This window comes from Haliotis rufescens, unplaced genomic scaffold, assembly GCF_023055435.1.
Source record: "Haliotis rufescens isolate VD_foot unplaced genomic scaffold, xgHalRufe1.0.p SCAF_50, whole genome shotgun sequence".
Taxonomy (NCBI): domain Eukaryota; kingdom Metazoa; phylum Mollusca; class Gastropoda; order Lepetellida; family Haliotidae; genus Haliotis; species Haliotis rufescens.
Genome location: NW_025964224.1, coordinates 1,788,931 through 1,933,109, shown reverse-complemented (window position 1 = coordinate 1,933,109; position 144,179 = coordinate 1,788,931). Strand labels below are relative to the sequence as shown.

At 42.7% G+C, this 144,179-nt stretch overlaps 4 protein-coding genes across 11 annotated transcripts in view; 3 read left to right on the top strand and 1 right to left on the bottom strand.

Annotated features, from left to right (window-relative positions):
- Nucleotides 1-5,796, top strand: part of LOC124151359 — a 29,553-nt gene extending 23,757 nt beyond the window's left edge. For all 6 annotated transcript variants that reach the window (XM_048384774.1, XM_048384776.1, XM_048384775.1 and 3 more), the window contains one exon: nt 3,659-5,796. In XM_048384774.1, the coding sequence (XP_048240731.1) occupies nt 3,677-4,597 (921 nt within the window). In that variant the 5' untranslated portion in view covers nt 3,659-3,676 and the 3' untranslated portion in view covers nt 4,598-5,796. The remainder of the gene's footprint in view (nt 1-3,658) is intronic.
- Nucleotides 5,797-24,270: 18,474 nt separating this feature from the next.
- LOC124151354 lies at nt 24,271-33,315 on the top strand. Its single transcript, XM_046523763.2, has 9 exons — nt 24,271-24,500; nt 26,323-26,436; nt 27,428-27,655; nt 28,167-28,356; nt 30,465-30,580; nt 31,774-31,933; nt 32,470-32,577; nt 32,852-32,877; nt 33,223-33,315. Exons 1-8 carry the CDS (start codon nt 24,299-24,301, stop codon nt 32,859-32,861), a joined length of 1,128 nt encoding a protein of 375 aa, XP_046379719.2. The 5' UTR covers nt 24,271-24,298; the 3' UTR covers nt 32,862-32,877; nt 33,223-33,315.
- Nucleotides 33,316-41,053: 7,738 nt separating this feature from the next.
- On the bottom strand, nt 41,054-61,070 carry LOC124151355 (sushi, von Willebrand factor type A, EGF and pentraxin domain-containing protein 1-like). The gene is made up of 8 exons (XM_048384719.1): nt 61,037-61,070; nt 59,735-59,854; nt 58,911-59,111; nt 58,074-58,250; nt 50,604-50,780; nt 49,662-49,838; nt 48,362-48,541; nt 41,054-44,512 (listed from the first exon to the last, which is right to left on the bottom strand). The coding sequence occupies exons 1-8, from the start codon at nt 61,068-61,070 to the stop codon at nt 43,959-43,961; spliced, it is 1,620 nt and encodes a 539-aa protein (XP_048240676.1). The 3' UTR covers nt 41,054-43,958.
- Nucleotides 61,071-74,086: 13,016 nt separating this feature from the next.
- LOC124151360 (coiled-coil domain-containing protein 158-like) lies at nt 74,087-132,688 on the top strand. Of its 3 annotated transcripts, none has more exons than XM_048384724.1 (25): nt 74,087-74,491; nt 78,570-78,607; nt 79,844-79,926; nt 80,999-81,181; nt 84,109-84,178; nt 86,066-86,175; nt 87,434-87,761; nt 92,071-92,147; nt 93,647-93,679; nt 94,053-94,163; nt 94,443-94,557; nt 96,293-96,412; nt 104,375-104,572; nt 105,221-106,019; nt 106,695-106,760; nt 108,968-109,080; nt 115,228-115,386; nt 119,212-119,304; nt 121,302-121,532; nt 122,581-122,744; nt 123,726-123,853; nt 124,451-124,624; nt 127,066-127,272; nt 128,834-128,941; nt 129,868-132,688. In XM_048384724.1, the coding sequence occupies exons 1-25, from the start codon at nt 74,254-74,256 to the stop codon at nt 129,951-129,953; spliced, it is 4,032 nt and encodes a 1,343-aa protein (XP_048240681.1). In that variant the 5' UTR covers nt 74,087-74,253; the 3' UTR covers nt 129,954-132,688. The 3 variants fall into 3 exon arrangements, with proteins under 3 accessions (XP_048240681.1, XP_048240680.1, XP_048240682.1); XM_048384723.1 differs by having other exon boundaries at nt 96,293-96,415; XM_048384725.1 differs by lacking the exon at nt 127,066-127,272 and having other exon boundaries at nt 96,293-96,415.
- Nucleotides 132,689-144,179: the final 11,491 nt, after the last annotated feature.

The following is a 144,179-nucleotide window of genomic DNA, read 5'->3' as shown; positions in this document are numbered from 1 at the left end:
GTATGGCGAGTAACGAGTGTTGTGTGTATGGCGAGTAACGAGTGTTGTGTGTATGACGAGTTATGACTGTCGTGTGTATGGCGAGTAATGAGTGTATTGTGTGTATGACGAGTAATGACTGTCGTGTGTATGGCGAGTAATGATTTTTGTGTGTATGGTGAGTGATGACTGTTGTGTGTATGGCGAGTAATGACTGTCGTGTGTATGGTGAGTGATGACTGTTGTGTGTATGGCGAGTAATGAGTTTTGCCTATTTGGCGAGTAATGAGTGTTGTATGTATGGCGAGTAAGGAGTGTTGTGTGTATGGCCAGTATCAAGTGTTGTGTATATGGCGAGGAACGAATGTTGTGTGTATGGCGAGGAACGAGTGTTGTGTGTATGGCGAGTAACCAATACTTTGTGTATATAGCGAGTCACGAGTGTTGTGTATATGGCGAGGAACGAGTGTTGTGTGTATGGCGAGTAATGAGTTTTGCATGTATGGCAAGTAACGAGTGTTGTGTGTATGGCGAGGAACGAGTGTTGTGTGTATGGCGAGTTATGAGTTTTGCATGTATGGCGAGTAACGAGTGTTGCATGTATGGCGAGTAACAAGTGTTGCGTGTATAGCGAGTAATGACTGTCGTGTGTATGGCGAGTAACGAGTGTTGTGTGTATGACGAGTAATGCCTGTCGTGTGTATGGCGAGTAATGAGTGTTGTGTGTATGACGAGTAACGAATGTTGTGTGTATGACGAGTAATGACTGTCGTGTGTATGAGTGTATTGTGTGTATGGCGAGTAACGAGTGTTGTGTGTATAGCGAGTAACGAGTATTGTGTGTATGACGAGTAATGAGTGTTGTGTGTATGGCGAGTAACGAGTGTTGTGTGTATGGCGAGTAACGAGTGTTGTGTGTATGACGAGTTATGACTGTCGTGTGTATGGCGAGTAATGAGTGTATTGTGTGTATGACGAGTAATGACTGTCGTGTGTATGGCGAGTAATGATTTTTGTGTTTATGGCGAGTAACGAGTGTTGTGTGTATGACGAGTAATGACTGTCGTGTGTATGGTGAGTGATGACTGTTGTGTGTATGGCGAGTAATGAGTTTTGCCTATTTGGTGAGTAATGAGTGTTGCGTGTATGGCGAGGAACGAGTGTTGTGTGTATGGCGAGTTATGAGTTTTGCATGTATGGCGAGTAACGAGTGTTGCATGTATGGCGAGTAACAAGTGTTGCGTGTATAGCGAGTAATGACTGTCGTGTGTAAGGCGAGTAACGAGTGTTGTGTGTATGACGAGTAACGAATGTTGTGTGTATGGCGAGTAATGACTGTCGTGTGTATGAGTGTATTGTGTGTATGGCGAGTAACGAGTGTTGTGTGTATAGCGAGTAACGAGTATTGTGTGTATGACGAGTAATGAGTGTTGTGTGTATGGCGAGTAACGAGTGTTGTGTGTATGGCGAGTAACGAGTGTTGTGTGTATGACGAGTTATGACTGTCGTGTGTATGGCGAGTAATGAGTGTATTGTGTGTATGACGAGTAATGACTGTCGTGTGTATGGCGAGTAATGATTTTTGTGTGTATGGTGAGTGATGACTGTTGTGTGTATGGCGAGTAATGACTGTCGTGTGTATGGTGAGTGATGACTGTTGTGTGTATGGCGAGTAATGAGTTTTGCCTATTTGGCGAGTAATGAGTGTTGTATGTATGGCGAGTAAGGAGTGTTGTGTGTATGGCCAGTATCAAGTGTTGTGTATATGGCGAGGAACGAATGTTGTGTGTATGGCGAGGAACGAGTGTTGTGTGTATGGCGAGTAACCAATACTTTGTGTATATAGCGAGTCACGAGTGTTGTGTATATGGCGAGGAACGAGTGTTGTGTGTATGGCGAGTAATGAGTTTTGCATGTATGGCAAGTAACGAGTGTTGTGTGTATGGCGAGGAACGAGTGTTGTGTGTATGGCGAGTTATGAGTTTTGCATGTATGGCGAGTAACGAGTGTTGCATGTATGGCGAGTAACAAGTGTTGCGTGTATAGCGAGTAATGACTGTCGTGTGTATGGCGAGTAACGAGTGTTGTGTGTATGACAAATAATGCCTGTCGTGTGTATGGCGAGTAATGAGTGTTGTGTGTATGACGAGTAACGAATGTTGTGTGTATGACGAGTAATGACTGTCGTGTGTATGAGTGTATTGTGTGTATGGCGAGTAACGAGTGTTGTGTGTATAGCGAGTAACGAGTATTGTGTGTATGACGAGTAATGAGTGTTGTGTGTATGGCGAGTAACGAGTGTTGTGTGTATGGCGAGTAACGAGTGTTGTGTGTATGACGAGTTATGACTGTCGTGTGTATGGCGAGTAATGAGTGTATTGTGTGTATGACGAGTAATGACTGTCGTGTGTATGGCGAGTAATGATTTTTGTGTGTATGGTGAGTGATGACTGTTGTGTGTATGGCGAGTAATGACTGTCGTGTGTATGGTGAGTGATGACTGTTGTGTGTATGGCGAGTAATGAGTTTTGCCTATTTGGCGAGTAATGAGTGTTGTATGTATGGCGAGTAAGGAGTGTTGTGTGTATGGCCAGTATCAAGTGTTGTGTATATGGCGAGGAACGAATGTTGTGTGTATGGCGAGGAACGAGTGTTGTGTGTATGGCGAGTAACCAATACTTTGTGTATATAGCGAGTCACGAGTGTTGTGTATATGGCGAGGAACGAGTGTTGTGTGTATGGCGAGTAATGAGTTTTGCATGTATGGCAAGTAACGAGTGTTGTGTGTATGGCGAGGAACGAGTGTTGTGTGTATGGCGAGTTATGAGTTTTGCATGTATGGCGAGTAACGAGTGTTGCATGTATGGCGAGTAACAAGTGTTGCGTGTATAGCGAGTAATGACTGTCGTGTGTATGGCGAGTAACGAGTGTTGTGTGTATGACGAGTAATGCCTGTCGTGTGTATGGCGAGTAATGAGTGTTGTGTGTATGACGAGTAACGAATGTTGTGTGTATGACGAGTAATGACTGTCGTGTGTATGAGTGTATTGTGTGTATGGCGAGTAACGAGTGTTGTGTGTATAGCGAGTAACGAGTATTGTGTGTATGACGAGTAATGAGTGTTGTGTGTATGGCGAGTAACGAGTGTTGTGTGTATGGCGAGTAACGAGTGTTGTGTGTATGACGAGTTATGACTGTCGTGTGTATGGCGAGTAATGAGTGTATTGTGTGTATGAAGAGTAATGACTGTCGTGTGTATGGCGAGTAATGATTTTTGTGTTCATGGCGAGTAACGAGTGTTGTGTGTATGACGAGTAATGACTGTCGTGTGTATGGTGAGTGATGACTGTTGTGTGTATGGCGAGTAATGAGTTTTGCCTATTTGGTGAGTAATGAGTGTTGCGTGAATGGCGAGTACCGAGTGCTGTGTGTATGACGAGTAACGCGTGTTGTGTGTATTGCGAGTAATGGATTTTGTATGTATGGCTAGTAATGAGTTTTGCCTATATGGCGAGTAATGAGTGTTGCGTGTATGGCGAGTAACGAGTGTTGTGTGTATGGCAAGTAATGGGTGTTTAAAAAGGATGTGCAGGGGTTTTGAGCGTTATGAAATTGAGATATAAACCCTGGATAATCGAGGATGTTAAACTGTCTCATCACCCCGTGTTGTTTCTTTCAGACGGGTCACGCAATCAATATGGCGGACAAGATGACGGAGGCGGAGCTCAATGAGTACGTGTCGACCTTCGAGGAGACGCTGCAACGCTTCACGGGACTCTCATCAGAGGAGATCTGGGAGCTTCAGCGTATCCTGTTGCGGCGCGTGAGATTCAAGGTATCTGAGACTCTGTCACCGGAAGGGAAAGCTGCCATGAAGCAAGTGAAGCAGGACATGCTGGAGTTTGCCACGAAGAAGCGGGTGTCCTCAGCTACCCTCGTTACTGAAGTGTTCGACCTCGGCAGCAAACAGACAGAGGACACTCCACGGAAGAAGGAGAAATCGGACATTGTACTTGTTGTAGCAGACGACACTGAGATGGCAGCAGACGATACTAACAAAGCAACAGATAAGGCAGCAGACGATACCAACAAAGCAACAGATGATAAGGCAGCAGATACTACGGATTCCACACCAGTGGAAACGATGGTTGATGAAGAAACCAAAGAAGACATCAATGCTAAAGAGACAGAGAAGAATCGTAAAGCAGCAGATGGTTCTGTCAAAGAGGCAGACGAAAATACCAAACAGGTCAAAGAAAGCATTGATCAAATTGCTAATGATGAAAGTGGACCGAAGGATGCACCCACAGATAGTGTGAGAGAAGGTTCCATGAGTTCAAACCAGGACACCCAGCCCCAGCTTGGCCCTGAAGAGAATGGCGGCAGTGAAACGGTTGCAGAAAGAGGAGAAACCAGCTCTGGGGTACCTCAAACAGGCATAGGGAACGATGTTGACTCTCCAAGTGATGTGACTGGTTCTTCTAATGTTGAAAGTGAGTCCCACGAAGGTCAAAGTCAAGGTCAAGAACGAAAGGGCAGCCAGGACACGAACAATGAACAGTCGTCACAATCTGCTGAGAAGTCGGAGACAGAGACGCCCACTTCTTTACCCTCTTGAACTTTGGAGTATTTAAAATTTGTGATGGATGGTCAAATTCGTCCTATGTATTGTGATCTGCAGTGGGCGCGGGTCGCAGCAGAACTGTTCTTACAGATACGAAAACTTTAATTGTGAAAGACCTATACTGTCTCATCTGGTTACCATGGCAATCTCGCCTTCCGGGAGAAATTGTTTCATCTTTGAGATTCATTATTGTGGACGCACATAATCACGCCTGTTTTGTAATCAGTAGTTAGACTTTACATTATTGAATGCACATTTAAATATGGCAATAGTTCATTGATGTTTATAAATTAACAAGTTTAATCTGGACAATTTTGTTAGCAAACATGCCCCCGGAGTATCGAGAGTTGCATGAATACATGTACACAGTCACATCTAGCTATAGTATAAACTTTGTTATACACTGAGTATAGTCAGTCAATCCTGCACTAAATATATCCTAATATTTATTCTAGAGCAAATGTGATTATGATTGATAACTACAATATGTCCAAAATATGGCAGTATATATCATGTAGCAAATGTACACGTCGATGGTTACTCTGTATATAAGTTAGCTGAGCCACAGTTTTGAGATTCGTGACTGTCCAGATAAGATAATTAAACAAATGAAGCATCTCACATGTAAGTGGGCTAACTTCATGTACATGTGTGTCCCATGCATGCATGAGATCACCGTATGTTGCCCTTCTGACACATGTTACTTTCTGTGAAAAATATCACTTCCCAAGGAACATTTTACCTTTTCTACAAATGTTTTCTTCTGGGTAAATGTAATTTTATCTTTCTTGGAAAATATTACCTTTCTGAAAAAGATATTTCCTTTCAAGGAATATGTTACCTTTCTGGAAACGGTACATTAGAAATATGATGACCGACCATCAACGTTCATGAGATTTCCAAGAGAATTTGCATCGTGGCAACATGTTTATGTATCTAATGCTGTGTAGTATTGTAACATCAGAAGATACATCGCACGATACGACTGTTAGACATAAGAATATATCGAGATAAGGCAATATGGGTGAGATATATAACATAATTTGTTTAAGTTTAAGAAGTATCGTGACGTCAACGATAACATGACGCCATCAAAGAATGCCCGTCCAGTTGTTTACGTCATACTGTTTCTGTCTATGTGAAATCATATACCATACGTTATGTATAAATAATAAATACACATATTTACCCAATCTGCGTGCTTTACTGTAAGCTGTTGAAGCAACGAACAATCTGACAATCGATCCCTAATCTACTGATATCACACGACGAGCTTGAGATACTGGGGACCTATCCTGACCCAAAGTCTTCACAAGGAGACAAACATTGGGTACTGAGGACCTAGTAAGACCCAGAATACACAGATGGAGACAAGTATGAGGTACTGGGGACCTAGTTAGATCCAGAATACACAGATGGAGACAAGTATGAGGTTCTGGGGACCTAGTTAGACCCAGAATACACAGATGGAGACAAGTATGAGGTACTGGGGACCTAGTTAGATCCAGAATACACAGATGGAGACAAGTATGAGGTTCTGGGGACCTAGTTAGACCCAGAATACACAGATGGAGACAAGTATGAGGTACTGGGGACCTAGTTAGACCCAGAATACACAGATGGAGACAAAAATGAGGTACTGGGGACCTAGTTAGACCCAGAATACACAGATGGAGGCAAATATGAGGTACTGGGGACCTAGTTAGATCCAGAATACACAGATGGAGACAAATATGAGGTACTGGGGACCTAGTTAGACCCAGAATACACAGATGGAGACAAGTATGAGGTACTGGGGACCTAGTTAGACCCAGAATACACAGATGGAGGCAAGTATGAGGTACTGGGGACCTCCTTAGACCCAGAATACTCAGATGGAGACAAGTATGAGGTACTGGGGACCAGGTTAGACCCAGAATACACAGATGGAGACATGTATGAGGTACTGGGGACCTAGTTAGACCCAGAATACACAGAGATATACATAGAGAAACAATCACGGGGTACTGGGGACCTATCCTGACACAGGATATACATAGAGAGACAATCACGGGGTACTGGGGACCCACCCTGACGCAGAATACACAGATGGAGACATACATGCTCATGAGGTACTGGAGACCTATCCTGACCAAGGATATACATAGAGAGACATACATGAGGTACACAGATGGAGACAATCATGGGGTATTGGGGTCCTATTCTGACCTGGAATTCCACAGAAGACAAGACTAAGGTACTGTGGATGTATTCTGGGTTTGGTACTTTACGCAATGATAGCGGTGAGGGGCGGAATTCAATGTCAAGTGGTCTGGGTGCCGTTGTACGAAGCGATCTTTGCACTAAGGGTGTTTTGTACAACGACACCCAGGAATAGAAATTAGGGTAGCATCTCTGAAATCCCAATGTGATTTTAAACGAGAAATAAATCATAAGTAAAGCTGTATGGAGGCTGGCTTGCATCAAACGATCAGTTTCATGAAAAATATCTTTAAAGTGTTAACACAAAAAAGACCAAAGTTATTGTATTTATAAAGGGCGGTATGTTATCAAAAAAGGGAGAAATTGTTATACAAAGACAGTTATCTGGACGTAGTAACAAGCTATAAATATTTGGGAGTACATTTTCTATTTAATTATCTTGGGAGTTTCATTCAACACAGAATGCAAAGAAAATTCTCTATGGGCTACTAAAACGTCTCAGATGTACTGAGGGTGTAAATTGTAATCTATTTTAAAAATATTGACACATAAATAAAGCCAACTCTACTATATGGGGCTGAGGTTTGGGGCGCACATCAGCTAGAATTGATGGAAAGGGTGCACAAATTAAAGTCATAAAGTACCGGTTAAGGTTTTTAAGGATGCCAAATGACAGGAACCCAAGAAAGTGTTATGAAATGATGGCATTGTATGACAAAAATAGAAACCAAAACTTGGTTTCTTCTGTTAATAAGCTCATTAATGATTTAGGCTTAGGTTATGCTTGCCAAAGACAAAAAGTAGATTGTCCTGAAGATTTCTGAAGACACGTACATACAACAGTGGTATTGTTTGTTAGCTTTATAGTCAAAATGTCAGTACTTTAGTTTGTTTAAAACACATGTTACAACCGCAGAATATCTTTTTAAACCACTCTTGTACAAATATAGATTTGAATTTTCTAGATTCAGATGCTGCGCCCTCATGGTTTATTCTTCTTGCAGCGTTTAATTGCACGATAAACATCTCCCACTCGTCGTTTATTTCTTAAATATGATATCACAATCATGTCTTCGCCTGTTCATGTCACATCCGTTGGTAAATCGATAAGTTCCTCACTTAGAAGATCGTTCTGAATAAAAATTGTTCACACGTTCTGTTTTCAATACGATATAATATAAACTCCCTGAATCTATTCAATACAAACTATCTGAAACGATACAATATAAACTCCCTTAAACGATACAATATAAACTCCCTGAATCTATTCAATACAAACTATCTGAAACGATACAATATAAACTCCCTTAAACGATACAATATAAACTCCCTGAATCTATTCAATACAAACTATCTGAAACGATACAATATAAACTCCCTGAATCGATACAATATAAACTCCCTGAATCTATACAATACAAACTCTCTGACACGATACAATATAAACTCCCTGAATCGATACATTATAAACTCCCTGAATTGATACAATACAAACTCTCTGAAACGATACAATACAAACTCCCTGACACGATACAATATAAACTCCCTGAAACGATACAATACAAACTCCCTGAAACGATACAATATAAACTCCCTGAAACGATACAATATAAACTCTCTGAAACGATACAATATAAACTCCCTGAAACGATACAATACAAACTCCCTGACACGATACAATATAAACTCCCTGAATCGATACATTATAAACTCCCTGAATCGATACAATACAAACTCCCTGAAACGATACAATATAAACTCTCTGAAACGATACAATATAAAGTCCCTGAAACGATACAATATAAACTCCCTGAAACGATACAATACAAACTCCCTGAAACGATACAATATAAACTCCCTGACACGATACAATATTAACTCACTGACACGATACAATATAAACTCCCTGACACGATACATTATAAACTCCCTGAATTGATACAATACAAACTCCCTGAACCGATACAATACAAACTCCCTGAAACGATACAATATAAACCCCCTGAAACGATACAATATAAACTCCCTGACACGATACAATATAAACTCCCTGAAACGATACAATACAAACCCCCTGACACGATACAATATAAACTCCCTGAAACGATACAATACAAACTCCCTGAAACGATACAATATAAACTCTCTGAAACGATACAATACAAACTCCCTGAATCGATACAATATAAGCTCTCTGAAACGATACAATATAAACTCTCTGAAACGATACATTATAAACTCCCTGAATCGATACAATACAAACTCCCGGAAACGATACAATACAAACTCTCTGAAACGATACAATACAAACTCCCTGAAACGATACATTATAAACTCCCTGAATCGATACAATACAAACTCTCTGAAACGATACAATACAAACTCTCTGAAACGATACAATATAAGCTCTCTGAAACGATATAATATAAACTCTCTGAAACGATACAATACAAACTCCCTGAATCGATACAATACAAACTCTCTGAAACGATATAATATAAACTCTCTGAAACGATACAATACAAACTCTCTGAATCGATACAATACAAACTCCCTGAAACGATACAATATAAACTCTCTGAAACGATACAATACAAACTCTCTGAAACGATACAATACAAACTCTCTGAATCGATACAATACAAACTCTCTGAAACGATACAATACAAACTCTCTGAAACGATACAATACAAACTCCCTGAATCGATACAATACAAACTCTCAGAAACGATATAATATAAACTCTCTGAAACGATACAATACAAACTCTCTGAATCGATACAATACAAACTCTCTGAAACGATACAATACAAACTCTCTGAAACGATACAATATAAACTCTCTGAAACGATACAATACAAACTCTCTGAATCGATACAATACAAACTCCCTGAAACGATACAATATAAACTCTCTGAAACGATACAATACAAACTCTCTGAAACGATACAATACAAACTCTCTGAATCGATACAATACAAACTCTCTGAAACGATACAATACAAACTCTCTGAAACGATACAATACAAACTCCCTGAATCGATACAATACAAACTCTCAGAAACGATATAATATAAACTCTCTGAAACGATACAATACAAACTCCCTGAATCGATACAATACAAACTCCCTGAATCGATACAATATAAACTCCCTGAATCGATACTATCGAGCGATGCTTCAGCCATGATCCCTGCGCACAACAGAAGTCTTCACCTTGAGATAGAGGTAACACCATCAGGGAGGCTGGTCAGGCGAGTACGGGGTACAGTTGCAGCCACTGCACTGAAACGTGCTGAAAAAAGGAGTTCACCTGAACAGGTTTTCCCTCGACGTTTTTTCTTCATAGCGTCTCTCAACTGACGCGGCATAGTATTGTCTGACCTCGTTGCAGATAGTCAATGATGATTATCTCTGTCCTCGAAAACTGTAGCCAAGACTTTGTCCATTGACGCTACCGTGTTTCTTTGGTGGCTGTACATGTGTTGCAAATGTTTCCACTATTTGCTTCGTGGTTTTGAATCTTAATCAAAGCGATAAACCCAGGTCCCACCCTTAGCGGCAATTCGCATACTCTCCAAAACTAGAAACGCCAAAGTGATGTATATGTTATATATCATACAAATAATCAACAGATGTAAGCGATCGTTCAAAATTTGTAAACGTCATTGTCATAGACCCAGGTTACACATGACACACATGGAACAGTGAAAGGTGAAGGTCATCTGTTCTCAATATCTTGTATAGCCATCATTAGAGTCCAAAACTGACATGCATCGTCGTCCTGTTGACGCAATCAGATCCCGAATTGTGGCCTTGGGAATGTTCACCCACTCTGCCTGCAGTGCTTGTGCCAACTGTCGGAGGTTCTGTGGTTGTTGCTGATGAGCTCTCTTGGGATACAATCTGGAGACCTGGAGGGCCATGGCAGGACCTGGATGTTGTAATTCCTAAAAAGGTCTGCTGTCAATCTTGCCACCGGAGGCAAGGCATTGTCTTGTGGGTTTCACTTGTTGCATTATGGGAAGGACGTGTGCCTGAAGATCTCGTTCGTGTAGCGTTGTGCCGTTAAACTCCCAAGAACTTGCACCAAGTCTGCTCTACCAGTGTAGGAGATGGTAGACGAAATCATAACGTTCCTCGCGGCGTATAAAACGTGACTCGTCACTGAACCAAACTTGTCTCCATCGCAGTTGTGGTCATCCTCCGTGACGATACCAATGACGTCGCAGCCGACGATGCAGATCTGTCAGAATGACACCTCGAACGGTTCCTCACTGTCAGGGCTGATATCCTACGCAACCCTTGAATGCCCGCTGTTATGGACTAACCAGTCACCCCTTACGAAAAGCATGGGATGCTGAAGACCTACTCTAACCCGGATCTTAACGGGTTGTGTAGTTAGTGTGATCACCTAAGACATTGTACGATGATATGGTTTACCTGAAAATCTTGTCTTCCATTATGTTCATTATATAGACAAATCCCAAAGAACAACTTATCTGTTAATTTCGTCGTCAACTTTGTCATTATATAGAAAAGTCCGGACAAGCATTTGTCAAGCCTCTGCATGGATGTAAATAGATATTTTACGTACGCTTCAAAGGTAACGCGTGATGTATTCATAAACACATGCTCACGCTCTTGTCGGAAGAACACAAAGAACTCTGATTATGGAAAGGATTTTGTCGCTTTTATATATTAGAATAAAGAGAGTTCATAGTTCTTATTATCTTAGCATAAAATTCGGAAACAATGTTCTGATATATTTGGTAAAATAAATAAGACACATCTTGAAGAATAAATGATCTGTGTATGTCATGAAGACGTTGTCAATAAATTTAACATAATATATACCTAAACACAATATATTTCCTCAGTTGTGAAACTGTTGTTTTGTATTGTGACATCACCATGATGAGATTGTTCCTACAAATCTGGAGACTCTAGGTTTCAGTTGTTGCATGAAAGTATACTGTGTTGCCAGCTGTTGCGAGTACCAAGCGTATATCTGCTGCACCCATCAAGTATCCAGTGTATCCAGTATCCAGTGTGTTGTGTAAACGATCCGAACATATAGGAGTGTGAATAATGTTAGTGTATTTCTGTTTAAACGCCGCATTCCATCTACATGACAGTGGCCTGTAAATAATCGAATATTACGAGAGAAGATTCACAGTAGTTGACCTATGGGAATTCGCGTATGAAAAGAAGCTGGAGATATTTAAAACCTTTGTCTGTTCGTGGCATCGTATTTAACCGGATCTTCGTCATACAACGATTGAACAGTTATCAAAAACTTTAAATCGTCAAATTCGTAGCCTAAATATTGCTTTAAGTAATGTGAAGTTTCAACGTGAATATGAAGGTCCCCGTGTCTTGGAAGACACCAAGTAACAGACTGATAACTGCATCTCTTTTGTCAACATGTCCATCCTGGCTTCCATAGCGTGAAGTGCGTCAATGCTACAGTCCCCTGCACGGACCTCTCCGTCTCACAAAACATAGAAAACAAACAACATCTTCTCTCTCTGTGTGTCTGTCTACCGCTCTCAGGTCCTGTCTGAGAGAGAGAGAGAGAGAGAGAGAGAGAGAGAGAGAGTGAGAGAGAGAGAGTGAGTGAGAAAGAGCAAGAGCAATGAGACAACACTAGTCTTCTTTATATGCGCAGTCATGAGCGCATAGCTAGCACAATGTCGCGTCATCATACGTCATGACGTCACAGCCATTGAAAAGTGGCGTCATGACGCGTGCATCAATAAAAAGCTCCTATTGTGATACGTTCATTAGCCACGTCATCGTATCAGTACTTGTCTAGCAAAGCTTAGTATTGGTTGAAATTTACTCTGCAAAAAAAGTAGTAGTTAAATCGGAAAGCAGCATTACAAGACTGTGGAACCATTATCATACTGACGGGGCAAGTGACCCTCATCATCGTCATACAACGTCAACAAACATCAGAACGTTAAATCGACAGGTTTGTCGTCCCACAAATATTTTTTCATGTAATGTGAAGTTTCAACGTGTATATGAAGAGTGTCGTGTCTTAGAAGACACCACGTTATAGACTTCTAACTGCATCTCTTTTCCAGAAGTCAACAAGAGAATTTGACAGGAATGCCAGAACTGCGAAATTACAGCTAGCTGAGAAACGAGCTGACGCGAAGTACCTGCAACAAGAGGGTATGTCAGCAACAGACCTGTACAAAAGTATTGAAGCCCGCTCGGGGATGACTGGTGACATGTTCAACTGTTACGAAATGGACTGATGAATATAAGCGAGGGAGAAGTAGCGCAAAAGATGATCCTGTCGCTGATCGACATAAAGATGCCACGTCTGGTAGAAAGTGGAGGTTGTCCATCGCATGGTTGTGGCTGACTGACAACAATTCAACATATCGCTGCCACACCTGAGATGAGGTTTTGGTTCAGTACAATCCATCTTACACCCTACAGCCCTACACACACCCTACATCCCTGCACACACCCTACAGCCCTACACACACCCTACAGCCCTAAACACACACTACATCCCTACACACACCCTACAGCCCTACACACACCCTACAGCCCTACACACCCTACAGCACTGCACACCCCCTACAGCCCTACACACCCTACAGCCCTGCACACACCCTACAGCCCTGCACACACCCTACAGTCCTACACACACCCTACAGCCCTACACACCCTACAGCCCTACACACCCTACAGCACTGCACACACCCTTCAGCCCTTCACACCCTACAGCCCTGCACACACCCTACAGTCCTACACACACCCTACAGCACTGCACACACCCTACAGCCCTACACACCCTACATCCCTGCACACACCCTACAGCCCTACACACCCTACAGCACTGCACACACCCTTCAGCCCTTCACACCCTACAGCCCTGCACACACCCTACAGCCCTACACACCCTACAGCCCTACACACCCTACAGCCCTACACACCCTACAGCCATACACACACCCTACGGCCCTACACACCCTACAGCCCTACACACCCTACAGCCCTGCACACACCCTACAACCCTACACACCCTACAGCCCTACACACCCTACAGCCCTACACACCCTACAGCCCTGCACACACCCTACAGCCCTACACACCCTCAAACCCTACACACACCCTACAGCCCTACACACCCTACAGCCCTACACACCCTACAGCCCTACACACACCCTACACCCCTACACACCCTACAGCCCTACACACCCTACAGCCCTACACACACCATACAGCACTGCACTCACCGTACAGCCCTACACACCCTACAGCCCTACACACCCTACAGCACTGCACACACCCTACAGCCCTGCACACACCCCACAGCCCTGCACACACCCCACAGCCCTGCACCCAATCTACAGCCCTGAACACACCCTTCAGCCCTGCACACACCCTACAGCCCTGCACACACCCTACAGCCCTGCACACACCCTACAGCACTACACACACCCTACAGCCCTAAACACCCTACAGCCCTGCACACACCCTACAGTCCTACACACCCTACAGCCCTACACACCCTACAGCCCTACACACCCTACAGCCCTGCACACACCCTACAGCCCTACACACCCTACAGCCCTACACACACCCTACAGCCCTACAGCCCTACACACCCTACAGCCCTACACACACCCTACAGCCCTACACACACCCTACAGCCCTACACACCCTACAGCCCTACACACCCTACAGCCCTACACACACCATACAGCACTGCACTCACCCTACAGCCCTACACACCCTACAGCCCTACACACCCTACAGCACTGCACACACCCTACAGCCCTGCACACACCCCACAGCCCTGCACCCAATCTACAGCCCTGAACACACCCTTCAGCCCTACACACCCTACAGCCCTGCACACACCCTACAGCCCTACACACACCCTACAGCCCTGCACACACCCTACAGCCCTACACACACCCTACAGCCCTGCACACACCTTACAGCCCTGCACACACCCTACAGCCCTACACACACCCTACAGCCCTGCACACACCCTACAGCCCTGCACACACCCTACAGCCCTACACACACCCTACAGCCCTGCACACACCCCACAGCCCTACACACACCCTACAGCCCTGCACACCCTACAGCCCTACACACCCTACAGCACTGCACACACCCTTCAGCCCTACACACCCTACAGCCCTGCACACACCCTACAGCCTTACACACACCCTACAGCCCTACACACACCCTACAGCCCTACACACACCCCACAGCCCTACACACACCCTACAGCCCTACACACACCCTACAGCCCTGCACACACCCCACAGCCCTACACACACCCTACAGCCCTGCACACCCTACAGCCCTACACACCCTACAGCACTGAACACACCCTACAGCCCTACACACACCCTACAGCCCTGCACACACCGCGCAGCCCTACACACACCCTACAGCCCTGCACACACCCTACAGCCCTACACACACCCTACAGCCCTACACACACCCTACAGCCCTACACACCCTACAGCACTGCACACACCCTACAACCCTACACACACCCTACAGCCCTACACACACCCTACAGCCCTACACACCCTACAGCACTGCACACCCCCTACAGCCCTACACACCCTACAGCACTGCACACACCCTACAGCCTTACACACACCCTACAGCCCTACACACACCCTACAGCCCTACACACACCCTACAGCCCTACACACACCCTACAGCACTGCACACCCTACAGCACTGCACACACCCTACAGCACTGCACACACCCTACAGCCCTACACACCCTACAGCACTGCACACACCCTACAGCCCTGCACACACCCTACAGCACTACACACCCCCTACAGCCCTACACATACCCTTCAGCCCTACACACCCTACAGCCCTGCGCACACCCTACAGCACTGCACTCACCCTACAGCCCTACACACCCTACAGCACTGCACACACCCTACAGCCCTACACACCCTACAGCCCTGCACAGATAAATCATCCGCAGGTGTCCATGGCCCTTAAGCAGAATCCTGATAATTTTAATATTTGCGAATTGAGGTAGGGACCTGGGTATATTGCTTTGGCTGAGATTCAAAGCCTCGAAGGAAACAGCGGAAACATTTGGCCACCCAACCACCAAGGAAACCCAATACTTTAAATGGACGAAGTCTTGTTTTCAGTTTTCTAGGACAGTGATAACCATCTGCAGGTTAGGTCAGGTCATCAGTGGGCAATACTATGCCACGTCAGTTCAAGGAAAAGCGTCGAGGGAAGACCCGTTCACGTTATATAGGTTTAACGCACTGGGACGCTCCGGCACATTCCAATTTCGTAGCACTGATGTCCTGACAAACGTTTGACGTCATTAGTACAAGCAAACCTTTTGAGGATTCGAACAGGAACGAGGTCTGAAATGGATTTAGAACACCCTGGGACACACTGGCGCACGCCAAGTTCATATCGTCGATATGCCGCAAGGATTGCCTTACTTGTGATGGCGTTGGTACAAGCAAACCCTTTGAGGATTCGAACATGCACGAGGTCGGAAACGGGTTTGAAACACTCTGGGACACTCCGGCACACGCCAGTTTCGTCCCAAGGGGAGTCGGCGAGCCCGCCCAAAGCGGGGCAGGGATATATCGTTAAAGTTGTCATCACAATCATCGTTAAAGTTGTCATAATCATCATTAAAGTTGTGACCATAGTCATCATTTACGTTGTCATCACAGTCATCGTTAAAGTTGTCATAAGAATATTCACTAAAGTCGTCATCATTTTAAACATTAAATTTATCATCATAATCATCGTTGAAGTTGTAATCATAGTGAAAGTTATCACCGTCATCGATAAAATAGTGATAATAATAAACGTTTAAGTTGTGATTATAATCATCATTTAAGTTGCCATCATTATAAACATTAAAATTATCATCATAATCATCATTAAAATTATCATCATAATCATCGTTAAAGTTGGGATCATAATCATCGTTTAAAATGCCATCATAATAATCGTTGTCATCATATTCATCGTTAGAGTTGTCATAGTCATCGTTAAAGTTGTGATCATAATCATCGTTTAAAATGCCATCATAATAATCGTTGTCATCATATTCATCGTTAGAGTTGTCATAGTCATCGTTAAAGTTGTTATCATAATCATCGTTTATGCTATCTTTATAATTTTCATTAAATTTGTGATCATAATCAGGTGGGACTTAACATCATAACCGTTATTAAAGTTGTCATGATCGTAAACATTTAAATAATCATCTTAATGATCGTTAAAGTTGTTGTCATTATAAACATAAAAAATATCATCATAAACATTGTGAAAGTTGTGTGATCATAATCATCGTTAAAGTAGTCATAATCGTCGTTAAAGTTATTATCATAATAAACTTTAAAATTATCATCATAACCATCGTTTACGTTGTCATACTCATCGTTCAAATTATGATCATAATCATCATTTAAGTCGAAATTTTGATAAACATCAAACACATCATCATAATCATCGTTAAAATTATGATCTTAAGTTTTGTGAATAATCTCGTTTCAACTGCCATCATAATTATCGTTAAAGCTATCATCATAATCATCATTAAAGTTGTGATAATAATTATTGTGAGAAATATCATCATAATCATAGTTAAAGGTGTGATCACAATCATGGTAAAGTTGTGATTATAATCATCATTAATCATAGTTAAAGGTGTGATCATAATCATAGTTAAAGGTGTGATCATAATCATCGTTAAAGCTGTGATCATAATCATCGTTAAAGCTGTGATCATAACCATCGTTAAAGTTGTGATCATAATCATAGTTAAAGTTGTGATCATAATCATCTTTAATGTTGTGATCATAATCATAGTTAAAGGTGTGATCATAACCATCGTTAAAGTTGTGATCATAATCATCATTAAAGTTTTGATGATAATCATCATTAATCATTGTTCAAGTTGTGATCATTATCATCATTAAAGTTGTGATCATAATCATCGTTAAAGTTGTGATCATAATCATTCATTATTATCAGACAAATATTTCTAGAAACTTAAGGCATGACTTATGACGATAATTAATTAACCATACCCTAACATATAGCCGCCTACATCACTGATAATTGATATAGCATACCCTAATATATAGCCGCCTACATCACTGATAATTGATATAGCATGCCCTAATATATCGCCGCCTGCATCACTGATAATTGATATAGCATACCCTAACATATAGCCGCCTACATCACTGATAATTGATATAGCATACCCTAATATATAGCCGCCTGAATCACTGATAATTGATATGGCATACCCTAATATATAGCCGTCTGAATCACTGATAATTGATATAGCATACCCTAATATATAGCCGTCTGAATCACTGATAATTGATGCAGTATACCCTTATTTATAGCCGCCTACATCACTGATAATTGATATAGCATACCCTAATATATAGCCGCCTACATCACTGTTAATTGATATAGCATACCCTAATATATAGCCGCCTACATCACTGATAGTTGATATAGCATACCCTAATATATAGCCGCCTACATCACTGATAGTTGATATAGCATACCCTAATATATAGCCGCCTACATCACCGATAATTGATATAGCATACCCTAATATATAGCCGCCTACATCAATGTTAATTGATATGGCATACCCTAATATATAGCCGCCTACATCACTGATAGTTGATATAGCATACCCTAATATATAGCCGCCTACATCACTGATAATTGATATAGCATACCCTAATATATAGCCGCCTACATCACCGATAATTGATATAGCATATGCTTATTTCTAGCCGCCTGAATCACTGGTAATGTAAAAAGCATACCCTAATATATAGCCGTCTACATAATTGATATAGCATATGCGTATTTCTAGCCGCCTGAATCACTGGTAATGTAAAAAGCATACCCTAATACCACACCCCTACTCTAAATAACCATGATACCCTAACACATACATTTGTATTACAAATAAACATGAAAACATCATCTGATATATACACACGTGCTCTTACATCATTCTCCTTCACTCCTACCATCCATAATCCCACCCGTCCAACATCCACCCTGTTCAATTACAAATATTCGATAATCAAACCTGTTACAAAGAATCTCCCGATGTAAAGTGATGTAACTTGCCACGTGTAATGGAAGTTCCCAGGGCTACCAGATGGTGCATGCATGTCATCCTGTCTCCCACAAGCCGTCAGGTGTCATTTTAGAAAAAAGGGGTACGCAATATGGCATGTTATCCTATGTCGTCCATAGTTCTCTTTCATTAAATTGTTACATGTCGATTCCCAAATTGAAATATTATGTTAACCCAGAAATCTGTACGACAAAGAAATTGTGAAACTAACAAACATACCAACAAGTGGTGTACAATCAAGAAATGTATCACAAAATTAACTAAGTTTAAAACTCAATATAAATTACTGCACAACAAAATTCAGTGATAATGATATATGAAACTGGTTCCAAAGCGATGAAATGCTTGAGAGTTCTGGTGAAATGGCTGGTGAAATGTCGTCTGTTTCACTCATATAACCATGGGGAAAAATATCTTATATAATTATCACAGACACACTCTTATGGCAAATAAACATAAAACAATTAATCTGATATATACACACGGGCTCTGACCTTATTCACCTTCACTCCTCCCATCCAATATCCCACCCTGTTTGTTGCACAAGGATTTCAACAATATCATGAACAGATCTCAGATGCACTGTTTTTTCCCTTTGGTATGAAACTTCACCCATACTCCAAGCTCCACGGACAGACAGACAGACAGACAGACAGTTTATTATAGTCTCACCTCATTACAATGATTTATACATACTTTTAAAATACAAAAAATTATATCTCAAATACATATCATATGTAAAAGTATACAAGTATAAAATGTAACGAGCCACCCTATACAGGGTTACGAGAGACTTTTCATAAAAATAGCATATTAAAATATAAATAAAAGGTACATAAACTACAATGCATATTAAAGTAAAACCATGAATTAAGAATAAAGATAAATTGTTATAGCAGGTTTTGGCACTTAAATATATCACATCTTGGGAAGATAGGATAAAACTGGCTTATCTCGGATCATCGAACTTCTTAAAATCGTCTTCAACATCGCAACATTTTCTTAACAGTTCTTCTCTTTCGGTTTCATAGTTAGGACATCTTAGTAATACGTGCTCTTCGTCTTCTATACCATCAGCACAAAATGGACATATTCTTTCATCTGGGGGCGTGTTTGTGTAGCGTCCAGTCTCTACTTTGAGGGGCGCCACCCCACTCCTGAACTTGGCTAAAGCCGACCTGTATCTCCTCGGCATAGGGGTTCGAACATAATACTCCGTTTCGTAACCTTCCTTGAAACTGTTGTATGTTCTTAGCTTATTTCCGCCGATTCCTCTCTTTCCTTCCTGTTGTGAAACCTCATTCCTCCAATTTTCTTTAAATTGCTGCATAGTCTTATCTTGGATGGTATTCACAATGTACTGACTTCCATATACTTTGTCCAGTGGTATAATGTGAGTTAGGCTTGATTCCTGTAACTTCTTGTGTAGTCGGAAGGTCCAGTTGGATTTTCGTCTTATTGCCCATTGATGACTCCACTTGAATATCTTGTAGTTGAGACGCTGATGGTCCATTCTCCTATGGCGCATGTATAGTCGGGTGACTGACCCCCACTGTCGCACTGTGGTCGGGTCCCAGCCCATGTCTCCGGAAACAGCGTTGTTTGGCGCAAATTGTCTCAACCCTAAGAAGTATCTCATGGCTCGGTTCTGGACAGCTTCTATGCATGACATGTTGTATGTACCCCAAATGCTAGCTCCGTATTCAGTCACCGACCACACCATTGAGTCAAGTCCCAAACTCCATGCCACGTAAAAGCTTGAATTTCGCTATGAAAAGCCCTAGCGTTCTGCTAGCCGAACTTGCTGACGCCTCAGCCATTCTCTTGTAATCTAAGTGCTCTGTGAGTAGTATTCCCAGATATGTATATTTCTCCGTTATTTCCATATATTCATCGCCACACTTGAAAACCTCGGTTGTTCTTTTCACTCTTGCACCACGGAAATGAATAACTTTAGATTTGGAATAGTTCACAGACATATCGTTCTTCAAACACCAACTGTTAAGGCAATTCAACAACATTCACTTTCAGATTCGGCCAGTAGTACTATATCATCAGCATAGGCTAAAAAACCTACTTTACATTCTCCAGTAGATACACCAATGTCCATATTATTAATTAAAGTCATGAGGTCATTTAAGTACAATTAAACAATATAGGTGAGAGTAGGCAACCTTGTTTTAATCCACTGTCTACGTTGAACCAAGGGGTGTGTCTCCAATTTAGCCGAACACAACACTTTACTTCTTTGTAGAGCGACGGTATTGCTCCGAACATCTTGCCTTTGATATCAAGTTCCCGGAGTTTCTCCCATAGAATTCCTCTGTTGATAAAATCGTATGCTTTGCGGAAATCTATAAAAGCTGCGTATGTAGACTTGACCATCGCTTTTCACGTTTCAATTATAGAGGTAATAGAAGTGACGTTGTCAATCGTTGATCTTCCCTTCCGGAAACCGTTCTGGTTGTCTTCTATTATAGAGTGAGATTCTGCAAATCTAGAGAGCTTATTATTTAAAATACTGCAATAAAGCTTGTAGCTTGCGCTAGTCAGCGTCAGTCCTCTGTAGGAGAGAGGATCTCTCCTGTCCTCTGTCGACGACTTCGGTATCGGGTTTATCACAGCCTTTGTCCACTCAGACGGTATGCAGCCTTTCTCAAAACAAATATTAAACAGATTATACATGTATCTCGCACACTACTCATTCTTTAATACTTCCATTGGTATATTATCTAAACCTGGCGCTTTACCCTGTTTAGCCTTCACAATTGCGAATTTTATTTCGTCATGAGAAATAGGGTCACTCATGCTGTCTTCTATCACAGACACACTCTTATGGCAAATAAACATAAAAAAATTCATCTGATATATACACACGGGCTCTGACCTTATTCACCTTCACTCCTCCCATCCAATATCCCACCTTGTTTGTTGCACAAGGATTTCAACAATATCATGAACAGATCTCAGATGCACTGTTTTTCCCTTTGGTATGAAACTTCACCCATACTCCAAGCTCCACGGAACGGAGGGATGTTGTCACAGCAAACCAATTTTGAACAATCATTGTCAGAATGATCATATGCTTCCAAAGGCTATTTACCCTGTAGTCATTACATTTCTATGTCTTGAATCACTTAATTACCTTTACTTTCAGATGCAAATCCCCATTGTTAATCCCATTGTTTGACCGTCTTCCATCCTTAATGAGCTGTGCAACTACGTCACTGATTAAGTATTGTTGTTTATTTGTATGAGACCCGTGAAGATCCGGGGTAGAATAGGTCTTCAGCAACCCACGTTTGCCGTAAAAGGCGACTATACTTGTCGTAAGAGGCGACTAACGGGAACTTGGTTGATGCATGTCACCGTATCCCAATTGCGTGGATCGATGCTCATGATGGCTGGATTGTCTAGTCCAGACTCGATTATTTACAGACCGCCGTCATATAGCTGGAATATTGCTGAGTGCGGCGTTAAACAACAAACAAACAAACAATTGTTTATTTGTATGACTTAATCCTTGTCGGGTGACCTTGGATATAAGCTTTGGTCCAGAGATGGTCTTACCCTTGGTCTAGTTAGGGATAGGTTAGGCGCTCCGGGTCACCAACACCGTCACAACTATCACTATATGCTGACCTGGCACATAGTGAGTGAGTGAGTTGTGTTTAACGCCGCTTTTAACAGTATTCCAGTTATATCACGGCGTGTCAGCTTAATATGGGAGGAAAGCCCGAAGTGATGCAGGTCTCAGACGTTTACCACTTTGGTGAAACCCACGAGCACGGGTATGGTGCTGACAAACCTAGAAACATAATCGGGGTGAACCGGGTGAAACCACAATCATAGATTTCTGGCGTGTCCAGGGGACGCAACTCTGCACAGCGAATCGCGGCGCCTTCGACGACTGGGCCACCCGTGCCCCCTGGCACATAGCGTTCCTTGCATATAAGGGGCGGTCAGGTAGCCTGTTGGTTAAAGCGTCAGCTCGTCACGACGAAGAACCGGGTTCGATTCCCGACATGGGTACATGTGTGAAGCCCATTTTCTGGTGTCTCCCGTCGTGATTTTGCTAAAAGCGTCGTAAAACCATACTCACCCACTCACTCACTCACTCACTCACCGTTTAAAACCCCAATATTGATGTATAAGCGTGGCAAACAACTGAACCAACTGTTATAGGCGAAATGTTTAATAAATATTCTGTATATATTTGAGCATAACTGTAATCCTAAATGAATTTAACTGCCTGCGTATTGACAGTCACCATGCGCTACCAGATGGTGGACAGAAGTAGACATGCCGTCCCAATACCTCCAGCTGCCTGATTCGCCCACACGTTTTACTTTGAAGCCCATAGTTCTCGTTTGTAAAATACACGACTGAAGGGAGATTTTGTAGATATACTCTCCAAAAATAGAAACGCATACGTGGAGTGGTTTTGAAACATCGTCACTGTGAATTACCCTATTACTAGAACCAAGGACCCAAATATACTATGCACAAATGCACCGACCGAGCAAGGACACCGTATGTTGGTGCTCTTTTATGACGTCAGCACCGGCCGAGCAAGGACACCGTATGTTGGTGCCCTTTTGTGACGTCAGCACTGACCGAGCAAGGACACCGTATGTTGGTGCCCTTTTGTGACGTCAGCACCGACCGAGCAAGGACACCGTATGTTGGTGCCCTTTTGTGACGTCAGCACCGACCGAGCAAGGACACCGTATGTTAGTGCTCTTTTGTGACGTCAGCACCGACCGAGCAAGGACACCGTATGTTGGTGCCCTTTTGTGACGTCAGCACCGACCGAGCAAGGACACCGTATGTTAGTGCTCTTTTGTGACGTCAGCACCGACCGAGCAAGGACACCGTATGTTGGTGCTCTTTTGTGACGTCAGCACCGACCGAGCAAGGACACCGTATGTTGGTGCTCTTTTGTGACGTCAGCACCGACCGAGCAAGGACACCATAGGTTGGTTCCCTTTTGTGACGTCAGCACCGACTGACAAAGGACACCGTATGTTGGTGCCCTTTTGTGACGTCAGCACCGACCGAGCAAGGGAACGTATAACAATGTAGGAAAGTCGGGTTTTTTTTAATTTCTCGGTTTAAATAAAATACCAAATTCATTATATTGATTTATTCACCCAGCGGGCGATTGATAATTAGCTCTTAACCTGACACGGCCTCAATTTGGTATTCAACCACGTCTACCTCTGACGCAGTTACAGCGATCCACGTGATCAGTTACAAACAGTAGAAATAAGGCCCCTGGTTGATCCTTGGCAGTAGCTGTTTGAAGAATCAAGATGATGTTCTCCTCCAACTGCTTTGCGTGCCTCCTCCTGTTCGTTCTCGCAACAGCATCAGCACAATTTAATCCATCTTCAGGGTGTCCACCAGCGGGTCTTCTTAACAAGAAACTCAAGATCCTCAGTACGGCACTCGGTGACATTAACACCGGGCTTGATTGCGTCTTGACCATCATCGACGAGCAGTGTCCATGCCCAGGTAAGTGAAAATATATATTATCATACCTCCATGTCAGAATGATGAGATCTGATTGGGCCACGTGATCTTGATAAAATACTGTGTAACCCGCCTTGGAGGGTAATGAATTTATCATCGGGGTAACAAATCTCTTATACCCCGCCACGAGCAATATAAGCCGCACGTGCGTTTCGGAGAGGCAGAATAAATCCCTTATACCCTGCTTCAAAGTAAAAAGCAGCACGCTTTTTCCGAGTCATTTGAAGTCACGTGCCATATCACAAGTTAACCTCAGCTCAATCGAACTGTTGTTTGCAATATGATGGTTTGTAAGGGGCGACAACACGTGGCCGTCGAGCTGCACGGAGACGATTTCTAATCGTCTGACCCGTAACTCGTACTCAACTATCCAGACGAAAGTTTGCAGCTATTTGATTCGCCGTCTGAGCTCGAATTTGCAGAGCATGGTTTCGGATCAATCGATCCTATATTCTTGTCGTCGATCTGAGACGCCCTAAACAGGGGCGATCGTCAACATTTTGTTTTTGTTGCTACCTGTTCCATTGTCTACTAATCCCACAGACTGTGGAACATTGAACGTATTGGCCACTGCATTCTGATTTCTGCCTGTCTGTTGCATGTCAATAGCCTGTAGATTCTCCGCACATTGCAGGCGCCAGTCGCTACAAAGCAGAGACAATTTATGGATAACAACTTCTCTATTTACTGTTAAGGCGACGTTTCGCTATAGATCCTTATACCGATGTCAAGCAAGACTACATTTTAGGAGAGTCGTGGAGGTTGAAATGTTGAGTTCTTTGATTCTGGGAAGAAGAGCCTACAGGAATAGTTTATAAAATTGACTATGGACTACGTAGGTGAAACATCCCGCCCCATCAACACCAGAATCAAAGAACACAAAACTTCAACCATCAAATCAGACAGTAAATCAGCTACTCGGAAAATATCAGCAACTGCCCCAATCACGACATTAACTGGGAAAACGTCCAAATCCTCTCCATCAACCTCAAAGCAGTCTCATAAATTGTCTCTACTTTGTCATCCGTTAACTTCTAACTTCTGTGTGTGGCGTACATGTTACATGCTAGCGGGGCAGTTGGTCATTTTGTCCCCTCCAAACCCACGTGGGCCCATGTGTGCATGCTATTCGGGGAGTTGGTCACTTTGTCTTCTCCAAACCCACGTGGGGCCCATGTGTACATGCTAGCGGGGCAGTTGGTCACTTTGTCTTCTCCAAACCCACGTGGAGCCCATGTGTACATGCCAGAGGGGCAGTTGGTCACTTTGTCCTCTCCAAACCCACGTGGCGCCCATGTGTACATGCCAGAGGGGCAGTTGGTCACTTTGTCCTCTCCAAACCCGCGAGGCGCCCATGTGTACATGCTGGGTGGGCCAGTTGGTCACTTTGTCCTCTCCAAACCCACGTGGCGCCCATGTGTACATGCTTGGCGGGCCAGTTGGTCACTTTGTCCTCTCCAAACCCACGTGGCGCCCATGTGTACATGCTGGATGGGCAGTTGGTCACTTTGTCCTCTCCAAACCCGCGTGGCTCCACAATGAGACAACGCCTGAATTCGACAAATGTTCAAAATCTCGTGTTATCTCCTTGTCGTGCTTTGGTTAATTTTGTCATTTATAACTTGAGCGACTACGCGATCGTGTGCCGTCTAGGAGTCCGTACAGTCTCCATATTTTTAGAGTGTTACTGTTTTAAAGATGAAAACAGTAGTTTAGGGACACAAGCTATCATTGTCCATTGTCATAATTATATATATTGGATGTTTGGATGTATTGTATTATAACATTATCAATGGTGTTGCAGACGACTCCCCCGAGTGTTTCGAGACACGTGTCACAGACTTCCAAACTGCTTTAGGAAACCTGATTGGGGATGTCGCCAATGTCACAGCCGTCGCCCCAGTAGACTGCCCTGAGCGTAGGTCTTTAAGCTACAAGTATTTTGGAATGATAAATCACTGACTCATATAGTATTTACCACAACTTGTTTTCCTTTTACGCCCAATGAAATCTGTTTCGGCAAAAATCGAGTTTGTTCTCTTGACCTTCATATTATTGTTGATTTGACGAACACCTATTTACGGAGCCTAGATTGGCATCTATTGATTCAGATTCTGCATCCCTTAACGAAACAGTTATTATTTATCTTGATGAAGACAACTTAAGCCAGGCGGGCGCTTGCTTATTCACTTCAACTAAATCTATATTAACCTGGCACTGATTCCCACTAGTACCCAGGCTGCCTTGAGACACACGCTGTCCCAGTAAATGATAGCAGATCTAGTGGTGTTTGGATTCCCTGTTCACAAACAGAACGAATTGATAAGATATGTCAGACAACTAATTATATATCTATCAACTATAATTTTAAATGTATATTAACTGTATATAGTGATGTATATCAACTATTCTCTACGTGCGGGACATTAGTAATTCATGTAAACGTTCTTACCTGCAATTTAGACGAGTATTGAGCCTAACATTTCTAATTTACACCTCAAAATGTGTGTTTGTCACGTACGAACTATGTGTTACTTGGATTACAACTATTAGTTTAAAAAAACAAACAAACAAATTCAATATTATTCTGAACAATCCCGCATTACCTGAAACAATCATATTGTAGTTTTAAAGTTACTTTCATGTCCAGTTCATTAACATAAAAAAACTCAAAGTTTTAGAACGTACAAGAACTTTGTTATAGTTATTGTGTGGCTTATTCAACCTTTCCTTTCTATACATTGATGGTATGAGACCAATAAGTACCAAGATCTGATGAAATAGCCGACTCACGAGATAGTTTCTCATTTGTTAACTAAGGTAACTTCTTGCAATCGTTATCTGAATTTCAGAATGATATGTAACTGCAAAATATACACTAAAACTATATGGCTGCTATATACTTGAAGGTACCGGTGCGGTGTTCGTGGCTTCGTGCAATGGAACCGGAAGTGTTGCTGTGGTAGACCCCAATGGTGTCATCCAAAACGACTTCACATTAGACGAGAGTGTAACTAGATGGTCTGTTTTCCCCAACGGTGATACTTATGGGCTTGACTACATTATAAACAACCCGTTTGAAGTTCGATGTCGCGCCACACCAAATGGATCGGAAATCATATTAGGCGATACTACTGGTATGTGTATGACAACCTCGTTCCCACGTTTTGACCTCTCATGTCCAAGTGTGTGTTGTAAAAATGTCCTGTTCAGTCATGCATTGTATACTAATGTTAAAAATCAACTGTCAGGGAACGACCATTTATCATGTTGGGGTTGGCTGTGTTCAACATAGCAGTATACTGTCAGGGAAAGACCATTTATCATGTTGGGGTTGGCTGTGTTCAACATAGCAGTATACTGTCAGGGAAAGACCATTTATCATGTTGGGATTGGCTGTGTTCAACATAGCAGTATACTGTCAGGGAAAGACCATTTATCTTGTTGGGGTTGGCTGTGTTCGACATAGCAGTATACTGTCAGGGAACGACCATTTATCATGTTGGGGTTGGCTGTGTTCAACATAGCAGTATACTGTCAGGGAACGACCATTTATCATGTTGGGGTGGGAAGATCGCTTTGACACTAGGGAACTTGTGAATGCCACAACTATTTCCCAGTTACAGTTTGTCATTTATTTGTTACTAGATGCTCCACTAACAGCTGATGCAGTTGGTACTGGGATTGCGTACAATCCTGACACAGACGAAGACTATGTTGCCATTACGTTGAACGATCCGAATCTGTCTGGCATCTTTTCCTTCAGTAGGATGAACCCTCCAGATATCAACCCGCTTTTCTCATATGCCCCGACCGGACAGATTCAGTTCGTTAACGGGTATGTGCACTCCAACACAAGGTCGTAAACGTCCATATTGTTTTTAAATGCACGCAGTTATGACGGATATCCCGGGATGTATTTACTATATACAGCTATGCCAAGGTGTTAATCACATACATAGAATACGTCATCGGGAGAGATTGCGTAATGTCTGTGACCGATAATAACCATTGTCAGGTATGGTTTATATAATGTTCAACCCAGATATTTTGCATTTGCCAGACATATTTTTATATTTTTTATTCAATAGACTTATCTTAAACATTTTTTTCAAACAATCTGGTACATATAAGTTAGAACAAGACAACGTTTATCCATTTCAAATGTAAATGCTTTCTCTAAGTGCAGTATTATTTTCTCATTCGGTGGTAATGTGTAATACTACAAGGGGCGTGAACTGAAAGATCCAGTGATGACATGTTTCTAGAAATTGTCAGTGCAGACAGACAGTTAGACACATACATACTATTGTAAACGGCGTAGCAGGCCTTGATAATGACACAAAATGCCAAAATTCAATGTAACTCCAGTTAGTTTCCGATTAATACCCCTTCCCTATAACCCCACCTCTTCTTACAACACTACACAACCCCTATAACCCCACCTCTTCTTACAACACTACACAACCCCTATAACCCCACCTCTTCTTACAACACTACACAATCCCTACAACCCCACCTCTTCTTACAACACTACACAATCCCTATAACCCCACCTCTTCTTACAACACTACACAATCCCTATAACCCCAACAGTTCTCCAGCGATACTCCTTTCTTCCTTTAACACTACCTCTTCCGTGTAATCCCGTCTCTTCTTCAAACACGAGGGGTGGTGTCCCTCGCCTTGATATTGCTGGAATATTGCTAAAAATGGCTAACACCATTTCCACTCACTTACTCACTACCCCGCCCCTTCTTACAACACTACTCCTTCTGTGTAACCCCGCCCCTTCTTACAACACTACCTCTTCCGTGTAACCCCGCCCCTTCTTACAACACTACTCCTTCTGTGTAACCCCGCCCCTTCTTACAACACTACCTCTTCCGTGTAACCCCGCCCCTTCTTACAACACTACTCCTTCTGTGTAACCCCGCCCCTTCTTACAACACTACCTCTTCCGTGTAACCCCGCCCCTTCTTACAACACTACCTCTTCCGTGTAACCCCGGACCTTCTTACAACACTACCTCTTCCGTGTAACCCCGCCCCTTCTTACAACACAACCTCTTCCGTGTAACCCCGCCCCTTCTTACAACACTACCCCTTCTTTGTAACCCCGGACCTTCTTACAACACTACTCATTCTGTGTAACCCCGCCCCTTCTTACAACACTACCTCTTCCGTGTAACCCCGCCCCTTCTTACAACACTACTCCTTCTGTGTAACCCCGGACCTTCTTACAACACTACCCCTTCCGTGTAACCCCGCCCCTTCTTACAACACTACTCCTTCTGTGTAACCCCGCCCCTTCTTACAACACTACCTCTTCCGTGTAACCCCGGCCCTTCTTACAACACTACTCCTTCTGTGTAACCCCGCCCCTTCTTACAACACTACCTCTTCCGTGTAACCCCGGACCTTCTTACAACACTACCTCTTCCGTGTAACCCCGCCCCTTCTTACAACACTACCTCTTCCGTGTAACCCCGGACCTTCTTACAACACTACCTCTTCCGTGTAACCCCGGACCTTCTTACAACACTACCCCTTCTTTGTAACCCCGGACCTTCTTACAACACTACTCATTCTGTGTAACCCCGCCCCTTCTTACAACACTACCTCTTCCGTGTAACCCCGCCCCTTCTTACAACACTACCTCTTCCGTGTAACCCCGCCCCTTCTTACAACACTACCTCTTCCGTGTAACCCCGCCCCTTCTTACAACACTACTCCTTCTGTGTAACCCCGGACCTTCTTACAACACTACCTCTTCCGTGTAACCCCGGACCTTCTTACAACACTACTTCTTCCGTGTAACCCCGGACCTTCTTACAACACTGTCTGAAGCCTTAATTGTTAACAGCTTTAAGTATTCTGAACGCCAGGAAAGGGGTTACATTCATAAATCTTTAAACAATGTGTAACACAGTGTTGTTTGCTGCAGGTACCTGTACATGAATGATGGTCTAAGTATCATGAAACGACACCTCGTCGTTGGAGACTGGGCAACAGTACTAACATTTTCATTGCCGCCTCTGTCCTTCGTAGTTCTCGATGATGGTAGGTATCATGTAATTAATCATAATGTGTTTCCGCGTTACTATTTGCCTCATTTTCCTTTGTAATGTCTAGTTGCTCTATCTGTCTGGTGGGGGGCATGGGTGGCCCAGTCGTCTAAGGCGCCGCGATTCGCTGTGCTGAGTTGCGTCCCCTGGACACGCCAGGAACCTATGATTGTGGGTTCGAATCCCGGTTCACCCCAATTATGTTTCTAGGTTTGTCAGCACCATACCCGTGCTCGTGGGTTTCACCAAAGTGGTAAACGTCTGAGACCTGCATCACTTCGGGCTTTCCTCCCACATCAAGCTGACACGCCGTGATATAACTGGAATAATGTTAAAAGCGGCGTTAAACCCAACTCACTCACACTCACTCACTATCTGTCTGGTAACCATACTCCAGCCATGTCAAACACGGACGTTCTTTATTATCAGCTAAAACATGAACATTTAAAACTAATTAGGAAGGAAACATTTTGTCCACACCGAGAACATTTTCTGTGGGCATTTTCCTCTTTAATAAATGGTGTAGTTCTCAATCAGCCCATGTATGAGGCCATTGTTATATCGTGAGTAACGACGGGCTCTTTTCTGTATTCTTTTGTGGTTAGAGATTTTGAAAACCGAATACTAAGGAACGGGGTACGACCAGCATTTTATAGGTGGAAAAGATCCTTGAGTTTGTCAACATGTAAGCCATATCGTGACGAGAGGTTAAACATTAAGAATACATATACTAAATAAAAACCTGTCATCGATGGACAGTAAAATAACTAGAATATTACAGTAATATTTAAAACTAGCATACAAGCATTAAAAGATAACACTATAGGTAACAATACAATATAAACACGGGATCGCCAGGGACCATGGGGACTTGCAGCACCTTTGATACTTGCATGGACCCAAGCAGGATTAACACCATCCCTTCAGGTGTTGGCGCCGATTGGTGAAATTTAGCCGAAATATAAAAGAACACATATTAACAATTAAAACTATGATAGAAATAACGTACTTTGATTGATATGGACTTACTACTATAATTCAATGGTTGACATAAAAAACAGCAAACCACACAATCACTGACGTAACTAGTTTCATAGCTGCGCCTTAGTGGAGGGTACGCGGTCCATTTGCTCTCTCTTTATCATTGCCTAACGGTTCATACATTCAATTTACATTTCTCTAAAACAGGTAGAATAGTGTATTGTGATAGAGCCGGGGCCCTGTACATCTATGACCCTGCAGAGGACACATATAGACAGCTGAGACGTCCAAGAGTTGGGAATTGCTGTGGTTCAATTAAAGTCAGCCCATGTGATTCCCTAATCTACGTCGTCTACAAAGACGATGCGTGAGTAAAATGTTTCATACGATATGAATAGATACGATATGTTACAGTTCGATACAATGAACATTCTTACTTCAAAACTTTTCTTCACTATTGACTGTAATTGTATTGTGTCGTGAGGCCATTTATTTTATTTATATTAAACAGTATTTTGGTTCTTTGATTCATTTGGGAACAACCTCTTTCATATCGTACCTTCTAGAGATAGTCGCAGAAAGTGTTTCACCCTATCAGTGGGGCTGCCTCAGAACGTACCAGATATCAGATTAGGGGTAAGGGGAGTAACTGGGACGAAGAGCCTGGGTCTGGGTCAAGCTTGGTACTGGCCCCACCATTTGATGGTCTCAATGGACGGGAGAGGTGCGGCATCGGATCTTTGGGAAAATGTAATATGTCACTCAAAATGCTGTTTAAATTTTCAGAGACCATCTGATTGAACAGAGATTTTTCCCTGCTTGCATCAGTTTCTGTGACGTGTTATATATATTTGATACAATCCAATCAATTAAGGTGACTAAATGAAGACTTTCTTCTTTCAGGGATATTGAGATCTACGATACTACAATATTTAAATACGTTGGATCTCTAACATACACCTCGTCGACTCCATCGTCATGCCCGTCTATTGCATGCGATCCAACATTCTGGTAGGAATTGTTAAAATTGATCAGTAACATTTTTTCTTCTTATGTTAATTGCACTTTAAAACATCTTAATGATTCGCAATGGTCTTTTTGAACTGTGGTTGTGATTGTTAATCGTTCAATGTCATTATCTTCCAAAATATCAAAAACAAAACAGAACAGTAATTCAGATTATATAATTAGATGTATCTGATATGTTTACCATGTTTACTGCTTGTATATATACAATTCGTTCAACCTTAAATTGTATTTCTGATGTTTATTTTCATGTTTACAGCTGTGCATGAGCGGAGTTCGATGACGGTATATTATTTTTTTGTTTATTTTAGTAGCAACCTCTGAGCGAAGAAATTGTTTTCCATTTTGTGTAACTCAAGCATATGACATATTTGCTAAACGCAGAATTCCTTTGTAGGATTCCTACTATATCGTAAACATGTGTTAATGAGTAACAGTAGTATATCAGATGTTCGCGAAAAGAAAATACAACATTGTCATTACTTAAGATGTGAAAATATTTAAATTTTAAGAAATTGTCGTAACAGAGATTCTTCTTCGCAATGATGAGTGCCTGTGACCTTTTGAATATGTATTTTCGGGAGAATCAAGTACTTCATTTGCTAATATGGATTCGTCTTTCAATTTCAGGATGAGCTGACATCGTGAGCCACGTTATCCAAACGTAATAGAATGCAAAAGAGTGTAGAGGTATTGTTTCGTCAATAAACCTTTTTACACTCACAACATGTTTGTGTTTATTTGTCATTAGTGTGTACGGTATCTGTAAGAAAACAGACAAAGAATATTTGTCATAGTAATATCAATATTCCGAAACAGATTCCAACGCAAAGACAAAATAGCAGTATTCGTAAGCATACCGCGGTGGGGATCATAAGATCAGAATCATAAGATCAGATTAATTAGTTCAATCCTGTGATACCATTTTATTTTTAAACACCACTTTCACAGACGAAACAACTTCATCCATGGGACATGTGTTACTAAAAGTTGTTCCGTAGATACAGTTGCTTATCTATCTTCAAAAACTGAAATCGCTATGGTGTTTAAAGTAGATAAGTGTGTTAGTCAACATTTTTCGGAACAATTCTCTATGCTAAAAAATCAAATTGGCCAAATATCAGAAACATGATATCGAATCAGGTGTGCTTTAGGCCAATGTAAAGAATTTTGTGTAGCTCACGTGGTTGAGGAAGAAGTGAAATCTGATGGTGCTTTGACTTTTATTGAAGAATTTACTGATGTATTGGTTTTAAAGAAATTTGAAGTGGAAAGTGAAATTGGCTATGTTAGAATTGGAAACTGAAAAAGAAAAAATGAAATAGGAATACTGAAAAAGGACATATTAGACGAGGAAGCTGAGATAGCGAAAGACAAAATATATTTGAAGCTGAAAAAGAAAAGGAAGAATTGAATCTGTTAAAAAACTAAGCTGAAACAAAATGAGTCACAGGATGATTTCTCTGTCAGTATCTCAACAGGTTATAGATCGTTTGATCTTTCCAAACAGATTAGACTTGTTCCACCCTTCTCTGAACGTGATGTTCAATTTTTGTCTAACATTCGTAAGAATGGCCTGAGTCTGATTGTTGCAAAGATTATTTAGGGGGAAGCTCAGAAAGCTTATGCAGCCTCACCTTTGATGGGAGTTCTGATTATCAAGCTGAAGTTTTTGAACGCTTATATATGAATTGGTTCCTAAAGTTAAGAAAGAATTGTAGGTATCTTAAAAAAGTGGTGGTTCTACATTGGTTGAGTTTGTTAGTGGGGGGGGGGGGGGGGGGGGGGGGGGGGGGTTCGTTTTGTAGTTGGTGTACTTCAAAAGAGGTCAGTGTTGATTTTGATTGTTTGAGGCAGATGGTTGTGGTGGAGGATTTTAAGCAGTCTGTGTCAGGGGACATTCAGACATATCTTGATGAGCAGAAAGTGGATCAAATACACCAGAATGTCACTTAACCACTAACTCGCAGGGTGAGTTGTAGGCTGCCATTTGCAGGGTTATAAATCTGGAAAGGATAGTTCATCTCCTCCTAGTTCTAGATCTTATTCTAACATCTGTACTGTAGTTGGGTTGTTTTTTTAATAAAAAAGACAATTTCTACTCTTGTTGGTTCTAAAAAAAATCAAGATTTTCGTTGAAACCTACTTGTAGATATTGCCGTAAATATAAAGTGTCAATGCAAGAGAATAACAGCCTAGATTTTCTGCCAAAAGAGATTCCGCTTGGCGTAAAGGGACAATAGCTGTGGAAATTATATGACCACTGAAAATAAACGATGACACCAGGTGTTCGCGAAAAGGGTAGCATGTCCTGGCCATTCATACAATTTGCAAAAAAGAAGTATCTATAATCTGACGCAGCACAGCAGTACTCCAGCCATGCGGCGTCTGCCAAACCAGACAATCAAGTGATCGATGAACCAGAAAATCCAGTGACACGAGAGCACCATTACTGATTTTGTTGAAACAATAGACACAATACATAGGTCTTCAGCAACCCATGCTTGTCGTAAAAGGCGACTATGCTTGTCGTAAGGGGCGACTAACGGGATCGGGTGGTCAGACTCGCTGACTTGGTTGATGAATGTCATCGTATTCAAATCGCGTGGATCGATGTTCATGATGGCAATCACTGGATTGTCTGGTCCAGACTCGATTATTTACAGACCGCCGTCATATAGCTGGAATATTGTTGAGTGCGGCGTTAAACAACAAACAAACAAACAAACATTCTCAAAGTATCAAAAAGTGTCTGTTGCCAAACACTTCACACCAGCACTTCTGCAACACGATGACGCTCTGCAAAAGTCCAACGTGTCCTCTGATTTTTTTAAATCTAAAAACCAAATGTTAATCATAATTTATAAATTACGTCTCCTGCATACAAGAGAGACACTGTAGGGTTATACCCCAAGCCACACCTTAATGCTCCTAGCCAAGAAATTAGATTAAAAATTGTTAGAGACATTTGCTTTCCTGTTTGTTACAGTTTACCAAAACCGCTGTACACATTGCAAACGCCGCATCGCTAGTTCATACACAACAAACAATGAATGAAATCAAGTGAATCACAAGTAATGTGTATGGTAAGCAGAATCAATAAGACTGACAGCAATAATGGTCCACAGGCATTCATAGACCTTCCTTGAAAGTGTCCAAATAAGGAATGGCACCCTACGCACGTGTGTGGCGCTACTGCGTGCGTCACGTGCACACTATAGGGTGTGTTTTGGATTAACGGATCCCAAACATAAACGTTCTTGTGTAGGATGTTTGTCGTCATATATATATGTGTGTACATGTATTCATACATGATTATGAAATGATGGTACTGTATGACAAAAATGGGAAGCAGAACTGGGTTTTGTCAGTTAAAAAGCTCATTGATAGGCTTAGGTTATGCTTGGCAAAGTCAAAAAGTAGATTGTCCTGAACAATTTTGTGAATTGTGTACACGAAGGCTGAAAGATACGTACAACAAAAAAGTGGCATTGTTTGTTAGCTTTATCGTCAAAATGTCAGTACTTTAGTTTGTTTAAAACAAATTTTATAACTGCAGAATATCTTTTGAAACCACTCTTGTACAAATATAGAATTGCATTTTCTAGATTCAGATGCTCATCACATGAATTAAATATTGAAACGGGAAGATATTCCAAAATCCCAAAGGAAATTAGATTATGTAGAATGTGTAATCTACAGCCAATAGATGATAAGTACCATTTTGTTCTCATTTGTCCATTTGATCGGAATTTACGAATTGCATACCTGCATCCAATAATGTATTAATTTCCAAATATATTTAAGTTTAATTAATTAATATCTTCTATAAATATCAATATACTGAAGCCTTTGACTGCGTATGTACTAGTACCGTAATCGACGTAATAAGTGCCCAGGGCGCTCTCAAAATTAGGAATAGGGGTCTCTTATTCGAATATTATTTTGGTGAAAAAAACAGCGTTGAAAGCTAAATTTCGTGGTTTATGCTGACAGCCTGAAATGTTTATGTACGACAGATATATTTTTCCAGAATTACATTCCCCATAAATAGGGGTGCATATAACACACGAGTGTGTATTATACGCGAATAAATAAGTCTTGTGTACATTGATCAATTGGAACGGGTGCTAATTGGGATTGCTTACTAGCCAACATATTAGCAAATATCGCCATGGGCGCTTATTAGAGCGGGGCGCTTATTACGTCGAATACGGTATTCCATGCAATGAATTTTAGAAATGATAAGACGAGGGAGTGAAACAAGAAGAAATCACCAACTATCCACAAAGATATGTACTGTGGGCCCATGGCCTTTCAGAATATCTGTAATAAAGATTGATGGATTGATTGAAGTCATACATGACGAGCAATAAAAGACTGAGTTCCTGTGTAAAATTAACGGGTAGACATGATTGAACAATAGTTACGAGCTTTAAAAAGTGAACATAATGCATAATGATAACTCGATTGTTAGTTATATTTGTTCTCAATGCATTTGACCTGGAAATCTCTTATTAATTTTATAAATGGCATCAACTATTGAAGAATCCTATTTAATAATGACCCAAAACAGTTTCCTGTGTCTCCCCTTCTGTGTACTGCGAACACTAAAATACTATCTCTGGGATTTTTTTAGATACCGTCAAAGTGATTCGAGATGTTTAGAATACTGCCTGCTCTAGTTCTATACTATGTAAAGTATAAATAGGTAACTGAACACATTTAATAATAATAATAACTACAGATTTATATAGCGCTGGTATCCAGTTCGAAGACTACTCAAAAGCGCTTTATTTGAGTCTACACAAAAAAGAGACATTAAACAGCTAGGAAACACAAAGCCTCAATACTCCAAGAAAGATTTGGTGAAAAGATAGGTTTTGAGTCTTGATCGGAACAAAGTAGGACTGTCAATGTTCCTGATATCCAATGGCAGCCTATTCCATAGCTCAGGGGCAACTTTGGCGAAACTCCGACCTCCAAAAGTCACCAAGATCTAGTTAGTTTCCAATCATACTGACTCGCTGTCTTGTATAAACAGCCACACACTAAAGGGCACGTACGTTCTATATAACTGCAATAACCTTGAACGTTTAACCCCAGTCCACCTCACATAATCATGTCCTACCACGTTCAAAACTGTAAAGATGCTTCTTTAGCCACGGCAGGGGGCATCAGAAATTGCCTCACAAAATGTACCCATATGGGAAATCGAACCCGGACCTTCTGCGTGACGAGCGAGCGTATTAGCCTTTAGACCATCCCATACACCCCCCCCCCCCCTCCCACCCCACTAGCCCACTGAGATATCATGCCGCAGTTTAACATGAGCACCCCAATCAGACAAACCATACTGACTCCGTGCCGACCACTCCGTCTTTTATCCACATGATGCCGTGCACCAGGCAGGGTAACAACAAGTACCATCATGTAACGACTTTTTGGTGTGGCGCGACCGGGGATCGAAACCCGCACCATCCTGGTGCTCTATCAACTGCAATGCGGTCCGATGAATGGCACCTGATAACAGAGGATCCAGGCTAGGGACAAAGTCACACCACCAAAGATTCGTTAGATTCGTAAATCAGGCCCTGATTTCGTCATTCCATTACCTCTGATGCGCACATAAAATCTCTATTTTTATATCAGAGCACGTGTACCCGAATACGCTTGACAAAATGTCAGAACGGCCACTCTAATTTCGTAATTTGTAATGGTCTTTTTGACATCAGTAAAACACTGCCAAGCTACGACAATCACTTGCCTTATCTCTTCACTTGTTGTTATTTGTAAAACTGTACGTGGTTGTAAAACTGTACGTGAGTGTAAGACTGTACGTGTGTGTTACGTACAGGAGTATAAAAATGTACGTGAGTGTAAAGCTGTACGCGAGTGTAAAACTGTACGTGATTGTAAAACTGTACGTGAGTGTAAAACTGTATGTGAAAGTAAACCTATACGTGACTGTAAAACTGTACGTGACTGTAAAACTGTACGTGAGTGTAAAACTGTATGTGAAAGTAAACCTATACGTGACTGTAAAACTGTACGTGACTGTAAAACTGTACGTGATTACAAAATTGTACGTAAGTGTAAAACTGTAAGTGAATGTAAAACTGTACGTGACTGTAAAGTGTACGTGAGTATAAAACTGAACGTGACTGTAAAACTGTACGTGAGTGTGAAACTGTCCGTGAATGTACAACTGTACGTGAGTGTAAAACTGTACGTAAGTGTAAAACTGTAACTGACAGTAAAACTGTACGTGAGTGTGAAACTGTACGTGAATGTAAAACTGTACGTGAGTATAAAACTGTACGTGGTTGTAAAACTGTACGTGGGTGTAAAACTGTACGTGGGTGTAAAACTGTACGTGAATGTAAAACAGTAAGTGAATATAAAACTTAACGTGAGTGTGAAACTGTACGTGAGTAAAACTGTACGTGAATTTAGTCATTTAGTTTCTGTATTATTTAAAGGGGCACTGATCTAACGCAATTCCCCGGGACTGGTTGTTGCCTTTGTTATTGTTTTTTCCCAGTGAATACCCGGATGTATAGCAGAAATCTAGACTAGTTCGCGACCTCTGCTGCGCCATTCGTAAGCGCATTAGTCACTTTATGGGTAGTAATAAGGGCGTATGGTCACATTGATCAACAAAATGAAATACAGTTTTCGAGATAATAAGGAAATGTAGGTATCTTTGTGAGTATCATCGGTAATGGTGACGAAGTTTTGATAAGTCACTTGCTTGGTAATTTTGCGATTTTCGTTTACACTATTTTGACTTGCAACACAAAGTAAATATTTCACCTGAGCATATGCTATTTTTATAGTGTGTATATTTTTTTACTGTCAAATGTGTAACAAATTTATTAAACGTCTAAATATTCAGTTATTTTACAAAGTGACGGAAAGACATTTCCATCTGTATTATTATGACAACGAATTCCAAACATTTTGATGTTTAATGTCATCACCAAGAGACTGAAAATGTAACGTTGAAAAGTACATTTCTAAGTTGTTTGGCTTTTAATCCTACATAATAATCTGTTGTGATGTTTGTAGGCCCTTTTGATCGTCTTGATCAATCTGGACAGATTTTTTAGTCAAAATGACTGAACCCAACCAAGACGTAGAGAAACAAGAACGAATCGGTTCAAATGAAGGAAAACAAAATGCAGATATCATAATTACAACCTACCAAATTTATGTGTATAAGTTTTAGGCAGCTTCCTTTTTCGAGGAATATATCCGTGAATATCCACACAAAGGAACAATATCCCACTCGTCTGCAGCTGTACAAAGAAACTTATTCGATGTCACGTGTCTCAGTAACAATCAAATATTTTAAAAGATATATATCGTTTCGGGATATTATAACCCGTGTTCGTTTCTCAACTGATCGCTTGGATTGTTTCAGGTGTTTTACATAGGTATCAAGTCTCAATGGTCGGCTGAGAAAGCCCACGTGACAACTATTTTCATAGCGTCCACGGTTCCTAAAAAATCCATTGAGTGATAGATAACAATGATCAATCAATCAACGTATTATCAGTTAACCCTTTGAACAAAGTATGTTGTTTTTACATCGGCACTTCGCGCCATGATATGAGTGTATTCCCTTTGTTTTAGTAAACCTAGACATGTAAACACTCACTCTTGACATATCCACTGTGCAAGATAACAGTGATTAATCAATCAACGTATTTTCTGTTAATCCTTTGATGACTAGGAACGATCCGCTGATTTACAAAAAAAAGTAAATCAACTGATCATTCATCTCTTGCTGGGCTGCCACGTGCATATTACATAACACACATTTCACCTCACTTCAAACCTGGATTTAGATTGAATAATTACCCCAGACACAATAAATGCCAAATGGGAACCTTTGTCAGGTAATATAAGTGGTGCTACCACTAACTGTACCTGTAATAAATTCATTAACTGAGCATCAAGTGAATGACAACAAATACACAAGTGTAGGGTTATACGAGAAAACGTGGATGACAACAAGGGAGTAGTAATCGTATTATCGACGCAAGCCGAAATCCGAAAAAGGTTTCACTGCATCGATATTTTTTTTAGTATTAAACTATAACCATCTGGGGTATTTCCAAATGACGACATCCGATGAGCTCCCTTGTTTTTTTTGTCTGTTTGTTTAGGCTGCGTAAAACAAATATTGCCTCCAGCCTCCAAGTTTATTTAGCTGTCCTTGCAGACGGTACCCCAGTCTCTGGTCACGCTCAGTTGCGTTGCGTATCATCCGGGTACTCACGGGGGGAAAACAATAACAAAGGCAACAACCAGTCCGTTAGATCAGTGCCCCTTTAACGTTGTATTTTGCCTTGTTTGTTTGCATCTACTATGAAATGAAAACATTTTGGGATTGACAAAAGCTTCCTGTGTTTTTTCTTATTGAACAAATAAAATATTACAGATGTTCACCACACACTTTTTAAGGTTTATTTACATGTTAGCAACAAAATATCACAATCAACAGATAATCCTGAAATTATGTGTATGATGTAAATTGAATATAAATAGAATATCGGAAACTTCAAATGAAGTATTGTCAAAAAACATATTTCCAAAGGTTCAGAACCAGATACATATTTATATAGGGGCGTTCATCAGTTCGGATCCAATGAAGGATGCGTATACACGTACACCAGGTCGATATGACAGAACGCTACTTCAGAACAGAGTACCCGTGACACAGGTATATATGACAGAACGCTACTTCAGAACAGAGTACCCGTGACACAGGTATATATGACAGAACGCTACTTTAGAACAGAGTACACGTGACACAGGTATATATGACAGAACGCTACTTTAGAACACAGTACACGTGACACAGGTATATATGACAGAACGCTACTTTAGAACAGAGTACACGTGACACAGGTATATATGACAGAACGCTACTTTAGAACGGAGTAGGCGTGACACAGGTATATATGACAGAACGCTACTTTAGAACAGAGTACACGTGACACAGGTATATATGACAGAACGCTACTTTAGAACACAGTACACGTGACACAGGTATATATGACAGAACGCTACTTTAGAACAGAGTACACGTGACACAGGTATATATGACAGAACGCTACTTTAGAACGGAGTAGGCGTGACACAGGTATGTATGACAGAACGCTACTTTAGAACGGAGTAGGCGTGACACAGGTATATATGACAGAACGCTACTTTAGAACAGAGTACACGTGACACAGGTATATATGACAGAACGCTACTTTAGAACAGAGTACACGTGACACAGGTATATATGACAGAACGCTACTTTAGAACGGAGTAGGCGTGACACAGGTATGTATGACAGAACGCTACTTTAGAACAGAGTACACGTGACACATGTATATATGACAGAACGCTACTTTAGAACAGAGTACACGTGACACAGGTATATATGACAGAACGCTACTTTAGAACGGTGTAGGCGTGACACAGGTATGTATGACAGAACGCTACTTTAGAACACAGTACACGTGACACAGGTATGTATGACAGAACGCTACTTTAGAACGGAGTAGGCGTGACACAGGTATGTATGACAGAACGCTACTTTAGAACACAGTACACGTGACACAGGTATGTATGACAGAACGCTACTTTAGAACGGAGTAGGCGTGACACAGGTATATATGACAGAACGCTACTTTAGAACGGAGTACGCGTGGCACAGGTGTGTATGACAGAACGCTACTTTAGAACGGAGTAGGCGTGACACAGGTATATATGACAGAACGCTACTTTAGAACGGAGTACGCGTGGCACAGGTGTGTATGACAGAACGCTACTTTAGAACGGAGTAGGCGTGACACAGGTATATATGACAGAACGCTACTTTAGAACGGAGTACGCGTGGCACAGGTGTGTATGACAGAACGCTACTTTAGAACGGAGCACGCGTGGCACAGGTATGTATGACAGAACGCTACTTTAGAACGGAGTAGGCGTGACACAGGTATGTATGACAGAACGCTTCTTTAGAACACAGTACCCGTGACACATGTATATATGACAGAACGCTACTTTAGAAAGGACTTCGCGTGGCACAGGTATGTATGACAGAACGCTACTTTAGAACACAGTACCCGTGACACAGGTATGTATGACAGAACGCTACTTTAGAACGGAGTAGGCGTGACACAGGTATGTATGACAGAACGCTACTTTAGAACACAGTACACGTGACACAGGTATATATGACAGAACGCTACTTTAGAACGGAGTACGCGTGGCACAGGTATGTATGACAGAACGCTACTTTAGAACACAGTACCCGTGACACAGGTATGTATGACAGAACGCTACTTTAGAACGGAGTACGCGTGGCACAGGTATATATGACAGAACGCTACTTTAGAACGGAGTACGCGTGACACAGGTATGTATGACAGAACGCTACTTTAGAACGGAGCACGCGTGGCACAGGTATATATGCCAGAACGCTACTTTAGAACGGAGTAGGCGTGACACAGGTATGTATGACAGAACGCTACTTTAGAACGGAGTAGGCGTGACACAGGTATGTATGACAGAACGCTACTTTAGAACACAGTACGCGTGGCACAGGTATGTATGACAAAACGCTACTTTAGAACACAGTACACGTGACACAGGTATGTATGACAGAACGCTACTTTAGAACGGAGTAGGCGTGACAAAGGTATGTATGACAGAACGCTACTTTAGAACGGAGCACGCGTGGCACAGGTATATATGACAGAACGCTACTTTAGAACGGAGTAGGCGTGACACAGGTATGTATGACAGAACGCTACTTTAGAACGGAGTAGGCGTGACACAGGTATGTATGACAGAACGCTACTTTAGAACACAGTACACGTGACACAGGTATGTATGACAGAACGCTACTTTAGAACACAGTACGCGTGGCACAGGTATGTATGACAAAACGCTACTTTAGAACACAGTACACGTGACACAGGTATGTATGACAAAACGCTACTTTAGAACGGAGTAGGCGTGACAAAGGTATGTATGACAGAACGCTACTTTAGAACACAGTATCTGTGACACATGTATATATGACGGTTTGGTACTTTAGAACAGAGTATCCGTGACACAGGTACACAGTACCCGTGATACAGGTATGTATCAGAGTACGGTACTTTAGAACACAGTACCCGTGACACAGGTTAGTATAACAGTACGGTACTTTAGAACACAGTACCCGTGATACAGGTACGTACTTTAGAACACAGTAGTCGTTGCAAGGCAACAGTTCCAACATCCCAAATATGGTGTTCTAATACAGTAGCCACTGTAGTCGAAAGCATCGACCTGAGGGGGACATTCCTCCAGGGTTAGTCCAGGTGATGTACTTCCACATCAGCAGTAACCAGCATCCCAGGTCCGTCACACAGAACATCTTCATTTTGAAAAATGTCAGTCGTCAGATTCGGTCCACTGAGATTTGTACATTCTGGGGCAACAGCAGGATAATCATCTGGCGACAAGGACAAAATGGAGGTCTGGCATGACCAGATTTCCCGACTAGATCTTGATGCTGCCGAGTGCGTCCTCAGGCCATCTTCCTCTTCTCCATCTATACTCTGCAGTGACATCGACGACATGTTGACGGACTCCCTATCCCCAGTACAGAACTGTGTGTCGACCTTTGACAAGCGTCTGCTACCATCCCACTGTTTTTTGTTGAGGAGGAAGTTCATTTTGGTCCTGACGATGATTTTAAAGTTCCTGACGTTTCTCCTGAGGTACTTGGACTGGCGAACGACTGTGGGGATGTCGAGGATGATGATGCAAACGAGGATGAGGATGAGGATGGACATTGCCACAGTCCCGAATGCCAGAGATCCCTTTGCCTCCACTGGTGTGGCTTCAAACTTCCTCCGCATGGCTGCATCAATAGAAATAATTAGTCTTAATATACAAAGGAAGCAATAGAGCCACTCTCGTAAAATGGAATGGAATTCTGTGTAAGCATGCACCGTTGAATATCAATTCATAATATTTTGAATGAAATTTTACGACTTATTGCATATATACACTTGACTGAATCTTGTTACATTGTGAAATGTTAGTGAAGGCTGGTCCGATACAAGGAATTATACTAGATATATGTGTATGTGTGCACAGTCATTATGCATATATTCCACAGAACAGGACAATCCAAATCTGTCTTGATATTGGCGTTACACACGCGACTACATGTAACACTAGAGCACAAGGTGTCTGAGGCCCTTGCAGAATACTGTTGCATGTAGAACTAGATGGTATACATATAGGATGACGCGACTACATGTAACACTAGAGCACAAGGTGTCTGAGGCCCTTGCAGAATACTGTTGCATATAGAACGAGATGGTATACATATAGGATGACCGTGCATTTTCCAGGAATAACGAAGGTAAGTTAGAAGCTCACGTCTTTACATGACGTATTATCTTAGACTTATACCTGTCCACAAAACTACAGTCCCCACAACCATCTCACCTGTACCTGTCCACAAGGCTACAGTCCCTACAACCATCTCACCTGCACGTTTGCCCTCCTGTCCTGTCCACAAGACTACAGTCCCTACAACCATCTCACCTGCACGTTTGCCCTCCTGTCCTGTCTACAAGACTACAGTCCCTACAACCATCTCACCTGCACCTGTCCACAAGACTACAGTCCCCACAACCATCTCACTCACTCACTCATTTGCCCTACTGTCCTGTCCACAAGACTACAGTCTCCACAACCATCTCACCTGCACGTTTGCCCTCCTGTCCTGTCCACAAGACTACAGTCCCTACAACCATCTCACCTGCACGTTTGCCCTCCTGTCCTGTCCACAAGACTACAGTCCCCACAACCATCTCACTCACTCACTCATTTGCCCTCCTGTCCTGTCCACAAGACTACAGTCCCTACAACCATCTCACCTGCACCTGTCCACAAGACTACAGTCCCTACAACCATCTCACCTGCACATTTGCCCTCCTGTCCTGTCCAAAAGACTACAGCCCTTACAACCATCTCACCTGCACGTTTGCCCTCCTGTCCTGTCCACAAGACTACAGTCCCCACAACCATCTCACCTGCACGTTTGCCCTCCTGTCCTGTCCACAAGACTACAGTCCCCACAACCATCTCACCTGCACGTTTGCCCTCCTGTCCTGTCCACAAGACTACAGTCCCCACAACCATCTCACCTGCACGTTTGCCCTCCTGTCCTGTCCACACGACTACAGTCCCCACAACCATCTCACCTGCACGTTTGCCCTCTTGTCCTGTCCACAAGACTACAGTCCCCACAACCATCTCACCTGCACGTTTGCCCTCCTGTCCTGTCCACAAGACTACAGTCCCTACAACCATCTCACCTGCACGTTTGCCCTCCTGTCCTGTCTACAAGACTACAGTCCCTACAACCATCTCACCTGCACCTGTCCACAAGACTACAGTCCCCACAACCATCTCACTCACTCACTCATTTGCCCTACTGTCCTGTCCACAAGACTACAGTCTCCACAACCATCTCACCTGCACGTTTGCCCTCCTGTCCTGTCCACAAGACTACAGTCCCCACAACCATCTCACCTGCACGTTTGCCCTCCTGTCCTGTCCACAAGACTACAGTCCCCACAACCATCTCACTCACTCACTCATTTGCCCTCCTGTCCTGTCCACAAGACTACAGTCCCTACAACCATCTCACCTGCACCTGTCCACAAGACTACAGTCCCTACAACCATCTCACCTGCACATTTGCCCTCCTGTCCTGTCCAAAAGACTACAGCCCTTACAACCATCTCACCTGCACGTTTGCCCTCCTGTCCTGTCCACAAGACTACAGTCCCCACAACCATCTCACCTGCACGTTTGCCCTCCTGTCCTGTCCACAAGACTACAGTCCCCACAACCATCTCACCTGCACGTTTGCCCTCCTGTCCTGTCCACAAGACTACAGTCCCCACAACCATCTCACCTGCACGTTTGCCCTCCTGTCCTGTCCACACGACTACAGTCCCCACAACCATCTCACCTGCACGTTTGCCCTCTTGTCCTGTCCACAAGACTACAGTCCCCACAACCATCTCACCTGCACCTGTCCACAAGACTACAGTCCCTACAACCATCTCACCTGCACATTTGCCCTCCTGTCCTGTCCACAAGACTACAGTCTCCACAACCATCTCACCTGCACCTGTCCACAAGACTACAGTCCCCACAACCAACTCACCTGCACATTTGCCCTCCTGTCCTGTCCACAAGACTACAGTCCCCACAACCATCTCACCTGCACCTGTCCACAAGACTACAGTCCCTACAACCAACTCACCTGCACCTGTCCACAAGACTACAGTCCCCACAACCATCTCACCTGCACATTTGCCCTCCTGTCCTGTCCACAAGACTACAGTCCCCACAACCATCTCACCTGCACCTGTCCACAAGACTACAGTCCCTACAACCATCTCACCTGCACATTTGCCCTCCTGTCCTGTCCACAAGACTACAGTCCCCACAACCATCTCACCTGCACCTGTCCACAAGACTACAGTCCCTACAACCATCTCACCTGCACATTTGCCCTCCTGTCCTGTCCACAAGACTACAGTCTCCACAACCATCTCACCTGCACATTTGCCCTCCTGTCCTGTCCACAAGACTACAGTCCCCACAACCATCTCACCTGCACATTTGCCCTCCTGTCCTGTCCACAAGACTACAGTCCCTACAACCATCTCACCTGCACATTTGCCCTCCTGTCCTGTCCACAAGACTACAGTCCCCACAACCATCTCACCTGCACATTTGCCCTCCTGTCCTGTCCACAAGACTACAGTCCCTACAACCATCTCACCTGCACATTTGCCCTCCTGTCCTGTCCACAAGACTACAGTCCCCACAACCATCTCACCTGCACCTGTCCACAAGACTACAGTCCCCACAACCAACTCACCTGCACATTTGCCCTCCTGTCCTGTCCACAAGACTACAGTCCCCACAACCATCTCACCTGCACCTGTCCACAAGACTACAGTCCCTACAACCAACTCACCTGCACCTGTCCACAAGACTACAGTCCCCACAACCATCTCACCTGCACATTTGCCCTCCTGTCCTGTCCACAAGACTACAGTCCCCACAACCATCTCACCTGCACCTGTCCACAAGACTACAGTCCCTACAACCATCTCACCTGCACATTTGCCCTCCTGTCCTGTCCACAAGACTACAGTCCCCACAACCATCTCACCTGCACCTGTCCACAAGACTACAGTTCCTACAACCATCTCACCTGCACATTTGCCCTCCTGTCCTGTCCACAAGACTACAGTCCCTACAACCATCTCACCTGCACATTTGCCCTCCTGTCCTGTCCACAAGACTACAGTCCCCACAACCATCTCACCTGCACATTTGCCCTCCTGTCCTGTCCACAAGACTACAGTCCCTACAACCATCTCACCTGCACATTTGCCCTCCTGTCCTGTCCACAAGACTACAGTCCCCACAACCATCTCACCTGCACATTTGCCCTCCTGTCCTGTCCACAAGACTACAGTCCCTACAACCATCTCACCTGCACATTTGCCCTCCTGTCCTGTCCACAAGACTACAGTCCCCACAACCATCTCACCTGCACATTTGCCCTCCTGTCCTGTCCACAAGACTACAGTCCCTACAACCAACTCACCTGCACATTTGCCCTCCTGTCCTGTCCACAAGACTACAGTCCCTACAACCAACTCACCTGCACATTTGCCCTCCTGTCCTGTCCACAAGCCTGCAGCCTCGCACACCCTGTCCCATTTGATGATGTTGTTTTCGTCCTCCTGGAGGTAGCACTCGTATGTGACGATGTCGGTGTAGTTGAAGCCGGTGGCGTTAGACTTTGCCCCGCCAACAATGGGCGGCTCCCCACACGAGATGACTGAAATAGCAGTTAGAGGAAATTGTGGCTAATCTAAACATATACCAATGTTTGTTTGTTTGTTTGTTGTTTTACGCCGCACTCAGCAATATTCCAGCTATATGACGGCGGTCTGTAAGTAATCGAGTCTGGACAAGACAATCCAGTGATTGACAACATGAGCATCGATCCACGCAATTGGGATCGATGACATGCATCAACCAAGTCAGCGAGCCTGACCACTCGATCTCTTTAGTCGCCTCTTACGACAAGCATAGCCGTCTTTTACGGCAAGCATGGGTTGCTAAACTATTCTACCCCGGATCTACAATGTATCCCCATTCTAAACATCGCTATCCCCATTCTAAACATCGCTATCCCCATTCATCACATCGCCATCCCCATTCTACACATCGCCATCCCCATTCTAAACATCATTCTAGATGTATCAATGTACTATTGAAAATAATTACAAGAAACTATAAAGCGCTGGTTTCAGCACGACCACAACTCATAAAACTGTGTGACTTTGTAAACTGATATAATGCTATTATCTCAAAGTCAAAACGTTCAAAGGGGGTAATTCGAAAATGACTTAGTGAATGAATGCTATCTAACGCCGCAGTCAGGAATATTCCAGGCGCTTGTAAATAATCAGTCTGGAACAGGCAAACCGGTGACCGAGATCAACGCTCCACGCTGTGGGATCAAGACACCGAGCTTGGACCAAATGATCCAGTACTTAGTCGACAAGCCTTGGCTTGTTGGGACTAATTCTACCTCAGACTAAGAGACGTTACGCGAATACGCAAGACGCAGAGTATTAAACAGGTTTGACAACCAACAGTGAATGAACTTCTGCAAAATTCATAAGTTGTACGTTAGGTTATTACGACTCTACTGTCCCCATGGGGATTTGGGGTTAGAACGCAACCTTGGCTGGTCGTAAAGACTTGATAACTCGAGTGTTCAGGCTCAGTGATACTGCGTGTAATCGACCACCGACAGCGTGGATCGTTGTTCATCTTACCAATCTGGATTATCTGTTCCAGGCATAAAAACACTTTCCTTTCTAGAAATCAAAACAATCATGTATGATTATAATGACGAAATGATTGCCTTCAAAATGATCGCAACTCACTTGTGCAAACCGGTTCGTCACCGCTCCATAATTGGGTTTCCAGACAGACACGTGACAGGTCACCTGACGTGTGGTTGTAGCCAATCAGACAGTGGTATGAGGCACGTGACAGGTAGTGGGTCGTCGTGTGGCTCAGCGTAGCGTGTGTCACAAAGACCGGAACAGGGCAGTAGATAACTACAATTGACGTCGTGTTGTAATATAACTTAAATATGGTTTTCAATATTTTATGTTAACGTCTTACGTTTTTCAAATATTCTCCACAGCATCTACAAAGATGGAATATTACTCAGCGGTACAAATGACCATATTTCTCTCTAAGGTCTTGGGACGTGTATGACAAGGGCTCATTATGGCCGCAAGGTCTGAATGAGTAAAGCAGTGAACTATTGGACATTCTTTTTGACGGTATTCAGGAATATTCATATGAACGAGAATTTCACATTGTCCTTTTTCAACCTTGTATGTCTTTTTTACTTTTAATAGCACCAAATGTAGCGGTTAGGCTATAAGATGTCAATTGAAACCAACACAAGCGTTAAAGCAAGTATTTAACCCAAGCTGAATATTTCTTTCTTGGAAATATGTAAAGATAGTAAATACAACGGTAAAATATTCATCTTCAGGCAACTTTTTTTACACGTGGGTACATTTTTCGTTTCAATCTGCCTTTTTCGCTTATTTAAGCCATAAATCTTTATTTGGTTATGTAATCAGTCCAGTACTGGCAGAACTGAACCTTTCCATTAACTTGACCATACCATATTCCATAACTTATCCCCCTAACTCATTACATTGTTTATCTTTCCCAATTCAGTATGGGTGCAACTGCGGCAGGGCAAACCTTGCAGTTTTGCCAAGAGAGTTTATCACAGGAGGCTCCAAGTGACGGCTCCTGTGTTATCTAACGTAACAGGTTAACATATTGAAACACCGACTCACTGGTGCAGACAGGATGACTGCCACTCCACTGCCCGCTCAGTTGACAACGTCTTTGTAGATCACCGTCGGTGTGGTTGTAGCCGATGTTGCAGCTGTACTCTATGGTTGTGTTGTAGACGTTGCTGCTGCCAATCCTGGATGCATGTGACACCACAGGAGGCCCAGGACATCTGATAACTGAAATGCATTGACTGGCGTTGAGTGAGTGAGTGAGGGAGTAGGTTTTACTCCGTGTTTAACTTATCAGGGCGGGAAGAGTACAATGAGCTCCCTCTTTGTACCTGAGGCCTCACACCCCACCTACTCTCCCTGAACTCGGGTAGACGATGCAACTATTACGTGTCTCTAAAAATACCTGACAGGCAAATGAAACAACACTTGGAAGGTGGATTTGGCCAAAACATGATATGCGTTATGAAAACGTTACTTGGCCGAAAACAATCGCCGAAACACTGCACACTTAAGGTCCAAATCTCAACTTTGATACCCGTGTCAAATACATGGCAAGTATCAGGTCATACGCAGGTTTACTGAATATGTGTAGGTTATGACTTTATTGATGGTCTTTGACTGGGTAGAACTGGTGCAAAGTGTAGAATCAGGATAGTGATGTGTAGAATGGGGATAGTGGTGTGTAGTAAGGGGATAGTGATGTTTAGAATGGGGATAGTGATGTGTAGAATGGGGATAGCAATGTTTAGAATGGGGATAGCGATGTGTAGAATGGGGATATCGATGTGTAGAATGGGGATAGCGATGTTTAGAATGGGGATAGCGATGTTTAGAATGGGGATAGCGATGTTTAGAATGAGGATGGCGATGTTTAAATGGGGATGGTGATGTGTAGAATGGGGATAGTGATGTTAAGAAAGGGAATATTGATGCGTAGAATGAGGATAGCGATGTGTAGAATGGGGATAGTGATGTGTAGAATGGGGATATCGATGTGTAGAATGGGGAGTGTCAGTTTGCGGTTCTGTTGTAGGCAGAACAGGTGGAAGTTTCGTTAAAGGGGGACTATGAGTGTGTCAGTTTGCGGTTCTGTTGTAGGCAGAACAGGTGGAAGTTTCGTTAAAGGGGGACTATGAGTGTGTCAGTTTGCAGTCCTGTTGTAGATGGAACAGGTGGAAGTTTCGTTAAAGGGGGACTATGAGTGTGTCAGTTTGCGGTTCTGTTGTAGGCAGAACAGGTTCGAAGTTTCGTTAAAGGGGGACTATGAGTGTGTCAGTTTGCGGTTCTGTTGTAGGCAGAACAGGTGGAAGTTTCGTTAAAGGGGGACTATGAGTGTGTCAGTTTGCAGTCCTGTTGTAGATGGAACAGGTGGAAGTTTCGTTAAAGGGGGACTATGAGTGTGTCAGTTTGCAGTCCTGTTGTAGATGGAACAGGTGGAAGTTTCGTTAAAGGGGGACTATGAGTGTGTCAGTTTGCAGTCCTGTTGTAGATGGAACAGGTGGAAGTTTCGTTAAAGGGGGACTATGCATGGGTCAGTTTGCAGTCAGCAATATTCTAACAATATTATGGCGGCCTGAAGCCAACCGTTTTCGGGCTATATCACGGTGGCTTGTAGTTAGCAATATTCCAGCTATATCACAGCGTCAGGTACATAACCGTGTAAACCAGTGATTGATATTAAGAGCAAAGTCCCACGTCGATCAAGAACAGCTCACTGGCCACCTTGTTTAACTAACCTGGAGTCTATACGGGGGTTAAACAAAACTGTAATCAACAGCAGTTATGTGTAAATAATGTTGTCTGTGCGTGTTGTATTTGTAAGGGAACATTTACAGCGATGTTTGTGACGTGATCAACTAATCCCTTCTGACACAAGATAATCCTTTGACAAATTGCGTCTTTTGAAATACTTTCAAAGATTACATCTTTCGTAAGTTATATGGGGATAGCAATGTTTAGAATGGGGATAGTTGTGTGTAGAAAGGGGATAGAGATGTGTAGAATGGGAATATTGATGCGTAGAATGAGGATAGCGATGTGTAGAATGGGGATAGCAATGTTTAGAATGGGGATATTGGTGTGTAGAAAGGGGATATCGATGTGTAGAATGGGGATAGTGATGTGTAGAATGAGGATATCGATGTGTAGAATGAGGATATCGATGTGTAGAATGGGGATATCGATGTGTAGAATGGGAATATTGATGCGTAGAATGAGGATAGCGATGTGTAGAATGGGGATAGTGATGTGTAGAATGGGGATATCGATGTGTAGAATGGGGAAAGTGATGTGTAGAATGGGGGTAGCAATGTGTTGAATGGGGACAGTGATGTGTAGAATGAGGATAGCGATGTGTAGAATTGGGATAGTGAAGTTTCGGATGGGGATAATTGTATTTAGAATGGGGATAGTGATGTGTAGAATAGGGATAGTGATGTGTAGAACTGCAATGTAAAATAGAGGTTCAGCGCTGTAATAGCTCCATCTGGGGCAACTATGATGTTGACAAGAAAAGACGGGACGAAGATAATTTTGCTGCGTTTTGAAAAGAGGAAGTTTGAAGAAGCAGTAGACCCATCCTTGCCCCATACCTCAGACACCCGAGTCCATCAGTGTGACGAGACACAGATATAGCCGTCAAACTCTCTAAGTATAGGCTAGCATGCCACCAAGGAACACATCCACCGCAATAACCAGCACAGTGTGTCTGTACAATGGCTGAGAGCATCAGGATCCTGAGCTATGTATCTCCGCACACATCTTGTAAACCCTGACTGGAGATCTCTATCCGTCTCAGCTGATAATGCAGGTGGATTGTCCTGTCAAGGGCCAATATATGTGTATGTGTCAATTACAGGTGATAGATGGCAGCACTGCGTGTTGTATCGGTTGCTGGAATTAATTGGAGCGATGTAATTGATAGTATTAGCATTGGGGCTCACACACCATGATTACTTCGTACTGACAACAGTGACAGATGTGACGTTGTCACGACGGAACGGCTTCCAGTTTGTCGTTGGAATAGAATGACTCTTTTGGACAGGGTTTCGCCGACATGTTTCAGAAATAGTCCTGGCACATCACTAACAATTCTTCTTTCAAAGTTTCCAGGCGTGACATAAAAGCATTGTTCAAGAAAGTGTTACACAAGCTGGATAAAAGTGTATTGTAGGTGGAACAGGTGGAAGTTCGTTAAAGGGGGACTATGAGTGTGTCAGTTTGCAGTCCTGTTGTAGGCAGAACAGGTGGAAGTTCGTTAAAGGGGGACTATGAGTGTGTCAGTTTGCGGTTCTGTTGTAGGCAGAACAGGTGGAAGTTTCGTTAAAGGGGGACTATGAGTGTGTCAGTTTGCGGTTCTGTTGTAGGCAGAACAGGTGGAAGTTTCGTTAAAGGGGGACTATGAGTGTGTCAGTTTGCGGTTCTGTTGTAGGCAGAACAGGTGGAAGTTTCGTTAAAGGGGGACTATGAGTGTGTCAGTTTGCAGTCCTGTTGTAGGCAGAACAGGTGGAAGTTCGTTAAAGGGGGACTATGAGTGTGTCAGTTTGCGGTCCTGTTGAGGCAGAACAGGTGGAAGTTTCGTTAAAGGGGGACTATGAGTGTGTCAGTTTGCGGTTCTGTTGTAGGCAGAACAGGTGGAAGTTTCGTTAAAGGGGGACTATGCATGGGTCAGTTTGCGGTTCTGTTGTAGGCAGAACAGGTGGAAGTTTCGTTAAAGGGGGACTATGAGTGTGTCAGTTTGCGGTTCTGTTGTAGATGGAACAGGTGGAAGTTTCGTTAAAGGGGGACTATGAGTGTGTCAGTTTGCAGTTCTGTTGTAGATGGAACAGGTGGAAGTTTCGTTAAAGGGGGACTATGAGTGTGTCAGTTTGCGGTTCTGTTGTAGATGGAACAGGTGGAAGTTTCGTTAAAGGGGGACTATGAGTGTGTCAGTTTGCGGTTCTGTTGTAGGCAGAACAGGTGGAAGTTTCGTTAAAGGGGGACTATGAGTGTGTCAGTTTGCAGTCCTGTTGTAGATGGAACAGGTGGAAGTTTCGTTAAAGGGGGACTATGAGTGTGTCAGTTTGCGGTTCTGTTGTAGATGGAACAGGTGGAAGTTTCGTTAAAGGGGGACTATGAGTGTGTCAGTTTGCAGTCCTGTTGTAGATGGAACAGGTGGAAGTTTCGTTAAAGGGGGACTATGCATAGGTCAGTTTGCAGTCAGCAATATTCTAACAATATTATGGCGGCCTGAAGCCAACCGTTTTCGGGCTATATCACGGTGGCTTGTAGTTAGCAATATTCCAGCTATATCACAGCGTCAGGTACATAACCGTGTAAACCAGTGATTGATATTAAGAGCAAAGTCCCACGTCGATCAAGAACAGCATACTGGCCACCTTGTTTAACTAACCTGGAGTCTATACGGGGGTTAAACAAAACTGTAATCAACAGCAGTTATGTGTAAATAATGTTGTCTGTGCGTGTTGTATTTGTAAGGGAACATTTACAGCGATGTTTGTGACGTGATCAACTAATCCCTTCTGACACAAGATAATCCTTTGACAAATTGCGTCTTTTGAAATACTTTGAAAGATTACATCTTTCGTTAGTTATATTTTCATATATCTGGCCCTATTATTTATTCTTTGAGTCCGTTAAACCAGGTGTTGCTAAATACCATTGTTGGGTTACATGTACGCGAGACGCTGTTATCCCCATGCAATGCATGTGTCGAGTGACGGGGAGGAACACTGAGCCATGTGAGCAGTTTGACCAAAGCTGTGAACTAAACCGTCATGATCAAATTAAACCTCAGAAATCATAGCAGTCCTTTCAAAACACGGACAGCTCACGTTCTCTTTAATGATTACAATATTTCATCATTTTACAGAAATATTCCTTGTCCACGATCGCAGATAAATTAATTCCATTAGTATTATGATATTACACCGTAGGTACTCTGAAATATTTGGTGACATCTTGTCAACAAAATGACTAGATTATTGAAAGCGGCTTACCAAGCCACAAAATGCACCTCAGTGTACAAAATGTCCGCGCTTGTACAGGGCTTTATCGATTGGATTGAACGCAAACGCAATAGATATGTAACGTCATGATTAGGGTTATTCGTATTCTAGCTCCGTTACAGGAGATGCGTGCACGGACTGTTGTATTATGGCTCATGTTGTACGCATGATCTCTTCAACACGGTGTGTCCTAAACGTCTACTCGAGACCTCCATGGAGACCACGCGACTAATTTGTCAATATAACGTGAGTAATGTCATTCTTCTGTAGCTTTACGGTATTTAATTCAATATTCGTAATCTCTTCTAAGTAGCCTAATGATAAAAAAAAATAAGCGGTCCCTGTCGTTTATGCGTGAGAGTTCCAAGGGTCGTTTGACTGCTCTATCAACGCGGTGTGACCTTCCCTGATCTGACCACAGATAACAACGTAGCGATATATCAGATTCACAGATCAGAGAGTTTCCCATACCTGGTCTGAGGCAGGGTGGTTGTTTCCCTCCGTTGTTATTGTCCGGGAATTTACTGGTTGACTGGGCCAATCTGTTCCCTGCATACTCAGTGATATGATTTGTTTGACATGACTTAGTAATGATAGGTAGCCTCAACTGATCTATCAGCATGCAGACCGAGTGTGTGACATGCATGTCCCTTTAGACGTGTCCTGATTGGAGATAACTTCATTTGAGCATGGTTTTGTTCTAACTGTACGATAATCAAAGTATTATATAGTCTCTCACCACTCAGTACTGAGTGTACCACATACATGTCTTGCGAATGCATTTTTACACCATTTATCATAGAGAAAGGGGTAATATACTCCCGAGCAAAAGAAAGTATACACCAATGTTTGATGGTGACTAAAATGAAAACAAGAAATGTCTTTGGTGAAGTATTTGAGACGAGTATCATAGTTGTGTTTTGACTTTAAGTTTGCTGTGTTTCGGCGTATGTTTTCAGCCAAGAACACTCTTCAGAAAAAGAAACGCACAGGTAGTTCATTGAACCTGACTACACAAACAAGCCGGTATATAAATTGGATATATGTTATTGGAAAATGTTGGTGGCCTGATATTCGACAAACGGTACGTCAAAACGCGATTTGCAATGTCTTAAATACTTGTTCAAAAATGTCATGGGGGAAACAGTAAAGCAAAATGCACGTGCAAGTTATGGCATTCGTAACTCGTGGTAATGGCTATAAAAAGGCAAGCATAACCCAATTGTCCTTCAATTGCCAACACTTTTCAAATTCGAAAATGCCAAGACAGCGCTGCCGATCGGGACATCGCCAGAGGACGTATCCAAAAAGGGGAATCGTAGTTTTCAGTTGCACGCCACTTCAACGTCCACCACAGCACTATTCTGGGAATCCGACCCAGAAGACCAGTTATCGTCCCTGTTTTGCATCAGATTAATCGACAGCGACGCTTGCGTTGGTACCATACCTTACAGCCTTAAAATTTGAGAAACTGGAGACGAGTGTGGTTTAGCGATGAATCACGATCTTTTCTTCACCGGCGAGATGGAAGACAACGTTTTTATCGTCGTCGAAATGAGCGTTTTTCCGCACGTTGTGTACGTGAATTCGACAAATTCGGTGGCGGTAGTGTCATGGTGTGAGGGCCATGTCCTACACTACGAGATCTGACTTGGTTGTGGTTCAGGGAAATTTGACATCAAATCGCTGCAAGAATCAAATTCTTCAACCCCACCCTCTTCCAACCATTGACCTCCAGAGGGAGCTGTTTCAACAGGACAACGCTACACTGCACACAGTGTCACGGTAGACTACCTTCATAAGGCCAACGTTAACGGCCTGCCCTGGCCGCCGCTATCTCCAGATCTCAACCCAATCGAACACCTCTGGGATGGACTAGATCGACGTGTACTTCAACGTCAGAACACGCCGCAGACACTCCCACAACTGGCCAACGCGTTACAAGCAGAATGGCGCAGAATTCCGCAGGGACAGAATTCGTACACTTATCCAGTCAGTCCCGAGGATATGCAGAGCCGTGATTGCTCCCCGGGGCGGTCACACGAGATATTGAGTTCAGCGCAACCTTGTGGGTTTATGTGACATGACAATGAACAGTTTTCAATGCCTTTGTACAACGACATGTGACTATCGAGCTCCAAAATTTCATACTTGTATCTATGATATTAAATTAGAAATATCGATTTTATTAGGTACAATAAATTTCCTAAAAATCTACCTGTGAGTTTCTTTTTTTGTTGAAGAGTGTATTCGTTTTGATAACGTTCGTAATGTTTTGGTCAAATCAATTTTCAAAATTGTCAAAAGCTAGAATTAAGCTGGGGTGTTAGCGATGACGAGTTAGTTTGTCGGTTATTGTAATGTACCAACACTCCCATTTGTTGCAAATGTATTCAAAAACATAATTTGAAACTGGGCAGTGTACAAGTTGTAAAAGCTCAAAGTTACATCGTCACATTAATAGTGATTAAATTCAGCTTTAGAAATCATAAACTGTGTGAGAAACCTGTACCTTCACAAACAGGCAGGGAGCCATTCCACAAAGCCGACTCGTTACAGGTGCGTACCAGGTGTCCAGCTGATCCCTTGTATCCCAAGTCACAGGTATATGTGACTACAGACTCGTACAGTGTGGAGGTATGCATCGTCGTCCCATGCTGGATGGCCGGGGGGTCGCCACAGTCCACGCCTGTAGAAACACCTGTTTGTACTTCACCCCACTCAGCCACAAAGCATAATGTACACCGTGTTCACAAACCTATGTCCTCATACAACGCTCCACTACGAACTTCCGGCTTAAAGTGTTTCAGTAATGAAGAATATGGCGAAAAGGAAAACATCATCGTATTAATATATTTTCTCAGAAACAGATCCCAAAAGGTCCCAAAGGTCCATTTTATGGTCACCGACTATCAAACTAATGTCCTCTTCACTCAAATACATCCCTTTCAAACCTTAATGTTCATATGAGTAAGAACATAACAAATCAGCTATAGGCGTTTCATGACCCATTGGCATAACCGCATCGCCATACTCTCCCTGATCATGTTTCTAGGTTTGTCAGCATCATACGTGTTCTCGTGGGTTTAACCATGTTTAATTAGAAATGTTTAGGAGACAAATTAAATTGAATTAACATCGCATTGCCCTCGCTCTCCAACATGAAATGTTTTCAACCTATAATAATGGGCCGATTTCCTACGAAAATTTCTTGAACAGAATTCTTTTATTCTACTAAAGCGGTCAACGTCAATGCGTCACGCCAGGTCTTCGTCCCACGTCAAGCCGACGCGCCGTGGCATGTGACTCAAAGCGGTGTTATATTCTGTCAACAGCTGCCCATACTTACGCTGACATGAGACTCTGGTATCAAAGAACTGATCAACGATCCAGGAACCTTCTTTCCCGCACAGCTTTCTGCCCTTGTTGGCCGGAACCACCGACTCGTATCCAGGGTTACACACCTCGTCAACTGCCGTTAGGTACCACAACTCCGTGGTAGACAGGCCGGCGTTAGCGTCGATGGGTGCGGGGAGTGTAGGGCAGGACGCTGGAGAAATAGACACAGCCACAGTCACCGTTAGGCTGTATGGGGGAGTTGTCATCAATTAATGATATGAACACTGAGTTCGCCGCTCTGTGTATAACAGTCTTGGGTGAAATTGCCTCTATGATTGGCTATTTCTTCCTAAACCCTTCACGTAATGCCGAGTAACCAAATGTGTTAATTGTCAAGTAATTCAACACTACTTGAACTGCAAAATAATTGTCATGATATTTGTCTGGGAACACCTGGTGTCTTCATTGGTTTTCAGTGATCAATTCATATATTTTTTATCATTTTTGTTTGGGCTTTTAGATCCAATGAAATGTTTTGGCAGAACATCGAGGCTGATTTTTTGTCTGGCATTGACGTATTGAATTTACAAACAATTCAATGAAAGGTAGATATTTGGAATTCAAAACGTCAAAACGCTTTAGCGTTCTTCCAACAGGCTGACCTATCGTAATATAACTGAAATATGGTGCTGAACCAACTTACACATTCAATAAATGTATTGACTGTCTATATGATAATATAGTTAAAAAATTCTCCTTTTTTAATCTATTTTCTCACTCGGTTCGATATATTTGACCCATAATGTGTCCCTAGTTGAGACATATTTGACTCACTTGTCAATCTGGTGTCACACGTGGTTTTACAGATGTTGTTAAGGTAGATCTGGTTCGACTCACACTCTCCGTTCTTGGCCCTCAGGAGACAGTCACACGCCGAGTCCAGGGTGTACACATCTGCAGTAGATATAGCTCAGTATAGCCATCATCATGTCACGTGGTCAACACTTAACCAGGACACTCGCAGGATAGTCATCGCCATGTGACAGACACGTGGTCAGCACTAACGAGGTCGAAAAGTTATAAGCCTGACTAACTTTCAACTATGGGCCATAACAATGTCAATGTAGTCAATGCAGTACATTGTTTGAGTAGTTCATTGCAAGTATAATTGGTCTGTTCAGGTCGTTTGTATATTAGTGACGGCCAGTTGAACGTAATAGGGGTCAAATGGAAGTGGAAAAGAACAAGTACCGATCAGTCATCAAGTTTTTGACTTTAGAGAAAATGACTCTCCAAGAAATTCATGACCGCATGTCACAAGTGTATTGGGACTTACTTGGACACTCGCAGTGGTTGTCAGAGAGACAAGAGGTCAGCACTTACCTGGACACTCGCAGTGGTTGTCAGAGAGACAAGAGGTCAGCACTTACCTGACACACGCAGTGGTTGTCAGAGAGACACGTGGTCAGCACTAATCCGGACACTCGCAGTGGTTGTCACAGAGACACGTGGTCAGCACTTACCTAGGACACTCGCAGTGGTTGTCAGAGAGACACGTGGTCAGCACTTACCTAGGACACTCGCAGTGGTTGTCAGAGAGACAAGAGGTCAGCACTTACCTGGACACTCGCAGTGGTTGTCAGAGAGACACGTGGTCAGCACTAATCCGGACACTCGCAGTGGTTGTCACAGAGACACGTGGTCAGTACTTACCTGGACACTCGCAGTGGTTGTCACAGAGACACGTGGTCAGTACTTACCTGGACACTCGCAGTGGTTGTCACAGAGACACGTGGTCAGTACTTACCTGGACACTCGCAGTGGTTGTCACAGAGACACGTGGTCAGTACTTACCTGGACACTCGCAGTGGTTGTCACAGAGACACGTGGTCAGTACTTACCTGGACACTCGCAGTGGTTGTCACAGAGACACGTGGTCAGTACTTACCTGGACACTCGCAGTGGTTGTCACAGAGACACGTGGTCAGTACTTACCTGGACACTCGCAGTGGTTGTCACAGAGACACGTGGTCAGCACTTACTTGGACACTCGCAGTGGTTGTTACAGAGACACGCGGTCAGCACTTACATTGACACTCGTAGTGGTTGTCACAGAGACACGTGGTCAGCACTTACTTGGACACTCGCAGTGGATGTCACAGAGACACATGGTCAGCTCTTACCTGGACACTTGCAGTGGATGTCACAGAGACAAGAGGTCAGCACTTACCTGGACACTCGCAGTGGATGTCACAGAGACACGTGGTCAGCACTTACCTGGACACTCCCAGTGGATGTCACAGATACACGTGGTCAGCACTTACTGGGACTCTCGCAGTGGTTGTCACAGAGACAAGAGGTCAGCACTTACCTCGACACTTGCAGTGGATGTCACAGATACACGTGGACAGCACTTACTTGGACACTCGCAGTGATTGTTACAAGACCAAGGGCACGTGAGTAGCATGTAGGCAGGGTTCAACTCGCACTGGTGGATACTGGCCCAGTAGCCACACCGGAAGTCGTTGTCTAGACAGGCTGAAAACATCATCCAATATTGAGCGTCCTAATATGATTTCGGTGTTTAAACACTCAAAACATGAACTACAAAGTAGCAACAAATGTTATATTTGGGATAACACTTTCTTAGTTAAGTACAAATTCTAGTACTTTTGGGGGATTGAGTCATATCCGGGTTCGAACTTTTGGGGATGGACTCCCATCCGGGTTCGAACCAAATTGGAATCAATCCCCCAAAAGTACTAGAATCTGTACTTTACTAAGAAAGTGTTATCCCAAATATAACATTTGTTACATTTGACGACATTCTAAATGGCATTGTGTATTCATACAAAAAAGTTATAAAATAATTTATATTTAAGTTACTGGAACCATAGTTGAGAGGGCAGGTAGGGAGGCCTTGTGGTTAAGGCGATCGCACGTTAAACCGAAGGTCCAGGTTCGATTCCCCACATATGCGTGCAGAATATGTGAAGCTAGGTTCCCAGCCATGGAAAACCCTACTCACTCACTAACTCACTCACTAACTCACTCACTAACTCGCTCACTAACTCACTCACTAACTCAACACCTACTTCCACAAAGGATAATGTGCACACACAGTTTCTCAAAGCGTCACAAAATCAATAATATTGTTTAGTCTTTCACTATGTATCTTTGAATGTTTTGGAATTTCACTTAATAATGACGCTAGGAAAATATGTGCGGAAGGAAGTGAGGGGAAACAATAAAGTTGTTGAACTAGAAGGTTTGTTTGTTTGTTTGTTGTTGAACGCCGCACTCGGAAGTGAGGGGAAAGGAGTAGCCTTGTACAACAATAGAGTTGTTCAACTAGTAGGTTTGTTTGTTTGTTTGTTGTTGAACGCCGCAGTCGGAAGTGAGAGGAAAGATGTAGCCTTGTACAACAATCAAGTTTAACGCCACAATTTTCTGAATGAAGCAAGGACTTCTAATGACCCCTGAAATACAAAGAACACACGATGTACTGAACAATAAAGTCTGAAGAGAATACCTATGTCATGATGGTTATTCTAGAGGCAGTCTGTACACAGCCAATGTCACCGAATAGCAGTGATTCACCTGAGTGCATTACACGGCACATTTTTGGCCAACTCCTTCCCACACAGTTATTGCTGAACATTTCGAGGACATGTTGTGAGAATATACACATGTACTGGACCCTTTGTGTATATGTAGATAAGTCCATGTTTATCGACTCTGTGCATACCTGTATTATATACTTGATTGTAATCGCGGATTTACACAGAATCGAAGATCTACACAGCTGTTCCCCTGGCTATTCGTGAATCAGAGAGAAATTGTGTCCTGGTATGTGTAACCTCATCGACTTATGTCGCATGTCATCCTTGTCATGGCACATCTTGAAATCAGAATAACATTTTCTACATGCAATAAAACTATATCAAATTATATTATTTAACAGTTAATTCAATATTTTTTAGTAAAATATTTAACAAGCAGTTGTGGACTTTGAATGAATGTTGAACTCATTGAACTCCTATGAGATACTAGTATACTGTGATGAGTAATTTATTTTGTAATAACATCTGGTGACAACTTTACATGAAACTTTAAGGATTAAATACATCACTTTCGTATTTGAGACCATACTTGTAAACAAATACCTTAATCTGCGATTTTGTGTTGACATATACTTTTCTAAATAATAACACCTGTATACGGTAGACTTTTGATCGATTGTTTTACGTACAAGAACAATCAATGAACATTGTGAATTTTTTACCAATGTGTGCAAAAGATCAATTCCAACCAACAGCAGCTATCGCTACTCGAACGCTACAGGGACGCTACAAGATCACTCTATGATCGCTACTCGAACGCTACAGGGACGCTACAAGATCACTCTATGATCGCTACTCGAACGCTACAGGGACGCTACAAGATCACTCTATGATCGCTACTCGAACGCTACAGGGACGCTACAAGATCACTCTATGATCGCTACAGGGACGCTACAAGATCACTCTATGATCGCTACTCGAACGCTACAGGGACGCTACAAGATCACTCTATGATCGCTACTCGAACGCTACAGGGACGCTACAAGATCACTCTATGATCGCTACAGGGACGCTACAAGATCACTCTATGATCGCTACTCGAACGCTACAGGGACGCTACAAGATCACTCTATGATCGCTACACGATCGCTACAGGGACGCTACAAGATCACTCTATGATCGCTACACGATCGCTACAAGAGCGCTACAAGATCACTCTATGATCGCTACTCGAACGCTACAGGGACGCTACAAGATCACTCTATGATCGCTACACGATCGCTACAGGGACGCTACAAGATCACTCTATGATCGCTACTCGAACGCTACAGGGACGCTACAAGTTCACTCTATGATCGCTACAGGATCACTTTATGATCGCTACACGATCGCTACAGGATCACTATAGAAACGCTATAGGAACGCTTCACGATCGCTATGGAATCGCTACAAGAACGTACACAGAAATTGAACTCACCCGCGCTTGAAGTTTTGAACACAAAATACAAGGCCAAAAACATCCGTTCAAAAAACTCCATTCCGTTGGGTCATCACGTTCGGAAGATGATTGAACGTTTATCCAAATGTCTGAGACTCTCACAGAGAAAACCACAAGTCCATGAAATAATATTTGTCAAATTTCTCCAGTAAGAACCACAAACAGCGAACAGCACCCTTCTCGTCATGGTAAGGTGAATTAAAAAAATCGATCTTCAGTTACACTCCTTCTTCACATAAAACTGCTGGTCGTGGCGATGTTGTTGTCGGTGTGGACGTAACAATGTGACCATGTCCCCAGGGCATCCATGTCGCCACCGACACACGCAACGTGGCTGTGGTCACAGACCCCGTGGTCCTACTACAAGATTTATTGTGGGTCGTATTGACGTTTTCTTAGTTGTTACTTGACATCAATGGTGTTAATTACTTTTCTGCACTAACATACACGATGTGTAACCAATTCATCTCGGAATGGCACAGTTCGCTGTTCATATATCCTGACCTGCAACGGACTGTCAGTGCTGAGAGTATTGTTATTTGGGGAATTGGACAACAATTCATTGTATTTTTTCGTTTCGGTGATTCATTTGGCTTACAGTTTGGATATGTTTTCCTTTCGACAGAATATCCTGGGAGTTAGACGTCACCAAGAAAACATGACCAGATGGGGAAGGCTTAATTGATTTATTAGATTCTTTTCATGATCCAGTTCCCTCACTGTATGATTTGTTTGTTTGTTGTTGAACGCTGCACTCGGCAATAGTCGAACTCTTTGACAGCGGTCTGTAAATATTGGAGCCTGTGCCAGACAATACCATTGCATGAGCTGTGGTATCTCCTTGGTGGCTTATGGTTTGTTTTGTGTTTGCTTTGCCGGGTTGATAAGGTTATAACGTATATATATACTCAACAACAAAAGTTCCTGTGACACCAATATTTTAGTGTATTTTTCAAACAAGTAAAGTTTGGTTTTCAGTATTGTAGTACATGTATGGAATCAAGTCACAAAAACGCAACTGCTACAGAAAAGCATGCATTCCATGCAAAAGTTGACTTTTATGCAAGCCCCATGCATTTCACTACCCAAGAATAAAGACGTGCGTTAACGGGATTCCATTTGCATTGTTTAGCATCGTGCTGACAACAACCACTCAGAAAAACAACATAATTACGCAATTATTCAACATTACGAAATGCCACGCCTGTCCGAAGATGAGCGTGTGCGAGCCATTGGAATGCTTGAAGCAGGATCGAGTCAACGTGATGTTGCAAGACAATTTAACGTCCACAGAAACACCATTTGCCAACTTTTTGGCAAAGTTGGCAACAGACGAATGGAGTCAGAGACCATCCTCGGAGTGGCAGGCCACGCGTAACCAATAATCAACAAGACAACTGGATTCGAACAGCACACCTACGAAATTGATTCCAACCAGCAACAGTGACTGCAAGAAGCATCCGTGGCCTTCGACGAATATCTTCACAAACCGTACGTCGTCGCCTCAGATGTGCAGGGATTGTCGCCAGAAAACCCACCAGACGTCCCATTTTGACAGGAAACCACGTCTACGCAGTGGGCACAAGTTCTATTCACCGACGAGTCTCGTTTTCACCTCAGCCACAGCGAAGGACGGATTCGAGTGTGCCGACGTCGAAGTGAACATTACGTCAATCATTGTGTCATGGAAGAAGATCGGTTCGGGTGCGGCAGCGTTATGGTATGGTGTGGGATTACAGCAAGACAGAGGACCCGTTTGATAGTGGTAGAGGGAAATCTCAATGGACAGCGCTACCGAGACGAGTTCATCGGCCCTGCTGTTCTACTGTTTTTGCGTCGTCATGGCCCGGGCATCACCTTTCAACATGACAACGCCCGGCCTCATATTGCTCGACTTGTTCAGAATTCTCTTCAACAAAACAACGTGAATGTCATCCCCTGGCCGGCTCGCTCCCCTGATCTCTCACCAATCGAGCACATGTGGGATGAGATGGATCGGCGCCTTCGACGTCAACCACGTGTTCCACAGACACTCCAGGAACTTTAAAACATGCTCCAGCAGATATGGACAGATGTCCCACAGGACTTTGTGCAACGCCTGGTCCATGCCACGAAGATGTGTTGCTTGCATCGCAACCAGAGGTGGTGGACACACACGCTATTGATTTGTAAATTGACATTTTGGCATGTCCATGTTTTTTTTATGAAATCACGCATTTTCTGAAGTCAGTATGGCAAATTAAACCATTTGAACACTTACAGGAGTCTTTTATCTGTTGCAAACCGAAATTGTTTCAGATTTGGTAAAAAACATAGCTTTGCATTAAATCTTATTCAATGTCACAGGAGCTTTTGTTGTTCAGTATACATAAACTAGTGTCCAAAAGAAACGATACCAACTTATTTTCAAAATTGTTTTTTACAAAGTGAATTGTCAAGTATGAAAACATGCCAATTCGTATTGCACATCCCAAACACAGCATAGTCGATAAAAAATACCGGGAACACGTGATCACTTCCGGGAAAAAACGTAAATTTCGTGAAAGTGACATTTCCCTCTCTAGCATGTTCTGCACGTGCAGAAAAACTGTATAAAACGGCTGATCAGACACGTTGATATCACAGCAACAAAAAGAACACAAGATATGCCACGTTTGACAGCCATCGAGAGAGAGAGAGCCGTTGGAATGGTCCAACAAGGAGCGTCACACGTCGACGTCGCCAGAAGGTTGGGCTGCGCACGCATCACTATCACCAGGTTGATGCAGCGGTTACGTCAGACAGGTCAGACGTCAGACAGGCCCAGGAATGGAAGACCACGAGTAACCACGCCCCGTGAAGATCGTTACATCCGGGTATTACACCTGAGGAACCGCACCGTAACAGCGACGTCCACGGCGGCTACAGCACTGGGACACAGGATCAGTCGACAGACCGTCTACAGGAGACTACGGCAGTATGGTATCCGGCCACGTCATCCCTACCGCGGACCGCTCCTGACGCCTCGACACCGGAACAACAGACTGATCTGGGCCAGGCGAGTTCGACGTTGGCAACGGCGGGACTGGGCACGTGTTATGTTCTCTGATGAGAGCAGATTCCTCATCTTCAGAAACGATGGACGGCAGCTTGTATACCGACGATTTGGTGAACGTTTGGCGCCTAACTGTATCCAACAGGTCCGGCCGTTTGGAGGTGGAGGGTTAATGGTTTGGGGTGGCATATGTGGTGACGTCAAAACGATGCTTGTCGTAATCCGTGGAAACCTGAATGCACAGCGTTATCTTGATGACATCCTACGGCCTGTTGTGGTGCCCTTTATTCAGCAACAGCCTCGTGGACTCCTTTTCCAACATGACAATGCAAGGCCACACACAGCAAGATTGACACAGAACTTCCTTGCGAACGCCAACGTACCCGTTTTGCCATGGCCCGCATGTTCACCGGACATGAATCCCATCGAGCACTTATAGGACCACCTCGATCGGCAAATCCGACGTCGCCGTGTGCCTCCAGTCAACGTCCAGGACTCGGAACGATGTCTCCTCGAGGAATTGCAACGCATCACTCTCAACGTCATCAGACGTTTGACGTCATCAGTCCGTAGGCGTGTTCTGGCATGTATTGATGCTCACGGTGGACATACCCGCTACTGACTTGACTTTGAGACGTGTGGTGTGACATTTCCCGTTGTTTCTGTGATCATTGGTCTAACGAAATGTTCATTTTTCGACCCCACCCATCTTTAAAGGCTTGTCATATTGGTTGTACAGATTTTATTGAAATGAAATTTGTGTACAGATGTTGTGAAAGGATTTCTCAAAAGCATAACACCAATCCTAAACTTCTGCATTGTTTAGTTTTTCTTTTATGTCGTTGCAAACAGGTGGTATCGTTTCTTTTGGACACTAGTTTATATACCTTTTATTCCTCCATAGGAGAGTTACAAGGTATAGCATTAAGAATAATTACATGATAATAATAACATTGTCAGAGAATACCACCTACTCCAATGTGGTGACACATTTTCTTGTTAAATTTCGTCCATCTATTGAAAGCGGTAGAGTCCTCGAATTACAGACCGTGTGTAAGAATGACTGGTATCTGGGTCAGTATCCAAAGGTGGCTTACAGGACAACAAACAAGCTACAAGATCATACTCTGATTTGCTATGGAGTTCAACGCTGATGTCAACAGGACCTATACACACAATGTCACGCCATGAGTTCACTCTTATTGTTCCTGAACTCACACAGTGACACAGTGTGAGTCAGTAAGTCATGGGAGTTGATACCACAATGTGTACAGGTACCATGTTATTTCCAGGTCTCCACATCGCACACATCTGGACAACAAAGCTGTCTTTAGGTCAGGACACTCTCTAGCTATCCTCCACGCCATGTGTGGAGTCACATCCGGATAAATACTATCAAAGTGCACAGTATCAGGGTCTGATGAAAGTCTTTCTCTCGTACTTCAAAAGTATTCACGGCTTCTTTGACTGTTATTTCTTTTCATATATTCCGTTCCAGGAATGTACCAGAACTAAGAAATGCCTCATCTCATCCTCCAAAAAACGTCTCGATCGCAATATGGCCCTCCTCACCAATACAATGTATGTCATGAAAAAGCCATTGTCATTGACATCGAGACATGAACATGATAGACAGTATACCTGTGATACTTATTTATTAATAATCATTTCAAATCTTCCTTTTTTAAGATGTCATATCATGCAAGTCACTGTGTCGTACCCTTAAATAAGGTTATTGGCTCCGCTTGTCAGGCTGTGACATAACTGAAACAGGTGTTGATTGATGTCAAATGCCCATTAAGCATCATTTACTCTTACTTGGGAAAAAATATAACAGAAACATACTTGTTTTGTCAAAAGACTTGAATTATATACTGAGTCAAATTAAAAACTTCACATTTTTAAAAGTAATCCCATATATGATATACAATGGACAAATGTATCAGAGAAGGTAATTTTTAATCATTAATGTCCAAAGAAGGATTTTAATTAACGGTGGTAACCATAATTTGTTCCAAGCACCAACGGTATTCGGTAATAACATCAACAGTTTAAATCATAAGTCCCAAGCACGAGAATCTGATGGCACACAAGTTCAGTAGCGTGTATGGCCACCATGTGCGTTGACAACTGCCACACAACGCCTCCGCATGGACCTTGTGATGCTTGTGAACACATGATTGGAAAGATGACGCCATTGTTGCTGCAAAACGGTGCCAAGATCTTGCAAATTCAGTGGTTGGTTCTGGAGAGTGTGCAGACTTCTGCCAAGAGCATCCCAGACGTGTTCGATGGGATTGAGGTCTGGAGACCTTGACGGCCAGTCCATGACGTTGACTCCCGCATTCTGAAGGAAAATTTCTAGTCAAAATTGCTGTGTGGGGTCTGGCATTGTCGTGTTGGAAGATCAAACCGGGTCCATGTGCTGCCATAAAAGGCAGAAGTTCTTGTGCCAGTACCTGGTCGCGGTAAGCAGCAGCGTTGAGGTTGCCACGGATGACAAGAAGCCTGGAACGTGCATTGCCACAGAAAGCACCCCACACCATGACACTTCCGCCTCGAAATCTGTCAACTTCCTGTACACTGTACACTGTAACACTGGGCGTAACGTTCATGACGGCGCCTCCACACCCTCGCCCTACCATCAGCAAATCGAAGATTAAATCGGGATTCATCACTGAAGACGACTTGATTCAAATTCCTCTGAGTCCATCGTAAGTGTGGCTGTGCCCACAATTGACGTTGACGTCTGTGTAATTGAGTCAGAATCTGTAGATCCTCTGCATGTGACGTCACACGTGGTCGACCTGGCCCAGGGCGATCAGCGGTGGTACCCATTTGCTGTAGATGCGTCTGTAAATCATAAACAGTCCGTTGACTACAACCCATCGTCCTTGCAATTTCAGCTACGGACGTTCCCGTCTGCAACATGCCGATGGCACGTTCAAGTGGCATGACATATGGCTGAAAACATGTGCGGTATTATGGCCACGTGACCAGTTGCACGTGAAAAAACACTTTTGCCACTATAGTGCTGTGCACATGATTTTGATCGATTCACCTGCACAAAAACGGGTGTTATCTGAAGTCAATACGTGGCAATTACTGTTGAAATACACAATAAGGGCCCACAATTATAAAGGGACAAAATGTTAAAATTTTAGGATTGTGAAGTTTTTAATTTGGTTCAGTATATATTAGCATCATTACAAGTTATGCCATGAATGAGAAAACAAAAGAAAGTGTGTCCTCAAGTTGGAGTGAGTGAGTGAGTATAGTTTTACGTCGCTTTTAGCGATATCACGGCAGGGGGACACCAGAAATAGGCTTCACACATTGTACCCATGTTGGGAATTGAACCCGAATCTTCAGAGTGACGAGCAAAAGCTTTAACCACTGGGCTAGCAGACCGCCCTCCTCAGTTTGGAGGATGGGGTCAGTTGCTCAGTGTATGATCAACCATCGAGACTGAAATCAGCACATGAAACTCTCTATTATCCTTCAGAATGTCACAAATGTCAGACTTAATTGTGTATGCCCTCCACGGGAATCATTGCACGCCCCAACTCGACCATGAGAAGAAGATGTGATACGTCTGATTACAGGAAATAGGATTCAAAACCATTCTTCGTAGAGGGACTGTGCTAGCTGATCCTTGTAAGGGAGACCTGGTCGTGCTCTAATTTAAGAGTACAAAAGGTGCTTCCACAAGAGTCCTATCGGTGATAAGTAGGCTGATTGTGCTGACCAATGCAAGATGTTGTATGTGGCCTTGAGTTATCTTGTTGAAACAGGGTTTAGAAATTGATCAATGTAATGCTGTCCAGTAATGTCTGCTTCCCAAATCACCAGATCTGTCTTAACTTGGCTACAGAAGATGCATTGCAGGACTAATGATGCCGCACTGACTTGGCTACAGATGCCGCCTTGACAGTGCTAATGATGCCGCACTGACTTGGCTACAGATGCCGTCTTGACAGTGCTAATGATGCCGCACTGACTTGGCTACAGATGCCGTCTTGACAGTGCTAATGATGCCGCACTGACTTGGCTACAGATGCCGCCTTGACAGTGCTAATGATGCCGCACTGACTTGGCTACAGATGCCGTCTTGACAGTGCTAATGATGCAGAATTGACAGAGCTACAGATGCTGCCACCTCCAAACGTTTCGACATCTTGAGGCAACAACGTTCTCCTTGTCGGAGGTTGACACAATATCTTCCGTCTGCCAGTAAAAGCTGGAATCTGTTCTCTCTTGTGAACATAACTGTTTCTGTTCTACCAGCACTGCAGTGGAACTTCGGGCTTGGAACATTCATGGCCGCTACACTATGATGTATTTATATTTAAAACACAATACAATTTGGTTGTATTTGTTGGTGTTCCTTCTCCTTACGTAATGGTAAACCATTTAAACCATACAGTGTCAGAAGGTAATTATATGTTCCATATGCAGCTATGAACCTATGCTTCCTTTCATGATAGAGTGATGGACACTCCTACACACCATTTACGAGGGGCGTTCAATAAGTTTTGCAACTTCAATATAAGACCAAGTCGCAGAATATCTTTTGCACTTTTATTTTTCAATGTAATCTCCATTCATCTCAATACACTTATTCCATTTGTCCTTCAAGCTTTTAATACCACTTTTATAGAAATCTGCAGATTGGCCCTCTCACCACGCCTCTGTGGCAGCCTTTATGTCCTCGTCATCCTGGAAGCGTCTTCCACGTAGGGCAGATTTCATTTGCAAGAACAGGAAATAGTCACTGAGGGTTAAGTCTGGGCTGTAGGGTGGGTGATTTAACTGTTCGAATCCACATTCACATATGGCGGCCTGTGCAATTCCCGACTTGTGAGCCTGAGCGTTGTCATGCAAAAGTAGAATACCACGTGTTAACATCCCACGGCGTTTCTGGCGAATAGATTTTCACAATTCTTTCATTACATTAGCATAATACTGTCCATTGTTTGCAGTTTTTGGTAGCATGTAATCAACCAGTGATATGTCTTGCATCCCAAAATATGGTGGCCATTACCTTGCCAGCCGATGGTTGAGTGCGAAACTTCCTTGGAGGTGGAGAATTGGGGTGCTTCCATTGCATGGATTCCAATTTAGTTTCTGGGTCCCAGTGGTGGATCCATGTTTCATCACCTGTCACTAGACAAGAAAGAAATCCGGTTTCATCAGCAGTATAGAGATCCAGGAGGTCTCAACAACTTTCAGTTCTCTGATGGCAATCTTGAGCTCTGAGGTTTCTAGGTACCCATCTTGCAGACACCTTGGACATACCAAGATGGTTCCAACAGTTCCAACAGTTCCAACTGATATTTGTAAAGTTCAGATACTTTCACTCGTCGGTCAGACAAAATTCTTCTTTCTACAGCAGCAATGGTTTCCAGTTGGGTGGCATCTGAAGGCCTGCCTGCCCTTGGGTCATCGTCTATGGACTCACTACCCATTTTAAACTGGATAGACCAACAACAGTAAAACTATATCATGCATGCTTGAGTAAAGTATGGAGAGTTAGTGAAGACGTATTTCCCCATGTACGAGTATACATGCCTTAGATATAGAAATTACCCATGTTATAAAGGATAACCTGCCTTCAGTTTTCATTAACTTTATAAATTTTGTCGTTGTGGAAAGTTTATACAAATATGTTAACTCACTACTGCGGATGCTGGAGTATTGTTCATTTATAAACAACATGTTGGTTGATGGTTGATGTTGTTTAATCCGTACTGAGGCCACCGGCCCATTATACAAGTATATACACACTCACATATGTATTTGACAAAGAGCGCCAAAATGTTTGCCTTATGGTGAACAATAGTGGACAGTATTACTACTTAGGATAATAAATGACATCTTAAAAATATCTATTGCGTTTCTTAAGTGCTAAGAAAATATATTTCCCTAGACTGTGAAGTAAAGGCGGATTCGAGCTTGAGAATAGCATTTGTAGTTTTTACTGGTTTGGATGGACACAGTAATACTTTGGTAATATGCTTTCTTTTAAATATGCATAAAATGGACATTGGAGGCAGGAATGGTATTCTGATTCCACTATTAATACCATGAAAATTGATAGAATTTTAAATTTCTGTTAATATTTTACCGTCGACCTATTTCTATCATTAAAGTATGACTAGAACATCTAAATTTAGCTAATACTTTACGATACTATTAGATCATATTGTGAATACAAAATATATAATCATCCAAACCATAAACTATTTTAACATGTCTGTAAAAATCTAACTATCGTTCCATATCTGAACATCAATATTTTCACAGCGTTTTACAAATTTGTCAATAAACTTGGTATTTATCTTCATCATAGGTGTGGTCGTTGCAGTATTTTTCTTTCTTTCCTCATAAAGGTGTTTTCCAAGCTCCTCGTTTAAACGAAAATTGTTACATATATACTTTGAAATTAACAACTTTATGCGGAGGAATGTCCAAAGTTAATTAGTGTTGAGAAAAAGATCGTTGCTGAAATTAATGTAGAAATTATAGTGTAACATGGCGGAGTTCTTATAACCACACCGGGTCAGTCGAAGCCTGAACTAAACAGAGTACTTATGAGCACGGTGTAGGATCGCTATGCAGTAGGGATTACACGTGGTTCACTGAACACATTGCTCCAGCAGTGTGCGCCAATTCGGAAGTAGCAGAGTCAGGTAAATGCTTGAAAAACATGTTTGAATGATACTGATATGTATCTACGAATTTAAAACTTTTTAAAACTACCCATGCAAGGCCGTAGTTAAGTTTTTTTGACAGGGGGGGGCACATATTTGTACAAGTATCACTTGTCCCCAACTTGTATTTTCATGATTCAAATAAAACTGTTTTCTAAAAAAAAAAAAAAAAAAAACAGGGGGGCAATATATGACTACTTGAAATGTCATATAATGAATATAGATTTAGAACGAAAAAACGCAGGGAGCTTGGTGCTGCTCCCATAAATTCACGAGCCTGCAAAAACAAGTTTGTGTCCTCGTGGAGTCTTTTGGACTACTCATGTAGCGGCGTTAATACGTTAACAATACATGGATTACCTCCCTTCTACAGGTCAATGCGCCTGCGCTAGCGGAAACCCGCTTTATACAAAACAAACTGATTTTGCCAAGTTTTATCGAAGTGTGTGACTTTGTTGACACGTATAATGTCAATATCAGTGACCATGACATACTCTAGACTATCATAGCAGTCATACTGTGTATGTCTCAACTCATGATCAAACATGGATACGATGAATTCTTCGTTTACAACTGTGCCCGCAGCGAGCATGATGCCAGGCCACGGGACCTCGTCAAATTCGTCTGCATCAACGACCGGAATAAACAACAGTGCCATGGATGAGTGTTCTAATCTTTCTGCTGCAAGTTTAAGACAGAGTAGCAGAGAGTTTTCTGAACAGATAAGAAGACTGGAACTTGAAGGAAATAAGCTACGAGAAGTGACATTAGCCAGTTTATCAGGTAAAATAATGACAGCAAGGCATGAATGGGCATGTCAAGGCAAATCCGCCAAGTATGAAATCTGAACTTTGACGAAAGTTTGCGTTCATGTCATAGAAGAGAGATGATCTTTTGTGTCAGGCAACAGGGTGTCGCTTGCATTTGAATGGCAGACACTTGATATTTGTCTGACTGGGAGTTATGAATATAAACATTGAACTAAAAAAGAATGCGCGTTAACCAGCATAAGACCTACTCGCTTTCATGACTAAACTCAGCATTGATACTTGATAGGTCAGTGATCTAAGCCTTGGGCCCTACGCTAATGAAAGCTAACCTGGATTTCGGGCTTAAGTTAATCTGACATCAAACAGTTGAAGTGGTATTATATTTCTCACAGGACAAATTGTTTTCATGAGTTCACTGTTTATGATGTAAGGAACACTTTAAGATCTTTGCTGAAATGTTTCCTCAGTACTTTGTCTCATAATTCATTAATACTAAGACTTGAATGCATACATGCTTATTCTGCGTACTAATAATTTTTGTTATTGATAATCATGATAATAGCTGTATTGAGAAAATTGCACAGGATATATTTTAAATAGGTTGAGTAATAATGATTGTTTTTGTTGAGTGTTCACTAGTACCTTATATTAAAGACTTAAAAAATGATTTTTTGGAAGGATGCTGTAGAAAACAAATCGCTCTCCTTGTTCTAATGTAGGCGAGTGTAGTCATGTCATGATCATGTTGATTGTGTCTGTTTTAATTCAAACAGGTCAGCAAACGTGATGAAGTTCATTGAGAAACTTGGTCAAAACATTTAAAAAAATATAGAATTTCATGTGCATGACTGGAATCCACATTGCTACAATATAGATTTGTCTACTAGAAAAACAAATGGTTAGAGTTAATAACATAAGAGGAACTTCAACATGTTCAAGGTTGGCGCTGAAAAATAGCCTGTGGGGGAAAGTACCCTCTGTGCAAAACTTAATGTGTTTTTCATCCGGGTAATGCAATTTCTACAAATATTAATAAACAAAAAAATTTCCAGAACTTTGTGAAATAATTAATTTTCCTGACAAGTTTGAGACAACCCATATATATAATGATGATGCACATTGCGCTATGGTTTCACCCTCATGTGAATTGATTAGAATCAATCTTTCAAGAAATAATGCATTACAAGTAGAATGTACTGATAAAAAATGACTTAAAGTGACCCCTAACATCTGAAATTTGTTTGTAACAGAATGCACAGTGTGAGGTTTCAAATATTAAATTAAACCAAAGTGCTGTTAAATCTACAGATGACCTTCCTAACCTAGCTCTACATTGAAAACACAGTAGGTTTGTGTCCATTCTACCATGCCAAAATAAAACATGAACACTTTGGGGTTAGGGGTAGGGAGAGAGGATGGGGTGATAGGATAGGGAAAAAGGATACAGAGAGAAGCGGCATGTGTTGAGCCCAATGTTAGAGTGGGTTGTCATCGATAATAGCCTTTGAAAATAGTATGGTATTGTATTTGCTCAAACATTGTTTGTTCATATCATTATCCCAGACTTTTTTTGATGTTTTACAGATTTTGATGTTGTTGGTTGGTAAAAAAAAAAGGCCTTTAATGCATACATTGTACATAGAATATATTAATCACTTAAAGTTTGATTTGGATAACGGTGATAAATTTTTTTTAAAGTTTTAATTTGATTGTTTTGAAGTTGGCAGATCTGTAAATCAAGCTATAAATTGTAAGCCCGTATGTTTTACTCCGTTTGACACCATGTGTCACCTATGATGCCACATCAATCATTGTGACACAAGAGATATGCCATGCCAGTCAGATGGAAAGGCACCAATTATTAAGCTCTCTGTTCCCACTGTTGCATTTTGGAATTACAGAAACATTTTGAAGGTACATGTATTTGGCAAGTGTATAACATTAAACACATGTTAAAAATCGCTATTTGAAATCACCCGATTAACCAAGCATTAAAGCATATTGTGATACGTATCGTGGAAAAAATTAATCACAATTTACCGATATACTGGTAATACCACGCACCCTTACTTTCCAGTTGTATTTGTAGTGCTGTGATCATTTTGTGAGTTATAAGCGCTGTTTAAGATGGCAGAGGGAAGTGCTATTACAAACCAGAAAGTTATTTTGTGTCCACTGCAACCATATCTGAATTTCAATCTATCTGTGTTATCAGTAATAAGGTAATAATTTCATCAGGTGTGGCATTTAGTAATGTTGAATAATTGCGTAATTTTGTTGTTTTTCTGAGTGGTTGTTGTCAGAACGATGCTAAACAATGCATATGGAATCCCGTTAATGCACGTTTTTATACCCATTCTTGGGTAGTGAAATGCATGGGGCTTGCATAAAAGTCAACTTTTGCATGGAATGCATGCTTTTCTGTAGCAGTTGCATTTTTGTGACTTGATTCCATACATGTACTACAAAGTACAATATTGAAAACCAAACTTTACTTGTTTGATAAATATACTAAAATATTGGTGTCACAGGAACTTTTGTTGTTGAGTATATTACAAGAAGCATGCACAAGAAATAGATAAAAAAGATATTTTTCAAGTAACCAACCTAACTCATGAAAAGCAAGCATGACAGTGGGTATTTCAGATCAGGATAATCTGGTAATGTACACACAATTCCTATTTTAGATGGCACTACACGGTGTGTAAGTAGACACCCTGTTTTGTATACTCCTCATGTGCTTGTCTTGTGTGTCAATCAATCAATCAATCTTTATTGTATGAAAGGCCATTGGCCCATATACACATACAGATAAACAATATCATTTACAGCTGTACAGCGCATTATATAATTATTGGATAACTAATATGATGCTTGACATGTAATAGAGGTATTGTAATAACAGTGGTAATAACCACAGTGGCAGCAGTAGTAGTATAAAATACAAAAGGAATACAAAAGGAATGGAATGGAAATATGAAGTTTTACGTCGCAAAGGCTTTCAGCCATAGCACGACGTTCAATACAAAAGGATCTATCAGTAATATACTCATCATGTCATGACAATTTGACAATTTAAATGTATATGCATTTCTAGTAGAAACAAACAGACAAAAATGAAATGTAGATACTCCTGATCTAGATGCGAAAGTTTCAAGACAACTAATTATTTCTGGACATATCGGATTTACTATGTAATTTACTACGCACTCGTAGACTTTGATAGATGTATTGTAATATCTTAGTTAATTTGTTGACTAGGGATACCATTAAAAGATAATATTTTTTGTTCATGGAATAGTGGTTCTTAGTGATATCAGGCATATATTTCAATCTTAGGTTGTCGTAAATTGGACATACATGTATAAACAAAAAGTGTAATTCGTTTTCAATATGGTTTTCGCAGACTGGACAAAAACGCAATCCTTAGGAATAGAGGAGAAGCGACCCCTGTTGCACATCAAATCATTTAACCCTAGCCTAATTTAATAAATGTGTCTCTAATTTTTCTCTCTGTTACCATGGTTACAGTATGCAGGTAAACCTCTGGTGTTAGACAATATTTAAAGGTTTTATAGACATCATAGCGTGTACTGTTATCTAGTGACGACCTCCAGTTTTGAGTAAACATATCAATTGCTACCTGCTTAAAAGAGCTAAGAAAATACATTTTGTCTCCAATGCTTTGATTAAGCCAAACATATCCAAATCCGTGAGAGAAGAGTAAATGCTTTATGTTTGAATAATGTGTCTGAGAAACCATGTTGAGATTCCATCTTGTCCATGTGTCAGTATAAATATCAAATGTAGTGACAGTTGTGATGGTAACAGCGTTAGAAATTGGCACAAGTCCTATAGTCCTTGCCAAACTGCCCAATAGTAATGGTACCATGAGCACTAGTAGAAATTTGCCATTTTTGTGTGTTTTACTCTATGTTATCATTATAAGGACCAGTGGAATGAAACTGTTAGTTTCTTATGCTGTGGTAATCAGTAGCAACAGGCATACGGTAATCAACACTTCAGAAGATGAACAAGGATTAGTGTGTTCTAGTCATGCTGAGGATGTAACATGAGTTCTGACTTTTCAGGAAATTTGAGTATGGACGCAACAGATACAAGTTTCGAGGTGAGTCCGGCTTCCTTCCAGGACTACCAGTAACTATACGCTAAATACAGAGCTCCAGATAAGCTATTGGTGTTGTGGGTATTTTACCCATGCATTTTAAAATCATTGGGTATCAGTAATTCTATCTGCGTATTCAAATTTCTGTTACCCACTAGTTTTTACGCATGTGGGTATTTAAGTTAAATATTTAAAAACACTATTCATCTAGTCCCTGCAAACTGGTGTCGTGTGGGTTCGAGAGCTTTATAGGACTAAAAAATACCACGATACTTCCACAAGAAAGTGTGATGGCAAATGATCATGATGTGACTGTCATCGTGGAGTTTGGCAAGGTTGACGGAATGCCAACTTATAATTTCAAAATAAGTTGCTCATCTGCTAATCGAATACGCAGGGTTACTTCACAATATTTTGATGATACGCACAAGTTTTATTTTTGTAGCGTATCTGTAATGTTCGTTGCGTATTTGATACGCTTGGATTATATTTTACTGCGTATTTCTGCATTTCTGATGCGTATTTCAAGCAGATACGCAGCTTATCTGGAGCTCTGTAAATAGTTGACTACAGATTGCGTCCATTGCCAGTTGTCCGAAGCCTAAGTCCAGGAAAATCCTGTTTGATCAACATGATCAAGTAATCTCAGCTAATATAGTCCATATTGTAGAACTAAAATGTACTGAGAATAGTGCTGAGAGTGTGGAGCCATGTTTGGGCTTGTAGACTTAAAAGTTCTGGGCCGCATAGACTTTATCTGACAGGACTATCGTGGACAAGTCCAGATTACTGCTCCTTGCACTGCTGTCCATGCCACAGTCATCATGTCTGTCCCTGGTTGTGGTTTGTGACACAGCATGGTGACAGAGACATCCACAGCAGTAATGCATAGGAACTTTGTGCTGTGACCCTGCTGGAGACAAATGGCATGAGACATTTTCATGATTTAACAACTTTAGATAAGACACTATATCCTTACGATGTGTGTGTCACTGTATATGTACCGATTGTTAAAAGAGTGCATTTTGTTTTGCACGTCTCATAGGCCATTTATTGGCTGCATGGTAGTTAAATTGTTCATTTACACGTTTTTATTTTACCTGTAATTATGACAGTATATAAGTTACAATGATCAATTAAAAATAAATTAGGAAGCTTGGTTAGTAGTTCCTGTGAAAGGATGTGTTCAGCATGTCAAGAAGAAGAACAATAATTGTGTTGTGAAACCCGTTTTTTCAGACGGTCAAGTCTGTAGTTCCTCCTGCATCCCTTGCATCCCTTGTCGACATCTCATCGGAACAGAAGACCATCTCAGACCTCAGGTACACCATTCATATGTAGACGCAGTTGCACTTTCAGAAACAGTATGATTTCACAATCCCTCATTCCTGGGAGTGGAGATTTTTTTTACAAGACATTTAGAGTCATAATTTAAACGTGATGGAATTACCACAAGACTCAATTATACTTGAACATGTTCACTCAGCCTATTGAAAACAATATGTTTATGTAAATTTCAATCTCTCTCCCTTCCCTTCCTCCCCACCATCCCCTTTCTGACATCTTCTCGAGGCAAAGAGTTAACTGACTATAAAAGTCTAGTTTCCACCCTTGCCAAACTAGACTGATTATGGAGTTACGATTTGGCTGGACTAATGAGTCTATGCATAGTCCAATCAAAATTGCGCAATGAAATTGAAATCCGGTTCGTAAACCGTCGTGCAGATTTCGGTCAATTGCAGGATTTACAAAACATGTGCACCACCAACTCGTTGTCAACAGATATTTTCAAAATCTTTTCATGTTTTTAACATGTATTTAATCTTTTGTTAATCAAGCTGCTTGCGTGATTTGATTCACTTCGGGATGTACGACCCGTTTTATCACAATATAGATATTGATTATCATTCAGATTGTCTTGACTTTTGTTTGAAGCAAAGGCAAGTGATACAAGAGGTGGAATTTGATTGGCCCATAAGAGAGGCATAGAAGGGACATAATTCGTAATAGCCAGTGGTGGCGCTACGATCGAGCCCAGGAATTCCAGCCGAGTTCGGCAAGGGTGGAAACTGGGCTTTTATGGTTAGTTAACTCCCTTTGCCTCAGGAAGCTGCTTTCTGACAGAGGTAGAATAAGCTCTGATGGAGCAGGCATCTGATATGGAATCAGTGATGTTTCTGCCGTCTACCTGAAAAATTATATCTATATATTTATATGCCTGACTAAGTTCGATATTGACTGTTTTTGCCAGGGCGCAGCTGGAGTAGTTAGTGGTTAGTGTTAAGTTGCTGACTATTCCTTGACTTAGTAGCCAGGGTGACTGTTGTTGCCAGGACACAGTTGTAGCAGTTAGTGTTACACTGCTGACTCAGTAACCATGGTGACTGTTGCCAGGGTGCAGCTGGAGCAGCAACGGAAGGAGACTGACCGGTTGCAGTCACAGCTGCTAACGGACCTCCCTCCCAGCCACAGCTTCACCAGTGTTCCGTCCAGCCCCTCCAAGTCAGCCTTTTCCACACTGCCACAAACACCGGAACTCTCCACCTCCAGGAACAGAGCCTTCGAGTTTGTTCCACCGTACGTTCCACACTCGTCTCTCACAGGTTCCAATTCATAGATACTAGCACTAAGATCATTGATGATTGTAGGTCTGTGCTGGGGTACGGAGTTAGATGGTCTTGGTAACTTGGTGATAAAAGAATATTTTAGGTCTGTGCTGGGGCAGGGAGTTATGATGGTCTTGCTAACTTGGTGATAAAAGAATATTTTAGGTCTGTGCTGGGGCAGGGAGTAATGATGGTCTTGCTAACTTGGTGATAAAAGAATATTTTAGGTCTGTGCTGGGGTAGGGAGTAATGATGGTAAGTAAGTAATATAAGAATATTGTTTGACTGTGCTGGGGTACGGAGTTATGATACTCTTAGTAACTTAGTGATATAAGAACATTGTAGGTCTGTGCTGGGGTACAGAGTTACGATGGTCTTAGTAACTTAGTGATATGAGAACATTGTAGGTCTGTGCTGGGGTACAGTGTTACGATGGTCTTAGTAACTTAGTGATATGAGAACATTGTAGGTCTGTGCTGGGGTACGGAGTTATCAGTAGAGGACATAACGTGTACGTGAGACGGGTCTCCCAACCAAGAGGGGGGTCACTCGTATGCGTGACTGTCTCAGTGGACCATGGATTTCTGCATGTTGCACAGATATGGTTGCTTTGTGAATGTGACCCTGGAATATAACTTGTAACTTGCAACTTGTACAGTCATCTAGAGGACTTGCACATTAACAGGAGAGCTTGTATGTTTCATTACCTTCTTAATTTGGCTTGAAAGAAATTTTTATATTTCCTTATTGTTTTGTTTCACCACTTAAACATTTGAAATTGATTTTTTGCCATGAAATATGTATATATGTTTGTCACTGCATTCAGTTATACCCTGTGGGACATGAGCTGTTTCATATGTATTGTGTAGGTCTCATCTAGAATGAGGTCTGGGGGAATCTTGAGTGGGACATGGGCTGTTTGACATGTACTTCCTGACTTGTGTTGTGTAGGTCTAAGACCTTGACATGTACTCCCTGACTTGTGTTGTGTAGGTCTAAGACCTTGACATGTACTTCCTGACTTGTGTTGTGTAGGTCTAAGACCTTGACATGTACTTCCTGACTTGTGAATGTAGGTCTCATCTAGGATGAGGTCTGGGGGAATCTTGAGTGGGACATGGGCTGTTTGACATGTACTCCCTGACTTGTGTTGTGTAGGTCTAAGACCTTGACATGTACTTCCTTGAGTGGGACATGGGCTGTTTGACATGTACTTCCTGACTTGTGTTGTGTAGGTCTAAGACCTTGACATGTACTCCCTGACTTGTGTTGTGTAGGTCTAAGACCTTGACATGTACTTCCTGACTTGTGTTGTGTAGGTCTAAGACCTTGACATGTACTTCCTGACTTGTGAATGTAGGTCTCATCTAGGATGAGGTCTGGGGGAATCTTGAGTGGGACATGGGCTGTTTGACATGTACTCCCTGACTTGTGTTGTGTAGGTCTAAGACCTTGACATGTACTTCCTGACTTGTGTTGTGTAGGTCTAAGACCTTGACATGTACTCCCTGACTTGTGTTGTGCAGGTCTAAGACCTTGACATGTACTCCCTGACTTGTGTTGTGTAGGTCTAAGACCTTGACATGTACTTCCTGACTTGTGTTGTGTAGGTCTAAGACCTTGACATGTACTTCCTGACTTGTGTTGTGTAGGTCTAAGACCTTGACATGTACTCCCTGACTTGTGTTGTGCAGGTCTAAGACCTTGACATGTACTCCCTGACTTGTGTTGTGTAGGTCTAAGACCTTGACATGTACTCCCTGACTTGTGTTGTGTAGGTCTCATCTAGGATGAGGTCTGAAGGAATCTTGAGTGGGACATGGGCTGTTTGACATGTACTTCCTGACTTGTGTTGTGTAGGTCTAAGACCTTGACATGTACTTCCTGACTTGTGTTGTGTAGGTCTAAGACCTTGACATGTACTTCCTGACTTGTGTTGTGTAGGTCTAAGACCTTGACATATACTTCCTGACTTGTGTTGTGTAGGTCTCATCTAGGATGAGGTCTGAAGGAATCTTGAGTGGGACATGGGCTGTTTGACATGTACTTCCTGACTTGTGTTGTGTAGGTCTAAGACCTTGACATATACTTCCTGACTTGTGTTGTGTAGGTCTAAGACCTTGACATGTACTTCCTGACTTGTGTTGTGTAGGTCTAAGACCTTGACATGTACTCCCTGACTTGTGTTGTGTAGGTCTAAGACCTTGACATGTACTCCCTGACTTGTGTTGTGTAGGTCTCATCTAGGATGAGGTCTGAAGGAATCTTGAGTGGGACATGGGCTGTTTGACATGTACTTCCTGACTTGTGTTGTGTAGGTCTAAGACCTTGACATGTACTTCCTGACTTGTGTTGTGTAGGTCTAAGACCTTGACATGTACTTCCTGACTTGTGTTGTGTAGGTCTAAGACCTTGACATATACTTCCTGACTTGTGTTGTGTAGGTCTCATCTAGGATGAGGTCTGAAGGAATCTTGAGTGGGACATGGGCTGTTTGACATGTACTTCCTGACTTGTGTTGTGTAGGTCTAAGACCTTGACATATACTTCCTGACTTGTGTTGTGTAGGTCTCATCTAGGATGAGCTCTGAAGGAATCTTGACTGGGACATGGGCTGTTTGACATGTACTTCCTGACTTGTGTTGTGTAGGTCTAAGACCTTGACATATACTTCCTGACTTGTGTTGTGTAGGTCTCATCTAGGATGAGCTCTGAAGGAATCTTGACTGGGACATGGGCTGTTTGACATGTACTTCCTGACTTGTGTTGTGTAGGTCTAAGACCTTGACATATACTTCCTGACTTGTGTTGTGTAGGTCTCATCTAGGATGAGGTCTGGGGGAATCTTGACTGGGACATGGGCTGTTTGACATGTACTTCCTGACTTGTGTTGTGCAGGTCTCATCTAGAACGCGCTCTGAAGGAGTCCCAGGAACAAGTGTCTGACCTGAGGAAGAGGCTGCAGGAGGTGAGGCTTCACGTTGCAGGTCATACGGAAATTTATTTTTAATTCTGTCTGATTGATGATCCTTGCTTGAAATCTTAATTCTCCACTAGATAGGCTGGCACAAATTGATATAATAACCAATATGCATCATGAACGGAAAGACTGTCAGTCTCAGAAATGACCTTGTAATGTTTCAGACACTCATTATACAAACTGTTTTTGACATTGTCCTCCCTTGTTTCCTAGATGTAGGTTATCTGTGAATGACAGCCATTAACATGGTTAATACTTTCTACATATACAGTTACGGTTTCTTACTCCTCTGTATAGGGGGCTCGGGTGGCCCAGTGGTCTGTGCTGAGTTGCGTCCCTTGGGCACGCCAGAAACCTATGATTGTGGGTTCGAATCCCGCTTCGCTCGGATTATGTTTCTAGGTTTGTCAGCACCATACCCGTGCTCATGGGTTTCACCAAAGTGGTAAACGTCTGAGACCTGCATCCCTTGGGGCTTTCCTCCCACATTAAGCTGACATGCCGTGATATAACTGGAATACTAGAGGCGTTAAACCCAACTCACTCACTCACTCACTCACTCACTACTCCTCTACGTAGCCCTAGACATCCTGTTACCGGAGTAAATCAGCACCCAATCACAGGAAGCAACTGTTAACATGATGAACACTGTACCCATCCACCCCTACCCATAAATCACAGCCACAGCCATGGACATACATAAGGGTCTTTCAGAGGCTCAAGTAGTTATGTGTATGGACACATTCCTATGAGAAGCACAGGCCGACCAAGTAGCTCTGTGTAGCAAGTCATTGGAGGGGTAACCTCTAGCAGGGGCTCCTATATCACTGGAATGTGTGTGATGTAGGTGGTAGCATGTCCTAGTGGTCGGGTAATCCATTGTCTTGGTTTGTTGACACAGGATCATGATAAAAGCCATTAGGGATTAGGTTGATAAGGGATATTACGGCAGGTGAAAGTGAAGTAAGGCTTTGTTATTGCATGTATGTGGGTGGTGTAATTTAAACCATGATCAACATGATCAACAATGACTTGAGGACGACTTCATTTCTTTATTTTGTTTTAGGCAAGACTGTTCTTGTGTACAAAAATTGCAAAGTTAAAATAAAAATTAAATGCTGTTTTATTTTGAATGTGCATTTTATGACCATTTCTAAGTTATGATTATGGGAATCTTGGGACAATTCATTTGGCTTGTTAACAGGTAAGCATGCTCTTGTTCAGATGGCATGCTCTTCGTTTAGCACAAGTAAGCTAAAGCAATGTGCTGCGTGTGATTTAGAATATGCGTATTACCATGAATTTGGAAAATACTCAATTCTGATTGGTTAATCAGAGGTATCAAATCACAATAACCACCTCTTACTGAAACAGGTGATTGCATTGGCTGCATCACTCCGGAAGCTAATATTCATGAAATACTTACTTCTCAATTATTGTCGATAGACATTTTGAAACAATGACATGTATTATACATGTATTATAAGTTACAAGAAGCGGTGTTGTGTTTACTGTAATTTTCAATGTATGTGTGGCAGGATAGATTTAGGGACAAAGAGAGCTTGAAATTTGGCGCTTTTCTGTATCTGACCGTGACATTATCTCTTTTCCATCACAATGAGCAGTGGGAGGTGGTATTAGAATTTAACCTTCCAAGGCTTGTTAAACTTTCTTGAGTGTGAACTTAAGTTTGTCTTACAAAGTATCTTTGCTTTACACTGCCAGTGACTGTAACATATGCAGTTAGGCATAATGATGGAAACAATGTTTGAGCATAGATAGCACCTTAGTTTGTTGAAAGGCTGTGTTGGCCTTTCCTTAATTGAGATTGACACTCACTAACAACATTGGATTTGATATTGATTTTCTCTGCAGGGTAGTGACATGACTGAAAGCCAAAAACGCCAGTTCCGTGTCAACATCGAGGAGCTGAAGTCCAAACTCCATGAGACGATTGTGAACCGAGACACAATACTGGAACTCAGGTAGCACATGTTGACAGTGTACAAACAATGTAGCTAGCTGTGTGTCTGCTGCACACAGGCAGGGAGACTTCCATCATTTGTCTACTGCTGGGGGGGCACGGGTGGCCCAGTCGTCTAAGGTGCCGCGATTCACTGTGCAGAGTTGCGTCCCTTGGGCACGCCAGAAACCTATGATTGTGGGTACGAATCCCGGTTCACCCCGATTATGTTTCTAGGTATGTCAGCACCATACCCGTGCCTGTGGGTTTCACCAAAGTGTCTTATTTGTGGTAGTTTGACGATTCTAGGTCAACAATAGTTCTCACGATTACTTGTGCTGGAGCCTTGACGGTGACTAAGGAAATTGTTCCATGTAAAAAAAATATCCAGCAATAGCGATCAGCTGCACTGAAATGCTACGCTTATGGTTATTAATATTTTAATATGTATAGTAAAAGCTGCAACTAAAATAACACACTGTTGGAATATATTTTTCCTCAGAATAAAATAGTTTTGGATACAATTTTTCCCAGTTAATGCATCAAATACTCTAAAGTCATATTATCGGGTAAGTTTTAACCGAATTACCGGGAGATTCCAACAAAATGTGTGTACAGCTGATTACTGTTTCCAGCTTAGTTTACGAGAAAATACACAAGGTACCGGTAACCTTATTCTCTGCATGTTAAATAATGCATGTTAAATAATTTAAACGTAAATTAACATGTCTGGTGATTTTATATCTCAAATTTCAAATTTGTACTGACCAAGTTTCTTATCACCCGTACCTTTACCTGAATTCACTGAAAGGGTGCGGTGTAATTCTTTTCTACGCATAATATGCTCCAAATTGTTTTGCCAAAATACTGAATCCCCTAGAGGGTGATGCGCATTATACTTGGGTGCGCACTATACTCTAGAAAATATGGTAATATCTAACAATGAGAAGTATTTGTCACAACTTGTATTCCCGTTAGTTTTCAGCATGTAACAAATGTCACTTGTAGTGTAGTCACTGCTGGTCATAAGAGGCGATCAAATGGTCAGGCTCCGTGACTTGGTTGATGGTGTGTCATGTTAACCTGATGGAAGGAATGTTAACCTGATGGCAGGAATCGTTGCTCAAAATAGTGAAGACTAATTACTGACAGCTGTCTTATGACTGGAACACAAAAACCCACACCCACCAACTCACATCCACACACACCCACACACATAAACATTTTGCAGCATGCAACAAATGTGGCTTGTGTTGTGGAAGTTTGGTCTGTGCTTGCAGACAGAAGGAGGCAGCGAGCCAAGAGGGTGTCATCGCCAAGCTCAAGTCCTCTCTCCAGCAACAGCATGAACGCAACAAGCAGCAGGAGGCCTCCCTCTCGGATGCCAAGAAGAAGCTGGAGGCTGTCACCCACACCAGCAACATCGCCGACACTGCCATCACTCAGATCCAGACACTACTGGCTGAGAGGGAGAAGTGTCGGGGCAAGCCGTTCTTTGAGTCCAACTTCGTGTCCAGCCAGGGCCCGGCCATGTTGATCCACACCCTGGAGAGATGTCTGCAGGACCTGGATACGGAGCTGGATACAAAACGGAGCAAGGTTATTGAGGTATGGGACACTACTGTCCACTGATATGTTACTGAGGTATGGGTGCTTTATTTGCCTTACCCTGCTAAGTGTTGTATGTCTGGTTAACTGTTGTATATACGTATTGTGCTGGTGCTGCAGTACTCCCTGGTTACTGTTGTATATCCATGTTGTGCAGGTGCTGTGTTACATCCTGGTTAACTGTTGTATATCCTCGATTGTGCAGGTGCTGCATTACACCCTGGTTAACTGTTGTATATCCGTGTTATGCAGGTGCTGTGTTACATCCTGGTTAACTGTTCTATATCCGCGATTGTGCAGGTGCTGCATTACACCCTGGTTAACTGGTGTATATCTGTGTTGTGCAGGTGCTGTGTTACACCCTGGTTAACTGTTGTATATCCGTGTTGTGCAGGTGCTGCATTACACCCTGGTTAACTGTTGTATATCTGTGTTGTGCAGGTGCTGCATTACACCCTGGTTAACTGGTGTATATCTGTGTTGTGCAGGTGCTGCATTACACCCTGGTTAACTGTTGTATATCTGTGTTGTGCAGGTGCTGCATTACACCCTGGTTAACTGTTGTATATCTGTGTTGTGCAGGTGCTGCATTACACCCTGGTTAACTGTTGTATATCCGTGTTGTGCAGGTGCTGTGTTACACCCTGGTTAACTGTTGTATATCTGTGTTGTGCAGGTGCTGCATTACACCCTGGTTAACTGTTGTATATCTGTGTTGTGCAGGTGCTGTGTTACTCCCTGGTTAACTGTTGTATATCTGTGTTGTGCAGGTGCTGCATTACACCCTGGTTAACTGTTGTATATCCGTGTTGTGCAGGTGCTGTGTTACACCCTGGTTAACTGTTGTATATCTGTGTTGTGCAGGTGCTGCATTACACCCTGGTTAACTGTTGTATATCCGTGTTGTGCAGGTGCTGTGTTACTCCCTGGTTAACTGTTGTATATCTGTGTTGTGCAGGTGCTGCATTACACCCTGGTTAACTGTTGTATATCCGTGTTGTGCAGGTGCTGTGTTGCTGTGTTACACCCTGGTTAACTGTTGTATATCTGTGTTGTGCAGGTGCTGTGTTACACCCTGGTTAACTGTTGTATATCTGTGTTGTGCAGGTGCTGTGTTACACCCTGGTTAACTGTTGTATATCTGTGATGTGCAGGTGCTGTGTAACACCCTGGTTAACTGTTGTATATCTGTGTTGTGCAGGTGCTGCATTACACCCTGGTTAACTGTTGTATATCCGTGTTGTGCAGGTGCTGTGTTACTCCCTGGTTAACTGTTGTATATCTGTGTTGTGCAGGTGCTGCATTACACCCTGGTTAACTGTTGTATATCCGTGTTGTGCAGGTGCTGTGTTACACCCTGGTTAACTGTTGTATATCTGTGTTGTGCAGGTGCTGCATTACACCCTGGTTAACTGTTGTATATCCGTGTTGTGCAGGTGCTGTGTTACTCCCTGGTTAACTGTTGTATATCTGTGTTGTGCAGGTGCTGCATTACACCCTGGTTAACTGTTGTATATCCGTGTTGTGCAGGTGCTGTGTTGCTGTGTTACACCCTGGCTAACTGTTGTATATCTGTGTTGTGCAGGTGCTGCATTACACCCTGGTTAACTGTTGTATATCTGTGTTGTGCAGGTGCTGTGTTACACCCTGGTTAACTGTTGTATATCTGTGATGTGCAGGTGCTGCATTACACCCTGGTTAACTGGTGTATATCTGTGTTGTGCAGGTGCTGTGTTACACCCTGGTTAACTGTTGTATATCTGTGTTGTGCAGGTGCTGTGTTACACCCTGGTTAACTGTTGTATATCCGTGTTGTGCAGGTGCTGTGTTACTCCCTGGTTAACTGTTGTATATCTGTGTTGTGCAGGTGCTGCATTACACCCTGGTTAACTGTTGTATATCCGTGTTGTGCAGGTGCTGTGTTACACCCTGGTTAACTGTTGTATATCTGTGTTGTGCAGGTGCTGCATTACACCCTGGTTAACTGTTGTATATCCGTGTTGTGCAGGTGCTGTGTTACACCCTGGTTAACTGTTGTATATCTGTGTTGTGCAGGTGCTGTGTTACACCCTGGTTAACTGTTGTATATCTGTGTTGTGCAGGTGCTGCAATAATCCCTGGTTAACTGTTGTATATCTGTGTTGTGCAGGTGCTGCATTACACCCTGGTTAACTGTTGTATATCCGTGTTGTGCTTGTGCTGTGTTACACCCTGGTTAACTGTTGTATATCTGTGATGTGCAGGTGCTGCATTACACCCTGGTTAACTGTTGTATATCCGTGTTGTGCAGGTGCTGTGTTACACCCTGGTTAACTGTTGTATATCTGTGTTGTGCAGGTGCTGTGTTACACCCTGGTTAACTGTTGTATATCTGTGTTGTGCAGGTGCTGCAATACTCCCTGGTTAACTGTTGTATATCTGTGTTGTGCAGGTGCTGTGTTACACCCTGGTTAACTGTTGTATATCCGTGTTGTGCAGGTGCTGCATTACACCCTGGTTAACTGTTGTATATCTGTGTTGTGCAGGTGCTGTGTTACACCCTGGTTAACTGTTGTATATCTGTGTTGTGCAGGTGCTGCATTACACCCTGGTTAACTGTTGTATATCCGTGTTGTGCTTGTGCTGTGTTACACCCTGGTTAACTGTTGTATATCTGTGATGTGCAGGTGCTGCATTACACCCTGGTTAACTGTTGTATATCCGTGTTGTGCAGGTGCTGTGTTACACCCTGGTTAACTGTTGTATATCTGTGTTGTGCAGGTGCTGTGTTACACCCTGGTTAACTGTTGTATATCTGTGTTGTGCAGGTGCTGCAATACTCCCTGGTTAACTGTTGTATAGCTGTGTTGTGCAGGTGCTGCATTACACCCTGGTTAACTGTTGTATATCCGTGTTGTGCTTGTGCTGTGTTACACCCTGGTTAACTGTTGTATATCTGTGATGTGCAGGTGCTGCATTACACCCTGGTTAACTGTTGTATATCCGTGTTGTGCAGGTGCTGTGTTACACCCTGGTTAACTGTTGTATATCTGTGTTGTGCAGGTGCTGTGTTACACCCTGGTTAACTGTTGTATATCTGTGTTGTGCAGGTGCTGCAATACTCCCTGGTTAACTGTTGTATATCTGTGTTGTGCAGGTGCTGCATTACACCCTGGTTAACTGTTGTATATCCGTGTTGTGCTTGTGCTGTGTTACACCCTGGTTAACTGTTGTATATCTGTGATGTGCAGGTGCTGCATTACACCCCGGTTAACTGTTGTATGTCCGTGTTGTGCTTGTGCTGTGTTACACCCTGGTTAACTGTTGTATATCTGTGATGTGCAGGTGCTGCATTACACCCTGGTTAACTGTTGTATATCTGTGATGTGCAGGTGCTGCATTACACCCTGGGTAACTGTTGTATATCCGTGTTGTGCAGGTGCTGCATTACACCCTGGTTAACTGTTGTATATCTGTGTTGTGCTGGTTCTGTGTTACACCCTAGTTAACTGTTGTATATCTGTGTTGTGCTGGTGCTGTGTTACACCCTGGTTAACTGTTGTATATCCATGTTATGCAGGGGATGTGTTACACCCTGGTTAACTGTTTTATATCCGTGTTATGCAGGGGATGTGTTACACCCTGGTTAACTGTTGTATATCCATGTTATGCAGGGGATGTGTTACACCCTGGGTAACTGTTGTATATCTGTGTTGTGCTGGTGCTGTGTTACACCCTGGTTAACTGTTGTATATCTGTGTTATGCAGGGGATGTGTTACACCCTGGGTAACTGTTGTATATCCATGTTATGCAGGGGATGTGTTACACCCTGGGTAACTGTTGTATATCTGTGTTATGCAGGTGCTGTCTTACACCCTGGGTAACTGTTGTATATCTGTGTTATGCAGGGGATGTGTTACACCCTGGGTAACTGTTGTATATCCATGTTATGCAGGGGATGTGTTACACCCTGGTTAACTGTTGTATATCTGTGTTATGCAGGGGATGTGTTACACCCTGGGTAACTGTTGTATATCTGTGTTATGCAGGGGATGTGTTACACCCTGGGTAACTGTTGTATATCTGTGTTGTACTGGTGCTGTGTTACACCCTGGGTAACTGTTGTATATCTGTGTTATGCAGGGGATGTGTTACACCCTGGGTAACTGTTGTATATCCATGTTATGCAGGGGATGTGTTACACCCTGGGTAACTGTTGTATATCCGTGTTATGCAGGGGATGTGTTACACCCTGGTTAACTGTTGTATATCCATGTTATGCAGGGGATGTGTTACACCCTGGGTAACTGTTGTATATCTGTGTTGCAGCTCCAGCAGGACCTGGATAGAGCTCAGTCAGTGTCTTCCCAGAAAGTACAAACTCTTGCCAAAGACTATCATGAGAAGTAAGTGTCCATGTATAAAGTAATGTATAACTGTCACCTAACCCTGACTCATACGAACTGTTTACCTCTTCTTATTCCTGATAGGTAGTGGAAACTTCCTGTGCTGTGTTCTCGGATAACAGAAAACATCTCATCCAAATGCACCCGTCACACGCAGGTGCACACGAACCACATGACAAACCCGTCTGATACAGCACAAGAGGTTTCTACTACCTAAGCAATTAGTATGAGTCAGGATTAGTATACATGATTCCTTTCCTCTTAAAAATATCTTATGTTGCATGTATTGCACAAGACCGCCTCCGTGGTCTGGTGGTAGAGCGTCTGCCTGGAGAGCATCTGCCTGGAGAGCGGAAGGTTGGGGTTCGGTCCCCGGCCTTGTCATACCAAAAGATGTTAGAAGATGGCACTTCGTGTTGGTGCTCGGCATTAAGGGGCTAAAACAAGGACTGGTTGGCTAAGTCAGTGCACTGGGTCTGAGTGGGGTATTCATGTTAAACTGTCATATCTCAGTGGGCTAGCACTATAAATCGGCATCAGTATGGACTAGTACAAGCAGCCACACATGTGCACACTCCCGTGCATGCACGTCGCTATGTAAGTGCAGTAATCTTGAATGTTAAACCACATTTTAACAATGATCATACATAAACTACCACATCGGTAATCTGGTCTCAATCTCATTAATATCAGATCTTAGCTGTCGTTACTGCCAAACAAAGATCGGAGGGCATCTATCCCATTACAGGTCACGTCACTAACTTGAAGAAGTCAACATTTGCCAATCAGAAAACAGTATTTTTTAGCGTTACGGCATTCATATGGCACACAAACTGGTGACATCCAACCAGGCTATGCTTTGAATGTCCGTGCATGTATGGTAGAACTTACTGGCAATGGAGAGTCTCTTCCGTTTCGAAGTTTGGTCTCACTGAAGCAAGAGATAGATGTTGATGTCTTAGGTAATCAGTTGCAAACCCTGTAAATGTCGTTCAGAATACCCCGTGTTAACCTTTTCAAGGTTCAATGCATGTTTAGAAAACACATTCGGACTGTTTAGCGACGCTCTGATTGGTCAGATGAAAGGTCCGTAATGGGAGAGCTCAGATCTTGGTTCTGTGATAGAATAGGTTCCTAGCAACCCTAGGTGGCCTTTAGAGGTGACCAAATGGATCGGGTGATCACCCTCGATGTCTTGGTTGATGGCATATCGTCTTTCCCCAATCGTGTGCATCGTTGCTCTCAATATCAATCACGGTGTCGAGTCCAGATTTGATTATTTTACATGCGCCACCTAACAGCTGGAATATTGCTAAGTGCAGCATTAAATGACAATCAACATCGAATCCTATATAAGGTGATAAAGAACATTGTATCAAAATTAAAAGATATTCTTTTACACCAGATCCGTAACATGTCAGGTTTGAATCAGGTGCTGGTATTGATGTTCGAAAACTACACAAATCACAAATGCATGTATTTTTTTCTTTTTTTGTCAGTTTGCAAAGAGAATCAGAAGATGCTTTAAAAAGGTAACTAAATATTGCCATGTTTAGGTCATTTTGAACTGTTCCCTTGTTTTTTTCGAGTGAGGAGCAGGGTTTTAAGTGACGACCAAAGGATGCACAGTAATATTCATTGTACCTGCTGCTCATCAAGGGCAGTTATGGGCGTCTGTCATTTCATCCATCAATCATGACCACTGTCCACATTATTATTAATTCATTCTAAAGTAATTATCAAAACATACAGTACACTACACCATTTCATTACTTTACAGGACCCTCACGTTGCCTGCAGGAACTCTCAAAATAAATTATTGGGGTCCCCACTTTTGTAAGTCAAGGTAAAATCCTGGAGGATTGATATCCTTGTGTTACCTAAACATAGGCTGTTTTCTGTCAGAGTGGCCCAGATGACATCAGAGCATGAGCTGCAGCTTGAGGCCGCCAATGAGAGAGCCACCAACGCCCGCAAACAGGCCGCATCCCTGCAGAACCAGCTCCAAGTACTTCAGTAAGTCTTGTCAGTCTTCTCAGAGACCTATGTTTATGTCTGATGACAAGATATTTGTGTCTGATAGCAAGATATTTGATGACCAGATGTTTGTGTCTGATGGCGAGATATTAGCATCAGATGGCTAGATGACTTCTTCAAGTGGCTGGTATGGTGAACAAAGGAGACAGCTCTATGGATATGCAACACTTTATTACAATGAGTGCAAAGTTTCAGAGTAGATACTGACACTGCTATGAAGCAAGTGATGCGATGGCTGGATGTTTGTGTGTCCTTCAGGAGCCAGTATGACCAGCAGATGAAGCTGAAGGACGACCTCATCACGGACCTCGAGACCAAGGTACAGCGGCTGAAGGAGGACCAGTCTGATGACCGGAGCAAGTGGCAGGAGAGGGTAACTGTCCACAGCAACTTCATATTTTACTCCTGTTTCTTCCAAACGTGCAGATTTCATGGTAACATCTTCTCAAAACCAACATCCTCCACTTCTCAGGCTCAGTAAACTGTGTGTGAAGTCGTTTATGGTTTAAAGGAGGTAACTCTGAGCAATACTTGAGGAGATCATAAATTTGTACTGAATAGATTTGTCTTACAGCTGTTTCTAGTTTTGATCCAAGTCAGCTGTGAAGTAACTGATCATCATTATCTGTTTATGTTGATGCTGTTGAAACTATAGCATTGTACATGGTATAGCTTGTGGACCAAGTTGCTGGTGTTTTGTCCATAATGAGAATTACTGTATTAATACGTGTTTCCAATTAGTACTTAGACCTGTGTTTATTGTCATCAGAGCTAGGTATCCACTGAACCAAGGCATGATAAACTGACCCTTTGTCCCAGAATTTCAGTACTGTATTTTTAAAGGAATTCCACATTAGGCAGAATGTACTTTATGATAAGTTAACATTGTCTTAGTGGGACCATGCACTTGGTCCAGTATTGAGTCTGACGTACACAGTTTCCAGTGTTTCAGTTTAACCATCTCTGGTCAAGTCAACATTGATTTAAGAATTGATCTCAATATATTTTTGCGTTTATGGAGGTAGATAAGTAAGAAATGTCCTCACCATTGTTATGTTTTTACCTCCATAAACGCAAATATATATTGGATTTAATTCTTATCAATGAATAAGTTAACAATACTTACTTCTCTCTTTAATCAATTACACATAAAACCACTGTAGACAGCAATAGGAAATCAGTGATACCTTTCAGAGCAGACCCATGAAGATCCGGGGTAGATAAGTCTTCAGCAACCCATGCCTGCTGTAAAAAGCAATTATGTATGACCAACAGGATTTGGTGGTCAGGCTCGCTGTCTTAGTTGATGCATGTCATCATATCCCAATTGCATAGATCGATGGTCGTGATGTCAATCACTGGATTGTCTGGTCCAGATTTGATTATTTATGGACCGACGTCATACAGCTGGAATATTGCGAGTGCAGGGTTAAACAACAAACAAACAAACAAACAAACATACCAACAATTAAGTACAATATTCATTGATGCAACACAAGCCTCGGCCACACTATTATCAGGGGCGGTCGGGTAGCCTAGTGGTTAAAGCGTTCGCTTGTCACGCCGAAGACCCCGGTTCGATTCCTGACTTGGGTACAATGTGTGAAGCCCATTTCTGGTGTCCCCCGCCGTGATATTGCTGGAATATTGCTAAATGCGGCGTAAAACCATACTCACTCACTCACTCACTCACTCACACTATTATCAGGAAACAGAAGTCCACTGGTGGGCGTGGCTTAATTTCTTTTTGGTTTCTGGAAGCGTAAGCAGCTTGGTTAGCTAATCAAATGACATGGAATCGCATGCAATTTGTTTAGTTCAATTTAGTCTGATGTGCTTTCAAATAAATAGTTTTAATTAATTATTCCTCAAATCAGCAACAGTGCAAGGGTACTCAGAAGCAGAAGGAGTTTTAGTTCAAGCAGAACAGTTTACATTATGAAGGAATTTTGTCAGGAATTCATTTTATCATGTTTATAGTACTCTTTACATGACAACATACTAGGAATAATAATAGGTATAATAGTAGGTATTTCAGTTGATACATGTACAGTTTAAACAAAGACACAGGATCAGACATGTAACCATGGTAACCTGTGTCCTGCCAGAGAGACGCCCTGGAGCACAGCCTGGACAAAGTGCAGAGAGACCTCAGTGTGATGAGAGCTGACCGAGAGGAGACCGGCAGGAAATGTGGTGCCATGGAAACGCATATACACGACTTCCAGGTAGTGAGTTATTCCTAGACTATCTTATGCAGGTGTACCATGGTTGAGAGGGTAGCATTTTAGAAGCAAGGGATTCCCTTACTGATGGGTTATGACCAGGACTGCTGAGCTTTGATGCTTAATGCGACTGCCGTCTTCTAAGTGGAATGACCCAATGCTGAAAGGTGAAATGGGCTTAACGTCGCGTCCGAGAATATTGCACTTAAATAGCAACTTGTCCAGACTGATGCCGATCTACAATGCTAGCTCACTGAGATACCATGCCGCAGTGTAACATGAATACCCCTCTCAGACACAGTATACTAACTCCGAGCCGACCAGTCCTTGTTTTAGCCCCTTAATGTCGAGTGCCAGACATGGTAGCAACACAAGTACCATCTTTTAACGTCTTTTGGTATGACGCGGCTGGGGATGGAACCCTGGACCTTCTGCTCTCTGGGCGGACACTCTACTACTAGACCACAGAGGCGGCCAATGTTGAAATGTTGAAAGGGGAACCTGTATGTGATGACGCTCCTCATCTGGTAGGTGAGCGGATGTGGTTCCAGTCAAGTGAAATACTTATCAGTTTGTCAAGATTTACATCATGTTTAGTGGGTTTTTTTCCAGATTTTGTTCCAAAATTTATTTAACTTTTACAGAAATGAATAAGAAATCGATAGATATAGAAGTTTAAAAAATTGGTGCCATATACAATGATTCATTAATTTTGCTTTGAGAAACGTGTATTGCCATATTGTGCATTTGACTTTTTTTTATATTGCATTGGATTGAAAATGTCTGCTGGTGTGCTTGCGTAATCACTGCTCAATGGTATCTCAGTCAATCAAGTTCCGATAGTGAAACTGTGCACCAAGAATCATAGAGTCAGACATGAAGATGCATCTTTTTTGGTATATGTCTTAAGTTATTCCCATTATATGATATGTCGCATATTTCAATCAATGGGGTTGTTGCAGAAGCATTTCTAGACTATAGCGTCACTGACTTACAATTGAATGTTGCTGCATATTGATATTCTTAAAACAAGTAATGTGTGGATTAGGGATGGTTATGAAGAAATGCAGCTTATTAGAAGTGTGTGGCGGAAGGGCTGTGTGTCGAGGCTGGAGACGGAGCGTGTGTGTCTGTGTGTGCGTGTCTATATGTATTTTATAAGAAGTGTGTGGCAGCAGGGCTGTGTGTTGAGGCTGGAGGCAGAGCTGGAGACGGAGCGTGTGTGTGTCTGTGTGTGTGTGTATGTATATATATATTTATAAGAAGTGTGTGGCAACAGGCCTGTGTGTCGAGGCTGGAGATGGAGTGTGTGTGTGTGTATATATATATTTATAAGAAGTGTGTGGCAACAGGCCTGTGTGTCGAGGCTGGAGATGGAGCGTGTGTGTCTGTGTGTGCGTGTCTATATGTATTTATAAGAAGTGTGTGGCAACAGGCCTGTGTGTCGAGGCTGGAGATGGAGTGTGTGTGTGTATATATATATTTATAAGAAGTGTGTGGCAGCAGGGCTGTGTGTCGAGGCTGGAGATGGAGTGTGTGTGTGTGTATATATATATTTATAAGAAGTGTGTGGCAACAGGCCTGTGTGTCGAGGCTGGAGATGGAGTGTGTGTGTGTATATATATATTTATAAGAAGTGTGTGGCAGCAGGGCTGTGTGTCGAGGCTGGAGATGGAGTGTGTGTGTGTGTATATATATATTTATAAGAAGTGTGTGGCAACAGGCCTGTGTGTCGAGGCTGGAGACGGAGCGTGTGTGTCTGTGTGTGCGTGTCTATATGTATTTATAAGAAGTGTGTGGCAACAGGCCTGTGTGTCGAGGCTGGAGACGGAGCGTGTGTGTCTGTGTGTGCGTGTCTATATGTATTTATAAGAAGTGTGTGGCAACAGGCCTGTGTGTCGAGGCTGGAGATGGAGTGTGTGTGTGTATATATATATTTATAAGAAGTGTGTGGCAGCAGGGCTGTGTGTCGAGGCTGGAGATGGAGTGTGTGTGTCTGTGTGTGCGTGTCTATATGTATTTATAAGAAGTGTGTGGCAGCAGGCCTGTGTGTCGAGGCTGGAGACGGAGCGTGTGTGTCTGTGTGTGCGTGTCTATATGTATTTATAAGAAGTGTATGGCAGCAGGCCTGTGTGTCGAGGCTGGAGACGGAGCGTGTGTGTCTGTGTGTGCGTGTCTATATGTATTTATAAGAAGTGTGTGGCAGCAGGCCTGTGTGTCGAGGCTGGAGACGGAGCGTGTGTGTCTGTGTGTGCGTGTCTATATGTATTTATAAGAAGTGTGTGGCAGCAGGCCTGTGTGTCGAGGCTGGAGACGGAGCGTGTGTGTCTGTGTGTGCGTGTCTATATGTATTTATAAGAAGTGTGTGGCAGCAGGCCTGTGTGTCGAGGCTGGAGACAGAGCGTGTGTGTCTGTGTGTGCGTGTCTATATGTATTTATAAGAAGTGTGTGGCAGCAGGCCTGTGTGTCGAGGCTGGAGACGGAGCGTGTGTGTCTGTGTGTGCGTGTCTATATGTATTTATAAGAAGTGTGTGGCAGCAGGCCTGTGTGTCGAGGCTGGAGACGGAGCGTGTGTGTCTGTGTGTGCGTGTCTATATGTATTTATAAGAAGTGTGTGGCAACAGGCCTGTGTGTCGAGGCTGGAGACGGAGCGTGTGTGTCTGTGTGTGCGTGTCTATATGTATTTATAAGAAGTGTGTGGCAGCAGGCCTGTGTGTCGAGGCTGGAGACGGAGCGTGTGTGTCTGTGTGTGCGTGTCTATATGTATTTATAAGAAGTGTGTGGCAGCAGGCCTGTGTGTCGAGGCTGGAGACGGAGCGTGTGTGTCTGTGTGTGCGTGTCTATATGTATTTATAAGAAGTGTGTGGCAGCAGGCCTGTGTGTCGAGGCTGGAGACGGAGCGTGTGTGTCTGTGTGTGCGTGTCTATATGTATTTATAAGAAGTGTGTGGCAACAGGCCTGTGTGTCGAGGCTGGAGACGGAGCGTGTGTGTCTGTGTGTGCGTGTCTATATGTATTTATAAGAAGTGTGTGGCAGCAGGCCTGTGTGTCGAGGCTGGAGACGGAGTGTGTGTGTGTGTATATATATATTTATAAGAAGTGTGTGGCAGCAGGGCTGTGTGTCGAGGCTGGAGACGGAGCGTGTGTGTATATATATATTTATAAGAAGTGTGTGGCAACAGGCCTGTGTGTCGAGGCTGGAGATGGAGTGTGTGTGTGTGTATATATATATTTATAAGAAGTGTGTGGCAACAGGCCTGTGTGTCGAGGCTGGAGATGGAGTGTGTGTGTGTATATATATATATATTTATAAGAAGTGTGTGGCGGCAGGGCTGTGTGTCGAGGCTGGAGATGGAGTGTGTGTGTGTGTCTATATGTATTTATAAGAAGTGTGTGGCAACAGGACTGTGTGTCGAGGCTGGAGATGGAGTGTGTGTGTGTGTGTTGATATATATTTATAAGAAGTGTGTGGCGGCAGGGCTGTGTGTCGAGGCTGGAGATGGAGTGTGTGTGTGTATATATGTATTTATAAGAAGTGTGTGGCAACAGGCCTGTGTGTCGAGGCTGGAGACGGAGTGTGTGTGTGTGTATATATATATTTATAAGAAGTGTGTGGCAGCAGGGCTGTGTGTCGATGCTGGAGATGGAGTGTGTGTGTGTATATATGTATTTATAAGAAGTGTGTGGCAACAGGCCTGTGTGTCGAGGCTGGAGACGGAGTGTGTGTGTGTATATATGTATTTATAAGAAGTGTGTGGCAGCAGGGCTGTGTGTCGAGGCTGGAGATGGAGTGTGTGTGTCTGTGTGTGCGTGTCTATATGTATTTATAAGAAGTGTGTGGCAGCAGGCCTGTGTGTCGAGGCTGGAGACGGAGCGTGTGTGTCTGTGTGTGCGTGTCTATATGTATTTATAAGAAGTGTGTGGCAACAGGCCTGTGTGTCGAGGCTGGAGACGGAGCGTGTGTGTCTGTGTGTGCGTGTCTATATGTATTTATAAGAAGTGTGTGGCAGCAGGCCTGTGTGTCGAGGCTGGAGACGGAGCGTTTGTGTCTGTGTGTGCGTGTCTATATGTATTTATAAGAAGTGTGTGGCAACAGGCCTGTGTGTCGAGGCTGGAGACGGAGCGTGTGTGTCTGTGTGTGCGTGTCTATATGTATTTATAAGAAGTGTGTGGCAGCAGGCCTGTGTGTCGAGGCTGGAGACGGAGCGTGTGTGTGTGTATATATATATTTATAAGAAGTGTGTGGCAGCAGGGCTGTGTGTCGAGGCTGGAGACGGAGCGTGTGTGTGTGTATATATATATTTATAAGAAGTGTGTGGCAACAGGCCTGTGTGTCGAGGCTGGAGATGGAGTGTGTGTGTGTGTATATATATATTTATAAGAAGTGTGTGGCAACAGGCCTGTGTGTCGAGGCTGGAGATGGAGTGTGTGTGTGTATATATATATATTTATAAGAAGTGTGTGGCAACAGGCCTGTGTGTCGAGGCTGGAGATGGAGTGTGTGTGTGTATATATATATTTATAAGAAGTGTGTGGCGGCAGGGCTGTGTGTCGAGGCTGGAGATGGAGTGTGTGTGTGTGTCTATATGTATTTATAAGAAGTGTGTGGCAACAGGCCTGTGTGTCGAGGCTGGAGATGGAGTGTGTGTGTGTGTGTTGATATATATTTATAAGAAGTGTGTGGCGGCAGGGCTGTGTGTCGAGGCTGGAGATGGAGTGTGTGTGTGTATATATGTATTTATAAGAAGTGTGTGGCAACAGGCCTGTTTGTCGAGGCTGGAGATGGAGTGTGTGTGTGTATATATATATTTATAAGAAGTGTGTGGCGGCAGGGCTGTGTGTCGAGGCTGGAGATGGAGTGTGTGTGTGTGTCTATATGTATTTATAAGAAGTGTGTGGCAACAGGCCTGTGTGTCGAGGCTGGAGATGGAGTGTGTGTGTGTGTGTTGATATATATTTATAAGAAGTGTGTGGCGGCAGGGCTGTGTGTCGAGGCTGGAGATGGAGTGTGTGTGTGTATATATGTATTTATAAGAAGTGTGTGGCAACAGGCCTGTGTGTCGAGGCTGGAGACGGAGTGTGTGTGTGTGTATATATATATTTATAAGAAGTGTGTGGCAGCAGGGCTGTGTGTCGAGGCTGGAGATGGAGTGTGTGTGTGTATATATGTATTTATAAGAAGTGTGTGGCAACAGGCCTGTGTGTCGAGGCTGGAGACGGAGTGTGTGTGTGTGTATATATATATTTATAAGAAGTGTGTGGCAGCAGGGCTGTGTGTCGAGGCTGGAGACGGAGCGTGTGTGTGTGTATATATATATTTATAAGAAGTGTGTGGCAACAGGCCTGTGTGTCGAGGCTGGAGATGGAGTGTGTGTGTGTATATATGTATTTATAAGAAGTGTGTGGCGGCAGGGCTGTGTGTCGAGGCTGGAGATGGAGTGTGTGTGTGTATATATGTATTTATAAGAAGTGTGTGGCAACAGGCCTGTGTGTCGAGGCTGGAGACGGAGTGTGTGTGTGTGTATATATATATTTATAAGAAGTGTGTGGCAGCAGGCCTGTGTGTCGAGGCTGGAGACGGAGCGTGTGTGTCTGTGTGTGCGTGTCTATATGTATTTATAAGAAGTGTATGGCAGCAGGCCTGTGTGTCGAGGCTGGAGACGGAGCGTGTGTGTCTGTGTGTGCGTGTCTATATGTATTTATAAGAAGTGTGTGGCAGCAGGCCTGTGTGTCGAGGCTGGAGACGGAGCGTGTGTGTGTGTATATATATATTTATAAGAAGTGTGTGGCAGCAGGGCTGTGTGTCGAGGCTGGAGATGGAGTGTGTGTGTGTATATATGTATTTATAAGAAGTGTGTGGCAACAGGCCTGTTTGTCGAGGCTGGAGATGGAGTGTGTGTGTGTATATATATATTTATAAGAAGTGTGTGGCGGCAGGGCTGTGTGTCGAGGCTGGAGATGGAGTGTGTGTGTGTGTCTATATGTATTTATAAGAAGTGTGTGGCAACAGGCCTGTGTGTCGAGGCTGGAGATGGAGTGTGTGTGTGTGTGTTGATATATATTTATAAGAAGTGTGTGGCGGCAGGGCTGTGTGTCGAGGCTGGAGATGGAGTGTGTGTGTGTATATATGTATTTATAAGAAGTGTGTGGCAACAGGCCTGTGTGTCGAGGCTGGAGACGGAGTGTGTGTGTGTGTATATATATATTTATAAGAAGTGTGTGGCAGCAGGGCTGTGTGTCGAGGCTGGAGATGGAGTGTGTGTGTGTATATATGTATTTATAAGAAGTGTGTGGCAACAGGCCTGTGTGTCGAGGCTGGAGATGGAGTGTGTGTGTGTGTATATATATATTTATAAGAAGTGTGTGGCGGCAGGGCTGTGTGTCAAGGCTGGAGACGGAGCGTGTGTGTGTGTGTGTGCGTGTCTATATGTATTTATAAGAAGTGTTTGGCAACAGGCCTGTGTGTCGAGGCTGGAGATGGAGTGTGTGTGTGTGTATATATATATTTATAAGAAGTGTGTGGTGGCAAGGGTGTGTGTCGAGTCTCGAGACGGAGTGTGTGTGTGTGTGTGTGTGCGTGTACATATGTATTTATTAGAAGTGTGTGTGTCAGGGGTCCGGAAAATTTAAAATCCCAATCGGACATTTACATTTATGCCACGCCCCCTTCAAACAGCGTGTTTTAGTACGACTTTTTACACACAAATTACAAGTTGTTACGTATTCATAATATGATGAATTATGAATTGTTTCAATTTAAATTGTTTAATTCACCGGACAATTAATAACAAATAATATCATTTTAGATATATATGGAAAACATACGTTTGTTTCTGTTATAATAACGATCTGTCAACGTTGTGAACGGTCTAATTAATATTCATGAGTCTGCTCAAGTGTACGCATTGTAACATTTGGATCGAGACTATTATCCCATATTTGGTTATCACGTGACCTCACGGGAAAAGGGTTTTTTTAATTTAAAGATTATTTAAAAACAAGACAGATAATATAATTATAAATCCTAAACTATCGTTGATAGCAATAGTTATTTGAATACTTTTTCATCTGTACTTAATTATTGACCATAAAAAAATTTGATATCGATCGTCACAGAAAGCAAAATGGCGGTCAATCAAGATTCAATATACGACTAGCTACTGAAAACAATAAAATCTGCAAAGCCTCATAGTATGTCAACCAAGTGAAAGTCGTTAGCCACGACTTACAAAATGATCATTCAGACTTTGAGGGTTTGGCAGATCCGCTCGACTGATCTGCATCGGTCGACTGGCTGTCGTCACGCTTTCGCTTCTTGTCTGAGGTTACGTATCGTAGCATTGTGAGGATAATGAGGTACATCGATGATGCAAGGTATTTATGTACAGTTGTAAACACATTTTACTCAAATTAACAAGATGTTCTCAGTAATTAATCCTCGATTAATCAGTGTCAACTCAGTTTATTGCCTATTACAGTGATTGACCGATTGGACTATCATTGTAGGTACGATGTATTTACAGCAATCAAAACAAACAAAGCTTGTCAGTGTAGATAATCTTCATTGTGTTACAACTGCAGACAGAAACTGCTCAGTCCTAACTGTTGATCATGTCCGGTCAAAATTTAAGAATGTCCGGACAATACTTTTTAAAATGTCAGGACAGAAAAATTTAAATGTCCGGTAAGCAATATTTTAAACCGGACATTTGAGATTCCCAATCGGACATGTCCGGCGCATATGACGGTTTCCGGACCCCTGGTGTGTGTGTGTGTGCGTGTGCGTGCGTGTGCGTGTGCGTGCGTGTGTGTGCATGTATATATATATATATATATATATATATATATATATATAAGAAGTGTGTCCCGGCAGGGGTGCGTGTTGAGCCTTTAGACGGAGCTGGAGACGGACCGTATGTGTGTTTGTATGTATATAAATGTATTTATAAGAAGTGTGTGCCGGCAGGGGTGTGTGTCGAGGCTGGAGGCAGAGCTGGAGATGGAGCGTGTCCGCATCAAGAAGCAGCTGGAGCGTGAGGAGGAGCTGAGGAGCAAGCTGCTACTGACGGAGAACTCGCTGACCGGCAGGCAGCAGGACGTGGACAGGCTGGAGAAGATGCTGGACGTGGTCAAGCAGGAGTGTTCCACACAGCTGCAGGACCGGGTGAGATCTGCTTACATCTGGATCAGGGCCAGAACATCCCCTTCTTGGCATAGTGCCAACTAAACTGCGGATCAGATGATTGTGTTACATGCGTGTGGCATGTTAATCAAAGGGTACTTTAGATGGTTTGTAAGCCAGTTGTCTGTGTAGCATGACACACTTAATCCAAGACTTACTCCACTCAAAATGGTGGCAGGGGACAGATTGTACCCCTGTAGGTCTTGGGTGCGACATGCAAGTTTTGACCTATAGGCTACCTGCTTGTCCCCACTCAAAATAAGTATGTAGGTCTTAAAACATTGGTCACTTAGTAAAATTAGGTATCTATACAATTAATACCAAGATGGTTGTATTCCTACAGATACAATATATTGATACAATTAAGTGACCAGTGTTATGAGGCCTACCCCGTGAAGATCTGGATTAGGGTTCGTCTTCAACTACTCATGCTTGTCGTAAGAGGCGAATAACAGGTTTCCAGGCGTCTTGACTTGATTGATGCATATCATCGTGTGTCAATCACTGGATTGTTTGGTCAACACTCAATTATTTACAGACTGCAGTCATACAGTTGAGGTAATGTGGCTTTAAACATCACACAAGCAAAATAATTCTGATCTGGATGTTCTTTTTGTGACAATCCTCAAGGTATCAACTGCGGAGAAGACTGAACGAGATCGCAGCAATGACCACATCCGGAGCCTGATGGCCCAGCTGACCAGTCAGACAGAGAAGTGCAGCAAGGTCACTGTGGAACTTGAGGTGGCCAAGTCCGAGATGGCCAACTTCAAGGAGCAGGTGAAGGAACTCACCGAGAAACTAGAGTCTGCTCGCATCCAGCTCGAGGCTGCCATGAGTGAAAAGAGGCATCTGTCTGAACTAGTCAGTGATCGGAAGGGAGATGTTGAGCGAGTGTCAAAAGAAAAAGACTACTATTTCAGCCTCCTTGAACAGAAGAATGAGGAGCTTTCACAGCTGAAGGCTACCAAAGAGAAACTTTTAATGCAAGTGGACGAGAAGGAGAGAAATGTTTTGGCTCTGAAGCAGCAGTCAGACAACATATCTCAGCTTGTGGAAGCCAATTCTAAGACTAGTGAAAATATTCGTGAGGAGAAAGAGAGGATTATATATTTGTTAAATGAAAAGTCGGCGGCAGTTGATGAATTGAGGACGGGGCAGGACAGCTTGGGGAAGAAATTGCGGTTGAGGGAAAAACGTGTTCGAGATTTGGAGGAGGAGAGGATGAGGCTGACGGAGGACTTGGCTCTCAAGGTGCAGGAGATGGACATTATGCATCAGGAGAAGGACAACCTGTTCAAGGAGCTGAAGGACAGCCGGCTGGAGGTTGCCAATATAACTCAGACTAAAGACATGATTAAGAAGGAGCTGTCGAAACTGAGGTCAAGTTATGAGAAGGAAATAAGTAAACTGCAATCCAAGTTAAAAGGTATTGAATGTGCTATAGATGCTTAGTATTGTGTTGACCATCTTTTCAGCCTTAGAAGTGTATTTATTAAAGACGAGCACAAAAGACTATTTGGAAAGTGTAAGGTTGTAGTGAGGCCTGCTTGCAGGAGGCGGCAATGTTTACTTTATTATAATTACAGTTTGGTTAAGTTCCAATTTGAAGCCAAACTGAAGCATTGAGTAATGGGTCAGGAGTATATCCTCAAGTGCTGGTAGTCAATGAGGACAGCCGTTGTTGGATTTTCACTTGTGCTCAGCACAGTTTCGTAATCTTGGGCCAGTGGACTAGTATGAATTTTGAGGGCTGTGTTTATCATGTGGATGTAGCAAGTTCCCCACTGTGTAGGAAAATCTCAACTCATGGCAGGTGGGTAGAATTTCTATTAGGTTATGTTTGCCGAAACACTTGTGCCAGTATTTGAGATATAAAACAATGCCAGGCTGCCATCAGGACGCATAGACTAAGCTCTTCAGGGCCTGAAGTTCAGGCACTTGTTTGAAAAATTAAAGTATATTGTGGCAAAAAGGTCAAGACATAAATTTACTGCAGGCCATGAGGCCACATACAAACTTGAAACTACAGGCGCAACACAAGACCATTTGTTGGTGACTACCAGTATAAAGAGTATTAATTGTCACATGTAACTTGTTATAGGTGCAGAACATGACGTGAAGTTAGCCCAGAAGACTCTGAGAAGCAAGGACTCGGTCGACAATAAAGGTGGGTGCAGCTGATACTGATATTCTCATAATCATCATAATAACCATCATAAACATGATGAGTACATCAATATACTGATTTGTGCATCATCACCATCACATCGAAATGTCAAAATAGACATTTATTACGTCAAATTAGCATGCAGAATGGGGCCTGACTCGGTTGCCTAATTGGTTAGATCCTGGGGCCATCCCGACCCAGACGGAAGATTTGTGTCCTGGGGAGTCCATGACCCTGATGAGGTCGCTGAAATATCCCCCTATTATGTCATCAGTAGTGATGAATTGTAGGAATAACTTCAGGTTTCGCCACACAATTGTAGGGTTGAGGTGTATTTTCCAGGCACCAGAGAAAATGTTTTAGACGTGTGTGTGTCTGTAACCAAGGAAACATGTTGTAGAGGTATGTGTGTCTGTAACCAAGGAAACATGTCGTAGAGGTATGTGTGTCTGTAACCAAGGAAACATGTTGTAGAGCTATGTGTGTCTGTAACCAAGGAACCATGTTGTAGAGGTATCTGTGTCTGTAACCAAGGAAACATGTTGTAGAGGTATGTGTTGCTGTAACCAAGGAAACATGTCATGGAGGTATGTGTTGCTGTAACCAAGGAAACATGTCGTGGACGTATGTGTTGCTGTAACCAAGGAAACATGTTGTAGAGGTATGTGTTGCTGTTGCTGTAACCAAGGAAACATGTCGTAGAGGTATGTGTGTCTGTAACCAAGGAAACATGTTGTAGAGGTATGTGTTGCTGTAACTAAGGAAACATGTTGTAGAGGTATGTGTGTCTGTAACCAAGGAAACATATTGTAGAGGTATGTGTTGCTTTTGCTGTAACCAAGGAAACATGTTGTAGAGGTATGTGTGTCTGTAACCAAGGAAACATGTTGTAGAGGTATGTGTTGCTGTAACTAAGGAAACATGTTGTAGAGGTATGTGTGTCTGTAACCAAGGAAACATGTTGTAGAGGTATGTGTGTCTGTAACCAAGGAAACATGTCGTGGAGGTATGTGTTGCTGTTGCTGTAACCAAGGAAACATGTTGTAGAGGTATGTGTGTCTGTAACCAAGGAAACATATTGTAGAGGTATGTGTTGCTGTTGCTGTAACCAAGGAAACATGTTGTAGAGGTATGTGTGTCTGTAACCAAGGAAACATGTTGTAGAGGTATGTGTTGCTGTTGCTGTAACTAAGGAAACATGTTGTAGAGCTATGTATGTCTGTAACCAAGGAAACATCTTGTAGAGGTATGTGTTACTGCAACTAAGGAAACATGTTGTAGAGGTATGTGTGTCTGTAACCAAGGAACCATGTTGTAGAGGTATGTGTTGCTGTAACCAAGGAAACATGTTGTAGAGCTATGTGTGTCTGTATCCAAGGAAACATGTCGTGGAGGTATGTGTGTCTGTAACCAAGGAAACATGTCGTGGAGGTATGTGTTGCTGTAACCAAGGAAACATGTTGTAGAGGTATGTGTTGCTGTTGCTGTAACCAAGGAAACATGTTGTAGAGCTATGTATGTCTGTAACCAAGGAAACATCTTGTAGAGGTATGTGTTACTGTAACTAAGGAAACATGTTGTAGAGGTATGTGTGTCTGTAACCAAGGAACCATGTTGTAGAGGTATGTGTTGCTGTAACCAAGGAAACATGTTGTAGAGCTATGTGTGTCTGTATCCAAGGAAACATGTTTTAGAGGTATGTGTTGCTGTTGCTGTAACTAAGGAAACATGTTGTAGAGCTATGTATCCCTGTAACCAAGGAAACATCTTGTAGAGGTATGTGTTACTGTAACTAAGGAAACATGTTGTAGAGGTATGTGTTACTGTAACTAAGGAAACATGTTGTAGAGGTATGTGTGTCTGTAACCAAGGAAACATGTTGTAGAGGTATGTGTTGCTGTAACCAAGGAAACATGTTGTAGAGGTATGTGTTGCTGTAACCAAGGAACCATGTTGTAGAGGTATGTGTTGCTGTAACCAAGGAAACATGTTGTAGAGGTATGTGTGTCTGTAACCAAGGAAACATGTTGTAGAGGTATGTGTTGCTGTAACAAAGGAAACATTTTGATGTGTATACTGCTGTAACCAGGATAACTGGTGTCGTAATGGTGTGTATTGCTGTACCCATGGTAACTGGTGTGTTGTGGAGGTTAATGTTGCTGTTATAATGATCACTGGTGGTGTAAAGTCTGAGTTATACTCCCCAGCTGTGAGGTATGCCGACAAGATGCAGAAGGAGATGACCAACAAGCGAGGTGAACTGGATTCATTATTGTCAAAAGTCAGGAAGTTTGAAGACAAGCTGGAAACATTAGCTAAGGTAATTATTTCTGTAACCTAGTTGTCAGTTGAACACTATGTACTAGACTTGAGTTCCCTCTAACTGTTTTCCAGGGCACTGTTTTACAAAGCAATTATGGTGTATCCAGACCATGTACTGTAGTGTGTGTACCTGAAACGTGTATCCAGACCCTGTTTAGTGTGTATTGTCTGTGTGCCTCTAGGGTATATCCAGACCCTGTTAAGTGTGTAGTGTATGCATGTGCCTCTAGGATGTATCCAGACCCTGTTTAGTGTGTATTGTCTGTGTGCCTCTAGGGTATATCCAGACCATGTAGTGTATGCATGTGCCTCTAGGGTGTATCCAGACCCTGTTTAGTGTGTATTGTCTGTGTGCCTCTAGGGTATATCCAGACCCTGTTAAGTGTGTAGTGTATGCATGTGCCTCTAGGGTATATCCAGACCATGTAGTGTATGCATGTGCCTCTAGGATGTATCCAGACCCTGTTTAGTGTGTATTGTCTGTGTGCCTCTAGGGTATATCCAGACCCTGTTTAGTGTGTAGTGTATGCATGTGCCTCTAGGATGTATCCAGACCCTGTTTAGTGTGTATTGTCTGTGTGCCTCTAGGGTATATCCAGACCCTGTTAAGTGTGTAGTGTATGCATGTGCCTCTAGGATGTATCCAGACCCTGTTTAGTGTGTATTGTCTGTGTGCCTCTAGGGTATATCCAGACCCTGTTAAGTGTGTAGTGTATGCATGTGCCTCTAGGATGTATCCAGACCCTGTTTAGTGTGTAGTGTATGCATGTGCCTCTAGGATGTATCCAGACCCTGTTTAGTGTGTATTGTATGCATGTGCCTCTAGGATGTATCCAGACCCTGTTTAGTGTGTATTGTCTGTGTGCCTCTAGGATGTATCCAGACCATGTAGTGTATGCATGTGCCTCTAGGATGTATCCAGACCCTGTTTAGTGTGTATTGTCTGTGTGCCTCTAGGATGTATCCAGACCATGTAGTGTATGCATGTGCCTCTAGGATGTATCCAGACCCTGTTTAGTGTGTAGTGTATGTGTGCCTCTAGGGTATATCCAGACCCTGTTTAGTGTGTAGTGTATGCATGTGCCTCTAGGATGTATCCAGACCCTGTTTAGTGTGTATTGTCTGTGTGCCTCTAGGATGTATCCAGACCATGTAGTGTATGCATGTGCCTCTAGGATGTATCCAGACCCTGTTTAGTGTGTATTGTCTGTGTGCCTCTAGGATGTATCCAGACCATGTAGTGTATGCATGTGCCTCTAGGATGTATCCAGACCCTGTTTAGTGTGTAGTGTATGTGTGCCTCTAGGGTATATCCAGACCATGTAGTGTATGCATGTGCCTCTAGGGTGTATCCAGACCCTGTTAAGTGTGTATTGTCTGTGTGCCTCTAGGGTATATCCAGACCATGTAGTGTATGCATGTGCCTCTAGGATGTATCCAGACCCTGTTAAGTGTGTATTGTCTGTGTGCCTCTAGGGTATATCCAGACCATGTAGTGTATGCATGTGCCTCTAGGATGTATCCAGACCCTGTTTAGTGTGTATTGTCTGTGTGCCTCTAGGGTATATCCAGACCCTGTTTAGTGTGTAGTGTATGCATGTGCCTCTAGGATGTATCCAGACCCTGTTTAGTGTGTATTGTCTGTGTGCCTCTAGGGTATATCCAGACCATGTAGTGTATGCATGTGCCTCTAGGATGTATCCAGACCCTGTTTAGTGTGTATTGTCTGTGTGCCTCTAGGGTATATCCAGACCCTGTTTAGTGTGTAGTGTATGCATGTGCCTCTAGGATGTATCCAGACCCTGTTAAGTGTGTATTGTCTGTGTGCCTCTAGGGTATATCCAGACCATGTAGTGTATGCATGTGCCTCTAGGATGTATCCAGACCCTGTTTAGTGTGTATTGTCTGTGTGCCTCTAGGGTATATCCAGACCCTGTTTAGTGTGTAGTGTATGCATGTGCCTCTAGGATGTATCCAGACCCTGTTTAGTGTGTATTGTCTGTGTGCCTCTAGGGTATATCCAGACCATGTAGTGTATGCATGTGCCTCTAGGATGTATCCAGACCCTGTTTAGTGTGTATTGTCTGTGTGCCTCTAGGGTATATCTAGACCCTGTTTAGTGTGTAGTGTATGCATGTGCCTCTAGGATGTATCCAAACCCTGTTTAGTGTGTATTGTCTGTGTGCCTCTAGGGTGTATCCAGACCATGTAGTGTATGCATGTGCCTCTAGGATGTATCCAGACCCTGTTTAGTGTGTATTGTCTGTGTGCCTCTAGGGTATATCCAGACCATGTAGTGTATGCATGTGCCTCTAGGATGTATCCAGACCCTGTTTAGTGTGTATTGTCTGTGTGCCTCTAGGGTATATCCAGACCCTGTTTAGTGTGTAGTGTATGCATGTGCCTCTAGGATGTATCCAGACCCTGTTTAGTGTGTATTGTCTGTGTGCCTCTAGGGTATATCCAGACCATGTAGTGTATGCATGTGCCTCTAGGATGTATCCAGACCCTGTTTAGTGTGTAGTGTATGCATGTGCCTCTAGGGTGTATCCAGACCCTGTTTAGTGTGTAGTGTATGCATGTGCCTCTAGGGTATATCCAGACCCTGTTTAGTGTGTAGTGTATGCATGTGCCTCTAGGGTGTATCCAGACCCTGTTTAGTGTGTATTGTCTGTGTGCCTCTAGGGTGTATCCAGACCATGTAGTGTATGCATGTGCCTCTAGGATGTATCCAGACCCTGTTTAGTGTGTAGTGTATGCATGTGCCTCTAGGATGTATCCAGACCCTGTTTAGTGTGTATTGTCTGTGTGCCTCTAGGGTATATCCAGACCATGTAGTGTATGCATGTGCCTCTAGGATGTATCCAGACCCTGTTTAGTGTGTATTGTCAGTGTGCCTCTAGGGTATATCCAGACCATGTAGTGTATGCATGTGCCTCTAGGATGTATCCAGACCCTGTTTAGTGTGTAGTGTATGCATGTGCCTCTAGGATGTATCCAGACCCTGTTTAGTGTGTATTGTCTGTGTGCCTCTAGGGTATATCCAGACCATGTAGTGTATGCATGTGCCTCTAGGATGTATCCAGACCCTGTTTAGTGTGTAGTGTATGCATGTGCCTCTAGGGTGTATCCAGACCCTGTTTAGTGTGTAGTGTATGCATGTGCCTCTAGGATGTATCCAGACCCTGTTTAGTGTGTATTGTCTGTGTGCCTCTAGGGTATATCCAGACCATGTAGTGTATGCATGTGCCTCTAGGGTGTATCCAGACCCTGTTTAGTGTGTAGTGTATGCATGTGCCTCTAGGGTGTATCCAGACCCTGTTTAGTGTGTAGTGTATGCATGTGCCTCTAGGGTATATCCAGACCCTGTTTAGTGTGTAGTGTATGCATGTGCCTCTAGGATGTATCCAGACCCTGTTTAGTGTGTAGTGTATGCATGTGCCTCTAGGGTATATCCAGACCATGTAGTGTATGCATGTGCCTCTAGGATGTATCCAGACCCTGTTTAGTGTATAGTGTATGCATGTGCCTCTAGGATGTATCCAGACCCTGTTTAGTGTGTAGTGTATGCATGTGCCTCTAGGATGTATCCAGACCCTGTTTAGTGTGTATTGTCTGTGTGCCTCTAGGGTATATCCAGACCATGTAGTGTATGCATGTGCCTCTAGGGTGTATCCAGACCCTGTTTAGTGTGTAGTGTATGCATGTGCCTCTAGGGTGTATCCAGACCCTGTTTAGTGTGTAGTGTATGCATGTGCCTCTAGGATGTATCCAGACCATGTAGTTTGTATAACTGTAACACATATCCAGACAATGTTTAGTGTCTGTGTGCCTCTAGGGTGTATCCAGACCCTGTTAAGTGTGTAGTGTATGCATGTGCCTCTAGGATGTATCCAGACCATGTAGTGTATGCATGTGCCTCTAGGGTGTATCCAGACCCTGTTAAGTGTGTAGTGTATGCATGTGCCTCTAGGGTGTATCCAGACCCTGTTAAGTGTGTAGTGTATGCATGTGCCTCTAGGATGTATCCAGACCATGTAGTGTATGCATGTGCCTCTAGGGTGTATCCAGACCCTTTTAGTGTGTAGTGTATGCATGTGCCTCTAGGGTGTATCCAGACCCTGTTTAGTGTGTAGTGTATGCATGTGCCTCTAGGGCGTATCCAGACCCTGTTCAGTGTGTAGTGTATGCATGTGCCTCTAGGGTGTATCCAGACCCTGTTTAGTGTGTAGTGTATGCATGTGCCTCTAGGATGTATCCAGACCATGTAGTGTATGCATGTGCCTCTAGGGTGTATCCAGACCCTGTTTAGTGTGTAGTGTATGGATGTGCCTCTAGGGTGTATCCAGACCCTGTTTAGTGTGTAGTGTATGCATGTGCCTCTAGGGTGTATCCAGACCATGTAGTGTGTGTACCTGTAACACATATCCAGACAATGTGTAGTGTCTGTGTGCCTCTAGGGTGTATCCAGACCCTGTTAAGTGTGTAGTGTATGCATGTGCCTCTAGGGTGTATCCAGACCCTGTTTAGTGTGTAGTGTATGCATGTGCCTCTAGGATGTATCCAGACCATGTAGTGTATGCATGTGCCTCTAGGGTGTATCCAGACCCTGTTAAGTGTGTAGTGTATGCATGTGCCTCTAGGATGTATCCAGACCATGTAGTGTATGCATGTGCCTCTAGGGTGTATCCAGACCCTTTTAGTGTGTAGTGTATGCATGTGCCTCTAGGGCGTATCCAGACCCTGTTTAGTGTGTAGTGTATGCATGTGCCTCTAGGATGTATCCAGACCATGTAGTGTATGCATGTGCCTCTAGGGTGTATCCAGACCCTGTTAAGTGTGTAGTGTATGCATGTGCCTCTAGGATGTATCCAGACCATGTAGTGTATGCATGTGCCTCTAGGGTGTATCCAGACCCTTTTAGTGTGTAGTGTATGCATGTGCCTCTAGGGTGTATCCAGACCCTGTTTAGTGTGTAGTGTATGCACGTGCCTCTAGGGTGTATCCAGACCCTGTTCAGTGTGTAGTGTATGCATGTGCCTCTAGGGTGTATCCAGACCCTGTTTAATGTGTAGTGTATGCATGTGCCTCTAGGGTGTATCCAGACCCTGTTTAGTGTGTAGTGTATGCATGTGCCTCTAGGGTGTATCCTGACCCTGTTTAGTGTGTAGTGTATGCATGTGCCTCTAGGGTTTATCCAGACCCTGATTAGTGTGTAGTGTATGCATGTGCCTCTAGGGTGTATCCAGACCCTGATTAGTGTGTAGTGTATGCATGTGCCTCTAGGGTGTATCCAGACCCTGTTTAGTGTGTAGTGTATGCATGTGCCTCTAGGATGTATCCAGACCCTGAAGTGTGTTAACCTGTGGAGTGTGTGTACCTGTGTCAGGTGTTTCCCGTGTGGAGTGTGTGTACCTGTGTCAGGTGTTTCCCATGTGGAGTGTGTGTACCTGTGTCAGGTGTTTCCCGTGTGGAGTGTGTATACCTGTGTCAGGTGTTTCCCATGTGGAGTGTGTGTACCTGTGTCAGGTGTTTCCCATGTGGAGTGTGTGTACCTGTGTCAGGTGTTTCCCATGTGGAGTGTGTGTACCTGTGTCAGGTGTATCCCATGTGGAGTGTGTGTACCTGTGTCAGGTGTTTCCCGTGTGGAGTGTGTGTACCTGTGTCAGGTGTTTCCCGTGTGGAGTGTGTGTACCTGTGTCAGGTGTTTCCCATGTGGAGTGTGTGTACCTGTGTCAGGTGTATCCCATGTGGAGTGTGTGTACCTGTGTCAGGTGTTTCCCGTGTGGAGTGTGTGTACCTGTGTCAGGTGTTTCCCATGTGGAGTGTGTGTACCTGTGTCAGGTGTTTCCCGTGTGGAGTGTGTGTACCTGTGTCAGGTGTTTCCCATGTGGAGTGTGTGTACCTGTGTCAGGTGTTTCCCGTGTGTACCTGTGTCAGTTGTTTTGTGTGTACCTGTGTCAGGTGTTTCCCGTGTGTACCTGTGTCAGGTGTATCGATTGTGTACCTGTGTCAGGTGTCCCCTGTGTGTACCTGTGTCAGGTGTCCCCCGTGTGTACCTGTGTCAGGTGTATCGATTGTGTACCTGTGTCAGGTGTCCCCTGTGTGTACCTGTGTCAGGTGTATCCCGTGTGTCTCTGTGCAGGAGAAGCTGCTGGTGGAGAAGGACAAGGACAGTCTGAAGAAGTCCCTCAGCAAGTCGCTGCTACACACCCAGGAGCTGACGGTGCAGCTGGAGACCAGTGCTGCCAAGAACCATGACCTTCGGGAGCGCCTGGCTCTTATGGAGGCTGAGCTGGAGAAGGTAGGGGACTTCTCACCACTCCTGCATGTTACAAGCAGAGTTTGTTAGTATAAGGGTAACGCTATTTTTCAGGGCATTATCATTTGCAGAAGCCCGAGGTCTTCCATTAACTGCCCGACGAAGGAGGGCAGTTGAAAAGACCGAGGGCTTCTGCAAATGATAATGCCCTGAAAAATAGCGTTACCGTTATTATAGCTAAAATGGATGGAATTTGTTATCAAATAAAAAGAAACAACAATGTCGATTTTGAAACATTTACTGCAATCAACACGAATATCACTGACCCACTTTTACAAATATGGAAACGTCATAGAACAAACCAGATGACATCACTATTGAACGTTACGTCAGCTATCCTATCCTATGACGTCACCTAACAACGGGCGTGATAATGGGCCCGTCGTCAAGTAATATGAGGGCATTATCAAGTTACAGTGGCCCGCTCATTTCTGATAACATGCGGGCGTTTTTTATGATAATTCTATCCGTTTAGCTATAATTATGGATAAAACATGACTCCAAGGTTGGGGTTGAAAATGTAAAACTGAGAGCAAAGGAAAAACCTTTCTTGAACTGCCCCCGGTGGCTCAGTAGGAAAACAGTGGGTTACAACACTTAACATATGTGAGGTTGCAGGATCAATTCCTGTCATCCATAATCAAAAAATGTGAGTTCTTGTCTTCGATTTCTGAACATTGGATGTTTGAAACACTGAATCCAAATTTCATGTGCGCCCTAGCTCTTCTGGTCTTACTTCTAAAAAGTAAAACCTCATACCAGGTCTAACTTCTAAAAAATAAAACCTCATACCAGGTCTAACTTCTAAAAAGTAAAACCTCATACCAGGTCAAACTTCTAAAACGTAAAACCTCACAGTCAAACTTCTAAAAAGTAAAAACTCACACCAGGTCAACCTTCTAAAAAGTAGAACCTCATACCAGGTCTAATTTCTACAAAGTAAAACCTCATACAAGGTCAAACTTTTAAGAAGTAAAACCTCATACCAGGTCAAACTTCTAAAAAGTAAAACCTCACACCAGGTCAAACTTCTAAAAAGTAACACCTCATACCAGGTCTAACTTCTAAGAAGTAACACCTCATACCAGGTCTAACTTCTAAAAAGTAAAACCTCATACCAGGTCAAACTTCTAAAAAGTAAAACCTCATACCAGGTCAAACTTCTAAAAAGTAACACCTCATACCAGGTCTAACTTCTAAAAAGTAATACCTCATACCAGGTCTAACTTCTAAAAAGTAAAACCTCATACCAGGTCTAACTTCTAAAAAGTAAAACCTCATGTCCGGGATGAGGTCTTACTAGGAAAAAGCAAAATCTCCCAAGAGGTTATTACGAGATTTGTCAAAAGTGGCAGAAGGTTTATGAGTGTATGTCTTCACCAAACCCCAATACGTTGTAAGGAACAGATAATTTGAAGAACCATTATCTGTTTTATCTGGTCATGAGCATCTATTCAAACTCATGACTGTCTTCACATGGAGCTACTATAATCAATCTGCTCATGGAATATCTATTCATGTACATGACACCATGTGTGACAACAGACCAATAACTAATTACCATGACAACAGACCAATAACTAATTACCATGACAACAGACCAATATCTAATTACCATGACATCATGTACGACAACAGACCAATAACTAATTACCATGACAACAGACCAATAACTAATTTCAATGACATCATGTATGACAACAGACCAATAGCTAATTACCATGACATAATGTATGACAACAGACCAATAACATATTACCATGACAACAGACCAATAACTAATTACCATGACAACAGACCATGAACTAATTATCATGACAACAGACCAATAACTAATTACCATGATATCATGTATGACAACAGACCATCAACTAATTATCATGACAACAGACCAATAACTAATTACCATGACATCATGTATGACAACAGACCATCAACTAATTATCATGACATAATATATGACAACAGACCAATAACATATTACCATGACAACAGATCAATAACTAATTACCATATTATCATGTATGAAAACAGACCATCAACTAATTATCATGACAACAGACCAATAACTAATTACCATGACAACAGACCAATAACTAATTACCATGATATCATGTATGACAACAGACCATCAACTAATTATCATGACAACAGACCAATAACTAATTACCATAACATCATGTGTGAAACAGACCAATAGCTAATTACTATGACCTAATGTATGACAACAGACCAATAACATCTTACCATGACAACAGACCAATAACTAATTACCATGACATAATGTATGACAACAGACCATCAACTAATTATCATGACAACAGACCAATAACATATTACCATGACAACAGATCAATAACTAATTACCATATTATCATGTATGAAAACAGACCATCAACTAATTATCATGACAACAGACCAATAACTAATTACCATAACATCATGTGTGAAACAGACCAATAGCTAATTACCATGACATAATGTATGACAACAGACCAATAACATATTACCATGACAACAGACTAATAACTAATTACCATGACATCATGTATGACAACAGACCATCAACTAATTATCATGACAACAGACCAATAACTAATTACCATGACAACAGATCAATAACTAATTACCATGATATCATGTATGAAAACAGACCATCAACTAATTATCATGACAACAGACCAATAACTAATTACATAACATCATGTGTGAAACAGACCAATAGCTAATTACCATGACATAATGTATGACAACAGACCAATAACTAATTTACATGACATCATGTATGACAACAGACCAATAGCTAATTACAATGACATAATGTATGACAACAGACCAATAACATATTACCATGACAACAGACCAATAACTAATTGCCATGACAACAGACAAATAACTAATTACCATGACAACAGACCAATAACTAATTACTATGACATCATGTACGACAACAGACCATCAACTAATTATCATGACAACAGACCAATAACTAATTACCATGACATCATGTATGACAACAGACCATCAACTAATTATCATGACAACAGACCAATAACATCTTACCATGACAACAGCCCAATAACTAATTACCATGATATCATGTATGAAAACAGACCATCAACTAATTATCATGACAACAGACCAATAACTAATTACCATGACATCATGTGTGACAACAGACCAATAACTAATTACCATGACATAATGTATGACAACAGACCAATAACTAATTACCATGATATCATGTGTGACAACAGACCAATAACTAATTATCATGACAACAGACCAATAACTAATTACCATAACATCATGTGTGAAACAGACCAATAGCTAATTACTATGACATAATGTATGACAACAGACCAATAACATCTTACCATGACAACAGACCAATAACTAATTACCATGACATAATGTATGACAACAGACCATCAACTTATTATCATGACAACAGACCAATAACTAATTACCATGACATAATGTATGACAACAGACCAATAACTAATTACCATGACAACAGACCAATAACTAATTACCATGGCATAACGTATGACAACAGACCAATAACTAATTACCATGGCATAATGTATGACAACAGACCAATAACATCTTACCATGAAAACAGACCAATAACTAATTACCATGACATCATGTGTGACAACAGACCAATAGCTAATTACCATGACATAATGTATGACAACAGACCAATAACATCTTACCATGACAACAGACCAATAACATCTTACCATGACATAATGTATGACAACAGACCAATAGCTAATCACATACCTCCATGTGTGACTTCAGTCTGGTCTAAAGACGGCAACGGCGCAGGCCAAGATGGAGCAGTTTGAACAAGACATTGCCCGACTGAAGCTCAACCACCAGCTGGACCTCAAGGTCAGACAGCTACTGTGGGAAACAATCTTGTTCGGTCATCATATATTTTTATATGTCAAGCTTGTGTTACTTTTTTCCTCCCGTTTTGAAAATAACAAATCCAAAACCATCAAAAGGCACCAGCTCACCACCAGACTGAACTGTATAGCAAGTTGCATCTTGAAATATTCAACAGTTTTTAAGCTTTTAGCATGTCTGTATGTCTGTCTGTGTGTCTGTTTGCCGTTTCAGGGGCAGAACTCCTATACCGTTGAATATAACATGATGCAAGTGTATAGATGTAAGTCTAGTGGTGGAAGGGTGCCTTTGATTTGGGATTTCTTTTCGAGGGGGTTATTGATAACAAGTTGGACTTGTACTGAAAACAAAGGGAAGTTCCCGAGAGCAGAACTCCAAAACCATTGAATATTTCTGGATGAAACTTGCTGTACAGATCTGTCAAGTGGGGTAATGGTGCCTTTTGATGATTTAGGATATTGAAAAATACAGATCAGCATTACTTTTTTCTCTTTACTGAACTGAAGGTGTCCAATGTCAATGAACCAAAAGTGGAGTGAATGTAGTCCAACTCCATTTCTGAATTGCACCAGAAAGGGAGGATATGTCATCTTGTTAATTTTTGTTAATCTTCATAGTGGTCTAGATAAGCTGTGAATCTGCATGAGGTAAAGCATTTGTATCAGAGTCACTTCAAACTGTCTGGTCATTATGGGTACAAATAGATTGGACCCAGGGGAGTTAGACTATATCTGATATCCATTGAAAACACTGGGAGAATGATAACATGTGATGAGTAAATGCACAATGTCTCCACTTAAGGATTGACTGTGTATCTTTTTCAGTTCATTGAGGTATGAATCGAAAAAACGGTGTGCACACTGTATGAATCCGCTTAGAAGGCGGCTGTTTCAAATGACATGGTCAGTTTCCGCCAGATTCGAACATTCGAACAAATGGTAAAACACAGTTGGAAAATGCTAGTTAGAAATGAAACCGGAAGACATGAGGCGAGCGGGGAAAAAATCAGGCGAATAAGCCTGCACGTTTGCTGTTTCATTCTTTCTCGGCCTTCGGTTTCAAAGGGTACTTTGAACAATGAATATGCATAAATGTCGCTAAATGTCCTGTGCATGATGATACTTGGAGCAGAAAGGGAATTCCCTGCTCTGTAATATGGGGATTCCCTAACATTCCGCAGTAATGAAAGTAGTGGGAAATGGGAAAAGAATGCAATAACACGTGACCAATTCAGCTAATCAGAATGCAGGAATTACCATGAACACAACGAAAATTTAATTAAAGTATCTTGGTCTTAACAGCACAGAAAATATGTCATCATCAACAAACCGTATATGTCATGCGTAAAGGAACATCCCAATCCAGGGGTTACACAAAGCAACTAACCGATTCCCTGGTACCGCGACCATGCTTGTGTAATCCGCAGATTTGGCACACATCATTGCGTAATCTCACAGAAAGAGCAACGACTTACATTGATGAACAGAAATCTTTCAATGTAAAAGTTTAGGGCATTTGTTTACATGATGACGTAAGATAAGTCTAGCTATCTAACGTTTGCGTAATCTGCGGATTGGGCAGTTCCTTTAATTACACACGATTTGTATACATGTACATGTAGCTTTGTGTGATATGTGTATTATGATTGAAGAAGAATCTTGCTGTGAGGATTCCGGGCTGGAGCAAGTCCCCAGCTGGCCCTAAGAGGCTATCAAATGGATTGGGTGGTCACGCTCGGTGACCTGCTTGATGGAGTGTCAATGTGCCCAGACGGCATGGGTCATTGCACTCAGTATTGTTTTGCTGTCTGTGGCTTAGGATTGTCATTTTCTTTCACACATAGGGTTGTTAAGGCAATCAGAGCTCAACTGGTACAAAAAAAAACAATTTAGGAATCTGATTTTGTACCTTTGACATGGTCTATCTATTATAGAATGTTTTCTATCACAGAATGTGATGATGTTTTGATGTGTTTACAGGAGGCAGAGCAGGTAATGAGTGGAAAGACCCCCTACTCTGGCATGCCACCCACAGGTCAACCCAGCAGAACCAACAGCCCTGTGTCCCGGCAGGGTAAGGAGTCCGGGGGATTCACCTACCTCAACAAGCCACGGAGCAGCACCACTCCTGTACCCCGGCAGGGTAGGGACTCCGTGGGATTCACCCACCCCCACAAGCAAGGGAGCAGTGTTCCACCACAGGAACACAAGGTGGGGTGTTGGCAGCACATCACATACAGTGTACTAAGTTAGGTTAACCTGATGTGCCTCCCTTGGCCAGTCCATCGCTTTCAGATTGTTAACTCTTCATCTTCAGCTAATACTTTGTGTGATCACCCCATCATGAAATCAGTGTACTTTCAAACTGTGTTCTCAGCTCAAGTCATATCATGATTCCAGTAGGGCATCTAATGGTTATCATCCACGTTTGCTATTCTGGACCAATGATTCAGTTAGTTTTCACAAACTGCGATTTCAGCCACTAATCTGAACCAAAGTCAAATGTTTTGTTTGACCTGTTACTCTCATCTATTAACAGTCCATATATTAACACTAAATCCACTCCCCCTGGGCAGGACAGGTTAGAATAGGTCCCCATGCTGGTCATAAAATGCGACTTTATAGATGAGGTGATAAGGCTCGGTGATTTGGTTGATGGTGTATCTTTGTACCCTGACAGTGTGGATCGTTCATCACAATGTCAATCAGACCGCGTCCGTGGTCTAATGGTAGAGCGTCCGCCTATAGAGCGGAAGGTCCGGGGTTCGATCCCTGACTGCGTCATACCAAAAGACGTTAAAAGATAGTACTTGTTGTTACCCTGTCTGGCGCTCAGCATTAAGGGGCTAAAACAAGGACTGGTCGGCTCGGAGTCCGTATACTGTGTCTGAGTGGGGTATTCATGTTAAACTGCGGCATGGTATCTCAGTGAGCTAGCACTATAAATCGGCATCAGTCCAGACTAGTACAAGCAGCCACACAAACACACGTACATGCACGTCGCTATACAAGTGCAGTAATCTTAGACGCGACGTTAAAACCCCATTTCACCTGACCTCACCTCACAATGTCAATCACTGGAATGTCTGGTCCAGACTCAATTATTTACTGTGGTCAACCTTGGCCTCAACCTTGGGACCTCAAAAATGTTTTCCTGAGGATTCACAAGGACTCAATAGTCCCAAGTAAATCGCTGGTTAAAGAGATACATATATTAATATTTTTATATGACTCAGTTATGATTGTGTATGACAACCAGAATCCCCAGGAACCAAGGGAGAACTATGCAGTCGTCGGCCAGGAGCTGAAGGATCTGCTGACGGAGATGAGGTCACTGATTGCCGGGCAAAGGGAGGTGACTCACAAGTCCAACCTGCGTCCTTCAGTGTACCATTCCTCACCTGTACCAGCCAGAGATAGAAGGTACATCATTCATCTTTCCTTTCTTAACCTTATATACAGTATTGTTCCTAACATCCCCCTCTGAGACCCGTGAAGATCCGGGGTAGAATAGGTCTTCAGCAGCCCATGCTTGTCGTAAGAGACAACTAACCGGGAATGGGTGGTCAGGATCACTGACTTGGTTGATGCATGTCTTCGTATCCCAATTGCGTAGATTGATGCTCATGATATCAATCACTGGATTGTCTGGTCCAGACTTGATTATTTACCGACCGCCGTTATATAGCTGGAATATTGCTGAGTGCAGCGTTAAACAACAAACAAACAAACAAAAATATTCCCCTATGGAGATTTCAGGTTTGAAGAGGTCTTAAGTGACAACGTCTTGGATGGGGTGGTCAGTTTCAGTGACTCGATTAGTTACAGGCTGCCTTCACATATTGCTGTGTACATCTTGCATTTATACATGCAGTGATCAACAGCACCTTCCTCCACGTACCGCTGCCCATTTTAAGTCAGGTTCTAGGCTGTCACTGGTGCCATGTGTGTAACACAGATATTGCAGGACATTCTGCATGTCCTCATGTCCGACATCTTTGTTGTATTCCAAAGTCGCAAGGAGTAAATTAGTCAACAAACCTGTGACTGAAATAACTGCCTGCCCGCTGCCCGTGGCTGGTAACATTTCTCTCGGGCTGCATGAAGTTTTCCTTCACCTGCCCGACTGTCAGGCAGATAATCTTATGTATACACATGTGCTCAGTTTTATTATAACTCGTGGTATATGTTAAAGTTTGCATTTTTTCAATTCAATCAAGACTTGATTTGTCTCTTGGTTTTTGCGATTTTTCAATATTTATAATGCCTGAATGCAGGCAGGTAACTTTGAAGATGGGCAGGCAACATGTATGGGTCACCTGCCCGACTCTCTTGTTGGGTTTTAATTATTTGAAACACTGCAACAAACAGTCCTTAGTTACATCTTGCATCATCTTCTTCCAGGTCTAAGGACTCTGGGTCATCTCCTGACCTGGACTCCCTGTCTGACTCCGAGATCGAACCAACCTGGCTGAGGGCAAGGGCAAGGGCAAGGTCGCATATAGACTTTTCAGGTGTATCATCTGTGAGAGGTAAGGTGATGACAGTCACTTAGCATGCAGAATTCACAGTATTGATTTTGTTAGCAGTTCTGTGTTGACTATTTTGGGGTCCTGATAATATTCCCTGGCAGTTGCATCTCCTTTGGATTACATTCCACAAAGTGGAATTGGTGTTACGACTATCAACATAAACATTATCAAATAATACAACAGCTATACATGGACCCTGAGTCAGACAAAGCATGGCTTAACGCCGATCCATTGAACTAAAATTGAATTTTTATCTCAAAACTATCCACCCGCAAGGCATGAATGACAAGATCTAATCCTCAAGGTGAAAAGTAGTAGTGCTAAGATTTCCTTGTAGAATTGGTCCCTGTGTTTAATTTCATGCTTCATTTCATAAAATCATTGTTAATTTTACAATTGACATCTTTCAAGGAAACAGAAAACTTGATCCCTGGGGCTCTTCATCTATATATTATTGGAAAATCAACTATATTTTTGACATGAATCATTTTTTTCACTGCTTCAAATTCAGGAATATTTTATTGTATCTGCACAGACTTCTCCTCAGCTCACACTAGAAGGACCCGTTGTTCCATTTCCTTTTTACACTCATTCCAGAAGTCAACTCAGCCCCACAAACTCCTCAGCGTCGTCATCGCAGAAGTTGCTCCGCAGATCTCAGCAGTTCTCGGAATAAACCTCGACAAGACAGTCGGTATGAGTCCAGCCATATGTCTGTGGCCAGCTCCCCGGGGCGGTCAGCGTACTCCGGATCTCCCTACAGGAGCAGAGGTGAGTCACAGTGACCCTGGTCAGTCTCTTAACAATGCCATGGATCAACACTTCACACGTCTGTACTAACTCTGAAGCTCTCGACAAGCATATAGGCGAGCACGTCTGTACTAACTCTGAAGCACTCGACAAGCATATAGGCGAGCACGTCTGTACTAACTCTGAAGCACTCGACAAGCATATAGGCGAGCACGTCTGTACTAACTCTGAAGCTCTCGACAAGCATATAGGCGAGCACGTCTGTACTAACTCTGAAGCACTCGACAAGCATATAGGCGAGCACGTCTGTACTAACTCTGAAGCACTCGACAAGCATATAGGTGAGGATGGTCGACAAGCATAAAGGTGAGGATGGTCGACAAGCATATAGGCGAGGATGGTCGACAAGCATATAGGTGAGGATGGTCGACAAGCATATAGGCGAGGATGGTGGACAAGCATATAGGCGAGGATGGTTGACAAGCATATAGGCGAGGATGGTCGACAAGCATATAGGTGAGGATGGTCGACAAGCATATAGGCGAGGATGGTTGACAAGCATATAGGCGAGGATGGTCGACAAGCATATAGGCGAGGATGGTTGACAAGCATATAGGCGAGGATGGTCGACAAGCATATAGGTGAGGATGGTCGACAAGCATATAGGTGAGGATGGTCGACAAGCATATAGGTGAGGATGGTCGACAAGCATATAGGCGAGGATGGTTGACAAGCATATAGGTGAGGATCGATGGTTGACAAGCATATAGGTGAGGATGGTTGACAAGCATATAGGCGAGGTTGGTTGACAAGCATATAGGTGAGGATGGTCGACAAGCATATAGGTGAGGATGGTTGACAAGCATATAGGTGAGGATGGTCGACAAGCATATAGGTGAGGATGGTCGACAAGCATATAGGTGAGGATGGTCGACAAGTATATAGGTGAGGATGGTCGACAAGCATATAGGTGAGGATGGTTGACAGCATATAGGTGACCCGTGAAGATCAGGGGTAGGATAGGCCTTCAGCAACCCATGTTTACAGTTCGTCTTGACTGGGTGCTGCCATTTTGTTTGAAACAAATGCAAGTGATATGAGAGGTGGAATCTGATTGGTCAGTAGGAGAGACATAGAAGGGACATAACTTGTAATAGCCACTGTTGGCGCTACGTTTGGGCCTGGAATTTCCCACCTAGTCTGGCAAGGCTGGAAACTTGACTTTTACTGTCAGTTAACTCCCTTTTCTCGGGAAGATGTTCAAATACTCCTTGTCATCACTGTGTCTACATGTGTTTCTCTGTAGACTGAAACTTCATGGAGTATCATTTGGAAGGATCCATTCAGGCCTGTAAACTCAATGAGTTTAGGAAGAATCTGCAACTGTTGAAGGCAACACATGTTTGTTAATGAGTTACCTCCCTTACACTAATTCCTCCTCATCTATCCGGTGTGATCAGCAGTAGAAACTGACTCATCTACAATCTTTGTCATGTTCAAAGTGTTTGAACAATGACCTGAAAACCTCTGTCAGTGTGTGTACACTTCTAACTCTTCCTTTGGTGTTGTTATTAGTCCATAAGATGTTGAAAAGTGTTGAAAAGTATGATGCCTAATTCTCATTGATATGAGCACAAGCATTTCATGACAATTTCTAAAAGCTTTGCTCATCTCTTACATTACACCGACACTGAAAATGTCCTCATCATATATCAGTCTTTCAGTAAGTTCTAACTATTTGTCCACTGGACACTTGAAACATGATCAGATCAGACCATTTGGGTGTAGCCATTTAAGAACGTGTCAGAATGGTATTGTAGAGTGCTTCAGTCAATTTGATGGATGAAAGTGACACAAGGACATTTTCATGATTGTATAACTTTTGATAAGACATTCTACTACAGCGTTAGAAATTGGCACTCGTCCTGTAGTCCTTGCCAAACTGCCCAATAGATGGGTGTACCTGTAAGACAATCAGTGGTCCCCAGATCTTCAGATAATTGCGTATTTGCGTAAAAATAAAACTATTCAAAACCCAATTACCGGTACTTTTAATTAACTTGCATACAGAGACACATGCATTAAATGAAAAACTCAGCTGTTTGAAAACAGCACGCGTAAATACCCAATGAAGCTTTTTCAGCATGCGTACAACAGAGCTAATTTCCTAAACACAATTACGAGCTAATTTACTTTTCAAGTCAAGCCTATATTTAGAACAGTTATATACAGCTAAAACATTTTTTCCATTTTTTTTTAAATCTCAAAATGCTTACTCATTTTGGGAACAACACAATAGAGTGATGAATAGATGAGTGAAAAAATATTGGTTACTCAATGAAAAATGTTATAACCCAATTGAAATAGAAACCTTCAAGTAAAAACTCAATTGCTCAAAAAGTTATCTGGAGCTCTGGATCCCGCTAACATCAGCTCACTGTCTACCTCTTCCTGCTCACCAGATGGCGCTGTCTCCTCCTGCACCTGTCCTCCATCCTTCCCCGGGGATGCCATGCCTCTACTTACCTCCCTCTGTACCCCGCCCCGCTCACTCCACCCTTCTCAAACACACCCTGCCACTCACCTCGTTGTCTCACCTGTAGACAGCACACCTGTGTCACCCTCATCTAACCCAGATAAAGACATGGACATCAACAGCTTTGATCCAGGTACATCGTGGCTGCTTTGGTACAAACTTGATTGCTGGTATCCATGGTAACATTTCTTGTTTGGAATACAAAGCAACTATTCATACGTTTTACTTTTGATGTATTTATTTTCCCCGGCATATAATGCGGGGGGGAAAAGTCGACACCTCATCTGTATGTCCGTCCTTCTGTATGTCTTTTCATCCAAACCTGGTACATGTATTAACCAAAGGCTGAATTGCTGACTTTTGCTATTTAGGAATTTTTCAAAATTTAATATTACCCTGTTTCAATGGAAACAAGTTAGACTTATCTGCAACGCAGGTAGGTGTTGTTTCCAGAGCAGAACTAAAGAACATTTCGACATTGTTCATCCAAACTTGTACATGTATTAACCAAGGGCTGAAGTTGTGCCTTTTGCATCTTATGATGACTTCTGATGACTCTTGTTTTCTTCAAGTGAAATTGTATTTTCTGCCTTCTTGAATTGTTGTGTGACAGAAATTCTTTTTTTTCATTCTTGAATCCCTAAATTTGTCAGCATTTGTACATATAAAAAATAAGACATATATATTTTGTCAGTTGCCTGCCTGTATGTGATGTTTGTAGGTAGGTGCTTGAGTGTTGTCCCTTCTGTCCTGTGTGACACAGTGTGGTCGAGAGGTGACATCAACAGTAGGGTTCACTCACTCACTCACACATGGACAAATGTTCACTTCTTGTGAATCGCCCTCATTCTCTTGTGATCTTCACAGCCCAGGGGTCTTTGGAATGATTTTGTTTATGAAATAGTTCTAACTAAAGTACTCACGCAAATGAAAAAAACCTGTTTTTTGGACCTCAGATCTTAAATAAATGCAGTTAATATACAAAATATGTAAATATTCAAACAACTAAATTAGTACTAATTGGGCCGTGGCACAAATACAGCGTATCAAATGTTTTTATGCCTTTTTACACGTAAAAGTGTGTAAAAATGTGAATAAAACAGACTATTGTGAAACAGGGCATAACCAGGTGTAAGTAGACCAAGGTGACCTATGACACCTTGACGACAGGTGAGAACAGGTGCATAATGCCTATAGTCTGTTTCTGCTATGTCAATTTGGACTTAGTTTTATTTTTGAATGTTGAAAGTCCCGACAAATAACCTCCTGTAAAGTACATTTTGTATTGTTCACTGAGATCAAACTAGCAAATCCAGACTAGTACTTTTTGAGTTGTTTTGTTATTTCGTATTTACAGCTACGTAACACTTTGTGTCGATTTTTAAAATTGAGAAAAACATGTTTTTTTCATTTCCGTGAGTACTTTAGTTTCTTATATACAATGGTTCTATTCTATCTTTAAGTGGGATTATTAATATCATTAATCTAATGATATTAATGTCAAGTACAAATAAAACCAACAAGCTGATTCCATTGGTGTCATGTAAATATATTCCATCTCACAACCAACAAGCTGATTCCATTGGTGTCATGTAAATATATTTAATCTTACAACCAACAAGCTGATTCCATTGATGTCATGTAAATATATTTTATCATGGCGTGGTATGTGTACGACTTGCCTCTGTGTGCAGCGTCCATGTCCTCCCTTACCCCCGACACACAGGTGCTGTGCAAGAGACTGGAGGAGAAGATCGAGAACCTCACCAAGATGGGGGGCAACCTACAGCGTGAGAACAGAGGTAGGTCTCCCACGATCAAGCCACCATGTTCATTTATACAAGGGGGATAACTCTAAATTCCACTCACTGTCGCTGACCGCTGATAAAATCTGGCCACGACAGCACTTGATATTTATTACTAGTAGTTCAATTATTTTCTGCCACTGGTAATTACTACAAATATATTTACACCAGTTTCTACCACCACTAAGATTACTTACATATAACAGTGTATTCTGAAGGGGCCAACTGGTCAGGGGCAAACCCAGGCTAGTTTCTTTAATAAATGTCCCTGTCTTCAGTCCTGCTATACGTGTGATGGAATTTAGGAAAACTGCAGATCTCTTTCAAATTCTCATTTCACGTCATTTGAAATCAACTTACGGAAGCCTTTTAGGGCCATTTGGGTTTTTTCCTTGAAATTTCAAGATACTAAGTTGAAATTTCAATATACGTACTGGTTTGACATTTCAAGATAATGAGTAGGATTATTACTTGAAATGTCAAGGTACTATGTTGAAACATGAGGATGCTATGTTGAAACTTCAATATGCTAAGTTGAAATTTTTATTAAGTTGAAATTAAAAGATGCTGTCTTGAAATTCCAAGATGCTAAGTTGAAATTTCAAGATACATGTATCTTGAAATGTCAACCCAGTACGTATATTGTAATTTCAACTTAGTATCTTGAAATTTCATTTAGTATCTTGAAATTTCAAGGGAAAAAACAAAAAAACAAATGGCCCTTTATAACAGGCTTCCGTAAATATATTTGTAGTAATTACCAGTGGCAGAAAATAATTGAACTACTAGTAATAAATATCAAGTGCTGTCATGAATTTGTGTTTGTTGTGTCATTGGTACTGATGCATATGAGTCTCTCTCGGAGAGCAATGACACATTCCACAAACATATGGTTATAAATATTTCTTATTTTCCTGCTCCAGAAATGGCCAACTTGATGACAATGCATGGGAGGAAGATAGATTCAGTGCGGGAACATGAGCGCAAGCTGCGGAAGAGTCCCAGATAGCCTCCCTGTCTTCCAGATCCGTCCGCCACCAAACATGTCTGTGATACCTTGTACAGTGAAGCAGAGGAACACCCTGTCCTCCGCATCTTATCATCATTGTATTTAGTATGACTGTATTTTTATCCAAATTGTATCAGAACTTTTTTGAGGATGATACCTTTCACATGCGTTTTCAATCCCTGCTGTGACGATTCCGTGAGGACATGCTCCAGTCATTGATACATGTAATCATGGTAATACATCTTCCAGTGTCATTGTTCAAAGGTGTACAAGTCTTATGTGTGAAAAGTATATTGTTAATATTATATTATTGTGAATATACTGTTGAATGACAGACCCCGTATGTTTGAAGACATAGCAAAAATTCCTGAACAACTTTCCAAGAGACGGTAATTTTATTTTCAAATTGAAAATTGTATGGTTCCTGAAAAATTGTAGTGAAATGGACATGTGAAAGTTGTCTATGAGAACAGCCAGCAGGGATCAGATTGATGCTGTTACATTGTCTCTTCTGTACATCAGATGAATGAAAGGTACTTTGTAATATAGAATAGTGTTACACTGCCATACACAGGAATTGAAATTAAGTCTGCTGGTACAAGACTTGTACAATTCTGGAAGGACTAGTGACATGTCCTTGTGGATGACCACTTTTACCATTATTTAGATGGCAACGTTGTGGAGATCCTTTTTGCAGACTTGTGACACTATAAACCAACTCTAACCCTGAAACACACAGGACAAGCACCAGGAAGTAACTCGGTAGGCAGTGCTAGGTGTAATTTCAGTCTTTTCTAAAGTTCATGAACTCCTTTATTCCAATGTAGAGCACTGAACTCAACCCAGAAATCAACAATGCTTATAACAGCAAACTGAACTCCATATCTATCAACAACTATTGCGAAATGTTTTAAAGGTTTGGAAAGTATTGAAAGTCTGATCATGTTACCACAGCAGTACATTACTAAAAGGCCAATATGATATCTAATTTCCTGTGGAGACAAGATAAGCTGCACTGAAAGGATAGATTTCCTTGTCATGTGATCACCACTGATGTAGTCATCACTGTACACACGTCACATGGCCTGTATCAGCGGTACTTGTGTGTCTCAATATGGCCAGTGACAGTCATCACTGTACACACGTCACATGGCCTGTATCAGCGGTACTTGTGTGTCTCAATATGGCCAGTGACAGTCATCACTGTACACACGTCACATGGCCTGTATCAGCAGTACTTGTGTGTCTCAATATGGCCAGTGACAGTCATCACTGTACACACGTCACATGGCCTGTATCAGCGGTACTTGTGTGTCTCAATATGGCCAGTGACAGTCATCACTGTACACACGTCACATGGCCTGTATCAGCGGTACTTGTGTGTCTCAATATGGCCAGTGACAGTCATCACTGTACACACGTCACATGGCCTGTATCAGCGGTACTTGTGTGTCTCAATATGGCCAGTGACAGTCATCATCAGTAGCAGAGATGGAATCTGTCTCAGGATAATGGTGTCACTTTAGGAAGGTGCTCCTTGCATACCTAGAAACCTCAGACGACCAAGTGATCGATGATATGTAATGGTCGATTGAAGATGTCTGTGACTGATTCTGGAGAATTATGATATTATCATATGTTATGTGAACGTTGGTGTTTTGTTTGTGTGACGCTGTGATACATTACCAGTAAACATAAGGCTGCAACCGTCATGTCTGTGTGAATAGCTGGGGTCTGTCTGCCCTGAAGTCTGGTGAATGAAAGGATCAAGTGTTAGGAGGTATGCCAGTACGTACAGTCACCTTGGAAGCAGATCTTTTCTGACAATCAGTTCTGCAAGGACCCATTTTTTGTTTATGACACTTTACTCAGTGAGGGTATGACAGACAGATCTATGCCGGTTTCTTGCATCGTAGGATACAGGATGCCATATTTTAACATTTTTTTAATGATGTTCAAAACGACATATTTCATTTTCCCAAGGCAAGGGAGTTAACTGACTATAAAAGTCAAATTCCCACCCTTGCCGAACTAGGTTGGAACTAGTTCGGAATTTCGGTGTTACAGTTCGGCTGGACAAAGAGTCTATGCATAGACCAAACAAAATTGGATTTCAGCCTGCAGATTTCTGTTGACTTCATTATTGGCAAAGCGTGTGCACTGTCAACTGGGCGTTGAAAGATATTTTCCAGATCTTTTCATGTTGTAATCAAGGTGCTCAAATGATTTGGTGCACTTCACAGGGTAAGACACGTTTCATTACAACACAGATCTTGATTATAGATCAGATCATATTGACAGGGCACATATTTTTGTACAAGTGATGCGAGAGGTGGAATCTGATTGGTTAATAGGAGGGACATTACACATAATAGTCACTGGTGGCAACTGGACTTTTGTAGTCATTTAACACCCTTGCCTCGGGTAGATGAAATATTTTTGTTCATGGGTGGGTGGGGGACATTTACATTATTGATACACTGAGGGATAAATATTGATACAGTAATACAAGAAGTGGTATTATGCACATGAAAAAAAAGTTGATAAAAGTATGCTTCACAAACTTGTGAAATAGAAGTACTCATTCCTACAATATTTTTGTACAGAGATTTCTCTCTAGAGAAAGTTGCATGGATTAGTATGTATTTATTCTATATGGTTTATACAATATCTCGTATTTGTATTTATTTTATCATCTTTGTACAGTGTCAGCATTAAAGCATATACTGAAATGAGTCTCATGGGTTCTTGAGTACAACAATATACATCATTTAAAAGGACACACGCAAAGCTGGAAATTTACTCTAGATTTACTAGATATTTTCGTTTCCCAGTAGGCACTGCCTGTTGTCTGGAGAATGTGATCGCCTCTGTGGTCGAGTGGATAGAGCGTTTGTTCAAAGAGGGTTCAATCCCCATCCGGGTCATACCAAGAGGTGTTAACACAGGATACTTGTTAACCTGCGTGGTGCCCTGCCGACACATCGGCTTGGAGTCGGAGTAGGATGTCCACGTGAAATTGTGGCACGGTGGGTTAGAACTCTACATATTACTGGCATTAGTATTGACTGGTACAAGCACGCTGGCCCACACACGCAGGCACGCACGCACTAGCACTCTAAGTATGCAGTTTCAAATTCAGTATATGATAACCTAGCCCAATGCTGAACACACAGTTAATGTTTCTATTAATTATTTCTTATTTCATTCATGATATTTATGGGAGAATTTGTTTTTCTTCCTATGAATATCACAGACAAAATGATTAAAAGATTACAAAATACTGAAAACTACAATAAACAATGGATATCCTCCGTGATAGTGTGTCCACCCAGAGAGTAGAAGGTCTGTGCTCGATCCCCGATCGCGTCATACCTATAGACGTTAAAAGATGGTACTTTTTCCTATCTGGAGGACCGCCTCCGTGGTCTAGTGGTAGAGCATCCACCCGGAGAGTGGAAGGTTCGGGGATGGATACCCCGGCGCGCCATAATATGGTACCTTTTGTTACCCTGCCTGGCGCTCGGCATTATGGGGCTATGACAAAGAGTGGTCGATTCCGAGTCTGAGTGGGGTATTCGTGTTAGACTGCAGAATTGTATCTCGGTGGGCTAGCACTATAAACTCAACCTTAGTCCGGACTAGTACATGCAGCCACAAACAAATGCCTGCAATTGCTATATAAGTGCCATAATGTTGAAGGCGAAGTTAAACCCCATTCCACCTCAATAAACTATGTTAGTCAACCTCACTGATGTATCAATACAACTCTGACTGAACCCCTTCACATCCGTGTTCCAGGTGTGTTAGACTTTATACAGTTGTTGCTATATGCCTCACAAAGTATTAAGCATCACAATTGTTTTGCTGATAACTTAACTATTATTAAGGCAAGTTCCTGCTCACAATTGATGCAAGAAGGAACTTCCATTTGGATCCCGGGTTAGAACTGACCTCTGTGCTTGGCGTAAGAGGTGACAATCGGGTGGTCAGGCTCAGCGAGACTGTGGATTGGATCATTGCTCACAATATCGATCACTGGATTGTTTGGTCAAGATTCAGTTGTTCACAGGCCGCCGTCATATTGCTGGGATATTGCTGAGTGCTGCGTTAAGCAACAAAGAAACTGAAATGTGAATTATTTTGGATATGTGTGGCTTCAAAAACAGTATGCTAAACCAAGGAGAATCCCTTGATGTGTTAGGAAAACCCAAAGTGACGCGATAAAAGTCATGGGGGCGCCACAGCCTCGGGACGCTCTATCCCCACCGGGGGGCACGGGTGGCCCAGTCGTCTAAGGCGCCGCGATTCGCTGCGCAGAGTTGCGTCCCTTGGGCACGCCAGAAACCTATGATTGTGTGTTCGAATCCCGGTTCGCCCCAATTATGTTTCTAGGTTTGTCAGCACCATACCCGTGCTCGTGGGTTTCACCAAAGTGGTAAACGTCTTAGACCTGCATCACTTCGGGCTTTCCTCCCACATTAAGCTGACACGCCGTGATATAACTGGAATACTGTTAAAAGCGGCGTTAAACCCAACTCACTCACTCACTCACTATCCCCACCGGACTGCTTCATACTGTCAGTGAGGTCCGACGTGTTGTCAGTCGCTCTAGTCTGTTTTGTTAAATGGGGTAAGTTTTATAATAAAAAGGGTTTTAATGGGAGTTTCATGTCACCATGGTAAGTTTATTTCACTGTCAGCATCAAATATTGGCTTATTTTGTTGCCCTATCTGCTTTTGTTTGGTATTGTCGCGGCAGCACGCACTTCTCGCCCCACGTTGCTGGCATCAGTTTTCGCTGGCTGTGTTTTGGGGAGATCGTCGTTGGTTGTAAATCGCTTCAATATGGGTAGCGATTGTGACGGGGATGGTGAAAAGATATTTCAAATACAAATCACTTTGAAGAAACGTATACTGATGCGGAATTTGCAGAAATTATATTACCATGGTCTAAAAAAGACGCAAAGATCAAGACATGACTCAAAATGAAACGGCTATTATGGATGTTCCCATCAAATTTGTGGTGCTATTGACAACTGATGCCCCGAGATTCGACTTCAAACAATTAAGTCCCATATCTTTAGCTGGTGGTATTAAGAAAAGTATCGGTGATGTTAGGTTCATGAATATATTACAGCAATATCACGGCGGCAGACACCTGAAATGGGCTCCACACATTGTACCCATGTCGGGAATCGAACCCGGGTCCTCGGGGTGAAGAGCGAACGCTTTAGCCACTAGGCTACCCGACCGCCCTCAGGATGTACAAGATACGGTAGGAACCATAAGGTTGAAAACTGTACATCTTCCAGAGGCTAGGACGTTAAGTGACCATAGCAGTCATGCGGAGACTGGACTTTAATAGTCAGTTAACGCCCTTGGTCGGGAAGATGAAAATCTAAGCTGTCGGCATCTCAGAATGTCGTAACTGAGGGGTAATTACAGTGCTGCTTACCGAGGATGTGGGAAGAAAAAGGAGGCATTATCTGTTCAGCGAGTTTGAGTTGAAAAAAATTATCGCATGCCGAATCCACTCGCATTGTCCACTCGGAGCTTTTTGTTCGAGGTCATTGCTGGTTACTTCAAAGCATCCAACAAAGAAAATGAAAAAGATCGAGTTGTGTCAGCTGCTGAATCTCATCTGACTGATGTCTCTACAGATATATTATACAGTTTACACGTTGACAAGGTTGGTTGGTTGTTTAACGCCGCTTTCAGCAATATTCCAGCTATATGACGGCGGTCTGTAAATAATTGAGTCTGGACCAGACAATCCAGTGATTGACACCATGAGCATCGATAATGATCATTCGATAATTTACAGACGGTCGTAATGTAGCTGGAATATTGCTGAGTGCGGCATAAAACAACAAACAACAAGGATAATGTAAGTACTCATGGCTGACTCGAGTTGTTGGGAACCTAATGTGTTGGACGACGTTTCTCTCGACAGTCACCCCCTTTGCCACCACTGTGAACACTGTCCAGGATAAACAAGAAACTCAAGGCGTTGTTGCCCCATACAGAGCACACTTACGTTCTAGACAACCCCAAACACCAGGATAATGGATCTGCTTATCCCTGTCTATCAGATTACGGCCCAGACTGTTCCCAAATGGAGATATTGGACTATTTTGAAGTTCATTATTGTAGATAAGAAGGAATGTTTCTTCCCTCGTGTCAAAGAATGGCGATGGTGTCACGTGGCTGTCTCCAGTGTCACCGACGTCCTAGCTCACATGTTTCATGTCATCTGTTGTCACCTGCAACATTTTAGATTTCCACTGTTTCACAGCACCCCCCATACTCGGTCACGTGGTGCAGCTTGTGATATTGTAGCGGAAATAGGCCTTTTGAACACCAGTCTGAACTTGAGAGTGTTCTGAGACACATGTGGCTGCTGCTAGTCCTCAGACATTGAAGCAATAAAGTTTCGTGTTTGGTCGTAATTCCCACATTATTCCTATATCTGTCACAAGACGGACAAGATGAAGGATATACGTGTATTGCAGTATCTACGGCAAGCTGTAACTGGCATACTGTTACTGACGTGCTGTCACTGACGTGCTGTTACTGACGTACTGTTACGGACGTACTGTTACTGGCATGCTGTTACTGACGTGCTGTTACTGACGTGCTGTTACTGGCATGCTGTTACTGACGTGCTGTTACTGGCATGCTGTTACTGGCATGCTGTTACTGACGTGCAGTTACTGACGTGCTGTTACTGGCATGCTGTTACTGGCGTACTGTTACTGGCATGCTGTTACTGACGTGCTGTTACTGGCATGCTGTTACTGGCATGCTGTTACTGACGTACTGTTACTGACGTACTGTTACTGGCATGCTGTTACTGACGTGCAGTTACTGACGTGCTGTTACTGGCATGCTGTTACTGACGTATTGTTACTGGCATGCTGTTACTGGCGTACTGTTACTGACGTGCTGTTACTGCCATGCTGTTACTGACGTGCTGTTACTGGCGTACTGTTACTGACGTGCTGTTACTGACATGCTGTTACTGACATACTGTTACTGGCATGCTGTTACTGGCGTACTGTTACTGACGTGCTGTTACTGCCATGCTGTTACTGACGTACTGTTACTGACGTGCTGTTACTGGCGTACTGTTACTGACGTGCTGTTACTGCCATGCTGTTACTGACGTACTGTTACTGACATGCTGTTACTGACATACTGTTACTGGCATGCTGTTACTGACGTGCTGTTACTGGCATGCTGTTACTGACGTACTGTTACTGACGTACTGTTACGGACATACTGTTACTGACGTACTGTTACTCGCATGCTGTTACTGACGTACTGTTACTGACGTGCTGTAACTGACATGCAGTTACTGACGTGCTGTTACTGACATGCAGTTACTGACGTACTGTTACTGACATGCAGTTACTGACTGTTACGGACATACTGTTACTGACGTACTGTTACTGGCATGCTGTTACTGACGTACTGTTACTGACGTGCTGTTACGTACATATTGTTACTGACGTGCTGATACTGACGTACTGTTACTGGCATGCTGTTACTGACGTACTGTTACTGACGTGCTGTTACTGACATACTGTAACTGACGTACTGTTACTGACGTGCTGTTACTGACGTACTGTTACTGACGTACTGTTACTGACGTGCTGTTACTGACGTGCTGTTACTGACGTGCTGTTACTGACATGCTGTTACTGACGTGCTGTTACTGACATGCTGTTACTGACGTGCTGTTACTGACATGCTGTTACTGACGTACTGTTACTGACGTGCTGTTACTGACGTGCAGTTACTGACTGTTACGGACATACTGTTACTGATGTACTGTTACTGACGTGGTGTTACTGTCATACTGTTACTGACGTGGTGTTACTGACATACTGTTACTGACGTACTGTTACTGGCATGCAGTTACTGACGTACTGTTACTGACATACTGTTACTGACGTGGTGTTACTGACATACTGTAACTGACGTGCTGTTACTGGCATGCAGTTACTGACGTACTGTTACTGACATACTGTTACTGACGTGGTGTTACTGACATACTGTTACTGACATGCTGTTACTGGCGTGCTGTTTATTGACATGCTGTTACTGACATACTGTAATTGACGTGCTGTTACTGACATACTGTAACTGACGTGCTGTTACTGGCATGCAGTTACTGACGTACTGTTACTGACGTGCTGTTACTGACATTCTGTTACTGACGTGCTGTTACTGGCATGCAGTTACTGACGTGCTGTTACTGACGTGCTGTTACTGACGTGCTGTTACTGGCATGCAGTTACTGACGTACTGTTACTGACGTGCTGTTACTGACATACTGTTACTGACGTGCTGTTACTGGCATGCTGTTACTGACGTGCTGTTACTGACGTGCTGTTACTGACGTGCTGTTACTGACATACTGTTACTGACGTGCTGTTACTGGCATGCTGTAACTGACGTACTGTTACTGACGTGCTGTTACTGACATGCTGTTACTGACGTGCTGTTACTGGCATGCTGTTACTGACGTACTGTTACTGACGTGCTGTTACTGACGTGCTGTTACTGACATACTGTAACTGACGTACTGTTACTGACATGCTGTTACTGGCATGCTGTTACTGATATACTGTTACTGACGTGCTGTTACTGGCATGCTGTTACTGACGTACTGTTACTGACGTGCTGTTACTGACATACTGTAACTGACGTACTGTTACTGACATGCTGTTACTGGCATGCTGTTACTGATATACTGTAACTGACGTACTGTTACTGACGTGCTGTTACTGACATACTGTAACTGACGTACTGTTACTGACGTGCTGTTACTGACGTGCTGTTACTGGCATGCTGTTACTGACGTACTGTTACTGACGTGCTGTTACTGACGTGCTGTTACTGGCATGCTGTTACTGACGTACTGTTACTGACGTGGTGTTACTGGCATGCTGTTACTGACGTACTGTTACTGACGTGCTGTTACTGACCTACTGTTACTGACGTGCTGTTACTGACGTACTGTTACTGACGTGCAGTTACTGACTATTACTGACATACTGTTACTGACGTACTGTTACTGGCATGCTGTTACTGGCATGCAGTTACTGACGTACTGTTACTGACATACTGTTACTGACGTGGTGTTACTGACATACTGTTACTGACATGCTGTTACTGGCGTGCTGTTTATTGACATGCTGTTACTGACATACTGTAACTGACGTGCTGTTACTGACATACTGTAACTGACGTGCTGTTACTGGCATGCAGTTACTGACGTACTGTTACTGACGTGCTGTTACTGACATACTGTTACTGACGTGCTGTTACTGGCATGCAGTTACTGACGTGCTGTTACTGACGTGCTGTTACTGACGTGCTGTTACTGGCATGCAGTTACTGACGTACTGTTACTGACGTGCTGTTACTGACATACTGTTACTGACGTGCTGTTACTGGCATGCTGTTACTGACGTGCTGTTACTGACGTGCTGTTACTGACGTGCTGTTACTGACATACTGTTACTGACCTACTGTTACTGGCATCCTGTTACTGACGTACTGTTACTGACGTGCTGTTACTGACATACTGTTACTGACGTGCTGTTACTGGCATGCTGTTACTGACGTACTGTTACTGACGTGCTGTTACTGACGTGCTGTTACTGACATACTGTAACTGACGTACTGTTACTGACATGCTGTTACTGGCATGCTGTTACTGATATACTGTTACTGACGTGCTGTTACTGGCATGCTGTTACTGACGTACTCTTACTGACGTGCTGTTACTGACATACTGTAACTGACGTACTGTTACTGACATGCTGTTACTGGCATGCTGTTACTGATATACTGTAACTGACGTACTGTTACTGACGTGCTGTTACTGACATACTGTAACTGACGTACTGTTACTGACGTGCTGTTACTGACGTGCTGTTACTGGCATGCTGTTCCTGACGTACTGTTACTGACGTGCTGTTACTGACGTGCTGTTACTGGCATGCTGTTACTGACGTACTGTTACTGACGTGGTGTTACTGGCATGCTGTTACTGACGTACTGTTACTGACGTGCTGTTACTGACCTACTGTTACTGACGTGCTGTTACTGACGTACTGTTACTGACGTGCAGTTACTGACTGTTACTGACATACTGTTACTGACGTACTGTTACTGGCATGCTGTTACTGACATGCTGTTACTGACGTACTGTTACTGACGTACTGTTACTGACGTGGTGTTACTGGCATACTGTTACTGACGTACTGTTACTGACGTGGTGTTACTGGCATGCTGTTACTGACGTACAGTTACTGACGTGCTGTTACTGACCTACTGTTACTGACGTGCTGTTACTGACGTACTGTTACTGACGTGCAGTTACTGACTGTTACTGACATACTGTTACTGACGTACTGTTACTGGCATGCTGTTACTGACATGCTGTTACTGACGTGCTGTTTATTGACATGCTGTTACTGACATGCTGTTGCTGACGTGCTGTTACTAACATACTGTTACTGACGTGCTGTTACTGACATGCTGTTACTGACGTGCTGTTACTAACATACTGTTACTGACGTGCTGTTACTGACATGCTGTTGCTGACGTGCTGTTACTAACATACTGTTACTGACGTGCTGTTACTGACGTACAGTTACTGACCTACTGTTACTGGCATCCTGTTACTGACGTACTGTTACGGACATACTGTTACTGACGTACTGTTACTCGCATGCTGTTACTGACGTACTGTTACTGACGTGCTGTAACTGACATGCTGTTACTGACGTGCTGTTACTGACATGCAGTTACTGACGTACTGTTACTGACATGCAGTTACTGACTGTTACGGACGTACTGTTACTGACGTGCTGTTACTGACATACTGTAACTGACGTACTGTTACTGACGTGCTGTTACTGACGTACTGTTACTGACGTACTGTTACTGACGTGCTGTTACTGACGTGCTGTTACTGACGTGCTGTTACTGACATGCTGTTACTGACGTGCTGTTACTGACATGCTGTTACTGACGTGCTGTTACTGACATGCTGTTACTGACGTACTGTTACTGAGGTGCTGTTACTGACGTGCAGTTACTGACTGTTACGGACATACTGTTACTGATGTACTGTTACTGACGTGGTGTTACTGACATACTGTTACTGACGTGGTGTTACTGACATACTGTAACTGACGTGCTGTTACTGACATGCTGTTACTGACGTGCTGTTACTGGCATGCAGTTACTGACGTACTGTTACTGACGTGCTGTTACTGACATACTGTTACTGACGTGCTGTTACTGACGTGCTGTTACTGGCATGCAGTTACTGACGTGCTGTTACTGACGTGCTGTTACTGACGTGCTGTTACTGGCATGCAGTAACTGACGTACTGTTACTGACGTGCTGTTACTGACATACTGTTACTGACGTGCTGTTACTGACGTGCTGTTACTGACGTGCTGTTACTGGCATGCAGTAACTGACGTACTGTTACTGACGTGCTGTTACTGACATACTGTTACTGGCATGCTGTTACTGACGTGCTGTTACTGACGTGCTGTTACTGACGTGCTGTTACTGACATAATGTTACTGACGTGCTGTTACTGGCATGCTGTTACTGACATACTGTTACTGACGTGCTGTTACTGGCATGCTGTTACTGACGTACTGTTACTGACGTGCTGTTACTGACGTGCTGTTACTGACATACTGTAACTGACGTACTGTTACTGACATGCTGTTACTGGCATGCTGTTACTGATATACTGTTACTGACGTGCTGTTACTGGCATGCTGTTACTGACGTACTGTTACTGACGTGCTGTTACTGACATACTGTAACTGACGTACTGTTACTGACATGCTGTTACTGGCATGCTGTTACTGATATACTGTAACTGACGTACTGTTACTGACGTGCTGTTACTGACATACTGTAACTGACGTACTGTTACTGACGTGCTGTTACTGACGTACTGTTACTGACGTGCTGTTACGTACATATTGTTACTGACGTGCTGTTACTGGCATGCTGTTACTGACGTACTGTTACTGACGCGCTGTTACTGACGTGCTGTAACTGACGTACTGTTACTGACATGCTGTTACTGATGTTCTATTACTGACGTGCAGTTACTGACTGTTACGGAGATACTGTTACTGACGTACTGTTACTGGCATGCTGTTACTGACGTGCTGTTACTGGCATGCTGTTACTGACGTACTGTTACTGACGTGCTGTTACTGACGTGCTGTTACTGGCATGCTGTTACTGACGTACTCTTACTGACGTGGTGTTACTGGCATGCTGTTACTGACGTACTGTTACTGACGTGCTGTTACTGACCTACTGTTACTGACGTGCTGTTACTGACGTGCTGTTACTGGCATGCAGTAACTGACGTACTGTTACTGACGTGCTGTTACTGACATACTGTTACTGGCATGCTGTTACTGACGTGCTGTTACTGACGTGCTGTTACTGACGTGCTGTTACTGACATACTGTTACTGACGTGCTGTTACTGGCATGCTGTTACTGACATACTGTTACTGACGTGCTGTTACTGGCATGCTGTTACTGACGTACTGTTACTGACGTGCTGTTACTGACGTGGTGTTACTGACATACTGTAACTGACGTACTGTTACTGACATGCTGTTACTGGCATGCTGTTACTGATATACTGTTACTGGCGTGCTGTTACTGGCATGCTGTTACTGACGTACTGTTACTGACGTGCTGTTACTGACATACTGTAACTGACGTACTGTTACTGACATGCTGTTACTGGCATGCTGTTACTGATATACTGTAACTGACGTACTGTTACTGACGTGCTGTCACTGACATACTGTAACTGACGTACTGTTACTGACGTGCTGTTACTGACGTACTGTTACTGACGTGCTGTTACGTACATATTGTTACTGACGTGCTGTTACTGGCATGCTGTTACTGACGTACTGTTACTGACGCGCTGTTACTGACGTGCTGTAACTGACGTACTGTTACTGACATGCTGTTACTGATGTTCTATTACTGACGTGCAGTTACTGACTGTTACGGAGATACTGTTACTGACGTACTGTTACTGGCATGCTGTTACTGACGTGCTGTTACTGGCATGCTGTTACTGACGTACTGTTACTGACGTGCTGTTACTGACGTGCTGTTACTGGCATGCTGTTACTGACGTACTGTTACTGACGTGGTGTTACTGGCATGCTGTTACTGACGTACTGTTACTGACGTGCTGTTACTGACCTACTGTTACTGACGTGCTGTTACTGACGTACTGTTACTGACGTGCAGTTACTGACTGTTACTGACATACTGTTACTGACGTACTGTTACTGGCATGCTGTTACTGACATGCTGTTACTGACGTGCTGTTTATTGACATGCTGTTACTGACATGCTGTTGCTGACGTGCTGTTACTAACATACTGTTACTGACGTGCTGTTACTGACATGCTGTTACTGACGTGCTGTTACTGACGTGTTGTTACTGACATGCCGTTACTGATATACTGTTACTGACGTGCTGTTACTGACATTCTGTTACTGACGTGCTGTTGCTGACGTGCTGTTGCTGACGTGCTGTTACTGACGTGCTGTTACTGACGTGCCGTTACTGACGTGCTGTTACTGACATGCTGTTACTGACGTGCTGTTACTGACGTGCTGTTACTGACATGCTGTTACTGACACGCTGTTACTGACGGACTGTTACTGTCGTGCTGTTACTGACATGCTGTTACTGACATACTGTTACTGACGTGCTGTTGCTGACGTGCTGTTACTGACGTACTGTTACTAACATACTGTTACTGACGTGCTGTTACTAACATACTGTTACTGACGTGCTGTTGCTGACGTGCTGTTGCTGACGTGCTGTTGCTAACATACTGTTACTGGCATGCTGTTACTGACGTGCTGTTACTGACATGCTGTTACTGACGGACTGTTACTGACGTGCTGTTACTGACATGCTGTTACTGACGTGCTGTTTATTGACATGCTGTTACTGACGGACTGTTACTGTCGTGCTGTTACTGACATGCTGTTACTGACGTGCTGTTACTGACGTGCTGTTACTGACATGCTGTTACTGATATACTGTTACTGACGTGCTGTTACTGACATACTGTTACTGACGTGCTGTTGCTAACGTGCTGTAACTGACATGCTGTT

What these genes read in the sequence shown, in the direction of transcription:
- LOC124151354 (XM_046523763.2), top strand. Translation starts at nt 24,299, where the DNA reads ATGATGTTCTCCTCCAACTGCTTTGCGTGCCTCCTCCTGTTCGTTCTC. An exon ending in CGAGCAGTGTCCATGCCCAG is followed by an intron (nt 24,501 to 26,322) that starts GTAAGTGAAAAT and finishes ATGGTGTTGCAG; the next exon opens with ACGACTCCCCCGAGTGTTTC. An exon ending in CATATTAGGCGATACTACTG is followed by an intron (nt 27,656 to 28,166) that starts GTATGTGTATGA and finishes ATTTGTTACTAG; the next exon opens with ATGCTCCACTAACAGCTGAT.
- LOC124151355 (XM_048384719.1), bottom strand. Translation starts at nt 61,070, where the DNA reads ATGTGTCTCTGTGACATCCACTGCGAGTGTCCAA. An exon ending in CATCCACTGCGAGTGTCCAA is followed by an intron (nt 59,855 to 61,036) that starts GTAAGTGCTGAC and finishes TATCTACTGCAG; the next exon opens with ATGTGTACACCCTGGACTCG. An exon ending in CTCCCTGCCTGTTTGTGAAG is followed by an intron (nt 50,781 to 58,073) that starts GTACAGGTTTCT and finishes AATGCATTTCAG; the next exon opens with TTATCAGATGTCCTGGGCCT.
- LOC124151360 (XM_048384723.1), top strand. Translation starts at nt 74,254, where the DNA reads ATGGATACGATGAATTCTTCGTTTACAACTGTGCCCGCAGCGAGCATG. An exon ending in ATATACACGACTTCCAGGTA is followed by an intron (nt 96,416 to 104,374) that starts GTGAGTTATTCC and finishes GTGTGCCGGCAG; the next exon opens with GGGTGTGTGTCGAGGCTGGA. An exon ending in GTACCAGCCAGAGATAGAAG is followed by an intron (nt 122,745 to 123,725) that starts GTACATCATTCA and finishes ATCTTCTTCCAG; the next exon opens with GTCTAAGGACTCTGGGTCAT.